At 43.3% G+C, this 137,504-nt stretch overlaps 5 protein-coding genes and 2 non-coding genes across 15 annotated transcripts; all 7 read right to left on the bottom strand.

Moving 5' to 3' along the window:
- Positions 1-1,836: 1,836 nt before the first annotated feature.
- LOC119892329 (GTPase IMAP family member 2-like) lies at positions 1,837-13,776 on the bottom strand. The gene is made up of 4 exons (XM_038704530.1): positions 13,696-13,776; positions 3,111-3,167; positions 2,096-2,644; positions 1,837-1,952 (listed from the first exon to the last, which is right to left on the bottom strand). The coding sequence occupies exons 1-4, from the start codon at positions 13,721-13,723 to the stop codon at positions 1,837-1,839; spliced, it is 750 nt and encodes a 249-aa protein (XP_038560458.1). The 5' UTR covers positions 13,724-13,776.
- On the bottom strand, positions 4,686-4,758 carry trnaf-gaa. Its single transcript has one exon. It is a non-coding gene; the product is annotated as a tRNA-Phe (tRNA).
- trnaf-gaa lies at positions 6,692-6,764 on the bottom strand. Its single transcript has one exon. It is a non-coding gene; the product is annotated as a tRNA-Phe (tRNA).
- Positions 13,777-23,049: 9,273 nt separating the features above from the next.
- Positions 23,050-27,278, bottom strand: LOC119892328 (GTPase IMAP family member 8-like). Its single transcript, XM_038704529.1, has 3 exons — positions 27,260-27,278; positions 26,394-26,453; positions 23,050-26,105 (listed from the first exon to the last, which is right to left on the bottom strand). Exons 1-3 carry the CDS (start codon positions 27,276-27,278, stop codon positions 23,653-23,655), a joined length of 2,532 nt encoding a protein of 843 aa, XP_038560457.1. The 3' UTR covers positions 23,050-23,652.
- Positions 27,279-30,866: 3,588 nt separating this feature from the next.
- Positions 30,867-74,889, bottom strand: tet3 (tet methylcytosine dioxygenase 3). Of its 7 annotated transcripts, none has more exons than XM_038702787.1 (11): positions 74,106-74,889; positions 66,218-66,277; positions 50,355-53,307; positions 46,871-46,961; positions 44,265-44,358; positions 42,095-42,303; positions 39,838-39,988; positions 39,624-39,713; positions 39,108-39,245; positions 38,431-38,785; positions 30,867-38,169 (listed from the first exon to the last, which is right to left on the bottom strand). In XM_038702787.1, the coding sequence occupies exons 1-11, from the start codon at positions 74,478-74,480 to the stop codon at positions 36,374-36,376; spliced, it is 6,312 nt and encodes a 2,103-aa protein (XP_038558715.1). In that variant the 5' UTR covers positions 74,481-74,889; the 3' UTR covers positions 30,867-36,373. The 7 variants fall into 7 exon arrangements, with proteins under 7 accessions (XP_038558715.1, XP_038558721.1, XP_038558716.1 ...); XM_038702793.1 differs by lacking the exon at positions 74,106-74,889 and adding an exon at positions 66,995-67,225; XM_038702788.1 differs by lacking the exon at positions 66,218-66,277.
- A 4,469-nt stretch (positions 74,890-79,358) lies between these two features.
- On the bottom strand, positions 79,359-92,368 carry LOC119891186 (AP-3 complex subunit mu-2-like). Its single transcript, XM_038702546.1, is given in 10 exon segments — positions 79,359-81,017; positions 84,509-84,653; positions 84,807-84,847; positions 84,850-85,013; positions 85,172-85,305; positions 85,558-85,643; positions 89,082-89,219; positions 90,148-90,319; positions 90,414-90,691; positions 92,228-92,368. Coding segments are annotated over 9 exon segments (1,254 nt in total). The 5' UTR covers positions 90,687-90,691; positions 92,228-92,368; the 3' UTR covers positions 79,359-80,916.
- A 9,140-nt stretch (positions 92,369-101,508) lies between these two features.
- kat6a (K(lysine) acetyltransferase 6A) lies at positions 101,509-133,527 on the bottom strand. Of its 3 annotated transcripts, none has more exons than XM_038702542.1 (17): positions 133,372-133,527; positions 130,426-131,921; positions 120,910-121,018; positions 119,022-119,137; positions 118,369-118,450; positions 118,002-118,116; positions 117,456-117,772; positions 115,293-115,405; positions 114,083-114,198; positions 112,488-112,629; positions 111,005-111,166; positions 110,385-110,478; positions 110,038-110,269; positions 108,606-108,798; positions 107,815-108,507; positions 107,305-107,566; positions 101,509-107,219 (listed from the first exon to the last, which is right to left on the bottom strand). In XM_038702542.1, the coding sequence occupies exons 2-17, from the start codon at positions 131,167-131,169 to the stop codon at positions 103,897-103,899; spliced, it is 6,813 nt and encodes a 2,270-aa protein (XP_038558470.1). In that variant the 5' UTR covers positions 131,170-131,921; positions 133,372-133,527; the 3' UTR covers positions 101,509-103,896. The 3 variants fall into 3 exon arrangements, with proteins under 3 accessions (XP_038558470.1, XP_038558473.1, XP_038558472.1); XM_038702545.1 differs by having other exon boundaries at positions 107,305-107,563; XM_038702544.1 differs by lacking the exon at positions 133,372-133,527 and adding an exon at positions 132,947-133,089.
- Between the last annotated feature and the right edge of the window lie 3,977 nt (positions 133,528-137,504).

Raw genomic sequence — 137,504 nt, 5'->3', positions numbered from 1 at the left:
GTTTGGATCATTTCTCACCATTGATGAACCACACAAAGAATATTACATCATTTTTAAATAGTGCTTGAAATAGACCCGCGAGGAACCGTGATGTGCATGTAGCTGTCGGTCGAGCCTGGTGAAATGTAGCCTCAGTTTCTTGTTCTTAGCTGGCAGGAGTGGCACCCGGTGTGGTCTTCTGCAGCTGTACCCCATTGCTTTAAGGTTCAACATCTTGTGCATTCAGAGATGGTGTTCTGCATACCTTAGTTGTAACGAGTGGTTATTAGAGTTACTGTTGCCTTTCTGTCATCTCGAACCAGTCTTCCCATTCTCCTCTGTCCTCTGACATCACAAGGCATTTATGTCCACACAACTGCCGCTCACTGGATAATTTCACTTTTTAGACCATTCTGTAAACCCTAGAGGTGGTTGTGCGTGAAAATCGAGATCAGCAGTTACTCAGACCAGCCCGTCTGGCACCAACAACCATGCCACGTTCAAAGTCACTTAAATCCCCTTTCTTCCCCATTTGATGCTCAGTTTGAACTTCAGCAAGTTGTCTTGACCACGTCTACATGCCTAAATGTATTAAGTTGCTACTATGTGATTGGCTGATTAGCTATTTGTGTTAACAAGTGATTGAACAGGTGTACCTAATAAAGTGGCCAGTGAGTGTGTATATTCTGTATATTTTAATTGTCACCTGCAACCTGAATTTTCTGATTTCCTTCACATAAATAAAACAATGAAACATTTTAATAAACTGGCACAGAAACTAACCATTTAATGATCAAATGTTCATTTAATTCGGACTGAAGATTTCTTAAAAATAGTGTTAAAATCCTGTCTCGTCTCGATCTCGTGAGCTAAGTGTCTCATCACACCCTACCTATGTTTAGGAAGGTAGAAAAGTGGCCTTTATTTCTCTTTGTGCTTTGTTTGTTATGTAATCTAGTGAGTATGATTATCGGATGTTTTGTTTATTGCTTTGGCCATGCTCTCCCTGACGCCTAATTTACCTGATTGATGAATAATGAATTCTCTGTAGACTGTATCAGCTGTGGCAATAGTCACCTTTGGGAGTGGGGAAAGAAGGAAGTCTTTTTTTGCTGCCCTCAGGTTTCCCTTCAGGCAGGTTAATAATTCAGGTTTTTTCATTCACATTTAATCTGTGATAACGAACTTCAGAGAACTCTGGAGTTTTTTAAGATGTAAGAAATTTGATGAGCGAACATGGCTTGACAGCAAATTTGCCACAAGTTCACATACCCACTGCCCAGTAACACTGACTTTAATGTTGGTAAATTTATATGCTTAGTTAACATTAGGGTATTCAATATCTGAGACTGCGGGCCTCCCCTTACTTTATTTGGTTTGCTTAGTTTCAGTAATACATAGCTGTCTGACGTAACTTCAATACCAAATACATAACAAAGGCCTTAAAGCATTTATCAGTACCTGAAACCGTAAAATATCTCAAAACTACTGTATCTCTGAACTCCCTCTTTAACCAGATCACACATTCAGCTATTGTATGTGATCTCCCTGGGGAGGCCCACCACCCACTTTGAAAACCCCTGCATTAGGAACTTCAAATAGCAGGGTTGGTTGTTCTCTCTCTCGTTACCACAGTGCATTGTAACATCCGTTCATTGAAATAAAGTGTGTCCATAGATCCCGACCACAAACCATTTACCTTGAAACCATCGTTTTGTCGTCATGTAATTAATGCTGCTTGAAACATCGAAATTCACCAGTGAAGTTGCAAATGTTGCATTGAAAGTACATTTAAGTTTGTTTCCACTACCTACAACACCTACATGTTAATACACAAAAGAATATTTCTGACTCAGGTCAGTTGAACTTACGCACAGACTGCTGGTGGCCATTGCTGCTGCTGCTTGCAATTTCTCTTAAATAGGCAGACTCCTGAAATCCACATCTGATGCTGAACATCATGGGTGACATATCTTGCTCCGTAGGAACACAGAAAATGTAGACATTAATTTATTATTTCATTCACATGTAATCTGTTATAAACAGCTTCAGAGATCTCTGGAGTTTCTGGATCTAGGAAATATGACGAGCAGATTTTATTGCTAGTAGGACTCACCTCTTAAGCTCAGAGGCTTTCCATTGTTCTCTTTCACAACCTGACCCAGGCGAGTTAACAGCTCTGGAAGTTCAAGGTTTTTCCTCCACAGAAACCTGTAGTGACATTTTCTGATCATCTCCTTTAAGGGAGGATGGTTCATGTATTTTTCCATGAAACCTGAGCTCTCCTCTCTGGGTGTTGATATCAGAACCAGTGAATGATCAAATGATCTATGACTGAAGAGTTCCAGGACTCTGCAGAGCCTCAGTTTGTGTTCCTCAGTGAAGTCTTCAGGCTGTAGAACCAGCAGGAACACATGAGGTCCAGGATCAGAGAGTCTCACACAGTTTTCTAGAGGTCTTCTCAGACTCTGTTGTAAGATGCTGGGAAGCAGCAGATCTGGGGTGTTGATCAGAACTATTTCTTTCCCCTTCAATCGTCCACTGACTCTCAGACAGTCGTCTGGTTCTTCCTGAGTGTTGAACTTAGTCTCTCCCAGTATGAAGTTCCCCACTGAACTCTTTTCAGACCAGCTGTTCCCCAGCAGAACAACCCTCAGCTCAGACACTGAAAATAAATCACTGAATTAGGAAACACATAAGTATAGACTGAATCCATGCGGAATAAAATAAAATGGGGTTAACAAGAATTCAGGACGTCACAGCTATTAAGGTTTTACCAGTGGGTTTTGTTGTTGCACATCCACCAATGTGTCACTTAACCCCTAGTTACTCCAGAGGTGTGTGACCTCTAACTCTGAAACTATTTTGATCAAATCTACTTTTAAAATAAAGTCCTATCTCTAATATAAACCTGCTTCAAATAAAGACTTGTGAGTCGGCCAATATTACAAAATTAATTTTGTTATTTTAGAGAAAATGTGAAAATATCGAGTCATAAATCATATATATCATGGCATAGCCTAAATGTATTGAGATCTTTCTTTTATACCCGTAGCGCCCAGTCCTGCCTACAAACGCTGTAATTCTAGATTTTAATATGGAAGAAAATATTTTGACTCCGTTCTACTCACTGTTAGGTGGCAGGAATTCAAAGCTGCTGCTGCGCGTCACAGGTTCCTCTTCTGGCTCTGCAGGGATACAGAAAATGTAGATGATTATTCATTCATTCATTCACATTGAATCTGTAAGAAACCTGCTCATTACAATGATTGTTGGTGTCCACAAGTTGCATTAACATTTTCACTGCCTGAAAACACTGATTCAATTATTATTTACTCTCCCCGAACCCAGTTGATTATTGTCACTATCCTGTTCTGAGTATAATAATATAAACACAGACAACCCATGTTTATATTATTTTGGCCATGCCTTCCTCTTTTGATTCTTGTTTCTCTTTTTACGGGTTTTGGTTCTTGATTCTGAAGTTTTGGTTGAGTTTAGTTCTCTGTGAGTTCATTTATTGATCAGTTCAGTAACCGTTTCAATCCTGTCTGTTGTCTTGCATCCAGTCTTCTCGGTGTGTGTATGTAGTTTGACTTGGTCCTGTCTATCTGTGTCTTGTGTAGTAGGTACTATGTTGTTCTGTCTTCTGCATGTTCTGTGTGGTTGTTCTGGTCTGATCTATCCTGTTGATATTTCGCTGCCTGCCTTGGTTCTTTTCCTGTCTGAAAGGTCGAAAGGATCAAGTTGAGGTGGTTTGGGCATCTGGTAAGGATGCCTCCTGGACGCCTCCCTAGGGAGGTGTTCCAGGCACATCCAGCTGGGACGAGGCCTCGGGGAAGACCCAGGACTAGGTGGAGAGATTGTATCTCCACACTGGCCTGGGAACGATCCCCCGGTCAGAGCTGGTTAATGTGGCTCGGGGAAGAGAAGTTTGGGGTCTCATGAGATGTGTGTTTCATGTTTGGGAATGGAGCACGCCCGGGCAGCTCTTGAGGGGGCTGCCTGCGCCCGTTGCGAAGCCCTTTCCGTGCGGGTACTGAGGTACAGCATGGCTCTCTTTTCCGAGGATGGCCGGATGTGTTCTCCCTGTGGTGCGGGCCCTGCGGCCGCTGAGGCAGCCCGGCCGCTTCACTCATGGGGTTCACAGCGATGTCGGAGGATTTCGGGAAGGCTGAGGCTTTTTCCCAACCTTCATCCGCTGGCTGCGACGCTTCCTTAGTGTCGTAACCGACGCAGTTCGAGTTCCCTCGAAGGGGAACGTCTCGGGTTACGTATGTAACCCTGGTTCCCCGAGAAGGGGAACGAGACACTGCCTCGGCCCGCCGCACCTCTCCCCGCCTGAAGCGCCTGCTTCATAGTTTAAGCTAATGATGAGTGTAGGTGTGCTTTATACTCCTCCGGTTATTCCGTCACACCTTACCGTTCTAGCAACAAGCCAATAGGATTGGAGTGATTTCATTCACGTTCAGACCTGCTACGCCTAGAGGCGTTCCCATAGTGTCGTAACCGACGCAGTGTCTCGTTCCCCTTCTCGGGGAACCAGGGTTACATACGTAACCCGAGACGTTATATTGTGTGTATTTCTTGGTTGAATCTCTTCTTTGGGTTTCACATCCACTGTTTCTTCGGTTACAAAGCACAGCCTCAAATTAGTATTTCACTTTTCAAAGTATTGTCTGTGGCATCAAAAGCCACCAAGCTCTTGCCGAAACCCGGGATCGAACCAGGAACCTTTAGATCTTCAGTCTAACGCTCTCCCAGCTGAGCTATTTCGGCCGCTGTTGCTTTGTTGACCCACCAGAGGCCGATCTAGCATAGGATAACGTTTCTGATATAATGCAGCACAGGTACTCTTGACTTTTGAAGCAAATATTTTGATTATTTTCTCACATTATTAAAAACAATTACTTTTACTTAAATAGCATTTTAATCCAGTGTCTACAAACGGTTTCCTGAATTAGATGGAATATGTAGTGCGGGGTGAGGGGGTCCCTCCTCAGGGCTATCTAATCCCTGTACATCCAAAGCGAGAACTGTGTCCGAGTACCCGGCAGTAAGTCGGACTCTTTCCAGGTGAGGGTTGGCCTTCGCCAGGGCTGCGCTTTGTCACCAATCCTGTTTGCGACAGTCATGGACAGGATATCGAGGCGTAGCCGTGGTGGGGAGGGGTTGCGGTTCGATGGGCTTGGTATCTCGTCACTGCTTTTTGCGGATGATGTGGTCCTGATGGCGTCATCGGCCCTTGACCTTCAGCTCTCACTGGATCGGTTCGCAGCAGAGTGTGAAGCGGTTGGGATGAGGATTACCACCTCTAAATCTGAGGCCATGGTTTCAGCAGGAAACCGGTGGAGTGCCAACTCCAGGTAGGGAATGAGTCCTTACCCCAAGTGAAGGAGTTCAAGTACCTCGGGGTCTTGTTCACGAGTGAAGAGAGACTGGAGCAGGAGATTGGCCGCAGAATTGCACTCGCTTTACCGCACCGTTGTGACGAAAAGAGAGCTGAGCCGTAAGGCAAAGCTCTCGATCCACCGGTCAATTTTTGTTCCTACACTCACCTATGGTCATGAAGGCTGGGTCATGACCGAAAGAACGAGATCGCGGGTACAAGCGGCCGAAATGGGTTTCCTCAGGCGGGAGCTCAGAGTAGAGCCGCTGCTCCTTTGCGCTGAAAGGATCAAGTTGAGGTGGTTTGGGCATCTGGTAAGGATGCCTCTGACGCTAGGAGGTTCAGGCACTCCTGGACAAGGCCTCCCTAGGAGAGATTGTAGACACTGGCCGGAACGTCCCCCGGTCAGAGCTGGTTAATGTGGCTCGGGGAAGAGAAGTTGGGGTCCCCTGCTGGAGCTGCTGCCCTCTTACCTGAAGAAGAAGTCTACCAGCATGTCCGGCAACCAGATGTACAGAAGGTGTGTTTTTCTTGCCCTCGGTACATCACGGATAGAGATTCTCATGAGATGTGTGTTTCATGTTTGGGAATGGAGCACGCCCGGGCAGCTCTGAGGGGGCTGCCTGCGCCCGTTGCGAAGCCCTTTCCGTGCGGGTACTGAGGTACAGCATGGCTCTCTTTTCCGAGGATGGCCGGATGTGTTCTCCCTGTGGGCGGGCCCTGCGGCCGCTGAGGCAGCCCGGCCGCTTCACTCATGGGGTTCACAGCGATGTCGGAGGATTTCGGGAAGGCTGAGGCTTTTTCCCAACCTTCATCCGCTGGCTCCGACGCTTCCTTAGTGTCGTAACCGACGCAGTTCGAGTTCCCTCGAAGGGGAACGTCTCGGGTTACGTATGTAACCCTGGTTCCCCGAGGGGGAACGAGACACTGCCTCGGCCCGCCGCATCTCTCCCCGCCTGAAGCGCCTGCTTCATAGTTTAAGCTAATGATGAGTGTGTACAGGTGTGCTTTATACTCCTCCGGTTATTCCGTCACCTTACCGTTCTAGCAACAAGCCAATAGGATTGGAGTGATTTCATTCACGTTCAGACCTGCTACGCCTAGAGGCGTTCCCATAGTGTCGTAACCGACGCAGTGTCTCGTTCCCCTTCTCGGGGAACCAGGGTTACATACGTAACCCGAGACGTTATATTGTGTGTATTTCTTGGTTGAATCTCTTCTTTGGGTTTCACATCCACTGTTTCTTCGGTTACAAAGCACAGCCTCAAATTAGTATTTCACTTTTCAAAGTATTGTCTGTGGCATCAAAAGCCACCAAGCTCTTGCCGAAACCCGGGATCGAACCAGGGACCTTTAGATCTTCAGTCTAACGCTCTCCCAGCTGAGCTATTTCGGCCGCTGTTGCTTTGTCGCCCACCAGAGGCCGATCTAGCATAGGATAACGTTTCTGATATAATGCAGCACAGGTACTCTTGACTTTGAAGCAAATATTTTGATTATTTTCTCACATTATTAAAAACAACTACTTTTACTTAAATAGCATTTTAATCCAGTGTCTACAAACGGTTTCCTGAATTAGATGGAATATGTAGCGCGGGGTGATGGGGTCCCTCCTCAGGGCTATCTAATCCCTGTACATCCAAAGCGAGAACTGTGTCCAAGTACCCGGCAGTAAGTCGGACTCTTTTCCAGGTGAGGGTTGGCCTTCGCCAGGGCTGCGCTTTGTCACCAATCCTGTTTGCGACAGTCATGGACAGGATATCGAGGCGTAGCCGTGGTGGGGAGGGGTTGCGGTTCGATGGGCTTGGTATCTCGTCACTGCTTTTTGCGGATGATGTGGTCCTGATGGCGTCATCGGCCCTTGACCTTCAGCTCTCACTGGATCGGTTCGCAGCAGAGTGTGAAGCGGTTGGGATGAGGATTACCACCTCTAAATCTGAGGCCATGGTTCTCAGCAGGAAACCGGTGGAGTGCCAACTCCAGGTAGGGAATGAGTCCTTACCCCAAGTGAAGGAGTTCAAGTACCTCGGGGTCTTGTTCACGAGTGAAGAGAGACTGGAGCAGGAGATTGGCCGCAGAATTGCACTCGCTTTACCGCACCGTTGTGACGAAAAGAGAGCTGAGCCGTAAGGCAAAGCTCTCGATCCACCGGTCAATTTTTGTTCCTACACTCACCTATGGTCATGAAGGCTGGGTCATGACCGAAAGAACGAGAATAGGATAACGTTTCGAAATCACAAAGTTTTACCACATATGTAAAACTAAAACATGACATTTTCTCAGTAAGTAAAGTGTAACTGTACTGTAAAAGGAGTCCTAGTTTGTTTTCATGGTATTACTAGGGTCTTACCCTATAATCGATAATAGATTTCCCAAACCTTTTAGGCAATCACACATTTGTACCATATTGTGTGTGTTTGTTGGTGTGACACAAGGAACTCAATAATATCCACGATCGCCCTCACATATATGTAATTCCTTGCCATTTGCCCCTCCTTGACAAGTGTGGAGACCTCAGCACCTTTGGCATTATGAGCACAATATTCCTTCTAGAGAGCACTGCATATCAAATGTTCCTTGCTGGATGTATGTCTTGATAAAACCTTCGGTGTTTTCCATCGTAGGTTTCCAGTTAGAGAAGCCCGTGTTGGTGAAGGCTTTGTCCGCGTTAGCACTAGACCCATTATTATTAAACTTCTGACATGGAAAGCAAAATGCACCATCAGCAACCACTGAATATTCCAGGCACTCTCTTCCATTAAACCAGCTTCTGTTAAATGAGCGTTTTTGAGTATTAAGCATCCCAGTAGGTTTGGACTGTAGGTGGTTGGCTGGGCTCCTCTGTCCCAAGATCATGGGACCATTCTGACCCTCAGCTGGTGGAGCTAGCAGTTTAAGTTTGGGCTCGGCAAAATCTTTGCTGCTATTGGGGCTACTGGCCTCAGCTGGAGTCTGTATAGTGTTTGTATTAATTACAAAGCCACGTTTTGATATCCATCCTGGATGGATCCATCCTGGACTGCTTTTTGGCAAAGCAAACAAGCTTATGTAAAGATGAAATTTCTTTGCCAAATAACTGCTACCATAACTATTTTTCATGCAACCTAGCTTGAGTGGTAAGGTTTTGTTTTTTTATCACATCGCGTACAGGATGCCAAGAGGTTCCATTCTAATAAATACATCTCTTGAAAATGTCATGCAGCACTATGTAGCAGAGATGGGGACTCGAGTTAGAGACTCGGACTCGAGTGCGACTTAACTTGCACACACAGTGACTTCAGACTCGACTTGAGACTCGTCCTCAAAAGACTTCAGACTCGACTCGGACTTGAGGTGTGGGACTCGTGAACAATGTTTATTTTTAGGAAACGTCTGATGAGCATGCCGTTTTTCCCTCCCTCCGTTACCTATAACCTGCCTACGTAACACGTAGCATCTGCTGTGCGCAGCCGCACATGAGAGAGGAAAACAAACACCGGCAGATGCTGAGCCATTCATCATAAACTTTGGATTTAAAACTTAAAGACCCAAACAAAGAAACGATAAGTAACCTGTGGTGAGTAAACACATCCAACTCAGCATTGGCCATTCTTGCTTCAGCTACGACCTACGAAGGTTAACTCCAACTGTCGTTCATTATGAAAAGATGAATGAGCGTTCTTTACTTGCAAAACTTGCGGTGGTAGATTAACGTAATCCTTTACATCCCGCTGGCTGCCATCACGTTAACTATTACCATTGACTGGAAAGAGGTTACAGGTTTATTGTTGATCATGTAACCTTATAGTTTTATTTAGTTATAACATTACACTGGTTTGAGATTGTGGGTTGTGTTGACTTACAGTAGTTTAAGCTGTCATTGATTGCATTGCACATTACATAGTCGTGCTCTGTAAGTTAAAAACAGGTTACAGCTTTATTGTTGACCATGTAACTTTACAGTTTTATTTAATTAACTTTACACTGGGTTTGAAAATCAACAGGGTAGTTAGTAATAGTAATAGTTTATAAGCTTATAATGAGTCATTAATTGTAGACACACTGTGCATTAGGCTACATGGTTGTGCGTTAAAAACAGACAGGTTTTTTGTTGATTATGCAACATCACAGTTTTATTTACTTAACGTTACACTGGGTTTTAGAGTCTGGAGAGTGTTTTGACTTACAGTATTTAATAAGCCGTCAATAATTGCATTGCACATTACATGGTGCTCTGTAAATGAAAAACAGGTTAACAGTATTCCTTATAGCTATGCAGTTGTATAAGCAATCTGGATTGAACTCAGCAGGTAATACAACAAATAACCACGAGAGACTTGAGACTTGACTTGGACTCTAGCTCAAAGACTTGTGAGCATCTCTGCTATGTAGTGGGAAAAGATGGATCAAAAAACAAGTTTCAAATATTTTCTGGGTGAAAATGTCAAAGAAGGTGTTTTCAGTAGGCTACTGTCGTCTCTATGACACTTGTATCTTGGCCAATATTTTGTTTTTGCTATTTTTCAATAGGGTTCATAAAACTTACACTGGTGGGGCAGAAAATACAACTGAGGGGGCAAAGCCCCTTGTTGCCCCCTTGTGTTGCCAGGCCCCTCTCTGTGTCATGTTTCAGCGAGGGTGGGCATAGGGCTCAGCGTCTCCTCCACACACACACGCAGAGACACATGTTAGCAAGAGCTCATCACTTCAACAAACTCTCAGAAGTGAAACCACATCGGCAGATGCAAGACGGGAGCTCCTTGTTTGTGGCTGTGTGGGTGGAGTCAGATATTCCGTTTAAAAGGAAAAAAATGATACGTCAAATCAGGTATTGTATACAAAGAGGAGTGCTGCCTAACTGACAGTAGCCGCTGTCAAACCCATTTATACCATTATGTGTGTTCAGCAGCATGTGGAGGCTGTCAAGTAATCACCTGTCTGATGGGGATAATTCACAGTACATTACATTACATTTATTCATTTAGCTGAGACATTTATCCAAAGCAACTTACCATTGCTATATATATCAGAGGTCACACGGCTCTGGAGTACCTAGGGGTTAAGTGTCTTGCTCAGGGACACATTGGTGTATGTGGGAATTGAACCCAAGTCTCTCACCTCAAAGTCAATAAGAGCAAGAACATCAGGATAAAGGTGACCTGCTCTTCTGCTGACCTCTGCCCAGTTGGTATTTACGATCCTGACTTCTTGGTACACCTGGGTTTTCAGAAATGTCCAGTGATCTGGAGTAGTAGTAGTAGCAGCTCTTCCACTTGTGCTTCACCAAATCTGTGTTAAAACAACTGTTCTCCGCATCTGGCCAGCTTTGGAAGTTGACAATTTTCATGGCCAGCAGGAGTCCACGTTCTCCATGCTGTGCAGAAGCTAACTCATATATCCAAGTGTAGCCTGAAAATGGTTGTCCCTTTCTGGTGATGGCTGAGCGTTTCAGATTAGGACTGTTAGCTTCTAAATTTCTGCTGTCTTCATGGAGGCCTCATCACCTCACTCTCGGATAGTGGGATCTCCGCGGCCCTCTTCTTGTCCAATAGAGGTTTGTGGGATTTCAATGCTGTGTGAGGTTTTTGTTCCTACAAACAAAAGAGCCCTCTCGCCTGTCCAACCATACGTCCGTACAAATGAAGCAGTGCGTTGCTCCTGCATTCTCGTAAAATTCAAGCCAGTCATGTCGTTCATCCGTTTCACTAACCTTCCATAAAATATCTTTGTTTTTTGTTGTCTGTCTGTCTATTTATATCCACCTCAACTCATTTTACAGGCTTTTGTATATTTTGAAAACAACACCAGATTGTAGTAGCTAAGTTGTTCATACTTAAAGTGAAGCTACTCAGTAAGGAGTAGGTGTGCATGCGATGTGTCTTTTTATTGGTTAGAATTCTAAACTTCCACTGTCAATCAAAACAAATACGGCTCTACAGCCAATAGCATCTTTTCAATCATAGTCTGGCCATACATTGTGCGTTTCCCTGTCCACCAAAGTGGCAGATGGAATGATGATTTTACCCGCCACTGCTAACAATTTACCCACCTGTGGCAGGTGGCGGATGCTAATTTCAGACCCTGCAATAATTGTAAGAGTGTTTTCATTTTGAATTGTCCACTATTAAATAGTTTTATAGTATTTTAATAACTTACTGTTGCAATGCATTTATTGTGAATTGTCCCCAGAAATAATTGCACATACATTTGATTATTTCTAAATTGCATGATACTTCAAATGTGTTGATATTGATTCAATATGTAATATTTCTTATTTTATTTATTTATTTATTCATCCACCACATGATTACATTTTCTTTCTGATGACTAAATGTGCTTAAATTGTAAAACACTGAAATGGAAAACCTGGCAACAAATTAAAACAGATTTCATAGGGTCCACGGTCTCGTCGCCCGGAATGTGAATGAAGCCCCATCAGCAGAGGTGGGTAGAGTAGCTATAAACTGTACTCAAGTAAAACTACTGTTACTTTGCAAAAACAAGTACTCAAGTAAAATTAAAAGTGGTTATCAAAATAACTGCTTAAGTAAGAGTACAAAAGTATTTACAACAAAAAGTACTTGAGTAGTGAGTAACGTAATAAATAAGAAATAAATAACAGTGGGTCTTTTCCCCCATGTTCTTTATTTGATGTGGATATGACTAGAATTATTTCAGATGGTCTTTGCAAGTAAAGAAGTGATGATACACTCCTGATTAGATAACCTGTCACATTTACAACAGAACAAAATTCCCAGTGTGTATCCATTAAGTGTGATTACAAAATACTACATTAATATTATAGTATGTTAGAACTCTAATAAGTAAAGATTGTTTAAAAATATAAATTGTTTTCTTGGTGCGTCTTATGATTTGGCAAACAAATGAAATTACATAAAAATTCGGTTTTGTTTCAAAATTTATTGCCTTCTTAAATACAGGTGTGTTCCCTTAAAGTAACATAGTGCAAAGAAAATAAAACACATAATAACAAATACACGATAAAAGCAAGAAAATACTTAGGGAATAAAATACACGTTAAAAGTAAATAAAATAATAATATATATATAATAATAAAATAAAGTAATAAAATATATAAAAAAGAATGAAATAAAATTAACTAAAATCAGGAAAGGCTCTTCTATAAAAGTATTTTTTAGGAGGGGACTTAAAAGAGTTCACTGACTCTGCAGCCCTGATTTCCTCAGGCAGGCTGTTCCAGAGTCTCGGGGCCCTGAATGCAAACTGCTCCCTTTAGTTTTTAAGTACGTGCTGGTGGCTAAAAGGTCAGAGAATATTGTGTGTAGCTATTTATTATTAAACATATTAGCATGAACACAACAGACACTGCTCTCTGTCTGCTCAGTGTCAGCGCGGTGTAGCCTACTGACTTCAGAACTGAAACCTGCTGTACCAACCCGGTTTCATCCCACATCGTCAGATACTGACGCTTTGAGAAAACCTGACAAAGCGTCAGTATGGGACGACCTGGGATGAGACCGGGCTGGCTGCACATTGCACAACATTTTAATCTGTAGCCAAAATGTTACAGTATATAGTATTTGAAAGACATACTGCTGTGGCCATTACTCTTCTCTAACAGAGTCATGCGGATAGCCTACATGGCTGCGGTAAAGTGCTGAAGTAGTACAATGAATGTCTCCAAATGTAGCAAAGTAAAATAGCCTAATGATTTTTCACTTAAAAAACTACTCAAGTAAGTAAAAAGTATGATACATTAAAACTACTCTCACAAGTCCAGTTTTCTCAAAACAATTACATGAGTAGGTCTGGAGGAGTAAATGTAACTTGTTACAACCCACCTCTGATCAGGAGGTAGTAACTTTAGCAATAAAAATGTGGAGAAACGGAGAACGTGATGAGCCTAAACAAAATTAGTGTGCCGCTGTTAAATATATCTGATCTATTTAACACATACAGTACAAAGTACTTTTGGTAAAATACATCCAGAGTGATGATTAGGATGATATGAGATCAGAGAAAGTCACATCAGGGTGATTTACTTGCCTACAAACGGCATGTGTCCCCACGCACAAAAGGTGTGACCTAATTCCTCTGACATAATGTAATAATATTTAGCATAATAATAGCATTCTTGAACCCAAAATCCATGTTACAAAGTGCTTCACATCGGCAGCAAAATAAAACATAGAAGTCATCAGGTTTAAAAAAAAAAACAATTTGGTGCATGAAAAGGAATACAGTGTAGGTAAAGGTAAGAAAAAACATAATGGAACAGTCATTTTCTAGTGAAACTGGACATGTGGTGTGTAACATGTGGACAGTGAGCTCAGACAGTGTGTCATCCACAACTAATAAAGTCTTACTGGACTGAGAAGATGATGAGCCCCCCATGACGTCACTCTGCTGAAAGACCAGAGGCCGACTGGGAACCAACTGCTGGGTTTGAAACCTAAAGAGAGAATAATGTAAAATGTAAAATTATCTTGTTTGTTAACTTGTTTTACCTCCTCTGACGCTGCCTCACATTACATCAGCAAACCTCCTAACACAACACACACACACACACACACACAAAGCAAGTATAACATCAGTTTGCACGTGTAATAACCATTAGGGCTGAACGATTTTGGAAAATAATCTAATTGCGATTTTTTTAACCAATATTGTGATTGCGATTTAATATGCGATCATTTTTTAAGCTCTTTATCTTCTTTATTGTTCAAAACAGACAAGCAGTAAATCATTGAATGCATGACCAACACAGTATTAGGTAGATTTAACATATACTGTTCTTTCCTGTAGGCCAGGACCACGTCAACACATTCTCACTCCCCAACTCGTCACATATTGACGCCTGGTCCAGGCCCAAAACCCTGTCCTGGTTTTGAGAACGGGTTGCCTATGTTATGATGAAATTATGTGATACATGAATTATTATTATGAGCAATGGTGTAGAAGAAGTATCAAATTATATTAATTTTATATTAATAATTTCAGAGAAAGATCATTTGAGTCAGGTCGTGGCATTAAATAATCATCAGGTAGGCCTAATTACAGACGACAAGAAAAGTAAACTCACCAAAGTGTGTTATACAGTAAGCGCTCAACACTAAACCCACAGTTCAACCGCCAATTAATGAGTCCTTATCTCATTTCAAATCTCCACAAGAGTCCATCTCTCAACAAAAACGGTCTGGGTATCTCTGGATAATCTGTTTTTTGTTTCAAAACGAAAAACCAAATAACCGTTTTTGGTGTCAGAATCAAAAAACCAATTAAAAACAGCCCATTTTTTCGTTTTTGGCGATTCATTTTATTGTTATTTCTTTTTGAACAAAGTATGAAGAGAGTCTGTGAACTTCAGTCAACTCGTGTTTCGTTATAAACCAAAAACGGAAGTCACGTGGTCTGTTCCTTTTATGGAAGCAAAAGTAACCAGTAAACTCTTCAAAATAAAAGTAGCCCATGTACCATGTAGTTAAAGAGGTGATTTTAGACTAAAACTAAACTAAAATAAAGTTTTTTTAGTAAAACTAAAGTAGCACTGGGTGTGAAAAAAACACTTGAGTTAACTGAAATAAAATTAAAAATAATAAAATAAACTTTGCTATTTTCGCCAGTGTAAAATACTCATGTTAGTTAAGTTAATACTTTTAGTGCAGCCTGTAGTTCTCATAAGTTATGTAGGCATACTTATGTGTGAAACCTGGTGAGCATTACTGAGAGTCAAAAATTATCTCCAGCTCTGGGGCTTTCAGATCTTTTAATGCTTTTTTTGGGTTTAATTCTGTTTGAAGAACCAGCAGGGAAAGGCCGTGCTCTGAAGTGTTCGTACTTGTGTCAAGTAAAATAAAAGTGAAGTTGAGTCATTTAGTTTTTCCTCCTTGGTACTCATCTCAGGACCTCACAGATTTTCCCCAGTACCTGGAGGATGTGAGCCAGTGCAGGTTTAAGGACTGATGATAGTATCAAGGCTGGTCCCATCACCTACCGTCACCCTCTTCAAATTAACGCTGGACAGGCAGGACAAAGCAGAACACCACTCCTTCCTCCAGCACCAGAAAAGGCCCTGTTGTCACTTTCAGAATTATGGTAACCACACCTTGTAAATGTGGCGCTGTTTTTGTGGATTTGGATGATGTCAACTTATGTCTTTTAATACACATTTATATAATATACAGCAGGCTTTTGTGTACAACAGTACAGTGAAGCAGGGCTCTGCAGTGCAACTCTTTCACTCACATATGCTCAGAAATGATTTACAAGCACAGTGGGTTAGTGAAGACTAAAACCTACTGTAAATAATGTTAAGGTTATATTATACCAATAGTCATTTATACTAGTTCCTCCTCCAGGTTGTGGTTAGAGCCTCTGCAGTGGACAAATGTAGATTTAGTTCAGTCTACAACATTTTCAGGCCCATGTTGAGCATTCAGAGCCAGTAGTCTTCACATCATAAAACGGTCATTGCACTCAAGGAGAAGGAGCTCAGGCATATTATAAATATGCATAATAAATTTCTATCAATTAATTCTGTGCTACTTGAACATTTTTGGACTACTGTCCTCCTTAAGAGAAAGGTTAGCATAGCACTACAAGTAAATAAGCAAGTCTGGGAACAGATCCATGATATAATTTTATCCCATGGGATTTATTTATTTTTACACAGAGCACTTCTTTCCACGTCACGCAGCCCAAAAACAAGTAAACTGCCCCACCCTTAGCAGAGCCTAGCAGTTCTCATAAAAATAATCCCCAAATCAGGACACAAAAATCCACAGTTGATCAGGCAGGTAAAACAGCAGTGGCTATATAACCCTCAACTAATGCAGTAAATCATCCACCCAGCTCTGACTCCACCTCATTCAAGGAGCAGACGTTTAAGGCAACTCAGGGTATCAACCTCCACGGCCATTTGTATGGTGAACTCTAGCAGAACAGGCCATGCAGTCTACAGGGTCTTGGCGACAGGTGGTTTAAAATTCCTGTAATAAAAACAATTTAAAAAGTGTTCACAAAAGTCAGATGGCATACCATCCAAAATCCTAACCTGCTACACCACACTACAACACAATGCATCAAGAGAGATCCTGAGCGCTCCCTGAACATCAACTCTTACTGAGGTGATTGTCTCCAGGTGTGTGCCGCTACTGGAGAGGCAGGGTGGAGCTTACCTGAGAGGGTGAAACTAGATAGTGGCATTACCAGGCCGTAAGCCTTCACAACAAGAAAATAGATAACCACACAGGCTAACTAATTCACTGATATACAAGCTTACATTTAAACAGCTCGCCTTGTTATCAAACTGGAACCATCGCTTAATATTTAGTTTTATCAGAGTTACTAAGCAGCTAGCTATCAACACACAAACACAGTAGTTTTTTTGTTTGTCTTTTTACTAAAGGGGACCAGGACCAAACTCCCCTAAACACATGAGAAAGTCTGAGCACATTGTTCAGTCTTCTCCAGAGCAGCCTTTACTGCCAGTTAACAATCTGAGGAGTCATCAGTCAGATGAACACTGACCTTTATTTAGACATTAAACCTTTCATTCACAAACACCTCAGAAGAAAAAGCTTCTGATATTCCCTCTGTCACGTCACAGAATACCAACAGCAACTTCTAATGACATTTTCTCACATCTGATACAAATCAGCAGACTCAGAGCAGGACTGAGTTCTAACATATCAAGCATGTCCCACAAAACAAGCAACATGCAGGATAAAGAATAAAGATAGAACCACATCGACAGTGCTGGACATACTTTTGAAAACAAATTGCAACAAACACATAACCCACCAAATGATCAGGAACATTAAGACACAGTTACCATCGCATATTACATTCAGCCTCCAAGAAACCGATAGGATGACCAAGTAAACAGCAGATTTCCCCACAATACTCAAGTTTTTCCTTTAATGCTCACCAGGTTTCACACATAAGTAGGCCTACATAACTAATGAGAACTACAGGCTGCATTAAAATATTTAATCTACTTAACTAATATAATAAGTATATTACACTGGAGAAAACTGCAAAGGAAAATAAAAGGTTTACACCTCCACAGACTTGTTTTGGAAGAGTTTTGTTTTGACACATAACAGTGGAAGCTGAGAGTTTTTAGCAGCTACAGCATGATAGAAAGAGAAGCTGGAAGGCAGGTGAAGTTCTGCAAATCCTTCAAACTCAGTGATCAGCTTCCTCTGGTCGCAGTGCAGCCTTCTCTTTGATAGAAACACAAGTCAAAAGGTCAAAACCTTATTGCCTTTTGGCGCCACAGAAGGGGGCAGAGTGACCTCTGCTGGTTGTGCTACCCAATAAATATGTTAGGAAACTAAAATATGAATTAAATAATATAAACTTAAATAAATAGGCTAACTGCTATCCTAAGCTGCATATAACATTAGTTCACTTGTCTTAATCTGAAGTTACAGGTCACCAATGGCCTTACAAATGTTTAATTCTCCCCAACAGCCTAACATTACTATAACGTTATTTTAGTTTAGTTTTAGTCTATAATCACCTTTCTAATTACATGGTACAAGGGCTACTTTTATTTTGAAGGTTTTACCGGCTGCTTTCGCTTCCATAAAAGGAACAGACCACGTGACTTCCGTGACTGAAGTTCACAGACTCTCTTCATTCTTTGTTCAAAAAGAAATATCGATTAAATGAATCGCCAAAAACGAAAAACGGGCCGTTTTGAATCAGTTTTTTCGTTTTTTGATTCTGACACCAAAAACGGGTATTTGGTTTTTCGTTTTGAAACAAAAAACAGATAATCGGTATTTTCGTTTTTGTATTACAAACGAATTACAGATTATCCAGAGATACTCAGACCTTTGAGGTTCAAAACAAAAGTTGGCCAACAAAAATAAAATCAAGTGTGTGTGTGTGTGTGTGTGTGTGTGTGTGTGTGTGTAGGCAAAATTGTGATAATGTATAATAAATATATTGCATTGTGAATCTGAGATATATTTGGATTTTGATTGACTATATGTCTAATCATAAATCTAAAAATATGTGTGTGTTCTTTCTGTTGGCCCATAATAACCATGACAGAGCAGCATTTTCCTTTCACATTAACATTTTATTCCTTTGTCTGAAATCTATTTCTTCTTCATTTCATCTCATTTAGTTCATATAATAGGTTTGCTATTAAATATATGCAAATACTGTTCTGATTTAAATGATCGTTTTAAAAAGGGCTTATAAGTAGGCTATAATTCGGAGGAATAAATAATAAACCTGTTTTACCTATGTTGTTATAATTATTTTAAGGCACCCTACGTTTTTTATTAAGTTACTGTAATAATCCTAGTTCAAGTGAAAGGTTTTTAGTCAAATTACATAAAAAAAAAAATACAATACTTCGCGACGCCCGTGAAACTTTTCTCCTTCAAACAGCAAAAACTAAATGAACAGAGCTCCTTTTGTTTATCTGTGCGCAGAAGCAACGTTAGCTGTCGGCACAGTGTTGGCAGCAAACGTTACCGCTACTGGCGACACGCAGCAACACACAACTACTGAGCTGCTCTCTTTGCGTCTTTCTTGTAAAAAACATCCAACTATCCACAACAAGCACGTTGAGGTAAACCCCTCTTACCGGCGGGATCGCAGGTGTCCTGCAGGCAGAGCTGCTGAATCACTATCGGTGTCTGAACGGGAGGGCTCGTCACAGATGATGTCATCAGGTGAAAGGTCATCATGTGGGTCATTTTATTTACAGCGAAATTATTATTAATTCATTTTACTAATAGTTTGATTTAGCAGGCCTTCACAAAAGGACCTTTACAAATTAAAAAAATGAATGAATGAATTAAATTTGTCATTGACAAAAAGGCACTTTGGGCATCAAAGGGCACCCATTGCACCCCCCTCTGCACGTGCATGCTCCAGGATCTTTCATTCCCTCTAAAACGGCTGTGAGCTGCGCTTTATCAGAGTTGCTGAAGTGAACATTTGTGTAGAATTATGGTGATATTTCCGTCTGATCACAGAAGTGTTTTCAGTTTCGGTTTCCTTCCTCTGATGAAGATCAGTTCCTCTCATAGGCTACAGTCCCAGACGGGCTCTGTGTCTGTCAGAGAGGGGGGTAGCCTCAGGGGTGGACTGGTAATCTGTCATATATATAGGGCTAACTGATTTTTAAAAATGAGCCAAGGATCGGCCCACTCCCTCCCCCTTTGCTCGAGCTGTTTCTTGAGGGCCAAAAAAATCGCCAAATATGCGAAAATAACTGATATGTTTGGCACTGAAGCTGCATTAGCTTCAGCATAAGCTGCATAGCCTCCCCTGCAGAGAGCAGGCACTTGAAGGAGTAAAGGAGAGCCGTGGCCACTGAAAAATAGCTTGCACCAAGAAATGTTAATTAATAAATAAAATGCTATGAGAAAGGTTTATTTGCACAATAAGAAAACCTGCAATGCAATATAAATATAATGTAATATACATAATATATTTTTAAAAAGTAACTTAAGGTAAAAACAAGAATAAGCTACTGCATTACATTTAATTATATTTTTATATTCTGAATTGTCACCTGCCACCCAACTTATGTCCTTCCCTTTATAAAAAAATAAAGACATTTCCACCATAAATTGGTGCAGAAAATGTCTCCAGAATGCAGAGAATTAAGTTTTTAATGCTCAAAATCTTCTGGGACGGAGGGGTTGATTGAACATTTCATCAATATTTCTTTTTAAACTAAATTCGAATTAATTAAGCTAATTTATCATTAAGGTGAAAAGGTGCCACATGCACAAAGACTTTAGGCTACTTCAAGCATGCCTGCATGTATGTAGACTCTGCTGGGATTAAATTAAATTGCTTTACAGACGTACTTTGGGTGGCAACAGGGGGCGGGGATGAAAACATGTGAAAACCATAGACTGTATATAAAAAGGTGAAAACATGACAGATTTCTGGGCTGGGCTAAGCCCCCAATGTTTCAAGAGCCTGGAAACGCCCCTGGCTGTAGTAAAGGTACCCAGCTTGTTTGGTAGCTTGTTTAGAAGCTGCTTGGACAGTAAGTCACCCACTACAGCTAACATGGCGATAAGTGTGAACTGATATTAAGCTAATACTATAGATCTACCGTTTATCTGGTTTTGCTCGATAAGTTGTTAAGTGGCAGATCAGTGGGTTTGCTGCAGTTGAATATCTTAGTAAGAGCCGTCCTCTGTCCAAGATGAAACCTAAAATACTATGTCTCACATTGTGTTGATGGCCAGATTAAATGACGGAGAAAAGAAACCAGACATAAGAACATTTTTTAGTGCAACAAAGGCCAAGTAAGTACAAAGGTTTCCCCATATTAAGGTGATTTGGTAACATTACGGTGTCCGTGCTACACTAATAGAAATAGTAAGACTTTCCTGTGTGTACTCGGTGTGGCAGATCACTGTGTGGCTATGGCAACCACAGAAAGTACTACACTAGACAGTCCTCTTGGCACTCGCGCACCGGCTACAGACTGGCTTCGTTCAAATGAATGAGAGGTCTGCATTTTTTTCACGCTGAGCCAAAATGTTAATATTTTACCCTCAGTATGTTAAAACTGCTGTAGATGGTGACATTATGTTGGGCCTGAGTACTTATTACTGTTATCTCTGCCAGTCAAAGCATCAATACAGCACAAAATCTACAACTGACAACACATACTCGTAAGAGCTAATAGCAACTAGACTCCTAAACGTTCCTTTGTTTTGAAAGAACAAAATGGCACGATGAGTCAAACAAAGGTCATTTTATAGCTGTGAAGATAAGACACGGTGCTTTTTAACTTAGAGTAATAAACAACAGGATAGATTGTAGGTTTATAAATTAATAACAGATCATTATTAGAATGTGTAGATACAGATACTTGAAACAGGAGAACCTTGAACTTCCAGAGCTGTTAACACGTTTGGGTCAAACTGCAAAGGAGAACGATGGAGAGCATGTGAGCTGTGAAGTTTGTGAGGATGCAGGTTTAATCATGACAGATCAGAAGTCTTTGTGGCAGAAACTAAATATTCACCTAAATAAAACATTAAACTTTTGAATCCATGGATCAAAATCTTTTCTACTTTCCCTTTTTTGGATCTAAAGTCTTTAACGCCAATGTTACCGTCATAAGAGACCTAAGGGCTGTGACCGGCCTGCACTTGGAGCTTCTCCCACTTTATACAGTTTTTTGTGAGATTACATAAACCTGAAAGCAAGTGTCAGGTGGGACCGTGTTGTTCCTCATCTGATTTTGAACTTGTTTTAGCAGCTTCAAGCATTTTACAAAGGGAAAAAAGACTCAAGATGAAATGTTACATGTTTAGTTTGGTGTTTATTATTCTATGTATTTAAAACTCGGTGGTTGTGACTTCTTTATTTTGTTCTGTCCAGTTCTTTATGGAGCGCAGAGGTATTGTCATGTTGAACCGGGAAAGGTCTTGATGCAGTCTGGAACTCTTGACTTGAAATAAATGTCTTCTTTGAGTTTTTTCAAGGTTTGTTAATGTCTTAAAATAGGCAAGAGGCAGATTTATCTTTTCACATGGATACATTTCAGGAGAAAATCAAGAGATTGTTTCTTTAAATTTATTATAAAAATCTCTATCCACACTGTAAGACTACATAAGTCTGTCAGACAGAAATAGTCAAAGGTCTTGCACAATCATGTGATTCACATTTCAGCTAAATGTAGACAGATTGAATAAACTAAGACTACATTATAAATTTTGAGAAAAACACTTTTGATCCAAAAGAGTGGAGGTTGTTACAGACACAATAATAGTACACTTTATTTGATGGGTCCTTTTATGACTCTCAAGTTCGCCTTAAGCTGATCATACACGGGGGCAACTGTTTGAACAATCTAGCTGGTGTTAAGTCTGTGCGTGGCGGAGTCGTGCGGGAAGGGGATTACGGTAGTAATCTTTATTCATTACCATTGACGGCAACATTACCCAGCACCATTGCTGCAAAAGTTTCTCCGTGTATCATCAGCTTTACATCATAAAATATGACAAGCAGCAATAGTACATATTACAGCGAGTATGCTAGTTTGAAAAGATGAGCTTTGAGAGCAGTTTTGAATTTTGTAAAGAGTCCAGTTTGGGAGAGAGTTCCTGTGTTTAGGTGAAGTGTAGGAGAAGGCCCTAGCGCCCGTTGTACTGAGGTTGATGGTTGCTGTGGAAGACCTCAGGGAATGGAGTGTAGGTTAGGAGGGTTCTGTCCAATATTACACAGAGGCTCTTAACCAAATGGGGACAGGTATGTCGTCGGCTCCACTAATGGGGAGTGAGCTGATGTAGGTTTTTGACAGAGTAGATTTTGAACCAATGAGCAGTAGTTCAGTCTTACTATTGTTGAGTTGTACTTAATTAGTTGTCATCCATGTCTGTATGTCATGTAGACAGGCAGTGAGTGTACTGGGGGGGAGTGTGGAGCTGTAGTTTGTGGACACATAAAGCTGTGTATCATCAGCGTAACAGTGAAAATGGATGTTGTAGTGCCAGAAGATGTTGCCAAGAGGGAGGAGGTAAATGATAAATAACAGTGGTGCTAAAAACTGAATCCTCCACTCTGGAGGTTTCTGACCTGTAGTTTTGGATTTTTACATATTGTGTCCTTTTTGAGAGGTAAGAGGCAAACCGCTAATTCCAATATTTGCCAGAGGAGGACCTTTACTTTACTAACAGACTAGCTGGACTTGTGGCATATATTATAGATGTAGGCCTAAACACCTCTGTTGGATCCAGCTCCATGTAGAATCACGTTCAATTAAATTAATTTCAATTCTGTTCAGTTCAGGTGGAAACACATAAGAAAAAAGAAAACACACAAATGGCACACCCAAAAGTATATAAAAAAATGAAATCCTGTATCTGTGGCCGGCCTACCTGCTCGTCTACCTGCCTACCTGCCCATGAACATGTGTTTTGGGGGAGTGGCTTTAGACAGAGGCCTGAAGGGAGGCGGTGGAATTATTCTTGGCTGACACTTTCAAAATCTAGCTGTCTCTTGCTAGTTTCCCCGACATTAACTACCCTAGCAAAAAGGTTGATCTCTGTAAGGACCCTTTACATAATGTTGTAAGAATAACAAGCTGAGCCAGCCAGTGACAAAAAAGCACATTTGGTAGACATACTATTGAGGGGCACAATCATGTGCAGAAATGACATTGCAGCTATTGCAGCCCTTTTAGCAGCTGCCAGCTGAGGTGATGTACTAGAATAATTCCTAAACTTTCTGTAATAATTTCTGTTTAAACCTCAGATTATGGCCCAGGTTTGAAAATACCGGAATTACCCTTTCATCAGCCTAACAAGCTGTAAAACTCTTCATGTGTGTTCTTTTGTCTCCACACTGTGTGAGTACAGAAATACACAACATAATAAAAATAACAGAAACATCAACAGCACAACCAAAGCAAATGTCCATTTTCTTCTCTTACGATTGTACTCTTCTTGGAGCTTTCCGAAGCTTGTTTTAAGCTCCTCCAGGTTCTGTTTATCCTCCTGATGTACTCTTTCCCAGATGTCCTTTCTTTCCTTGTCCCAGGCGTCTCGATCTCTCTTATTGTCTTTTCTACACAGGTCCAGTTTCCTCTCAGCATTTTCTCTTTGCTCTCTTTCTGATTTAACTATTTTCTCTGAAGTTTCCAGTTTTCTTCTCCATTCCTGTCGCTGAGTTTCTACTTGTTTTTTCCATCTCCTTTCTTCTTCCTCCCGTTCTTTCTTTCTCTCCTGACGCTCCTTGTTGATGCATTCATCTTTGTCCTTTAGCTGTTTTGATCTCAGTTTTCTCTCCTGTTCAATTTCTTCACGCTGTTCGTCGACTCTCCTTTTCAAAGTTTTCAAATCTTCCTCATGTTTTCTCCTGATGTCTTCATCCTCTCTCTTCATCTCTTCTTCCTTCTCTTTCAAAATCCTCTTCACCTGCATTTGTATGAATTCCTCTGTGTTGTAACAGCCGCCATTTTGCTTCCCCATGGCTTCGATCTTGAGCATCAGCTCACTGACTTGTGAGCGATTTGTGTGATCTTTGTTATTGAACACCTGGTATCTCCCTCCACAGTCAGCTATGAGATTTTTAACAAAGCCATCACAGTCTTCGATATCAAATGACTGACTGTCCAGTTCATCTCCTCTGGCGAGGATAACGATGATGAAATCTCCAGACTTCTTGCCAAAATATTTCTTGATCAGTTCCACAGAGTCTTTTTCCTCTTGTTTAAAGTTCCCAATCTGCAGAACCAGCAGGAACACATGAGGTCCAGGAGACAACATGCTGAAGCATTTGTAGAGCTCCTGTTGGACGTCATCATCAGACAAAGTTTTATCAAACAATGCGGGGGTGTCGACCACAGCGACAGGCCGTCCATCAATCTCTCCTGTTGCTTTCTCACAGGACTTGGGGACAGTCTTCTGGAGGGATTTAAAATGTTCTTTGCCTAAAATGGTGTTTCCTGTTGCACTCTTCCCACTGCCAGTCTTCCCAACCAGCACCATCCTGAGAGGCTCTCTGCTGTGATCATCTATTCCTTTCTCACTTTTCTTTTTAACATCCTGCAGTTCAGCTTTAAGTCTTGTGTTAATGTTCTCCTGCTCTACAGCCTTCTCCATCTGAGCCCTGGTGAACATGTCCTTTGTGAAGCATCTGGATCCTTCAACTCTCATCTTTTCCACCATGTCCAGCAGCTCTGGGATCTGCTGCTCGTCCTTGATGTTGAGAACAACATCTCTTCCTCCACAGCTCTGACGGAGCTCCTGGATGTCCTTGTTTTCCTTTACAAAGTTAACAACAGCTGGAGCTGCAGGATCTGACTCCACAGTGAACAGAATCATGGTGAAGTCATCGACTCGAGAGCTGAATGTGTTCTGGATGGTCTTTAACTCTCCCTTGTCTTCATCAGTGAGGGGACCCACAGGTAGGACCAGGATGAAGACATGGACGCCCTCAGGATCACAGAGGGAGATACACCTGAGTGATTCCTCCATCACTGCCTCCTGAGGTTTTCCATACAAGGCAGGCAGCTCCACCAGGGAAACCCAACGTCCACACACCTCTCCCTGATGTTTAACACACTCTGATGAGTTGGAGACTGAATGAAACTCTGTCTGACCTAAAATGGCCTTGGCTGCTGAAGTCCTTCCTGCTCCTCTCCTCCCACACAGAACCAGGTTTAAAGCTGGTTTGATGTGTTCAGACTTTGGTGTCATGATTAAACCTGCATCCTCACAAACTTCACAGCTCACATTCTCTCCATCGTTCTCCTTTGCAGTTTGACCCAAACGTGTTAACAGCTCTGGAAGTTCAAGGTTCTCCTGTTTCAAGTATCTGTATCTACACATTCTAATAATATCTTTTAAGGGCTGGTCTGAAACATCTTTGTCCATCAAACCTGGACTCTCCTCTCTGGGTGTTGATATCAGAACCAGTGAATGATCAAATGATCGATCACTGAAGAGTTTCAGGACTCTGCAGAGCCTCAGTTTGTGTTCCTCAGTGAAGTCTTCAGGCTGTAGAACCAGCAGGAACACATGAGGTCCAGGATCACAGAGATTCACACAGTTTGTCACATGTTCTGTCAGCTTCTCTTCAGAGACGTTGGGATGCAGCAGATCTGGGGTGTTGATGAGAACTATTTTTTTCTTCTTCAACCGTCCTCTTTCTCTCAGACAGCGATCTGGTTCTTCCTCAGTGTTGAACTTAGTCTCTCCCAGTATGAAGTTCCCCACTGAGCTCCTCTCAGACCAGCTGTTCCCCAGCAGAACAACCCTCAGCTCAGACACTGAAAAGAAAACAATCAATAAGAAAATCTTGGTCAGTATGGACTTCAACCAAAATGAAAATAATACAATTGGACATGTAATTGCTATTATAAAGCTTTTTAAACACCTTCTTAAAGGTGGACTTCAGAGAACATGTGAGCTGTTATCATCTTGAAACTTACAAATTAACCTGTGAATTTGCACAAATTTAAATAAAATAAAATGTGAGTTTGTACCAGGCAACCTACAAACACTGTAATTCCAGATGTTAATATACAGAAGAATAATTCTGACTCAGTTTAACTCACTGGAGGGTGGCAGCAATCCATAGCTGCTGCTCCGCTTCACAGGTTTCAGATCATCTGAAGCTGTAAGGATACAGAACACTGATTAATTCACACATAATCTTTAATTAAAGGGACACTGTTTTGGACAGGGCACATTGCTGTTGATTATGCTGAAATTTTAATAGTTTTAACTAAATCTAGTAAAAACCAAGACCAAAAGAAGACATGTGGGAATAAGACATAGTTCTGTCTTTGATCCACATAAAGTCTGCAGACAAAACTCAGAGCAACATATGGGGAAGTTGATTATACAAGGTTGCAGATTTAGTTATGCATGTAATACAACTTATTTTTACCCTGGACCAAGGAACACAATATTTTATTTAGATTTTAAGTCAATGGTACGGAGCTTTGAAAGGTAAAATATACAAATATGCAACTTTTGCACAATTTCACACATAGTCAACTAGTTCTTGACTCTATCTGCAGTAAGAACCCCTCGGTTATGAGGAAAATGAGTTACAAATGAACATGTTCAAAGGAATGCTACTATGTTAACATTACATTGCATCCATTTAGCTGACACTTTTTATCCAAAGCGACTTATCATTGCTATACATGTCAGAGGTCGCACGCCTCTGGAGCAACTAGGGGTTAAGTGGCTTTCTCAGGGACACATTGGTAGATATGTCGCAGTAGGAATTGAACACCAAAGGTAAGTGTCTTATCCACTGTGCCAATGCCACTTCCGGTAATGCTGGTTATAATAATGAACCAAAAGAACTCTTTTCTGCAGAAGTGGATGTGGAGAAACCAAATGGCTTGTAGTGCAGGTGGTGAGAGCAGACAGAGTGTTACCCACACTTACGAAGTCTGACTGGACTCACCTGGTGCTGCGGCCGCCATGATGTCACTCTGCTGGAAAGTGAGACTGCTGGCTCTGAAGAACCTGAACAGAGGACAACATTTAAACTGTCTTCTTAGTTAACTTGTCTTACATCGTCTGCTGCCTCACATTACTTCTTCTAAAGCTTCTTTGAGTAAAACTACTGTTTGACCCAAAACTTTACTGTTTACATGTACTGTTTATTATAATAATTAGAGAGTCCTGAGCCGATCTGAAGAATCTGTATCAGACCAATAGAGGCACATTTTATAGAATCAGTATAGAACCATCCAGTTCTGTCTCATGGACAGTGGAGACGGTCCCGAATACTTCCCATAGAAAAGCTCAGGGAAGCGGTTATGTACTGCTCTTCAGAGGCGGTGGGGAAGTTAACCTGAAGTACATACATATGCCAAAATAACTGCTTAGTCCTCATCCTTTTGTCAAGAGCTTTTTAAAAGATTTAAAAGAAAACAGAAACTGTTATTCCCTCACTTTAACCAAAGATGCAGAGAAGATGAACTATAATGAAAGCGCCACCTTGTGAAGTGTTTCTTTTAACCGTCAGACTCGAAGAGAGACAGTGAAAATGAGTAAACTTTATGTTCCACTTAACTTTTCCAAATTTTAATTCAGTCCACAATCCATGTAGATTTACTGAAAACTATTTACAGCTTTAATTTGCAGTGTTCAATACCTGTAGCTAAAATCTGAATGATGACAAGATCTTTTTGTCAAATAGACACAAACCTGTACCAACTTTTGCAAATTCCAAATTGCATTCAACTTTACTTACAGTGATAATTACATAATTTTAGTGGACATACAAACATTCTACAGACCTCAGACAAAAAACAAATGATTTAATTCTACAGCACAAGTATGTAAAGAAATCCTGGGGTTTATGAACATTTTCAAAGCATTAAATGTTAAAGGAAATAATTATATTTGGGTAAAAGTCATTATGTTTGAATATGAGTTTGCAGTCTTATTAACAACCTTCTCTGAATATATATGTGTTTTAAAATGCAGCTTGTATTCTTATTCATAGCAGTAACAATAGTGGTAAAAATTTAATGTGTTATCAGTGGTGGTAAAAGTTGCAATAGTCTTTTTTTTTATGGTTGTACGTTTAATAAATGATTGCTTAACTTCCTTGATCTCATTTAGTCTGAACTTTAGACTGTGGTCTTATGTGTAGGCTACATTTATAGACTAATAAAGCACCATCCTTTTCTCAGACTCAGTAAACATTGGACACTGAGGCAAACTTAGTAGCATTAGGCTTTTTTTTAGCATTAACAAAAAATTACAAAAAGTTTCTTGAAACAAACAACTTCCATGTGATTACTCACCTGTGGCTGCTGTTATCGGTCTCCAATCAGGGGTTTTTGATATTCTTTTCAGCTGAGTTCATGTTTCCTTTGGGAAGGCAGACAGTGATTCTTAACAGTCAGCTCCACACCTGAGGATTGATAACAATCCCTTTTTTACTTATCAATCTAAGAGCGTTGTCTTTCTTACAGTAATACACAAGTTAGAATTTATATTTCAGTTGTGTCTACTCACCAGGCGAGATCCTCTTTGCTGCCAACGACTCTACATCTGTGAAATTACAAACTCTGCACTGATGCCAAACTCACCTGGGACAACCTTTCCTTTCAGAGTGGGCAGGACAGTCAGGTTAATGTTTAACATTACCAAACAATAAGCTCAAAATTTAATTATGTTACCTCTGGATAGTTTCCTCTGCCCTGTCATGTTTATACATGTTTGTTTTGTTGCTAAAATGCACCACAATTCCTGCTGTGACTTTATTGCGCACATGGAAACGTTTAAAATTACTGACAGCCTCTCTAATTATGAAAATAAATTGAGTCTGAGTCTCTGCTGGCCGACAGAGAGCTGCAGAGCTATGGGGAGCTGTGGAGGAGAGAGCCGGGGCTTTCAGACGAAGTTGGGCCGGTTTCTTCTCTGACAGCTACGCCGTTTACCGGCGGGAGGAGCTCAGAGTTAATTGCTTTTATTAAATTAACTTTTCACTTGTAATTTTTGGGAAAGCTCTCCTGCACCACCTCACGTAAACTGAAGATTGGCAGGTCTATGCTGCCCTCTGCTGGACAACACTGAAATACAATTCATCACTTTGTTTTCAGTGCTGTAATTGGATCCAACTGGTTGCATCACAACATTGTCAGATAGATGGATAGCAGATTGCAGTGTATTTCTATTTAGTTCATTTTATTTATTTAGTGCCAATTCATAACAAACGTATCTCATTGCTCTGTTCATATAGAGCAGGTCTAGACCGTACTCTTTGTAATATTTACAAAGACCCAACAACTCCCACCGTGAGCAAGCCCTTGGCAACAATAGCAAAGAAAAATGGGAAGAAACCTTGAGCAGAATCTAGACTCAGGGTGGGCAGCGATCTGCCTGAGTTAGCAAATTGTGAATAGTGCATTTGTAGAAATTGTCATTTGTAAAAAAAAAAAAACTTCTGAAAACAAATGTGAAACAATCTACAAATAGAATATGACCCTCATGTGCAGACAAATCATTTTGCATTCAAATACTGGTTTAGTACAAGTCAGTGATTTTTATTTGTGGATTATGGTGAGTTTGATTTTGAATCTATTTGTAGATTTTATCTTCACAAATTGTAATATATAGTTTTGACTCGTACTACACTGTGCATTTACAGTGATATTGACATCAATTTACTCCCACACTGGCTTCCTTTAAGACCCCATTACACATTTGTAAGTTCTCTTGATTACAGTCACTTATTTATTCCAGGAATGCACAAAAATGCACATCTTGTTTTAGGGCATTTACTTGTTTGGAAAGGTTCAAGGTCAGACTCGTAACCTATGTTGTCGCTGTCCTGGTTTCTTCAAGTCTTTTGAGACACACTTTAATGTGATAATCCAAGCTTAACACTGGTAAAAAGCATTGTGAATGGGTCCCCACAGAGACCTTGTTGAGATAATAGAAACCTGTTGTACAGTGTAGTGTTGTGACTGACTGACTTAAAAGCTAATGGCCTCGATTTCTTCTCTTCGCTCTTCTCCTTGTCGCTCTCACATTTTTTCCTAATAGCAGGTCACTGGTGTGGGAGGGGAAAGGAAGCAATTAAGTGACGGACTAGATGAGCTTGAAAGGATTTGTGGACCAGGGATTTCCCCCTAAGGGACAGATGTTTAAAGGCACTGCAATAATAGCGATGGTGTTCAGCACCTCTGGGTGTGTACTTGTTGGTTTGTGTCTGTGTTTATTTATTTCTTCATCCATCTTTTTGTGATGGTTTGTTTGTTTTGTACTTTATTACCTTGTGTTGTGGTTTTTTTTTTTATTGTTAAATTCTGAAAAGAGGCATGATATCCACTTGAAGGACTTTTGTATTGTTATTCTTACACTCCACAATTCAAAATATTTGCTACAGAAAGCAATTAAGTGATTGGGCAGCACCATAGATGAAGCTTTCGATCACTGCCTCTAGTTTGAGAGAGCGCTACAGCACTCGGTTGGCAATCACCACACCACTGTAATCAAAATCAGAATCTGTTCCAGCCTGAGCAGAAAATAAAGCAACTCAACCAAACATGTTCTCACTTCAATGTTTTTATTTATCGCGCAACATAAAACAATATTGTGGGGTCTTTACCACATACACTATGTATTCACATAATACACCATACAACTACAAAGAGAGAGAGACTGAACAAAAACACTTTTTTTTTTTTTTACATACTGCATCCTTGACATGAAAATAAAGAACCAAGAACAATCCTAAAACTCAAAAAGGAATGTAGCTGCCAGTTGTGTAGGTTCATTTATATTTTTAGTATGGGCCAGGGTCCAAGTCTCGATCCCAAAATGTGGAGAGATGTGTTCATTAAATTAGGTGTTCAATAGACTTCTAAAAGTGGGCCATACACAGCGAGATGCGTATGTTTATCTATGTTTGCGTGTGCGAGAAAGACAAAATATACAAGGTGTGAAGAGAAAGAGGGGCAAAGGAAGTGCATGACGAGGGAGAGGAAGAGGGAGGCAGTACACAATTGTTATTCTTGTTCAAATATCTTAGCATTCAGTTACCATGAACATGTACAACATACTCACAAGATCATTTCAATAGCCTTTGGTACTTGCGCTGTACCAAATGAGAAACCCAAATAACAGTCTTCATATAATATGATTCTATATCTCATCCTATTTTAAATGAGTTCAAGTACAATGTGGAATGAATATTAATAATCAACTGTCTCAGTGCCCCCCCTTGCCCTCAAAAAGAGATGTAAATTTGTAGCGTTGTAACAAAAGACTTTTCATAAAGTCAGCACCAGGGCAGCTTCCCATCCTGTGAAACTGCTTGAACCAGAAGTATAGTTCTCTTAACATTCGAAGAGCTCAGAAAAATATTTGTGGTAATCATTTATCCCTCACATTTGTTAATTTTTTTTTTTTTTTAACACAGTGAATTTTTAAGGTGTAGCATCATAGCACCAGCTGACTGACCCCCTATCTCAGGCACAAGCTTGGGAGGAGGCGCCTCTCATGAGAACCATCTACCAAACTCGTGAGACATTTAGAAATTTACAAAGTCATTAAGATAACATGTACACTGTATCCTCAGCACCCATTGGTAGGCAAGTATGTGTGTGTGTGTAATGTGGGCCATGCATTATGGTTACAAAGTCAAATGGGTTCTGTTCCTGTACCAGTCCCAGCCCATGCACCAGTCGAACGACTGATGTGTGTCATATTTTTAATTATCACAAACTAAACACCAGGTGTTTTCCACAGGGCATCATGATTATTATGCCAAGTGCGTACTTACTATTATGAGAACTAGATTAGATAATAATGATAGGTACATCTAAATAAGCAGGGAGGCAGTTTCTTACCTGATAGTCTAACACAACTGACAAAGATTGCTGGGCTAAAACTCGCTAAAACAACGCCCACTGATTCACCTCACACTGGCTCAGCAACTACCAGTACGTTACTAAACATCCCCCCCCCCCACCCTCTTGGATGTGGTCCTGCACATGATAGGTGGTGAATCTATCAAAGGCAACTCTACAGATATCAAAGAAATGGTTCAACATTTTGGGAAATAAGCTTAATCAGTTTTTTGTTAAGACATAGGTGAGATTACCATCACTCATGTCTGCACGCTAGATGTGAAGCAACAGATAACAGTCGGTTAGCTTAGCATAAAGACAGGAAACAGTTAGCCTGACTCTGACCACAAAATCTGACAACCAGCACCTCTAAATCTCATGTTCAATCCATACAAAACCAAACATATTTTAAAATGACACGATTTCTAGGCAGGGTGCAGTGACTTCCTGTTGTCTCTGCTAGCTGTTTGGTTACTTAGAAGTAACAGTTACAACTGCCATGAAACCACAACTTCACAAGTTTAGGCTTTGGTCTCTGAACAGATTAAACAAACAAGATATAATCTGTTAGTGAGCTTTTGAAATGCTGAAGCCATAGCGCTAAGCTAAGCTGACCAGCTGCTGGCTCCTGCTGCATATTTACCATTTAGACATGAGTGGTATCAATCTTCTTACTTAACTCTCGGCAAGAAAGCGAATACGCACATTTTCCAAAATGCCAAACTATGCCTATTATTATAGCGACAACAAACACATATCAGGTTTACGGCTACCTTTTTAGATTTGTCCTTAGCTTACTGACAGTAGATCACTGTTGTTGAGTACCACATTATCACAATTTTGGTATTTTGGAATAATTTGCGATGAGTTTCTATGGGGTTGTGGACACCTGCTGTAAAATGTCAACTAAATTCATTGCTTTCAAGCTGACAAGCTTTTCTAAAACTCTTAAATTCATACTTTTTAAATATGAGGTTTGGTCAGAGAACTGCACCAAGAGGGATCCTCCAGTTATTTTGACTGTCGTCAGTTAGTAAGTCAAGTGTGGTTTACATAACTGGGCTAATGATTTAGTTTTTAGAAAGTGACAGGTCTCTGTCAGTTATATGCTGACAATGGGTACAGTACTTACGAAAGCAAAACAGCAGTGTTACTAAGCACACATTTACACACAACGCATTTGGACCAAGTGTTGTTTACCGTTGTTGAGGGCTGTCAGAGACTTCAAAATACCCCCTTGTCATTCATGGTTTAGTTACGATCCTCACCAGTTAAATAATCTTACCTAAATATTTTAATATGTACATTTTTTTTTATCTCTCTCTTCAAAATCCTCCTCAAAATAAAAAAACAACAGAAAAAAACCCAAACCCTAAGCTTCAAGTTGTCAATAATCGGCTCTTTCTTTTGTCATTAAAATCAAGATTAAAAGTGCTTTTATAAATCTTTTCTTCTCTATGTACAATTTGTATTAGCTATATAAAAAATGATGAAAAAAAAAACAAAACAAACAATAACATCAAAGACAATCATCATCACCATGTAGTAATAAATAAGAGTAAAAAAAAACAAAAGCAGGTTTAAAATGAGTGTGGAGATCTAGAGCACACAAAGGGACATCTGCATGATTCTCTGCCCTCAGTAGCAAGTTGTGATTGGGACCAGTGTCTCTACAGCGTGAGGTAGAGAGCTGGAGACCCTCGAGAGAGGTAACAGGGTCTTTCACAGATGACCAGGGCCTTGACCCAAAACAACCACTCAGCAGCCAGGAGTCAGCCTGGATCGAGTTCTGTTAGTTGCTCATTTTCATTTTCAAACCACGTTGCAAGTAAACCATGTGTTTACTTCTTTATTTTGATTTATCAAACAGTCCCATGGTTGATAGAGACAAAATAAAAATGAGTGACTCGCGGGACTCTATCCAGGATTTCAAATAGTCTCTCTCTTTGGCTTTTCTCTTTCACACACCCATGCATTTGTATCATTTCCTCTCACACAAACACACACACACACGCACACAAAGTGAGAGATTCATTGATGCAATGCGTTTGCATTTGGCGCCAACTCCCAGAAGCTACAGTAATTTTCCAAGGTCTCTCCTTAACTCTCAGTACTATTGTTTTCTCTGTGAATGAGTTACCAAAAAATGCATTGAATGACTGTGCTTTCTCTGCCCTGTACAGTGTACTTTGTTTGAGACAAAACCACTTCGCCACAAGAAACCATAAAAACACCTCAGAAGAAACCAGTTCTTGAGCCCAATGACAGAGCTGCGACCACAGGGCGGCCACTGATTGCCTGGCTCTGTGGCGACAAGGTGCCTGCAGAAGGACCCAACTCGTTCTGCTCGAAGATGACAGCACCATGCAGAGGAAGGAGTGGGCCCTTCACAGTAAATCAAGTGTAATAGGAGAGCACCAGAGCAAGTAGGAGCACCAAAAGCACTGCTTTCCCAACACTTTTTCCTTCTGCTCAAACCCAGGATGGGCATCCCAAAAGCATCTCCAGATTTCATTCACATTTGTGCCACAATGGGACAAAGATCAACGTTGCCTTGAGCGGCTTTGTTGAGGCCCATTCATGGTCAGCGAGCAGGGTGTAAAATCCCCCTCTACTGGCCAGGGATGGTTAAAGCAGCAAGGCAAGGCTGTACTGGCTTCTGAACGATCTCAAGCGCTTGAAGGTTTGTTTGTACACACCACTTTGAAAGGGCAGTCGCTGCTGCCCTCTAGAGTTTACACTGGGAAGTGCTCACCCCTACTTGAATCTTATAGGAAGATAAAAGTGTGCCACCTGTTCCATCTCTGTGGTATTTGCAGGTCTGGGTCAAACAATATTTGCAAATAGTATCACTTATTTCAGCCTCCGTGGAGTACCATGCTTGTACAGTTTTCCACATAGGAAAACATGACAAGCATTCGTAATTTAATTCATTATATTTGTCTTTAGAAATTTAAACATCCTGCACCTCAGAATCAGTAAATCCCGTCATTCTGGTACTCCACCTCGGTCAAAACAAATGATATTTACTTGCTAATACAAGTTGAGCCAGATTTGATTTAGAGCACCTAAGTACAGCATCAAGTGCCATGAAGAGTAGCGGAATGAATATTGATCAGAGCTGGAAGTTGAGCACCAGTCGAAAGCTGGAGGGGTGCAGAAGAAGAGGAGGAGCACATCATCCAATGACAAGAAAAGCGGCAAAATTTTCTCCCAAATTAAAGGGATTATTTTTAATGCAATTATTTTTAACCAGGACATTATTTTGTTACTTTTTGCTGTTTTAATGTACTGTGCAGCCTCCATTTGGGAGTTTACTTGTTACAGTAGCCACATCAAAGGGGTATAATTGTTCGTATCAGTGCAAATAAAATTGGACATCTAGAATAGAATGTATTATATTTGTACATAATGCTGAAGTGCAAAGAAGTTCCCAGCTAATGGGAAAATCTGAGTGCTGCTTTTAAACTAAAAATTTTATTTTTATTGGGGCCTAAATGGGCTTTTTTAAATCCAAGATCCATATCTGTACAATGTCATTTACAGATAAATATCAAAAGCAAGCCTACTGGAAAGGCAGTTTTACATTTTTGCATATGATAACATTGATTTGCTGTCTTGCCAGGCAGATAATGGCTCCTCCTCTAAGTACAGCTGGAAGATTGACCAGAACAAAGAAAATCAAACAGAAAATTGGGTACACGTTTTCCAAACATGGAAAAAGCAATTGTCTGAGTCTGACTGACTTAGACTGATTGATTTAAAAAATATATATAACCAAAAACAATCACATCATTAATAATAACATTAATGAAAACAGCAATAATAAAAAACAAACAAGTCTTCATTATAATAATACCTGTAATAACAACATTGACAGTAACAATAGCAATCATAATAATATTGATAATAATAGCAATAATTAGAATCATTAAAATTCTATAAACAAGAAAAAGCAATGGAGTTCCTCTCCAGGGAAGAGAGAGGAAGAGCACCACAGGCAGTGTGTCTGAAGCCCAAACCACTGCCTGACATGAGGTAAAAAACAATAAAAATGTCCCCTCCTCCCAGTGGACTGCGGAGGGGGCAGGATGGAGAGATGCCAGACTGCGGGAAGGCTGAGAGACATTCATCCTGCTCATCGCTCTCTCCAGCCCTCCACTGCACCACTCTGTATCCATCAGTCTGTTTGTGTCTGTCTGACCTCAGACAAACTGGCTGTAGGGCCCAGTGAGGCGGGTGAAGGCATAGGGAGACACAGTAACCATAGAGTTGGTGTGGAACGTGGGGGCTAACCGCGTAACTGGTCCCTCCCTCTTGTCTTTAGTTTGTCCAGGTCCTGGACTGGCACCTGCCACAGTAGCCCCCCACTTGCGTTTCTTCCCGAGGGCCTTGATGTCCTCCTGGGAGAGGCCAAGGAGAGCTGCTTCCTGCTGCCTCTGCAGCGCTCGCTCTGCCAGTATCTTCATTTTGGCCTCCCACAGAGCCAGGCCGTGCATGGGCTGGTTGAGGTTCTTGTGCTGGTAAAAGACCAGGGAGATGCGGGTGGGGTGGGAGCGATCAGGCTTTTTGAGCGGAGTGGTAGCATGTAGTTCCCGACGGGCACATTCAATCAGGATGGAGCCATGGGCTGGTGCTACCGCTACACCACCGATGTTGGGATCCAGGAAGTTGTGCTCGCTGTCAGACCAAACCTCATCATCATCCTCTTCACGGCCCTTGGTGCTCTCAACGTCACTCTCAGCTTGGCCGGGGTTCCAGCAGGCCTGATCTGACTGCTGCAGGGCATCAGGGAAGAGACGACCCTCAGGGGCAGGGGACAGGGTACTGCCTGCCACTGATCCTCCACAAGACCTCCAAGCCTTCTCTTGGAGCCCAAGGGGCGTGGAACACCGACTTTCCCCGGTCTTAGACCACATCTTGTCAGGGTAGGATCCTGCAGGATTGCTGTGCTTCAAACCAGGACTATATGCTGCAGGCCCCATGGCCCAAGCATTCGGCTGAGGACTTGGGTTGGCCCAGTGCCTGGGGGTGCCTGGCTGTGGTGTAACTGAGCCTGAGTGAGAGCTGCCAGGTTGTGGTGTACCTGGGTGGGGGGTGCTTGGGCGTGGAGTGGCAGGGTGTATAGAGCCTTGGTGTATGTTACCTGGGGTAGCTGGCCCTGTGCCTAGGTGTGGGGACGGAGACGGAGAGGGATGTACCTGGAGTGATGGTGATGGGGCAGGGGAAGCCATCAGGGGATTTGAGCCATGGTTAGGTGTCCACTGCTGAGGGTAAGGAGAGGGCTGCCGCTGCTGGGGATGCTGGTGAAACAGTTGTTTGTCCGGGTTCAACAATGAGGCTTCAGGGCTTTGTTTGGGGTTCAGATGGCCGTCCCAGTTGGTGGGAATGATACTTCCATTGAGCTTGTGCCCTGACCAGGCCGCAAGCTGGGCGTTAGTGCTAGGTGTGTTGGCTCCAGCCTGGCTTGGCCTTGTGCCTTCATAGACTGGCACATCCATTGGCTCCTGTTTGATGCCTGGAGTGCCTCTGTTGGAGGGTTCAGAGGAGACAGAGGAAGGACGGGACTGGCTGTAGTCTGCAGCCTGGGTGTAAGCGCTGTGGTTTGGATGGTGGACCTGCTCTGGGTGGCTTGAGTGGGACTGGGCCAGTCTGGCCTGAAGGCTCTGAATATCAGGCTTCCCGTCTACCTCATCGGCCTTACTGCCTGCTTTGAGCAAAGAGCCATTTCGACCCTCGTAGGTCCTCAGCTTAGGGGGGAAAAGTGCATTGGGGGGATAGTTGTAGTAGCCATAGTGCATTGCAGGGAGATTGTGGTGGTAACCGTTTACTTGGTCTGGTGCAGAGGGCTGGCCAGTTGGGGGGAGGCCTCCCCTTGCATAGTAGGCAGGGTGTGGGTAGATGTTTTTGAATGGGTCTGCTGCCTGCACAGGGTATCCATCTACTGATCTGTTGAAGGGCTCTGTCTTGATGTTGGGCTTCACCTCTTGTTTTATAATTGCTAAATGTTTGAAACAAAGGAAAGGTACATTACAAACCTCAAAGGCATTTCAGTTTAGAATTGTTTATGTCTTCTGTGGACCTTTATATTGGAGTTCTCTTACACAGTGGTCGCAGATTAGGATTAGGTTGAATGCCTTTTAGGCTACCAGACAAGGCCCCAAGTCAAGTAATTAAAAATAATTTGTCATATAGTCTAGACACCTGTTGAACACAATCAAAGTACACACACACACACACACACACACACACAATAACTAACCTTTATTGCCTTGGAGTTGAGAGGACCCGGTGATGCAGACCTCAGCTTTGACCACTGCTTTCTCTGGTGTCTCCCCTGTCTGCTGCATGAGTTTATTTTTCTTCTTCTCCGAGGTGGCCTTCTTGGCCTCCAGTCGGCGCTGTCGGCAAGACTTGGCAGGTTCGGGCAACTTGCGCACCTCGCGGCGGAAAGCCTGAAGCACCTGGATGGCTCCGGTCTGCATCTTTAGGCGCTGGGCCTCCTCACTGCCGAACTCATCAGTCAGGGAGATCCGGTAAAGAGGCAACACATGGAGTTGTTCATCCTCCGGGATCTCCTTCACTTTACGGTTGTCCTCCTTAGTTAAAGTACACACCTGACAGAGAGCGAGAGAGGGAGAGCAAGAAGAAATGTAAACCGCCAAGCTACAAAACTATACTTTTTATTTAGCTTTTTCACACAAGTCAGTAAAACATTATTTATATAGCACATTTTTTAACACAGGTTACAAATTGCTGAACATTAATACCAAGCACATATAAAAATGCAAAGCTCATGCAACAGAAAAACATTTAAAAGGTCATACACGCACATACAAACTCAACACACACCCGACCACAGGAAGCATTCAGACACCACCCATAGCACAACAATTAATCCTCTAACCCTAAAATTGAATGTCTGGTGAGTGATCTTACCACTGTGCAACCATTGTAGAGGTTGTGCTGGTCCTTATGAGCGTGGGCACAGAAGTCCATGCAGGCAGTGACTCCAGAGAACGGCCGGCCCTCCTTCAATCCCAGCCTGCATTCTGGAGCCTTCTGCTCGGTCAGGCACTGAGGAAGAGGACAAAGATAACTTCATTTCCTTACATTCAATCCAAGAAAGAAACAAACAAAGCAGTGCAAAGTTTGTTTTTTTGCCTTTCTCAAAGGCAGCACTTCACAGGTGTAATATGTCAGGCTTACTGTAAAAATAGCTTAGAGCTGAGTTAGTCCCTGCCAGTAGGTTCTTCTCTGTTTCTCAGTCTTAGTGCCAAGAAGCAGGAAGTGTTATTATGTGACAGCCAAAGTCATGATGATCTGGTGTACACTGCTACTCATTGTGTGTGACGAAGATGACACGTGCAGTTGGTGGTTGCATGAGATTATCCTCATGTGTAAAAGGGTTGCACATTAAATGTACACCACTGGGTATTTGCCTGCACAACAAACCTGGTTACTGTAGGCCTGTGGGGCCAGCTTCTTGTACACAGGAGCCACCTCAGTTGCCAGATGCTGGAAGTGATCCCTGAGTTTTTCCTCCTGAAAACCAAAAACAAGCATAACAGGTCAGAACAAAACACAGAGACACAGAGCCGACCGAAATGTAGTATTAACATATTCCTGCATAATGCTATAAAACAAGCGGCTTTGATGTGATGAGTACCTCTTCAGGGTGATCTCCTTGTAGCCTGAACTTGCGCGGCATTTTGCTTCGGGCGTACTTACAGCCATTAAAGTACATACTCCAGGAGCAGCCAAAGGAGAAGGAAGCGCCGCAATATTCAGGGTCCTTGCCTTGACACGCACAGGTACGACTGCAGGGGGAGACAGTGGGCGCACTCTCAGCTTCATGTATAAATTACAGTCCTGCTCACCATTATTGGCACCCCTTCATTTTTTGCACAACCTCTACAATATCTTCAGAAATAAATAGAAATGTACCAAATTTATATCATCAGGATCTTTTAATTTGAGGTCCAACATAATTTGACAAAGAAAATTGTTTTTTCAACTTACATATTGTAATTTCAAAGAAGAAACAGTAAAAACAGCATGTGCAGCAATAAGGGAACCCCTCTTTAATATTTGGTTGCACACCCGTTGGCAGTGATGACAGCCTGCAAACGTTTCTTGTAGCCCATCTATAAGCTTCTTGCACTTCTCAGCTGGTATTTTCTCCCACTCTGTCTTTGCAAATTGTTCAAGCTCTTGAACGTTTGCAGGTTTCTTTTCCCCAATGGCAGATTTCAGCTCATACCAAAGATTTTCAATAGGATTGAGATTAGGACTCATTGCTGGCCATTTTAAAACAGTCCATTTTTCCCCCTTTTCAACCATTCCTGCGTGCTTTTGGATGCGTGCTTTGGGTCTTTGTCTTGCTGGAGGACCCATGATCTTTGACTCAAACCAAGTTCTCTTACACTGGGTAGGACATTTCGATCTAAAATCTCTTGATAATTCTCGGATTTCATGATTCCTGTGATACGGTCAAGGCCTCCAGTACCAGATGCAGCAAAGCAGCCCCACAGCATTATGGATCCTCCACCATGCTTAACTGTTGGTCTTCATTGCGCCGTCTGTAAACAAACTGTTGGTGTGCATTGCCAAAAAGCTTTATTTTTGTTTCATCTGTCCACAGAACATTTTCCCAGAAAGATTGTGTTGTCTTCCTTGGCCTTCGCCCATGAAGCCCTGTTTGGTTTAGTGTGACCCCGGACTGTTCCAGGTTGGCCTTCAGGTCTTTGGATGTTTGACGTGGTGTTTTGTCCACCATTCGCACCAACCTTCGGAGACTTCTCTCATCAATTTTTCTCTTCCCCCAACGTCCAGGGAGGTTCTTGACAGTTCCATGGTTGGCAAACTTTTTAATAACATTACGCACTGTTGAAACAGGGATACCAAGGTCTTTGGAGATGGCCTTATACCCTTTGGAGGTCTTGTGTTTGCTAATTATTGCACTTCTGATGTCCTCAGACAGTTCCTTTGTCTTCACCATTGTGACAAAGGAACAGGGAATAACAGATGGCTTTTTAGACAGACAATTTATCACAGGTGATTCTCATTTGTGATTTACCACAGGCGAGTCACAATGTGTTTCCATACTGATTTACAGCAAAGGGTGCAAATACCAGTGCCACAGCAAGCTTTAAGATTTTCTATTTTTTCCGCCCATTGTTTATTGTTTTAAATTGTTATTTATCATTTGCTCTTTTGTTATCAATCACAAGTTCTCTATAGAACAGAATTGTTTCACTTGATTTTTTTCAGAAGATATTCCACATTATGTACATAAACTTCATGGGTGCCACTAATGGTGAGCAGGACTGTATGTGTGCACACTTCACATCATGTGTAAGGTAAGTGGGATAGAACAATGTGGCAGAGAGAGATTTCAGAAATGTTTTATTCGAAGCATTAATATATAACTCATCATCTTAGCCCCTTAGGAGTTTCATATAAGACAATGTTCCTTAATTTTAACTTGCACAAACACTCAGGCGCCATCACATAATATAATACGGTTTATAGTTTATAATTAGAGGAACAACACAGACGCTGCTAAGAAGGGAATAAGACTTATTTTCTAACCCTAACCGGTGAATAGTGCTTATGTCTAAACCAGGTTAAACAAAGGTGTGTCAACATCCCTTCAAAGCTAATTGTAGGTTTGGGATGTATGGCATGGACAATGTGCACACAGAGATATCTGGTTACAAAGCAAAGATTAGGCCATTAAACGGACTACATTTTTAGCAAAGGTCTTCCTGAACGCCCTGATGAAGATGACTGGAGACAAAATACTCCATAAACAAAATACAGGACAAACAGGTGCAGTGAACATAATATAATGTTCTTTTCTGCACATTGACAAGCTTGTATGATAGAAAACCAGCATCAAAGAGAACCCATCGGCTACTCACTCATCATTCAGGCCGCAGCGTCGACTGGTGGGGTTGCCATACTTGGTGAGGGTGTCACTGAGCTCGCTGTACAGCTTGTCTGCCAGGGCCCTCGGGACACCTTCCCAGGCCATAATGAGGATGATGATGACAGCGTTGTCACAGTGGTGGCCCGCACGCTCGCGCACCAGACACAGCAGCTTCTCCGTCTCGCTGCCACGACGGATCACCTGACAGAGAAACGGAGCTTATTATTATTTTAGCTTTTGCTCATCCAGGTGAGGTAAGATAAACATCCAACACCTTCGTTTATGCTCACTAAGTCCCCTTCTCTGATTTCAGTAATTTACATTTGTGCTTACAAAGCAGTCGCCTTTGGATGTCTAGCGCACACAAATGCTTTAAAACTACTGAACAAGAAAATGAGAAACAGTTGATTGTTACGTGCTTTTTGAAAGGATATGAGATACCTGTACTGAAATCTGAGTCATGGACTAAGAGTCAGTTCACATCACACACCAGTACACTTCCTCATGACCTCAGTATCTGATTCCTCAGCAGTTTTTTTTTTCTACCAGAAAAGATAAATGTCTTTTGATATGTGCAAGCCTGCTCGCTTTCACTTTTATTATCTCTACAGCCCCTCTCTTTCTCTCTCTCTGTCACCAGCACACACTCTCACTTTCAATCCGTAAAGTAATTAGCAGGAGGTGTCAGGGGTGACACACGAGGGGGGAGGCAGGGCAGTTGTTACAGAGTGTGAGACCTCATACTGATTTACACACTGTGGGTGACAAACTTGGCTCAGTGTCTCCCCAGGACCCCTCATTATGCATAAACCTGTTGTTGATTGGCTGTCACTGTTTTCAGGTGAGACAAACGTCCCAAAACACCTCTCCCTCTGCTTTTCTCTCCCTTTGACTGAGGCTACATCCACACAAACACAATTTTGTTTTAAAACACAGACTTTTGCTTCATTTGCACCTCCCATCCAGAATGCGAAGACCTAAAATGGAGAAGTTTGAAAACGCTGCAGACCCCGTTTTCATTTTAAAACTCTGGGGTAACGTTTTATGCCGCGCTCCAGACTGCTCGGAACTGGGAAGTGTCCAACTTCCGTCCTCAAAGCGGGTGCATCAGGTGCATGACGCTAAATGTAAACAATAAACATGGCTGACCGTGACCAACTTACGTTTCCTTGGCAAGTTTATGCACAGTTAAACCCTCAGCAGTGCACTTGGTATTAATTAAAAGGATGACCATTTTATTAAAAACAAATATACGTTACTTCTAGCTACATCAGTTGGTAATCCTCAAGTCAGCAGAAGTTGGAGTCTATATTTCCAAATGTTTTCACATTTCTGGGCATTTTTAACATTTTCCTGAGTAACTTTTGGGCAGAGAAGATGACATTCAGAGATCATTTACTGTAACCAGCTACCTAATAACATTGACAACATTTCTACATCAATTTACAAGTTTCACTTTTTGATACTAGTATGTATTATTTTAATTTAACAATTTACTTTGCCTTTTAGTTCATGGTATACCATTTACAATGTGTGCTCTATGGGAGCTGCAGTTGTTGTGTGACGTCATTCGGCTGCTACTCGTGAAGTTGGGGTACATATTTTTTCTCAGAGTTCACAAGTAGGAAATCCAACTTCAAGTGGCGTTCCATGGTACTCTTTCTAGTTGGAGGTTGGAAATTTCCCATTTCCAAGTTGCTTGGAACGCAGTGTTAGTGCGGACAGACGTAAGCCCACGTTTGGCTTCCTGATTGGGTCTTATAAGTCATGCAAAGCAGAAACACGATGCTACTGGCAGTATTTATGTTTTGGTATTTTGATTAAAATATTTTGTACTGTGCAAATAACACACACTTTTACTGTGCATGTCGCCATAGTTAGGCTGCTTTGCGATGACTCCCAGTCTGTTTCCTGCCGTCACAGTCTCTCTGTACTCCTGTCTTACTTTCAGCAACAGTTCCACTTGGCTAAAACTCTGTGTGTGGACAAAGATGTTTTTTGTTTTAAACAAAACATGGGCCATTCTTTTGAAACATAACATCGACAATACCAATCCCAAATATATTGCTTCTTATCCCAGTGCAGTCACCTATGCAGGAAGTTATGTAATGCAAGGCTCTTTCAAAGCTTCAACCAGATACCAGTGATGTGATGCTACTTACCCATTTAGCAATAGGACATCCGTGTGAGCTCTTTCCCTCTTTGCCTGTGAACTGCACCTTCTCAATGCGGATGGCATCCCCTTTCTCTCCATACCTGCACAGGAGGAGAAACAATTTAGTTATATTGATGTTCAGTCACTTGGGCAGTTGGTGTTTGGTGCCAGAATGACTTCTCTTCAGATAAGATACCCCTGACGCTTGACTCCAAGGGCTCTGATATGCTAAGCTGACACTCTAGTGGCCTAAATTTAAATACACCCTGCAGTCTTTCCTGTGTGTAAGGGGCCACAAAGCCGACCTCAAGGAGCTAGCGCCAACAAAAGCTGACTGGTCAGATGCTTTGGATCATTTCTTGTGGCCTCACGTGTTCTGTTAAAAGTTGCACCTCAACACAACGCAGTACACCTGACAGCCAGTTCACCAACTGTATCAATTTGCACTCTGTGCCTGTATTCACGATTAAACAAACTAAAGACTCAACTAAAAAGTATCAATTTTCATGCTGTTAATCTGTTTAAACTCATTTATGCTCAACATAAACACAGGAAAAGCAAATCTGCTGAGCTGAACAACCTGATAGCTTAGATTAAACACGCTCAGTTGGCCAAATGGTCGCTGATAAAGGTCAGATAGTGCCAATAATACCACACTGCAAAAGCTCTGGGCGACACATGTCCACTCAGTAGCTGTCCAGCAGCAGATCAGCAGCTGCTAACTGTTGGCTTGGAGTATCAGAGCTGTAATAGGAGACACAGCCCTGTTGTTCAGAAGTTAACCAGTGTGTTCTTTTTGTCATGACTGACCTCATCGGGAGCGTTTCAAATTTTTTATACCAACTATAACTTTTGCATTTGTTACCCTGAATATGTGAGAATCGTAGTTTGTCATTTATGGCAAAGACAGGCCAACCTCAGCACCACTGGCTGGTGAGGAGTGTTCACAAGGCTCTGCTGAGATTCACACAAGCACGGCAGAGTAAACCAGAACCCAGCAGACTCTACACCACGCCAGCCAAAGGGTCTTCTCTTGGAGATATTTCTGGGCTGGTGTTTGTGTCCACATGCGTGAGCTTATTTTCTGTACACACATTTCTATTTGTTTTGTGTGTATGTGTCGACGAACACCTGCTTGGGTAAACAATGGAGTGCTGGGAGTTGTCCTAATGATGTATGTGTGTATTCCTGCAGGTCTGACGGTAGAGTCGGGAGGTGTATAAGGAGGAGGGAGGGGATCAGAGGTTGCACTGGGGTTGGGATTGGCCAGCAGAATCTGTCAAATGTCCGCTCACGGTTCACATCAAGTCTCCCGCCTGCTTGATACCTGCCATTGTGCAAACTTCAGCCCTGAGCAGATTTGGTTTGACAGTGAACACAAGGGGCTCCTTCTGAATAGGAATCATCCTGAGGTGCCTGAAAGAGTGTGCAGGGGGGGGAAGGCTCTGTCACCACAGGGGGTGGCCTGCTTGGGTCAGGGGTGGGTCAAAGGTTAGCTAGGGACATTGGGTCTTTAAAGTCTTAGGTCATCTCTCAAACAACAAAAAGTGGTCTCTGGCCTAACATCCCCCCACCTCATCCTGTGCTCTCCAGGGACTAATGACACTCAGTGAATACCAGCCTCAGTACAATGTTCAGTACTATTCACATGAAGCATAACACAATGAGGTGTCCGGCTGTAATAGGTTACCACACTGAGTACAAGGTGTTTCTGCAGTCTGGTACAAATAACAGACAGTACAACGTGTTAACTAAGAATCCTTAAACATGAACGAAGGTTAGCATCAGTATCAGTAATCAGTATTATGTTTTAGTAAGATAGCCCTACAACAACTTTGATTAGTTTGGTTAATATTTAGCAGCTGGGGAGCTATCTGGTGTTTCTTCCTGAATTGAATAAGTACTAATCTCATGAAGATCAAACTGCTAAACTAAGCTAATCTGTCCTTTTATCACCAAGTCTGCTGATGCACTGCAGACAGAGCAACAACAGCTTATTGGATTGGTTTGGTGAGGCTGTCCAGTTAGTACTGTGTAAGTGACACGGATCAGAGTCCTGATGGCTAATGCAAAATATCATCTGTTGCCTCATTTATAAAATAAAAAACAACATGTCACATAGATTTATCTTCTAATCAGCTTTGTATGTACATTATTTGCATTTAAAAAGTCACGTAACTCTAATTTTCAGCATTACTTAATACTAGCTGACTGCTAAACAATATTACTGCACATAAAATGCACCCTGTCTATCACACTTTCTACTTAAAATGAACATTTTGCCTCTTCTTTCCTCCCTTCCCTCTGTCTTCCTCACTCTTTATCCTTCTTTCTCTCTCTCTCTCTCTCTGTGATTTGAAATATGTCGTCCTTCCTCCCAAATTCCTCTCATTCTCAGCTATCATCTGCTGCTACTCCAGCGCTGCACGCTCTGCCTCTGATGTGCTGATGATGCTGATACTTCCTGTTCCTCCTACCGGATTCTGGGTCACAGATTCCCTAAGGACAAAATGTGAGGGGGAGGGAAGGTAGAGAGAGAGAGGAGAAGGAAGAGGCAGAGAAAGCAAATGCATTTAGGAAGAAGAGGATAGAAGAGAAGAGGGAAAGACTCACCTCGACTCCATCAGGTTTCGTATGGAGGTTACAGTAGGTCCAGATCCCAGGTGATTGTAGTAGGGCCCTTCATCTTTCTCCACGATTTGTTCTAGAAAAAAGAGGCAGTAGAGGATGAGGAAACAGCACATTACTGGACCTGAAAAAGCACTAAGGCAAATTCCACACTTAATGTCCACAATTATTCACAATGCACAACAGACCACTGGTGCTGACAATGTATTTTTTCTCTTGCTTAAGTTTCGCTGCACACTAAACCACTCTGTGGTGAACACTTTGAGTAAATCTAAATTTAGTAGGGCTGGGCACGTTAACGCGTTATTATCACGTTAAATTATTATTATTTTGAAAGTCTGTTGCTCACTGGCTCTGAATACACATACAGTCAAACCATGGGTCACAGGAGCGGCGGGATGTTGATCAGCCTGCAAATCACCCACCCAAACAAGCAGTGGAGGGAGGCTTCAGCAGACTACGCTGTCGTCTTTTTTCTCAAGGCAGCAGGTGAGCCGCTTGCTTGTTAATGACGCAGCCTATCAAACAACTCAAACAGCCGAAACCAACATCTGCACCCTGTGTTCAATGTTGCTTTAACGTTACCTGGTCCGTGCTTGTAAAATATCCACCGCAACTTGAAAAGTCTGTGCGAGTGAACACACGCACATAAGACAACCGCTACACCCCCCCCACCCCCGTCCATCCCAATGTTTGAATGTAGACATCGTCCCAACCCTACTGAATATAGTATTTCTGCTGCTCCCTGATAAATGATACCTGCTACTACCTGCTGAGAAAAAAATACAGAAGAAAACTGGACTCTGATGGTAACTTCTTTTAACAAGCTAGATAAAAGGAAATCCCCTGGCAGTGGCAAACATCTTTGGTTTAATAATTGATTTGATTACATTAATGTGTAGGTTATAGGTAAGTTTAGGTAATATTTTATTGCTGCTGTGTAAAGGAAATACTGCGGGTAAAAAGCAAATTATTTGTTTAAAGTGTTTGCAAACCACATGTTATTGCACTTTTGTGTATATAGCAGTACATTTAAATTACAAGTGCGCTATACACTACTTTAGAATTCATTATTCAATTTTGCGCGTAACAATGCGATTAATCTAAAGAAAATCATGCGATTAATCGCGATTAAAATTTTTAAAACTAAATATAGCTATTTTTTATTCTGGATGTTCTATTATTATGAGCTAAAATTGGTATTAATACTACACTTATACTACTTTAGAGGAAGAGAGCCAAAAGTTATCTCACTTTACTTTGTAGTTTGATTTAAACAAAACATTGAAATTGTCATTATCATGTACTGTTTTTAGTGTAAATATCTCCTAAAATCTCTTCTCAATTTTTAGAACAAAGACACCAAAGAGATTATTTAAATATTGTATTCTACATCAACATCAGCAGCAGCATCAGGCTTTATAACTGTTTTTGCACATCACGTTGATCAAATAAATAATTTCCCTGCCTTAAATCCAAATTTACGATGGAGTCCTGCTTGAAGCTAAAGGGTGCTCGCTTCATCGAACTGAGTAAATGTCTCACAAGTTGAAAATATTTAACAGTACAAGTCTCTTGACTTAAGTTAAGAGTTAAAAATGAAGCAATATCTTAGCACATAATCACATGTCAGTGTTTGCATGTATTTTTGGACACACTCAAAGACATCCTCTCTTTGTAGCTGAAGCCAAATCATCTATGAGAAGCGTGAGAATGTGCAACTGATTGCAACATCCAATTCACACAAATACCCTCCCGACGCACAGTGGACTGTGACGGGAGGGTGTGGTGTGTGTGTGTGTGTGGAGATACTTTGTAAAGCAGAAACTTTTTGAGGTAGTGATGAATGACTCGGTCTCTGAGTCGATGAGGGGAGTGTCTGTGTGAGTGCTGTGCACTGTGTTTATGTTGTCTATGAGTGTGTGAATGCATTAGATCATTGTCCTACACCCGTCTGTCGTGGTAAATAATGTCCCATGACTTTAGTGCTGATCTTGCATGTCTGTGTGACTGTACTGGACTTTGCATTGCTTAGCTTTTAAAACAGGAAACTAATACTGGGTTCAACACTTCATTATCATAGTGTAGCACACACTCTAGCTAAATGCTCTAAATGTAAATGCACTACCAGTACACTCAGTGTTGTGTGTCTCTGGTTCAGAGGCAATATGAGGTCACATTCCCCTCTTAGTGCAGGGAGGCACCAGGGTGTGGCCCAGGGCAGGAAGTGGAGGAGTCATACTAAATTCTTGCGTGGGAAATTGTTTGTGTGTGTGTGTGTGCACGCGCGTATGTGCACATCATGGCTGTATCTTTGGGAGTCTCATTCCAGCAGTGTTATGCTGTAGCAGTTGACAGGGCAGTGTGTAACCAAACTCTACTATCAAGACTTGTCTGCTGGTCTTTACTCTTGGTAACAGCACAAGTGTTTCCCTGCAGCTGCTCTCTCGCTGCTGTGCACCCTCTCAATGTTTAGGTACAGTAAGGGTCTATTTACCAGGCCTACACTCTTCTTAGCTCCCAAGTTAACAACGAGTAAATTAATGGACTGTTTCCCAGAGTAGATTGACCAGTAATATTCTGATTTACTGAGTTATTTATTCCTGACTTAATGGGCAGAGAGATAGAGTATTTTTAAATAATAAAGACCTTTTACAAATTCATTATGTGGGTGTACTGTAGGCAAAATCTAACTACCTGTAAAGCTGTGTTATAAGTAAATGCATTTTCTTTTTTCTCATTTATTTTAAATATGTAGTATAGGTTTCTACTGTAGGACCACCTACTCTGTTGTAAACAAATAACCTGAGCAGGGTACTACCCAAACTATGGGACTGAGTTCCTTTCTGTCTGACAAAGGCTCTGTTCTGCTTGCCTGCTAGACCCAAACCCACACAAAAGGCTCCTTCTGCCACCACTGCTATTGTTCCTGCCCGCTGCCTTTAGTGCCTCACACTGTCGCAGTCTGGATGGTTGCAGCCACACACCCTGGCAACACGCACATTCTTGGATACACTCAACAAGCATCTAGATAGAGAAGCTGAAGCAGAGGGGGACTAAAAAAAACTCAATAGTGGACCTGTGTAGCTCAATAACTACGGTAAAGTACTCTCAGAGTGACAGTATTATGAGTTCACTAATGTTTACCTCAACTGGTAGGGCAACACATGAACATTTCCAGATTTAGAAAATGTTTCCCAAAAGAGTCTTCACTGCAAAATATGCATGCGTCCTTGTTGACATGAGACACTTTACTAGTACCCACTACTGCCTTTACTAGTCAGCCTAACATTGGCCAGACTTACTGTACTTACAGACTTACTTACTTTTTTTGATGAATTGGCAATGTTTGGAGTTAGAACATTATTCAATACTGTTTGGAAAGTGCTAATTCACTATGTTGATGGATATCAAACTCATCCCTCTGCATTCTGCATACGCATTGAAAGACACCAACACACTGACTTACCCACACAGGTGCAGGTGGGGAACTCTGCCTGTAGATCCTTGGAGGGAGTATCTAACAAGGTTTTTGTGGGGGTGTCTAGATAGCGCAGAGGAGACTCAAGGAAGCCTCTGAGTGATGGAGAAGATGGCAGACTGTCCTTAGTGGGTGTGTCCTCTTCAGAATAGCACGTGGTGGAAAGTACTGCTATATCACCCGAGGCTTCGATCTTCATGCGTTTAGGCAGAGGAGAACATGGTATGCTGAACCTATCCTCTAACAAACTGGGCTGCTGCTGCTTGTCCAGAATGGCCTCCTGATTCAGAGAGACATGGAGGGGCCCCTTATGCTGCTCCTCCATTGGGCTTTTTGTGGGTGCCAGGTTCAAGGCTGCTTCACTTTGGGTCCCTAATTCATCTTTGTTGACTTCCATCTCCTGATCATCTGAATGAGATGTGGAGCTGGCTTGAGGGGTGAGAAATAAGGGAGCCGACTGGGATTTGGATGATGATGATGATGTGGAACTGAGGTCCTGAGGACAGGTCTGGGACTGATTCCCCTGCTGAGGGGCTGTAGCAGTCTCCTCCATGAGTTGACTGGCGGATGGGGCTGTGTCCCCAAATTCAGCCTCAAACTGGCGGATCAGTTCTTCGTATTTCGGGTCTATGTTGATGAGACTCTGTAATTGTGAGGTGTCGGGTGAAGATGTGGAGGTCAGAGGTTTGGTGGTGCTGGTGTAACTGGAGACCAAGCTGTTAGCTCCCTCTGACTTAACATGGGCTAAAGGGGCCACAGGTAGGGGCAGAGGGCCCATGAGGGCTGGAGTGTTTTCTGACAAAGCAGAAACAGTGGAAGAGGGAGTCATTAAGGAGTTGGAAATGGATACCTGAGATTGGGCTGGGGCAGGGAGGCCTGCAGCAGGAGCCTGAGTGGAATTACTATGGAGGGGTAGAGAGGGGAGAGAACCTGGTTTCAGGCTGGTCAGGGCCGGGGCTCTGTCCATCATGAGGACTGGTGGTTTTTGTATGGTGATCTGAATCTGAGGCAGGAAGGTTGGCATGGAGGCTTTCTGCTTGGTCTTCTTGATTATGATCTGTTTCGGTTTGGGTAGGGGAGGGACTGTAAGCATCCCACTCATAGCTTTTATGACAGGAGATCCTTGGCTGCTTTTTTTCTTCTTGGGTTCCTTGGATTCCTGTTTGATGGCCAGATGTGGCATACATTCTGCCTCCATCTGTGGCCACCATTTTTTCAAGTTTTGGCAAGCCAGAGGTGCACGAGGGCCTGGTGCTCCAAAGCCAGAGGAGTGGTTAGAGAAGAGGTTCCTCTTGTAGTGAAGGTGCTGCTGCAAAGCTGCCTGAGTGGAGTGGCTGATGGCTGCTTGACCAGGAGACAGGGGAGTGCCAGGGTAGTGCTGACCCTGCTGCTGACAATTAGCCATGCCATAATGTCCCATGGAGGCAGTGTGATGGTAGTGCTCACCAGAGTCTGTCTCTTGCTTTATCCTGGCCAATGCTGGGTTGTCCTGGGCCTGGATACCTCCATTCTGGGTTAATCTGAGCTGCTGTGCCATTGGAAGCTTGAAAGGACCATTGCTGAACTTGCCACTGGTATCACCTAGCAGCTGTTTGAGCTCTGACATGGGGTCTGAGTTACTGTGAGGTGCAGCGGCGTAGTGAGACTGGGGCTCAGATTTCATATGCATCCATGGGTTCCTCTGTTCAGAGCTTCTGCCTGAGCCCTGTTGCCACTGCTGTGGATTAGGGCTGAAGCCTGGATGTTTTCCCTGGTCTGGGAAGGGAGAGGTAGAGGACGGGAGAGGGGTAGCATGGGGTGGCTGGCCCTGGGATTGGGGCCTATGGTGCTCACAGGACACTGGGGCCTGCTGGCCAGTGTGTAATCCTGGAGGGACGGATTGAGAGCGTGAGGAGGATAAGTGGGTGCCGGGAGAGGACGGGATCATGCTAGTGCCATTGGGGGGCTGAGATGGGAGGTTCTGGGTATGTTGGTGGTGATGGAGGTTACTGTGGTAGGGGGCTTGACCTGGAGAGCCAGCAGCTTGTGGACCAGTACTAGATAACTGGGTCAGGGCTTCTATTGCGATGGCTGTCTGAAGACTGACGTTCTTTTCCTTGGCTATGGAGAGCACCTGGGGAGAGCAAGGAATTGGGGGTTTGGAGCAGGGCACTTGGTCTGGATGAGGGCCTTGAGTTCCCTGTTGCTGCTGGGGGTATGAAGTAGACAGACGGGGGCCACCATTAACCTGGGGGTGGGGGTGAGGTTGATGCTTTAAATGGGGTTGCTGTAGGTGAGACTGTAAGTGTGGAGGAGCATTATTCATCTTGCAGGGACCTTGATCCTCACTGGTTGCCAACTTAATCTTCTTCTCCAGCCACTCAAGGTAGTCTGGACAGTCAGGCCCATCACAGTTGCAGTTTGGGGGCTTGTGTCCATGTTTGGCTTGGCTCAGTGCTGTCTGTAGGGTGTTCAGGTCTTCTGGAGGTTGGCAGCTACCCTCAGGAGCCCCTGCAGAGAGCCTGGCCTGAGTCCCCTCAGCACCCATCTCCTGGATGAATTTCTCATACAGCAGGGCTGTATTAGGCTGGACGAGGCAGGAAGAGGAGGAAGAAGGAGGCAAGGAGCCGGCAAGAGCAGAAAAAGCCACCAAATTTTGAGCATCCTCCATGTCTGCGTGGTGGACAGGTTCACCAGGGGTTGTACTACTGTTGCTGTTCCAACACGGTTGCTGTTGTTGGGTGTCACTGACCTTGCCATGTCCTGACACCCACTGCCTTGCAGGCACGCTTCCTGCCCTCTGCTGCTCTGTTTCTATAGATGTCTCATCATCATTAGGGTAGCGATTAACCCCATTGGCCAATTCCAGGTTCAGCGCGCCTTCCTGGAGGCGGTCATGTGACCCAATTTCCATCTGGCCTCCACTTCTGGGGCCATCCACTGAAGTGACTTCCCGAACAGTCTGCAAGAAAATCATGGAGTAAGGTTAGTGAGGTTATAATAATCCAAAGACTCCAGGACTATGCAACTGGTAGGACTATGCAAAACAACAATACACATTAAGCATTATTTTGAATAATCACCCTGTGTGTAATAATGTACACAGTAATAATGTATGTTTGTTATTAATAAAATATTGATCATTTATCTGCATTCCAAGAATAAGAATGATAAAATGATTTGTTTTTAAACAAACATCAAAATAATATTAGACTCCATTCCCTTCTTCCCAGCTCCTATCCAGGGTTTCCCTCCCACCATTCACACATACAGAGCATACACTGCTGCAGGGTTGGGACCTAAGGAAAACTGAAATAACTATTGCTTCAGTGGAGAGATTTCACAACAAGCAAGTGTTTATCAGGCAAGTGACTGGCCATGTGACATAGTTTCACTGTTCAGGTCAGTTAGTCTATGCAAAGCAGGCAGTTGGAGTTAAAACATGTCACCCATGGTGGATACTCTGTGTGGTAGAGGTGGAGCATTAAATACACATTGAGAGGAAAAGAAAACTAAATAAACCAATCTACATAATGACTGGGAGATCCAAGAAATCCACTTACATGAACTGTTCATTTTCATAATTTATTAAAAACTACAGATTTTATTCACTTGGTTGAGAGAACTGTTGACCAAGTGTGGGAACTACTAATATGATTTGTTAAAGAGTGAAGGAAAGTCTTATTTGATCATTAATTGGTATTTGAAAATTACAGATGTTCAGTAAATTGAGGGTTTGGCTGTTGATTGTAACAGTACACATTGAAGTTTTGCAGTGTGGCTCTGCTCATGTGATGCTCTCCCAACTATCTGAGCTACCCCACCAGCCTGAGATACACAGTATTTGGTCAACAAAAACAGATATTTTAAGAACTAATGTACTACAATTATATGCTAAAGAAGGATTCTACCAGGATGAAGGGAGTTTGATTGCTGAGAGCACACAGTGGTGTAGCAGTGAAGATTCAAAGCTCAGAGTTGGTGTCTGCAGATAGGCCCAATGTCTACGTCAATAATGTTTTGGCATGAGAAATTATGCTTGTAAACCAATCTTTGCCTTTCCCATCAGTGATTTTATACAGCAAAATACAAGCAACAACTCACTGCTCTTGATATTTGGCAAAACCCATCGTACCACACTGCTCAATAACAGAATCTAGCTTTGGCTAACTACATTTTAGATGTTCATTTTTTGAACTGTAGTATTCATTGCAGTCATTGCAACCAAGTAAACAACATTAAGATGTCATATCAGCAGGTTTTAAAAGACCTCAGACATTTGGTAACACTAATCTGGAGCTGATCAGTGCGGCATATGTCCCACTTCCTCTCAAAGTCAAAATTGGGACAGTTACCACATTAGCAGTTACTCTGAAAACTGCAAACACATCACCTGGACTTGTGTCAAATTACATTTTCAAAGCATTCTGTTTATTTCAGACTGCTCAATGCACCAGAGTGGAGAGTTTGTTATTGTAATTATCTTGATATGTTAAAGCCAACTATGGTGATCCGATTCACTTGAGTCCAAAGATGTTACTTGCACACATTATTCAGTCCAGTCTATGGTCCTCATAGAATACAGTCAACTGAGTCTAGAGAGGAACAGCAAACAAAGATCATCCAAGGGCAGGCTCAGAAATCATTGACAGAGTTCATGTTGTGGCTGAACAGTGTATTCCAACATATCTAATAGCCCTTTTGAGAAGCAAACAATGGCAGACTCACTGAATAAATAAATTTTTTTTATGTTAGCACCCTGTTGACCAATGCACTGTATTACTAACCTTTTTACATGCAGTCTTTAACCTATGTGTTTACTATAAACAGACAACATACCCTAAACAAGCCCCTGCTGCATGCTTTTCACTGTACAGTAGCCTTTATTGCTGGTTACAAGCACAATCCCTCACTGGCATAAGACACAACAAAAATTGGATCAAGATATCAATAAATTCCTTACACATGAACACAAACTAACCTCAAGATAGCCGATGGTCTCACACCCCAACATGTTAAATGTTAATGGTGAACTAGTTCCTGATTCAGGTGACTTAAAAAAGACAGAAAATGGCTTCTGGTTGTAACTCAGTGTATGACAGTACTGAGCCCGACGTCCAGCTTCCCCATCATTTGAATATTATTGAAATGAGCCTTTGAAGTGGGTAATTACTGGACAGGCAGTATGCTCAGGTCTTTTGAATCCACCTTCTGCGCTGTGTCCGTTGGGGGTCCCAGTGGGAGGGGGTTGGGGTGCTGGGTGGGGGTTGTGGATAGGTCGGGGGTGGCAGTGAACAGCCGGCATACAATACGTGAGAGGCCGCATGTCTGCGCTATCAGTGGCATCAGACGTGAAAGAGGAAGGGGGGGGGGGGGCTGTGCACGGCAGTTATGAGAACTGCAATGTGTTGAAACAGAGTGACTGCAACACTGCACAACCTAACATCCCACAATCACACGCTGTCAGGCGCAATGACACTTTCTTTTCCTCCTTTTCTCACAGTTACATATACAACGCACGGCCAAGTCACATGGGTTTAAAGCGCCTCAAGCTGTATACTCAGAACAAACGGACTTTACTCAGCTTTGCCGGTGCAGATAACAAATACCACACTGCACACAGTTCTTTGAATCCTCATATGATCTGGGCTTTCATTGGCCTTGATTGACTTTATTGAGAGTTTAAATTTCGGTCCAGGATGAAAATGCTGCACTGACACCTGCAGCGCTTTACACCTATCCGGGTGCCCTGGACTGTACAGACCACGTGCTTTGACAAATATTTACACCGTGACAGAGTCTACTCCCCTGCCTTGTCGATCTCGGTCTTCTCTCTAACTGTTTCACTATATTTCACCATCTCCCCAACACACACACTCTTTTACAAGCTTGACACACACCAATAAGTGCATCCAAAAACATCAACACACCTAACCGGATCAGATCTCGCAAAACCTGGTAGACGAGACACTCGAGCCCTTTAAACAAGGTGAGCCTTTACATCTTTGTGAGAGAGCAAAGCGAGGGCTGTTTAACACTGACACTGCAAAAAAAAAAAAAAAATACAGGGAGGAGACAAAGCATGTAAAGACACTAGTGTTAGTGGCGGTGAGGGGGTTAAATTCAGCTTGTGAGTAGACAGCTGAACCTAAATCCCAGATACACAACACCCCCCCCCTATTCTCCCTCTCGTCCCCCTCCTTCTTCCCCCACCCCTTCCTTTGCTGCCGTGCCGAGCAGGAACATGAAGCAGAGACCCTGACAATATGAAGCTGGGTGGGAGCCCCGCGGACCAGCGACGCTTACTTACGTTGTCCTAGGCGTCCAGACAGAGCTGCCGGTCGGAGAGCAGAAAGCAGAAGAGGAGACGGAGAGGAGCATGAGACTTGCTTGCCGGCACAGCAGCCCACAAGTAATCCGGCCTTGTTGGGTTATATTCCTTTTTATTTCTTCCAGTCTGTGTGGCGCACAGACAGAGCGAGCGCCGAAACACACATGCGTGCATTCACGCACGCACACGCAGCCAGCCGCACACACTCAACACACCCTCCCCCAAACACAGCACACACGTTTCTCATTCTCTTTCCTCTTCTTATGGCCGACGCTTTCTGTTCTCTCCTTTTTCCTTTCTCATTATCTCTGTCTGCTCCTCCCTTCCCCTTTTTCAATATCCTCTTTCTTTCTCTCGGCTACACATGCAGTCGGCTTCTCTTCGCAGCCCCCACCTTCCCCCCTCTCTCTCTCGCTCTCTCCCTCCCTCCCTCCACTCCCCTCCCTCTCGCGCAGCCTCTCCCTCCATCTCCTCTCCTCTCTCTCTTCAGTGTGTGCAGAGCGAGAGGCCATTATCTGAGCCACAGCGGGCACGTACGATGGAATGGAGGAGTGTGCAGTGAGCAGAAACAGAGAGCAGTGGGGGATAGTCGCTAGTAGTGGCAGCCTAGGAAACAGCACAGTGCAGCAGAGCTCTTACCAATGAGAAAACCTCTTTCTGTCTCTATCCACGCCCTTCAACACCACTTGCTCTGCTGCATTAGATCATCTTACATATAAGGCTATGTTGTGTGTTTCGATTATCCACAAAACACCAGTAATGGCTATTTCGGCTTTGACAGAGCTTTCGGGCGCAGAGGTGAACCAGCGGCTCTCAGGCAAATACACAGTCTCAACTCACAACGGCATCAACAGGAAAAAGAAAAAGGAGCAAGGAAAAGCAACGTTACGTTGCTTGTTTATGCCTTCTGCAAACCGCATCTGGTTGTCCTCACGGAGATTTTGTTCCATGTTTGAGCGTCTAGAGTCGTCTCAGCCCAGGGCCAAAGGAGAAGCCACCGATAATGGTTCTTCGATCTCCATTTTCTTCCTCGTCCGCAGTCATCGGTTGCCCATTCCTCGCTTGAAGCAAAAAGCTTCAATCTTACACCTGTGGCTGATTATAGATTCTCTAGCAAGGCTGCACACAAGAAAGATTGGTAGATGAAGAGGGAGCCGGCTTGCTGGCGGTCTTGCTGGACCTTCCTCCAAGATGCAGAGGACACAGACAAGGTGGAAGGTTTCGGACTGATATACAATCATTCATCAACACTCTATAATGTCAACTCGCTCACCTACAAGAGAGAAGAAAATCTCGATGGCGGTATGATTTCTACAGAGGTAAAAGAGCGAGACATCTGCGCCGGGCAATGGAGAGGGAACAGCGGGTGACACTTAGACATCAGCAAGCAAGAGTAGCAGGATGAAGAGAAGGGGATGTAGGGAGACACCGAGGAGAGGGAAGGCAACAAGAGGGAAGTCTGTGGAGAAAACAGTTAACAGAAAGACGCTCAGATATTCGTGTGACTGATTCTGTAATGGGAGGGAAGATGATGATGAAGAAGAAGAAGAAGAAGAGGAGGGTACAAACAGAAAGTATCTGCAGGTTGTTGCCAAATGAACACGGCAACCACAAGCGATCACCCCGTTTACAGTTTGCCGAGGACGCAAGACTGTCCTCTCCTGTCCACCAGCCTACGATAACGTCCTCTTGGTATTCTCTCCTCACCATTGCTCTGCCTTGGCGTCACTGCCACTATCATCATCAACGTCTTCATGATCGCTGGATGTTCCCTCTCGCCCACTTGCTGGCTGGCTGACCGGCCTTGTGGCGTCTCCTCTCTTCTCTCCAACATTGCTGGAGTTTTGGAGCAGATTTAACCAGGAGGAGGAGGAGAAGGGGGGGAAAACATGGCCGTCTCCCTCACGCAGATCGTTGTCAGCTCCTGCGTAGTATTTTTCTCTTATATTACTGAGCATGTGCCGGCTACACTGCGCTATGGCTGGATCAACTTCAGTAGCCTTTCCCTGCTTCTCTTACTTTGGCGTTCCCTCTTCCTCTTGGTCTCTCTTGATCTCTCATTTGCTCTGGCTTTCTCAAACTGCCTCCCTCTCTCGATTTGTCTCTCTGTTTTGATTCCTGAGCCTTTTCCCTTTCTAGCATAGCTTATTGCATTACCGCTCCAACACTTTCTGACGCACCCGCTCTCTGGCCCTGTAAATTGTACACTGTCTGTCTCTGTAGCCACACATATTCGTTTATACACACACAGATGAGCGTCAATCCCAAAGAGAAACACAGCGCAGGCTAAGCTGTCTAAGGGAAGGAGAGGAGAAGTAGAGCATTAGGTCACATGACCAAGGAGTGCCAATGAGCGAGAGGGAGAGCAGTGAGAAAGATAGGTAGGAAACACATGTGGCAATGACGTAGTTGCATCGTCATCAGCAGCATCATCATCATCAGTGTCTCCCACCCGGACGCTTTGCCTCCACCACTGGGTGGGCACAAGTGTCATCTGGCACATGTGCCCACTCTCTACTATCACCAACACCACACACCAACGGACACTCGAAAACATGCTCTTTCATTCACCCGATTCACTTGTGCTCGCTCACTCCCCCGGCTGCAGTGACACAGCATTTCTAGCTCAAGACTCGACTTAACCCCTGAATCACATGCGCTCCACGCACAGTTCCTCATTTCACAGACCTACTGAACACAGCTCGGTCCCGTAACGCTGTGTTCTTATCAAAAACACTTCATACTACTAATTCTTAAACATACACCGGCTATACAGCACCTGCCAAAATAAATAATTATTCCAATCTAAGGCTAAGAGAGACCTCGACAGACAAGCAGCCATCACAACTAGATCTAATATAAACAGTGGCAGAAATGAAACGCATCACATGGCTGTAGCAGGTTTTGAAATGAACATCAAGAAAACAGAACAGAAACATAAGCTGAGCTTGTGAGCTAGAGGACAGTGCCGTGCTTCGACAGAATTCATTAGCTCATTCACCCACATTGTAAAAACATGAGCTCTGAATGAGTTTCTGTCACGTACACGGCTGAGTAAAACAAAGAAGTACGATTTGGCCAAAACATCAACATAAAAGACGGGACCTCCACAATGGCAAATTCAGCTGTTCCCAAAACAACAACACACCATGAAAACACGCTACATTATATAATTTACTGTATGTAGGTAGATCAAAATGGCTTTTCATAAACATGTGCTCACTGATGACTCACAACCAGTGTCATTTCACATAAACCATTGCTCATAATTTCTGGTGTTTACCTCAATCACATCTCACTCCCTTTGAGAGCAGAACAGAGATTGGGAATTTAGATTAACAACAATGACAGAAAAGGGCATGAAGTATGTTCCTTGGCTTTAAGATGTTCTAGCGTGATTACAGCTGTACACAGAATCAACGCCACGATGCTGCCAGTCAGGTTTGTCCTGAAATTCCCTCCTGAGCACAATTGGTTACTTTTCCACGAGATAACATATCAAGGTGACAGATTACATTGTAATTGGAAGGCATGCTGTCCTAGTTAACTTCTAATTCAACTGTGTTCCCTTCACATGACACATAGACCTGAAACACTGGAAGTGTCAACCACAGGTTTCTGAACTTTTTGGTGAAAATGAAATGGAAAAGCAGTGTGTTGCCCACTTACTGTAAACCTGCTGTAGCCCGGCATTGAGAAAGTGAGAGGAAGGTACAACAGAGACTCCGAAATCTCACGTCGATCACTTCATCTCAAAATCTAGTCAAATTATGGTCCAAATGAGTTGTTTCACGCCCTCGTCTCTCTCTCTTTCTCTCGTTCTCTCCATCTCTCTCACTTCTCTGTCTCTCGCTCACTGTTTCTCAGCAGCACACTGGAAAGGTCTTGGGTTGTAGGAGGGATGACTGACAACAAAAGTCCATCCTCAGCAGTGTGTGTTGGGTTGGCTTGCGTGACTAAGCCTGAGTCATCTTTTTCTTTTCTTCTCAACAAAGTCCTGACATAAAACCCTCACACACCGAAACAAGCTTTTTAAAATGTTACCAGCACATAGGTAGTGGGAGGTGTGTGTGTGTGTGTGTGTGTGTGTGTGTGTGTGTGTGTGTGTGTGTGTGTGTGAAAGCCAATAAAGAACAACTTGTCCGGTTTCAAGTGTTTGAACAGTCTTTCTGCTAATTTACAGCGTCACCACTGAATGTCACTGTTTCTGCACCTTCATCACCTCTCATCAGAACTTTTATTTTTGTGCCAAAAAAGCCTCCATTAAACGACCCAGATGAGCACCGCGATCATGACATGAGGGACCTTTCCCCTCCTCCCATCTCTTCCTGTCAGCTGACTCCACCTCCCTCCACCACTGCTCCCTTTTACCTCCATACACCCCCACCCCCCGACCCATATTGCCCTGTAGTCTAATGGCATCAAGGTCATCTGATCTGACACACTCTGTGACTCTCCCCCCTCTTCTTCTGTCTTTTTGCTCTCTCTTTATCTTTCACTTTCTTTCTCCCTTCCTGCCCAACGCACACACACACGCCTGTTTCTCACCACACACAGAGGCAAAGACAAGACGCTAAAGGTTCCTGCAAATGCACACACTGGCAACAAATGCAGAGGCTTTCTTTAATGATTTTTTTCTCCACACGCACACACACACACACACACACACACACACACACGCTTGTATGCATACAGTATTGGATTGTTCACTGAGGGTCACCGGGTTTATTGGTGGGCAGGACAAGAGGCTGCAGAGCCGCACTGAGCACATGTTTAACAGAGTAGAGGCAACACAAAGTGTTTCAGCCTGGTTAAACAAACAGCTTTACTGCAATGATTGCTTTATTATGTTCATGAGCAAACCTGGCACAACATGTGCTTTGTTTTGGATATTATCTCATGAAAAGGATATAGATAGTAAAATGATTGACAGTGCCTTTTTGTACCATACAACCATAATGCATTTGTATCTTTGTTTGGACTGTTTCCATCTGTCTGTCTAAAACGAGTATGTTCATATTTGAGACATGCACCTTGTTTCATCCTTGCATCTGTCTGTTTGTTTGAAACCTGTTCCTTTGTCTTTGCAGTCATTGCCACACACACACACACACACACACACGCACACACACGCTCCAAGGCAGGATGGTGTTAAGTTCAGGTTCAGGGTGTGTTTGGGTGTCGATCGTAGTACTAACTGTAAGGTATACAATCTGAGTCATACCTCCTGACTTTCGGCACGTGCAAGTCGGCACGAAGAGCCCAGCTGGGGAAGGCCTACCCCTCCTCACTGCTACTCACAAAGAGAAAGGGAGGAGTGGCTTGGGAGAGAGAGGAGAAAAATGGAAAGGTGGTGTTGGGTGATGGGGTGGGGGTCTGTTGGGCAGGGTGGAGCTGCTTTAACATAATGAGGAAGGAGGAGGAGGAGGAAGAAGAGTAGGCGGGTGCTGTTTTTAAAAGGCAGCTCTTTGTGCTTGACGTTCGGGACATGAAAAGAAGGAGAGGAATGTAAATCAATATACAGAATATGTTGGGTCTGAGACAAAGAGAGTGGACGTGACAGGCAGAAGGGAGATGGATAGGAAAATCATAAAAGAGCACTGTGTACTACTACCTGCCGGGTGTGCCAAGTCATGAAAAAGAGCTGAGCAGTCAAATCTGATTGGACAATGACATAATCATTAACAGAGTCACAGTTGTTTCAAATACTAGACCTGTTTTGTTTTCAGGTGAAACACATCACAGCCTTAATGATTACGTGATGAGTTTTTTTGGAGACGGTATTTAGGGTTTAATCATAAACTGCTCATACTTGCGAGGAGAAAAACAGTAAAGCCAGAGAACCCTTCCTCAGCTCTGCACAGTGGCTGGTTGCCAGCCTTGTCTCTCTCAGGACCTGGGCTAAGATTAGCTTCCCATATGTTCAAGTCAGGCGTAGCCCGGCTTAAAGGGACAGTACTCACTAGTACACTATGAAGCTCCTGTGTTGCTTCACATACACTAAATCATCCAGATTCACACTCAAGGTCAAAATATATTTTTTATGTATCAATTGAAGGTTCGTTGAAGATGATGGCTGGATGATGTTTTGTCCTTTTTCAGAACTGAGTCCTTGGCGTGGATTTCTGAGCTACTACTAGTTTTCAGCCTGGTCTTACACCATAATCAGGCCGATCCTTTTTTTGGAGAGCCACCACTGCATTCACATGAATGTACTACTGTTGTTTCAGAAATCAATATTTTCATGTGCCTGTTTCAATTGTGTGTGATGTAAAACTCCAACAGCTGTGGCACTGTGTTGCATAAAACCTGGCAGCGTGGGGCGGCAGTGGGATTCAGGATTGTATAAACTGCGCGCCCGGTGGGAGCAGCACAGCAGCCACCAGAGAGGTGAGAGTTAAAGAGCCCGAGCAACAGCTGACGGCTCCTCCCCCTTCTCTTTCCATTCATTTTTTATTAACTGCGGCACCGGGCGGCTGACAACCTCCCTCCGACATCAACCACAGATCCCACCAACGATGCCAGCGAGCCGACTACCGCAACTCGCCGTGCCGTGCAGGGTATCGAACCGGCGCAGGACTCCAAAGTCCAGCCATGTTCACTGGCACATGCAGGATTATAAGCAGTGTGGAGGGAGAAATGAACATCTGCTAACTGTAATTAATTAGAGATGAAACATGACAACAGTGCAGAGCTTCTCAAGTCCCTATACATTAATGATTGTTGGTGACTATATACATTCAAATGTCACGTGAAATCCCATGAGGATTTCCAGCATGCGATGTTTTCAAGTCTTTGTATCTTTGATAAAATGCTTCTCTTAGAACCATTAAAGGAAGCCTTTAAGTTACAACCACTCGCACCTCTACACTGTGAATACACGACTGTTCAGAGCCTTGTAGCAGCCGACACTTCCTGGGTTTACATGCAGGGCTGCAGCCGAGGTTAAAATGGGTAAATGAAGTCAGTCACCTTTTTAACTGCAGACAACGCTTCACCTGGAACCTTTTTCATAAGATCAGCACTACCGAGGACAATTCTTTAAAGCTACAGTAGAGTAAGTAAGTTAAGGACACAGAATAAATGAACGCTTTTCAGGACATTTAATACTTTTGGCAGCAAGATTGTTCACACGAGACAATGACATATACCATCCATGACCAAGAAATAAATAAGGCTTTCTTCTTCTTCTTCTTCTTGTTACTGTGTTGACCTCTTGTTCAGCTCTGTTAGAGCTCTCAGAATACTTTTTTTAGACAGTATTACAGGGGAAAACAATGTGTCAATTCATGATTGGAAAAACATGAGTTGAAGTCAAGACCAAGACAAACACGACTTCAAGATCAAAAGGAAGATCTGTGCTAAACGGGCTGGAGCGTCAACGTGAGAACCAAAACCCCGACTACTGGTACAATCATCGTGTCACGCTCACATTTACATTAACCATCAGATCGCAAGCGTGTGTCAAAGCACGAGGGAAACAGAGCTGCTCTTCTTTACTGACTGAGTGGAAACCTTACAGAGCAGTAAATACATCGAAAGCCAACGCTGAATGGAAGAGGTGATGTCAAACCCTCCACTTCCTGTACTACACAAATACACACATATGCACACATGTGCGGTGCCGGCTAGTTGGTCACGTGACCAAACCTTGGATGCCGGACTTGAGCTAAAATTAAAGCAATGATGACATCAGACATTCAGTGTTGCCACGGAAACTAGGTCAGCGTTAACCCTTTGCGAACGAGGCCGGGGATTCCACGCGAGCCCAAACACATCATTAACACACGTTCCATCTGCCGTCACGTACTCGGCGGTTTGAGTGTTTCTGCTCTTTCCCGTCAGCATGTGAAGTTCATTTCACGTATACGGAGGAAATCCTGTGTATGGGCGTGGACAACAAATCACGCGAGTGCAGTCTGTCTTTCTTTGTACCCTGTTGTGGTAAACTCCTGATTCAGCTCGTTTCCTGAACAGCAAAGAAAACCACCAAACAAACGCTGTATGCTGTAAAACTGAAATTAAACACTGAACAGCTCGACTCGATTGCCACACGATGTCTTTATGTTCCAGCTGCTGTGTGGGTCCTGAAAAGGCGTAATTATACTGTACAACTCCTTATTGAAATTGACAAACACAGTGCCCTCAGTTTGTTGGGTGTAGACTGTTTGCCTTTGTGTAACCAGGGAAATGTTTGACAAGGAAACAGATATATGACTCCACCAAGGACACACACAGTAACTACAAACAGGAGCTCAGGAGAGAGAACACAAACTTGTTAAACACAACTCTCCTCACAAACGGACAGTTCAGTGATTTTTCCCCCCTACCATCCAGATGGTCGTTTATACCATATAGGGTTTGGGGATTACAGCAGGCTTAGAGGTTAAGCTAGAACATGTCAGTAGAACTGAACTAAACCCATTCATGCCTTTTTAAACTGCCTGACTAACCTGTATTTCATGTCACGGCAGCGACGGAGGTGAAGGCATTTGCTGGCATATGTTCTCGACTCATTTCTTGTTACTTCCACATGTCTAGGTTTACAACACCGAAATGTTTCACTGTGCATCTGATGTCAGGGGATATCACACGAAACTCATAACTCAGACAACAGCTTGTTTGGTGCTCAATAAATCCTCATCCTCCTTGTGAAGCCTCGCCGCTCAAACTTCCTTTCCACATAAACACACAAGCGTGCCCCGGCTCGGCTAAGCTGTAGAACAGCAGCTCTTAGCGGCCACACGCCACAGGTTACTACGCCCGACAATCACGTACGCATGCGTGACCCACTAACTTTTACTCCCTTTACCTCATTTGACTCCAGAACCTAGGAGAAGAAGGACGGCCCCCCCCTCGGCTCCTGAGCCAGCGCATCGGGTTCCTCCTCCTCCTCCTCCTCCCTCCTCCCCTCCCTGGTCTCTTGTATCTACACATGCCTGGCTCTGGCACCAATCAGCGGGCAGCGTGGGACGCTTTAAACTGAGAACGCCGCAACTTCATCACTGAGGCGCCAGCTCACCGGCACTTGGAGATAAAGCCGAAGTAGCTGCTTTAATACAGTCAGCTTCAGAGCGGGGCGACTCGGATGGGAAGACAGCTGCCTTAGACGGTGTCTAAGGCATCTTTATTCCACCTGGCGATGATATCAGGGCTAATATAATGAGCTCGTGTTCGCCGAAGAGAGCAGCAAATAGTAAAATGAAATCCTAGCGACACAGCGGTCACAATCACAGCTTTTCTGCGTAACAGGTATCAGTGGTTAATCCCATTCACACAAATACTTACACATATACTGTACATTCATAAAAAAAATCACCAGAGCGGAGTCACATTTGTAAATATGCGCGTGTGAACAGACATACATAGAAAGAGAAGAGAGGAAGTGGTCGCTACGTTGACTGACAACCATAGTTCTCCTCGTAATAGCCTCGCTGCACTGATGAACCAACAGCTGAGAACCAAGGCAACATGGACAGAGATCACACACACAGATAACACACAACAGTCACAGAAACACAAACCCACTGCCCTCTCTTACCTCAGCTGCCAGTTCAGGGTTCCCCGAGCAGCCTCGACTGTTGTCTTCAAAATAGTCCACCTTTACAGCCATTCAACAGAACGAGAGAGGGGGGAGCGAGAAGGAGACGGAGAGAGATGGGAGGGGGGAGAGAATAACAATCAATAGAATAATGCGACAAGGGCCTGTGTTCAAAAAGACTTCTCATTAAGGACAGCGCCAGGTACATGATGCACGCCTTTTCGCACACACAGTCTCCACCGTCACTCCTGTCATCCTCAGCAATCATCAGAAAGCGGCCGTGCACACAAATCTCCTTTCTTTGATTTGTGCTCAAACAGTGAGCCGGCACTTCCCTCTGCTGCTGGGACAGAGAACGAGAGACGGCAAAGCGAGATTCACTTTCAATTATAGAATTATGTAATGTCTGTATCCCGAACCCCTGGCGCAGCCTTCCTAATATATGCATCACACCGGTCTGCATAACCCAGTTTTTTAAAGGGTAAATTGGCAAAAACGTGCACAAGTGTCAGTGGACGGCTGAGAGTCAGATGGAATAGATGTTAATGGTTCATCAAGCAGGGCTGATTACTGTCAAACAATAGCATCTTTTTATTTGGCACAGCATGCCCCCTTGTCTACATGGTCCTGGTTGTCTCAATGTTAAATGATGTGTTTTGTCTCGAGCTGTTCCCCAGTCCCGCCAACCTCACCCCCCCCCACCACCACCACCCACCCCCTCTCCACCCACCCACCCACCTATCAATCCTAAAATAGTCTGGAGTGATGAATATTTACCCTGCAAGCCTCTGAGCTGCCTTGGTTTGTACTCCTCCGTCCGCTGGCCAAATCCCCATCAGAAGAGCTCCCTCTCGTCTTCACCTCTATCCCTTTCTTATCTCTTGCTCTCTCTCTCTCTCTCTACCTCTCCACTCTTCTTTCTCGGTCTCTCTCTCTCTCTCGTCTGTGTTCCAGCAGCCCATTCAGGAAGCCATCTTGTGTTTTTAATCTGGTTTTACATGAGCCCTCGTACGCACGTTCTCTCTCTCTCTCTCTCTCTCTCTCGCTTGCTCTCCTGCTCTCCCCCTCCCTCTCTCTCTCTCTCTCTCTCTCTCTCGCTCGCTCGCTCTCCTGCTCTACCCCCCTCCCTCTCTCTCTCTCTCTGCTAGTATGGCAATAGGTCTACCGCACACTCACACAAGGTTTTTTTTTCCTCTGTGATCGCTATCACTCCTTCCTCACACTCAATTTTTTTTTCTCTTCTCCTTCTGCATACATGATGTGAATGCCCTCTCAACCAAACCCCCCCCCCCCCCTCTCTCTCCAAACACATAGACTCATGAACAAATACACACACACACACACACACACACACACACACACACACAGCTCGCCGGAGAGACGTCACGCTACAGATAGCACACAAAGGCAGTCCGTCCACCAATCAGAGGCCAGGCTGGGCTCTGCTGCTAGGGTGAAATCGAAGGAGAGCAAGTGAGGGCGTAGAGAGAGAGAGAGAGAGAGAGAGAGAGAGAGAAATTGGAGCTAGTAAAAAGAGGTTAAAATAAAAAGGGAAAGGGTCTGTGAGTGTGTATTTGCCTGTGTGTGCAGCACCATAAAAGAAGGGCTGACATAAAGAAACAGAAAGAAGGTGGACGGGATGTGTGCATGTGTGTGTGCATGTGTGTGTGCATGTGTGTGTGTCGGTGGTGGGTGGGTGGGTGGATGAGTGAGGGGGGGTGGGTCCTCTCTATGCTTGTCAATTATCTCCTCGAACTCGCCTTCCCTAAACAATGCCTCTGGTATGTGGTATCTCTGAGCACCATCTGTGCAGGGCTGCCTGCAATAACTGGACTGGACTCACCACACGCACACGCACACACACACACACACAGTCACACACACATACACACACAGATCCTCTTAAACTGCCACCCTCTACCCCCCACCTGACAGGCAAAGCACACAATTACACAGCAAAGCCCGACATGCTGACTCAAAGCAAGTGAAACGAGCACAGAGAGTTTATAAGAGTAGTACACACTAAAGCTACGGACGCGCCATAAGCAAAGTTGTCACATCAAATCATCAGCTGTGACCACGTATACAAATCAGTGATCTGCAACGTGCGTACGTGCAAACACTACCAAAGCTGCCGGGGGTTTGCGTTTCCTTCACGCGCAGTCTGTGACATACCGAGCATATTTTGGAAGCCTGCGTTCATAATGTTTACATTCAGAGTGCGAAAGATCATTTCCAGCCTTTGCAAACCAGAGGGTTAGTGCACGTTCTTGCCAGACTGCTGGACATAACAACAAATCAGCAGCCGGGCAGCCTAGATGCATTTTTCTCTCTTATTTTTAAACAAAGCCTTCTTGCAAAACTGTCACCGATCAGCCTTTTGTGAAAAGGGAAGTTCAACAAACACAAATAGTGTGGCAAAGCGGTCTGCTCAGATATGAAAAACAGCAAAAGACGTGCAAGAGTGAAAAGGGGCTAATGAATATGTAACCGCCGGGAGGACGAGACAAAAGTCAGCGAAAGTTCAGGCAGGCTGGCGAAGACGCAAGGCGAGACGGGCGGACAGCGAGAGGCAGGCACGAGACACAGAGGGAGAATCGAAAAGAGAGAGGCAGCTGAAGTGTGGCGTGGTGAGGCGAGGCAGCCACACAGTGACACAGCATTTGTGGTGTCTGTCTGGCGCTCTCATATGGCATGGGAAATCCACTCTGCTGACGTCAGACGGGCCACGTGTGTGTGTCTGAATGCAAGTGTGTGAGTGTGTGTTTATGTGTGAGCAGAGGCGTGTTTGCAGAAAGCCGGACGGCGAGAGTGGCTGCAGTGGCTTTAGTGCGTTTCGGGTAGTTGTAGTACTCGAAGCGGTAGTCGTACTAACAGTAAGCGTTTCAGGGAAGGCAGCAGCATTAGCAAGAGTAACTTTGGTTATGACCGATGTATGACGAGCTGGTGGGAGAAATAATAATACGAGTTTAAGTAAATCATCTAACACTAATTGTTGGAATGGGGTAAAAGTACAACAAATAAAAAGGTATAGAGAAAGCAAAAAGGGAGTAAAACATCCTCTGCTACGTATTTATCTTACGCCAGGCACCACCTGTCAGTGGAGGCTCGTCAGAAACACGTACAGTGTCTTTGTGAAAGAAACTACTGCAGCATCAAGGGGAAGAAACCTCATCTAGAACATTCAGACTTTCGCAGCCTTCAACAAACTCCTGCCGATCACTGACGGAGCGTGATCGCACTCAGACGCAGATCCTACCCGCTCCTGCACAGCTTTATGATCCTGATGTACACACATGCCTTCAGCCACAAACGTCCTGTCTGTTGCTTTCATCTACTCACATTAAAAAAAGAGATCAGAGTCTCCGCAAACCTGCATCAAACGCTTCCACCTGCTCACCTTCACCTTCCTTTTCAAGTACACAGACACATTCACCACACACACAGACACAGACACAGGAGGGAGGCTCACTGCAGCCTTTTCTGATGGAAAGGAGAGGATGCTGGAGTTGTCTGCCTGCAATCAGACTAACTAGCTTAAATACTGGTATTAATTAAGCCAATCTGTCTTACTCTTTTTACTGACTTTACCATTGCGGTCACCTGTCTAAAGGGCTGCAACTGCAAAGAAAACTCTGAAGCCACACTAAGCACATAACTGTGAGGTTGTGTGAATGTACAGGCTCACGAGTGAAGCACATATTTCATGGCCATATTTGGTCTGTTGCACCAACGGTACATTAAACATATTACAGAGGTTAAAGCTGCTGCTCATATTCTCATTGAGCTTCAGAGCAGTTGTGCCAGGAGAAGATGGAGGACAGAGTTGCCAGGCAATAAGGAACTCAGCTGCTACATTCATACGGAGGTCAGCGCCCAGAGACGGAGGGATTGTGTGGGGGAGGGGTACTGATGGATGAATGGACACTTGGTTAAGATTTGTTTGCTGGGAAAACGCTTCGCCAAACTGCACGTCTCCTGATGCTGCAGCTCGCAGCACTCACCTCTGTCAGCGGAGACAGAGGATCAATAAAGATCTCTGATGGTAAATAGTGGTATTTTGGAATGAAGCTGTTAATCATTCTGTAACAATCCTGAACATCTGATTAAATATCAGTATCGACAGAGGCAGGGTGAGGCCACAAGGAGACTTGGCCTACCACTAGAGACTGTTGGGAACTATGATAAATAAGAAATATCTCACAATCTAGTAAAACAAACTGACTGAAAATCCCTTTTTGCCCATGTTACATTTGCACATTACTTATCTGACATACACAGAGCAGCCTGTAATGAGTGCAACAGATGAGTTTGCTCAAATATTATAAGCCTGCAACTGTGCAGTTAAATAAGGCTAAGATATGCTCCAATATTAAGACTCTAAAGCCACAGGTAGCAGCTCAGTGAGGCTGTGCTTTGAGCTGAATGCCAGTGTTCAGCTCAAACTTGAAAGGTCAGGGAATCAACATCTACACAAATCATCAGTTCAGTAGGATGTAGAGCTCCCTCAGAGGTCAGGCGTTTAGAAGTACGGAGGCTGTAAACTTATATTAACCCTCAGCACGCCTTGGGCCACCAAATAGTGACAATAGCCCACGTTTTTGTCCCATAAACCACTAAAACAATTTGTTTTTGTTGATTTAATACTGAATTCCTGTAAACTGCTTTTCAGGAGACCATTATGTGCTGCTGCTGCTGCCACTTTAGAAACCTCTTACCAGACAGAACAGTAGATAGAAGGCGAGTAAAATGGGCGATAAAGGTTTGGTTCAGTAGGATGTAGAGCTCCCTCAGAGGTCAGGCGTTTTGAAACCTTCTATTAACCCACAACAACAATAAGAGCTTGTGAAGACAACAATGGTTACAGTTAGGAAAGCTCTTGTCTCCCTCTCAGCTGCTGAAGTCACATGACCAAGACATGATCCTAAAATGTCACACTGTGATGTCCACTGTTTGCATTTGTGTGAATGACTATGTTTTATGCTCCTCCTTCTTCTTCTTTTTGTTATTACTATGTTTGTGAGTGTGACAAGCTCTTCCATTGCACAGTAGTCTAGTAAGAGGTATGTTATGTCCTTTATGTCTCTCTCTTTATTTCTTGGGCCACCAAATAGTGACAATAGCCCACAGTTTTGTCCCATAAACCACCAAAACAATTTGTTTTTGTTGATTTAATACTGAATTCCTGTAAACTATTCTCTCTTTGCAGGAGGCCCCATGTGTTGCTGCTGCCACTTTAGAAACCTCTTACCATATATAACTTGCATTTTCTTATGATAAATCTGCATTGTTACTTTGGAATAATTACAAATGATATCTCACATAAAGTTTGTTTAAAGTAATACTGCCTTTCAAAAACTATGGTACAACCCTATTAATATCATCTACCAGCTCCTTCTCCTGCGTCCACTCCTGGGTCACGCTTTCAAAGCACAGTCTGATTTTTCCAGCTGACCATTTACTTTCCGTCCTCCTACTTGACTTTACCGCCCTTCCCCCCCGTCTAAGACGCTGATGCATGTACAAACACACAGAGCCACACACACACACACACACACACACTCCAACGTGCGCTTCCATTAACACACAAGTGCACACTTTAAAAGAAAACATGCACTCTTTCTCTTTCTTCGCACACCCACCCACACACACACACAAATACAAACTGGCCTAAGGTTAACCCCCCCACACTCATTTTAAGCCTCAGAGGTCAAAGGACAAAGCCCAGGCAACTGCAGGAATTCTCCACTTCTTCTGTTTGGTAGCCCTCACGGTCTCTCAGCCATGCAAACACACACACTGTCCACTCACAGGCTGTTACAACAGACTTTTCACTGGTTTATCTTTAGAAGAACAGTTAAGCAGAATGTGAAACATCTGCATAAGAACATCTTCTTATCCTCAGCACACACGCGTACACTCAAGAGCTGCAGCTCTGTGTATTTTATAAAAGAAACTAAGGCTTATTAATAGGGACAGTTCTTTTCTTAATTGATGAATCTACTGGCTATTTTCTATTCACTTAGAAATAGCATATACTTACGCATATCACAATTTCCCAGAGCTCAAGCTGACGTCTGCAAATGTTTTGTCCAACAAACAGTCCTAAACCCAAAAAGGGTCTCAGAAAATCACCACGTTGGAGAAGCTAGAACTAATGTCAACACAGTTGGACATAAACTTTCTGACAAGAGGCAAATAGAGAAATCGATTCAGCTCTAAAAGAAACGCCATTCAATTGATTAGTACACAAGTGTTTCTAGTTAGTGTCAGGCAATCCCATCAACACATATAAACACTTCCACAACGCTTCAAACCACTAACTGTCACCGTCTCTTGCAGGTTTCTGTTAACAGCAGATATAACTGAGTGCTTTTAACCATGCTTTATAGTTAGATAATATCCTATTTGTTTTAGTAGAGTGTAATCAGTAATCGTTTAATCATGTTTGTAAAGCACACAGCGTTGCATCATTGTATGAAGTGTGCTCTATCAGTACAGTATATTTGAGTTGGCAGGACAATCACCTCCATCAGTTCCTGCTCTGTTAAACAGTAGTTAATGTTCACAAGCAGAGGCAGAGGAGTCGCCACGAGGAGAGTAAAACATTAAACGGCGGAGTTGTTTTAGATTTATGTCTTAGTGCCACATCTGTTCGCATCTTAGTGTGTGTCATTTGCAATTTGGGTAAGTGCTATATAACATACTCTACATGCAATTTGAATTTATGACATGTGCAACTTGCTAGCCCTCTACCCTCAGCCTGAGGAGAAGCATGTCTAGGCCTGACAGATAAGGAATGCAGTAGCACCAGCAGCTTCAAAAGCTTCATGCTATTTGTCTGAATGGACATCTCAAACAACGTGTTTGTCGTGTCTGTAGCAGTCTGTAAGGAAAGTACTGCAGCAAGCGGGTGGAGGCATACTGCTCCCCTTCTAGCCTTCCGCTCAACTACCTTGAGCGCGGCACTACAGCGCCATACCCGCAACTGAAAGCAGAATACGCTTCTACCGAGAAAACCCCCAGTGTGAGTGTGTTGTGGAGTTCAGAAAACTGAACTTCAATAAACTTCCCACATTGCTCTCTACATTATGCTCAGTGATGATCAGACAGACATAAGAACAAACTAACTTTCTGCTCTCTGAATGCTCCTATGAGACAGTAATAAGCAGGTACTGAGAATGGTTGTATAGATAAATGCATGCTTTTGTTTAAAGAGAGGTGCTGAGCAAACAGCCCTGAATACTGATATTTTTTAACCTTTTTTTTGTGCCTAATATTTGATCATTTCCCTTCAAAGACAATATGGGCTTTGTGATCCCAATACTTTTTTGTATCTTTATTACCCGGGTCCTCTTTTCACATATGTTGGTGTCAAAATGACTAGTAGGTACAAAAGATTTTGGTATCTGTAGATGTTTCAGCGGGCAGCTGTGAACCGGCAGCAGCGGCTGCAATGTATTCCTTCTGACGTCTTTTTGCCAGCGACAGGCTCAGACTGTTACATCAGGTTTCGGACAACATCGTGGAAAGGATCCCTACGAGTTAAACCCGGTGACACCCTTTGTTTTTAACAGGAAACAGAAGTCTCGCTCAAGGACAATTCTCGGAGAGAAGAGTTTGTTTTGTGGAGTAACGTTAGGAAATAAAGTCTTGCTAGCAGTTCCACAACAAGCTCCGCTCCCTTGCTTCCACCGGCGTTTCCTGCAACAACTTGCCCCTCACGAGATTTCAGAGCGAGAATTGTCCTGTCTGCTAATCATTCTGACCCCAAAATATGTGAAAATAAAACCCAGGTTTAAAAATACCGGAATGATAAAATTGGTACTAACACAGTATAACAATAACAATAACAAGTAATACTATCAGACAACAAACATATCTGTACCTCGCTCACATCCCACTCGTTCCGTCTCTTCTTCAGTTGTTCACATTTGCGCAGCCTGCAGATCTGCTTGCCCGTCTTGCGGTTCATACAGTTTGCGCAGGTACCACAGTTCTCTTTGCGGAGGCAGGGAGTGCAGGCACCACATTTCTTCCTCCGTTTTTTCTGGAGGTCAACGGCAGCGTCCAGGGAGGCATCGAAGGGAGACAGAGAGAACAGCCCTGCTTGCTGGTGTTCAGTCTCAATATATTTGCTCAGAGGAGATGTCTTCTCTAAGGACTTCCTGTGCAAGTAGACAGACTGAGCTTCTGCCGCGTCCATAGAGAATTCATAAACGTCCTCAGGTGGCGGGCCAGGCCCCGCCCTTGGCCTGGGCATGGTGACTGTCCTGCCTTATGACTATTCTGTCTCTTAATTGGGGGGATTGAAAAACACAGTTGAACACAAAAAAGCAGTTTAAAATCAACACCAGATACCATCCAAGTGTGCCATCAGTAAGTTTGTCCGGTCTCAGCAACAGTTTGGCTGGCGTATAACTTGTCTTGGATCAGTCTTTGCTGTTGACTTTGTCTATCTAGTTGGAGTCCCCTCAACTTGAGTGAGCTGTTGCGAAAAAAGTTAGCGTAACGTTCACCTCGTCTTCTAGTCTGAACCCTCCAGGGACAACTTCCTCATTATATCGTGTTCTTGGTCACCCGGGTGGCCCTGGAGAATCAGGATGGTAACTTCCAGTATGGGGTCCATCTTTCCCGGCTAGCCTGAGGGATGGCTGGCGGTCCACCACAGTCTGGGCAGTGTAGCTGGAGCGTGGGGAGTCATGGCAGTGTCTGACCAGCCTGGGTACAGTCTGGGAGTGTGCAGAGAGAGCAAAGACAAAGAGGGATAAGACAGAACAGTTTAAGATAACGCAAGAATGTGAAAAAAAGAAACAAATATTCATACAAATCTCTTTTGTAGCCTTGTAGTGGGGACTGAGTGTTAATGTCTTAAGGTAGATGTCTACAGTAAATCTCTCCAACTGTTCTTGTAGCAGACAAAATTCAATCAATCTCATTTCAGCTGGACCAGGATATACTGTCAAATCAACTTCAGTGAACTCTGACATGCGATTTTGCATGACTAACTGCAAAACAAAGAGAATCTGAGAGTCCCAAAAGGGAGGAAGCTATAATATTAGCCATGCACCACCAAGGCATGTGTCTAATCCACTGCGCTATCACCACCCTTTCCTCTTCATTTCCATTTTTTTCCACAAACAAAACTGGCCACAACCCAAAATAACCACGGAAAGCCGTCACAGACATTCAGCTTCCTGCGCCGCTAATCTTGTGAGGACATGCAAAAACTTCCTGGTGTCACATCTGTGAAGATTCTCAGTCATCTGGGTCATAAGAGATCCAAGGTGGGTTCAAACCAAGGGCAACTGGACTTATTGAAGATACACTGAAAGCGCTCGTCTTCGAGTTTCTTCAACCAGGTCCAGCCGCCCTTGGTTTTACCCCTCCTTGGATTCCTAGTGTGACTGGACACGAAGGCATTTGTGTGTGTCTGTGGAAAACTAAATAAATGTGTATTTAATGGTGATTTCTAGATTATGTGCAAATTTATATTATACTCGTCAAATAAATATGTCTGGTTGTGGGGTTGGTACGATATGCGTATCCTACCGCACCGCAGGCCTCAGGGTAAGTGGCCATTGTTCTAAAACTGTGTGACTAAGAAAGTTTGATAAGATAGGGAGCAACTATGGTCCAGAATGCAGTACCATAGGTTCTCCCAGCATGTAACCTATACGTACAGCCCATCAGACTGTGCTTTAATCATGCTGTAGGTGCCTAAAGCAACAGGCATAAGGTCAACTAAGAAAGAAAGATGAATACATGTAAAAACCAATAGCTTTTCATATTACATTTATCACACTGACCAAATATTATCTTGTCAGGTGCCACTTCATGACCCTGCATGTACTTTATTAGTTGGTATAATTGACTGTGTAGCATTTGGTAATACTACTAGATGCTTTCCTCTGAATTATCGTTCGGTCTGACACCCCTGGTTGCTGTCTGGATACTGTCTGGTTTCCAAACACAGCTGTCAGTGGCGTGCATCCAGTTGGCTCACAGCCACACAGGCCTACGTGAGCAGGTTGAGAAGATGCTGCGTTTTAATGGCAAAGCCCACATGGATGGGAGCGGGGGCTTATGTGTCCCTGAATGAAAGACGGGGTGGGGGATAAGTTGATGGCAGGGACAGTGCTCTTTGTCTTGCGGTCACACGCTCCAGTCAACCGTCAATAAAGTGAATTGTGCTGAGAAAATGCAATGTTTCTGTGCTTTTGACTGGTTTCACAGCCTGTACTGAACATGTTTTTCTACGAAGTCAACAGCAATGCAGTCGAGGCTAAAAGCCCCCTAAATTAGATTTACCATCAAGTATTTAGGCTCTACTTTAACATTACTAAGTGATCAGTGGTCGTTCAAGGCGGGAAAATCACAAAATGGCTTTTTTTTATTGCGATAAAAAAAGATTGTTACTAAATTTGTGTTTGTGGTTGTTTTGTTTTCTGGCACAAAACCAACTGCAACTTTGTATAAATAATAAAAGAGTTGTTCAGTAACAAAGTATAACTGTGAAAAACACTTGGACTTAACCAGTTATTTAAAAGAACACCCACATTTTTGTCACATTATTTACAGCATTTAGCTTTAGCAGAATATCACTGTTGCTTCACCGCAAATGATTTTTGTACATGTAGGCAACCAAACTTCTTCTTAGTTTGGATGGTGTAGCCTCATGTTTGGAGTATTTGGTGTGAGGATGAAACCAGCAGTTCCTACACCTGTCCACTTTGAAGCTTTAGCGCAGAGTTAAGGCAAAGCTACAGGTAAAGTTAGCTTGATGGCCAGTGTGCCTCAATAGAAACAGAAGAGTAAATAAAATCGGGCGCCACTTTATATATTATTATAATAACACTGAATGCAGGACACTCAGGTGTCTTGGTTTTCCCTCCACTACTTGGCTAAAACTGTGACTACTGCAACATCATGCATCAGATAACCAACGACAACGCTGCAGGGACATTACATTTAGATTAGCTCCACATCAATGCATTTATTTTGCTTTGCTTTTAAAGGACAGATGTGCAGTTGCATCGCAGTAACAGCAGCACGCGCTCTGCCGACTCCGCACGTGGTTCAGCTAATCAACACTTTCCGTGGCGGGACCCCGGCGGCCCCGCGGTCTGCCACTGTTGTTACTGTTACTGTATGTCCACGTGGGGACCGACGGGGGGGGGGAGTAAACCAGCCCTGCGGGGAGCCCGGCCCTGTCAGCCCACTCCAATCAAAGCGATCAGATAAAAACAAGCATCCTTAGATTTACATTAAGATAATGCTCATTATCTGCAGCAGGATACACAAAACACATGAGGGCCCCCGAGTGGGGACACTGGGCTAATTACTGTAGGTGACAAAAACAGCACTTTCCCCGGCGCCAACACACATTTTCATTTACATCCACGTGACAGTCCCACTCTGTTGCAAAGCTAAACAGAAGTCTCACTATATTTGAGTAAAAGCATTAATCACGACACCTATAAATACCTTAACGCATCTTCAAGCTGTCTGATATTTCAACTTTATCTAAATAACGCAGCTCTGAAACTTCTTATTACGCGCAGTTCTGCAAGCAAACACATATTAGTGGGTTTACTAATTAGTTATTAGCCACCACTGCATCCATGCATGCACAGGGGAAGAGTTCACAATGAGGAGAGAGAGAGAACCTACCACCCCGCGATGAATGGCTCTTTAAATGCCTGCAGATTCATCTGAACGGCAGCCTTCAAAAGCAAAGGGAAAAATAAAGTTCAGAAGCTCTTGGACAGCAAAATAAAAGTATGTGCGAGCTAAAAATGCGCACACAAAATATTGTTGTTTTTTTTAACTTCAAAAAATTATACACACATGGGGAAAGGGAGGGAAAAGTTCAAGCCTGGTGACATAAGTGACTTCAAGCTGCTGTCTGGTCGACGGTAAGAACGAGAGAGAGAGAGAGGTTTAGGTTGTGTCTATAGGGGGGGGGTTAAAGTCATCAGTAAATTATGGAGTGGAGTCCTGCCAGCTGGAGCAAGGCAGGGAGGGTGACATCATACAATGGGGACGTGGGGGTTAAAAGTGGCCCCGGTGATGTGGAGTTTCAGAGGCATTTTCTAAGGTCACAAACTCTCCTGTTGATGCTGTGATGCCATTTAAAGTGGTAGCTTTAATGTCAAAGTATAGGTTGTGATCAGAGTCATGTGATGTCATGAGTTAAAACCAGATGTTGTGACATCATAAGGGCGTAGAGGGTCAGTGCCCCCCCCCCCCCCCCTCCTCCTCCTCCTCCTCCCCTCCTGGACACATTTGGCCTGTTGCTCTGTTCAGATGAAGCGCAGCAGTGGCCCCAGCTGACAGAGTTCAGCTATCTCCTTATGATCCACACACACCACCCTCAGCTGCAGAGAGGTGGTGAAAGGGAGGGAGGTTTCGATAAAGACATGCTTCAAATCCCTCAAGACAAAAATAAATTCCACTGGCCGAACAATATCTTGTTAAATGACTGCAAATACGCAGCGCTGGAAGTTATGGTGGAAAATGTAAATCAGACGCAGGGACTCCACTCCATGCATCGTAACGCGGAGGACTGCACCGATTTACTGCATATGAAGTTTTAAAACGGAACAGAAACCTTTGTGGTTTCATTCTGCCCATTATTCTGGCTGTACCCTGCAGATGGTTGCGTGTAATCAAACTTCTCAGATGGGAGTCCCCCGAGTTCACAAAGTAATCTGACTGAGGTATTTGAGGTTCTGTCACATGAAAACATTTGTGCGTTTCACTGGGAAATCAGTGAATGAAAGTGACCAATGTTAGTTAATACATTATTATTATTTTATCAAAAGGAGATCACGTACGTGTGCGGTTTGGTTAAAGAGAGTTCAGAGATACAGTAGTTTGGGGGAAACTAGTCTGACGTTATGTCTAACAGCTACTGTTGAGTGTCTGTCTGCCCATAATCCCATGTCTGAGGGGAGGACTTTGAAAACTCCTAGGGTAACGCATCTCACCATGTCTCTGTGTACATTTACATAAGTACTACGTTACATATTACATTAGCATATGCCTAAAAACTGCAACAATACACATCTGTTGAAATATTGGGAACTGAAATGAACAGGACAGTATGACACATTGAATAATCATTGTTAACGCTCAGTTATAACACATCACATCTTTATTTTTACACCGTTATAACACTCCATTGGAGGCTGTTTAACAAACACACACAAAATGCAAACCGTCACCGTTCCCTCAGGAGGTAGTTGGCCATTACACCGGAACACATAACTGAATATATTCTTTTTAATTTGAGTTTTTAAATAGATAATTATACTGTTTCTGCAGTGAGAATTTGGATCACAGCGTTCAGCACCAAACTGACAGGAGCAAAAATCTTTTTCTATATGTTGAGAACAAAAAAAAGGAGGAGGAAATTACTGTTTGGTCATAATCGGGTTAAATAACAAGCAGCTGTAGAGTTAACACGTTTAAGAATTTAATGCCAGTATGCAGAAATGGGAATCATTTTACACACGACATGACATTAGCACACAGATCCTTTGTTTTGTTTCATAAATAATAATTCAAGTTGACAACAACAGGTGAGCCATGTACCTGAAATTCTCCCAGAAACCTTTGTGGTAATAAAACAGCTTCAGTCACTCAGCATCCATCTCACAATCATCACAAAGGAAACGTTAGTACCAGCAGATGTGAAAGTGCATGACTGAGGACGGCTTCAGTGTGCTGACTCCAGCGCTGCAGAACAAATCATCACATTTTCGCAAAGAGGAGCGCAAGAACGGAACGAACAGAAAAGCAAAGAGATAAACTCTGGAAAAGGAAGCAGAAAAACTGGACAGAGGAAGAGAAATACAGGTATAGAGAAAAGAATCTGTAAATGTGGGATCCTTTAAGATGCTGCTCATTTTTACTTGTAGGTTTGTTTTTAGAATTGATGCTTATCTGTCCCACTGATTTATAGCCGTTACAGCACATCCACCCCATCACCCCCCAGTAGTCCCTTGACTCAGTTTGGTGCACTACTGTGCTGCAAGACAATGCTGTTCATCTCGCAGACGCCTTTGATGTGGAAAAATGCTGATTTCCTGTCACACTATACAGCTCATGCTGCCACAATGTATTATGGGGGAAGATCTACTCTGATATGCTATTAGTCCGATATCCAATAGCTCGTGCCAAACAGTCACCAGCACACATCTATCCAGACAAACAGATCACTTTCAAACCGAATACCTGCAGCTGAAACCGTACAGCAGCAGACTGCAGCCTGTTTGTTAGAGATGGAAATTTATGTCTGAACATGACGGAGCCTGGAGTGACACAAACTGGCCCGTACTTGTCACGTCTTGGGATTGGTTTTGATTGAAATGATGGGTGAAAAATGCTGTTGCCAGTACACACATTTTATTTTATATCTCAGGAGAAATCTATCTTGGGATTGCTTGGGTTTGGCCTGCGTTCAGCTTGGACGGAGATGTGGAAACTCTCCACACTCCATCAAAGCTCAGGCCAGTTTTCTGGACATTACTGGACGTTTCTATGTGCAATGGTCCTTTCTTTACTGCTACAAGGAGCCTCTGATATCTGTGAGAAATCCTGAAATGCATATACACAGGGAATGTACCAACTCCCCACCCCCCCCCCCCTCAGTCTCGTGGTGGTTTGGTCCTGTGGTCACAGAGCAGCAGTCTTTATGTCCGCACCTGGAACTTGCCAGCCTTCGTCATGTACTTGATGCCTTTGAAAGGTTTGTACTTCTCACCGTACATGTCCAGTCGATTCACCTTCAGCCCTGTTGAAACACAGAAATGCCAATCATTTCTCTGCACACATGGTGTGATGAGCACATCACCTTGAGTTTTTGGACAAGAACAGATCTGGTTTAAATGTTTGAGGATGACTCAGAGTGATGATGTTTAAGATGCGGGCCTTCCAGAGAGATTTGATTAGGCTACAGCAGCTACATGAAGTATCAGCATGAGGTTTCTACACCGCCTGGATCCAACATCAACAGCGCAGAGCATCTGATATTCCCAAGAAGATAAACCTGGTCAAATCTGAAAACCCCATGTGGTCGTTCAGCACGTAGCACTTTAACTTCCAGAATCCTTAAAGACTCTTTAAACCGTCTGGATGAAAAAATATTCTGTCTGAAGCGCAATTAAAAGTTTATCCTAATCAAACAAAGATATTAGCTGTGCTATGTGAACAAACCATTAATAATTAGCTCATTCTAGGACATACAAGTCACTTCATGCTACCTTCATGCTACCCTGGGCATAAACCTTGAAGCAGATGGCCTACTCCGTAGTTACAGAACATTTAGAAAAAAGAAATACAGACGAAGAACCACACCAGATTTTATTTTGCATGGACCAATAATGAGCTGGGACTGTTTCTGAACCTAACACGGGAGTTAAAAGCGGCTGTGGCGGCGGAAAACAGACTGGATGTTGTCGCAAAGTAATCTGCGTACATGTGTAGGCTACAAGTGTTGTTTGCACGGTTCAAAATGTTTTAATAAAAATACCAAAACTAAAGCTCTGTCAGTAGCATCGTGTTTCTGCTTTGCATGACTGATGAGACCCAATCAGAGAACCAAGCGTGAGCGTCTGCGTTTCTAAAGTTTTAAAACAAAAAAACGGGGTCAGTGTTTTCAAACTTCTCCGTTTTAGGTCTTCGTTTTTGCCGTTTTAGGGAGATGCAAACGTAGCAAAAGGTCTCTGTTTAAAAACAACAACGCAGTAGTATGGATGGGGCCTAAAAATCAAATCTGTAATGAAAGAAACTTGAAAGAGTCTTTGAGGATTCTGGCGATCTCTTCAGAACAGCAACATTTGTTCTTAAATTTTAACTTTTAGGAAAGTCAGATTAGGACTGCAAGTCAAAATTAACAGTAATACTTGAAAAGGGGCTAGTATAAAACCGCAAAATAAAACAGACAATGCATCAAATGCGTGCTAGTCATATGGCTTTCCATGTTGTGAAATTAGGATTTTAGGAAGAAGAGTCAAATATCAGGGTCTGCTGACTAAGCCACGTCACTCTATTGCTGGAGATTATCATTAAAGCAAATATAATAATATATGTAAATACATTAAGATGAAAACGAGTACTTATGTGTATTAAAAGTTAACACTGCTGTAAGAAACTATTATACTTGAGAATAACTGTTAATGGGAAGTCATGTAAGGAGGAGTCTTTCTTGCATTTGGCGCCATCTAGTGGTGATTGTGTCACAGTGCTCACTGCATAGGACAGTCAGGTGGTTATCAGCTGAGCAGGCTATGTGATGAAAGCTTTGTGTGTGTGTGTGTTGCAAGTACAACAAAGTGAGCCATTAAAATACCAAACTAGAAACACCATCTAGCGCTCCTTCAGTAAAGTAATGACCTCAGCAGAAAACCCTTGACCAAATTAAATGTAAGTAGCGCTCTAAGGCCTCTGCTTGCTGGGAATAAAAATCCACATTTGAAAGTTTTCTTGTTCAAAAGCAGGATTATCCTCAGCCTAGATGAGTAATTAGTATTAGGATATTATGTTAGTATCTGAATAAACTATGACATTATTATTAGTATTTAATATTAGTGCATAATGTTATCATTAGGCAGACATACAGCAGTCCATCAGCATTTCAGTAGTTTTTGTATCATTAAACCAGAAACAGATCTGACTTGTGGTTCGTCTCTAAGCTAATCAAACATAAACTCATTTGCAACTGATGCAACGGCAGAAACAGCAGCAGCACCAACAGAAACGTCTGTAATTTTGAGGCCCTTTGCTGCACCTGCCTTGAGCGACTTTTCAGCACTACTTTTGCATTTTTTGGATGTTTTTTTTTAGCAAATGTGCATTTTTGATGCACGTGACAATGACTGCACTAGTGCTTTAGGTCCGCGCTTCAACCGTTTCATTATGTTCTGATGTGAAGTGTGTGATTTGACTGACATCAATCACAGTAAAAACAGCCCCGCCTCCCCGCCTGGGCCAGTAACCACACACTAAAAACGGGTCGGTCGATCAAGGCTCATAACCAATCGATTTCAACAACGTTTTTTGTCTCTAATTTAACACAATGTGGTTTATCGGCCCAATTGTCCAGCGAGCGGTGCTCCTGATTGCCGGTCGGCCCTGTGGTGGGGGCTCAGATCACATTATTCTCCATTCAAAATATAAAACAATGTGACTCTGACTAAAACAGACTGGTTTGTTGAGTGTGAGAGTTTAGCAGTAGGGATGCACCGAATGTTCGGCAACCAAAATTAATCAGTCGAAAATAGCAAAAAAAAGCACTTTCGGTGTTCAGCCTGATGACCGAACTGTTACTTTGACATGTTGGCAGTGTGGAAGCATTTTAAAGTGTCTGAGAAAGACCCAAAAATTGTCTCCTAGCACGTCCACTCCAACTGTCTGACCCACTTTGAGTGTTTCCGTCACTCGTTTATGAGAGGGTGATTAAGCTAGCCGCACCTAAATTTGGAGTGCACACGTATTCAAGCCTTTATGGTAAATCCACTGAAACGGCCCAGAGCGAGCTGCCAGGCAGGTTAGCGACTTTATCCTGTCAGTTTATCTCTTTACAAAGACAAGTGTTGCAGTATGAGAGTCCTACCTGAAGAGAGGCTGTGAAGTCTTCATGTTATGCGATACGAGAACCACATGCAACATTATTTATCAAACTGGGTCGGACTTGATGAATTTAGCGCGAGGAGGAAACACGTGTTAACGTCAGATTTTCTAAATAAGGCGTCTGTACAGTATGGAAATAAGATTAATTGGATTATATTCACAGAAAGTATAAAACATGTTACATGTGTCCATTAAAAGGAAATGGACACATGTAATTTACTTTACCGGCCTCGGAGCCCCCCACCATAGTCTCTCCACATCCTGTAGGAAACACTGAGTAAATAGCTCAATTTTACTATTTAATTTATGCAAGGGTAAAAAAAAATGGCAAAATAAATGGACAAAAATGTGAAAGACCTTGTTCGGTATTCAGGAATGTTTTTCATTATATTTGTTTTCGGCTTCGGCCAAGAATTTTCATTCCGGTGCATCTCTATTCAGCAGGACTGTAAACCAGGCGAAAAACTATTCCTACAAGAAATTAAGGAATTCCTGAAAAGAGACAATCATGACTGTGTAAGAGAGAGAGAGAGTGTGTGTGTGTGTGTGTGTGTGTGTGTGTGTGTGTGTGTGTGTGTGTGTGTGTGTGTGTGTGTGTGTGTGTGTGTGTGTGTGTGTGTGTGTGTGTGCGTGCGTGCGTGCGTGCGTGCGTACCTGAGATGGCCATCTGTTGGATCTTGAACTGGATGTTGATGGTGGGGTTCTCGTCAGGTTTGGAGGCACCCGCCTGCAGGCTCATGGTGCCTTTCAGACTGGGAAGCTTCTGCGGGTTGATCTTACCAACATCCCACGACAACAACTAGCCAAAAACACAAAACATCAAGACGGCAACAATGAGATCTCAAAAAAGGTCACATGATCAAAGCAAAATTGTGGCGTGTATGAGGACCGTTCCACGTAACAAACCTGACCCTCAGCTGTAGTTTTTCAGCTGAGGGTCACTTCTAAGTACCTTTGTGACTGGGTCAAAGGTGTACGTTCCCTGGGAGGGTTGAGGTTGGCGTTGAGGACGCCCCGGGGGAGCTGGCTGCTGACTAGGACAGACTCCACGGCCTTGCCCATGGTCTGTTTGGGTCCCAGGGTCAAGTCAAAACGCCCTTGGGAGCTTCCCTCCCGGAAGGTGATGTTGTGCTTGACGTACACCGGGATCGCCACCAGGCTGCAGAAGAAGCGGGTCAACAAACAACACATGAGCCAGCGGTGCAGCGTATGTTTTTTTTTTTAACTAATGTTATGTGACGTTGGATAAAATGCCGACGGGTGTTTCATCTTTATGTTTTGCCATAATAAAGTTAACGGAGTGAAGAAAGCACTGACTTCTGAGAGCTGACGTGGTAGGAGAGCAACCGGAAGTTTCCATCAGGGGGGATGAAGGAGAGGATTCGCTCAGCTTCCCAGCGCTTGAACCGAACACACGGGTGGAAGCTGACGTCATCCAGCAGCCGAGGATTCTGGGAGAGAGAGGGACCGGGATGGTTTGTATTTCCGGCCGTTTAAACAATGTTTACCTCGTGGGCTAATTCAAAGCCTTTCCGAAGACACGTCTGCGAGTTCTCACCCCAGAGATTCATTTGATACTCTTTAGATTTGACTTGCAATCATGTATGTATTTACCAAAATGTTCTGTGTGGATCCACTGAACACATAAAAAAAGGCGCTGGTCCAGTTATTGACATTACACAAGAAGAAAAGAGGAATCTCACCATGAATGAGAGAGTGAGGTCGGGCATGCCCGTCAGTTTCACACAGGCATCAATAACTCCCTGAATTTCTGCTGTGATAGTGGAGCCTGAGAGGGGGGGGGGTCAGGAGATGATGGGAGACATTAGCAGAAAGCAAAAAAACATTAATGAACAACAAAACAGTTTTGAAAGCAGACGCTAGTAACTGTGGAGTGTTTGTGAACCCGGGCTGCTGCGGTAAGGACTCAATCCTTGTGGTACGCGCTTTACATTTGCAACTCTGTGCTCACAAGTCAAGAAAGTTGCTGTTTTGTAGTAAAATTGTACAAGTTTCTCTCAGTGACTGCAGCCAACGCCAAAGAGCTTCCAGGTGAAGATGATGTGATCAAAAGGACCAGGAGTCGTTGGATTAAACTCACCAGTGGCCTCTACTACGCAGGGAGTTCAACCTACTCAGAGTTAACTCGGGGTTATCAGGCAAACTCAGGGTTGACAGGTCGGTGTTAACTTAATTAGAGTTGGTGCGCGTTCGTATGAAAGGGGCGTGTTCGGCCGTGCAGACAGCGCACGCGCCGTATTTTCCCCAGAAGAATGCACGTTGATTGTGTCAGGATATGATGAATGTAAAGACAAGTTAACGGCTAAATCTAATATCGTGGCGGCTGACAAAGCCAGGGAGGCTTGTTGGCATCGCATTGAGTAAATTTGTAATTATCTTCACAGTGTTCGTATCTTAGGCTAATTCTCTATTATGTATTTTATGGGCTCTTCTTTTATGTGCAATATGATAAATCCGTAAAGGTACGACTGCACATAAGTTCCATTGTAATAGAAAAAAAAAAAAGGAGCCGGCGGAGAGGGGTAATAATCCGAGACAGAATTTAATTTCCAAGATTAATCTACAAGTAAAAATCTTGAATATTCTCTGATATTACAGTCATACGTTTGTGAGAGACACTTCACTTTGCAAGGCTGCAACATCACACACACGTCTGCATGCAGTGGAAAGTTATATTAGACTTTGCAATCAGATTTAGCAGTGAGGAAATAATCATGAGTATTTAGCCCACAACACTTTATTATCATGCACCTTGGAGACTTTGCTGCGGCGTATTCAGAAGAAAACACCAGAGAGATTTTGGATTTTTTTTTTTTTTCTTTCACACTTTCATCCAAGATATTTTTTCTCGGTTTATTAACCCTCATAAAATAATCAATCTAAATATGTGAAAATATTTATCAATGAAGATCTGTCTTGTTAATTAGGCAAATTAAGCTGTTTGAACGTAATGCTGTTGTGTTAAAAACAACTTCATTTCAGCTGCAGCCCCAGTGAAACAAGTCAGGATCAAACCTTAAAATATTTTATCAAGCGGTGTGTATTAATATCCTGCTTCTCATCATCAACACCGAGTACAGATGTGGAGTGTGTGGTCCACGTAGACAGGGTCACCTCGAGTTCACCACGAACATATAACCTGCTCCCGGCTGTTTAGAGATTCAGCGTTAATTTCCATGGCAACAGACCTCGTGTAACACCGATCCACCTTTTCGTAGTGCGAGTTAATCGGGAACTTACACCCGACGTCACAGAGTTACCCGAGTAAGCCAGTGACCTCACTACGTAGTACAGGCCACTGGTGAAATCCATTTGTGCGTGGAACATAGCTAAGTTGCCTAGCTAGCAGCAAGCAAGCAATGAATGTTAGCTTAGCATTACAGCGCTAACATGTTGGTGACGTACAGTTCAGGCCAAAAGTTTGGACACACCTTCTCATTCAATGCGTTTCCTTTATTTTCATGACTATTTACATTGTAGATTCTCACTGAAGGCGTCAAAACTATGAATGAACACATAAAAGTGTGAAATAACTAAAAACATGTCTTATATTCTAGTTTCTTCAAAGTAGCCAGCCTTTTGCTCTGATTACTGCTTTGCACACTCTTGGCATCCTCTTGATGAGCTTCAAGAGGTAGTCTCCTGAAATGGTTTTCCAACAGTCTTGAAGGAGTTCCCACAGATGCTCACCCCAAACCAACTCGACTGGGTTCAGGTGCGGTGACTGTGGAGGCCAGGTCATCTGGCGCAGCCCTCCATCACTCTCCTTCTTGGTCAAACAGCCCTTACACAGCCTGGAGGTGTGTTTGGGGTCACTGTCCTGTTGAAAACTAAATGATGGTCCAACTAAACGCAAACCGGATGGGATGGCATGTCGCTGCAGGACGCTGTGGTAGCCGTGCTGGTTCAGTATGCCTTCAATTTTGAATAAATCCTCCACAGTGTCACCAGCAAAGCACCCCCACACCATCGCACCTCCTCCTCCTCCTCCTCCTCCTCCTCCATGCTTCACGGTGGGAACCAGGCATGTAGAATCCATCCGTTCACCAAGACACGTCAGACCAAAGCACAGATTTCCACTGGTCTAATGTCCATTCCTTGTGTTTCTTGGCCCAAACAAATCTCTCCTGCTTGTTGCTTCTCCTTAGCAGCGGTTTCCCAGCAGCTACTTAACCATGAAGCCCTGATTCGCAAAGTCTCCTCTTAACAGTTGTTCTAGTCTGCTGCTAGAACTCTGTGCGGCGTTCAGCTGGTCTCTAATCTGAGCTGCTGTTAACCTGCGATTTCTGAAGCTGGTGACTCGGATGAACTTCTCCTCAGCAGCAGAGGTGACTCTTGGTCTTCCTTTCCTCGGTCCTCATGTGAGCGCTCGATGGTTTTTGCGACTGCACTTGGGGACACATTCAAAGTTTTTGCAGTTTTCCGGACTGACTGGCCTTCATTTGTTAAAGTAATGACGGCCACTCGTTTCCCTTCACTTAGCTGATTGGTTCTTGCCATAATATGATTTCTAACAGTTGTCCGATAGGGCTGTCGGCTGTGTATCAACCTGACTTCTGCACGACACATCTGATGGTCCCAACCCCGTTAATAAGGGGGAAAACTCCACTAATTAACCCTGACAAGGCACACCTGTGAAGTGAAAACCATTTCAGGCGACACCGAGGGTTTGCAGCGCTATCTAAAAAGCAAAGGGTGGCTACTTTGAAGAAACTAGAATATAAAGACATGTTTTCAGTTATTTCACACTTTTTTGTAAAGTACATAATTCCACATGTGTTCATTCACAGTTTTGACGCCTTCAGTGAGAATCTATAATGTAAATAGTCTTGAAAATAAAGAAAACGCATTGAATGAGAAGCTGTGTCCAAACTTTTGGCCTGTACTGTAGTTCACACTAAACTAAATGTTACTTCACTTTACTTAATAAATTTGACGAACATCAAGTGTGTAATTCAGGGCTCAATTCAAACAGGATCAAAACATTAGTTGACTCTTATATTTTATAAAATAAGGTCCCATGGGGCAGTAGGAAGGGACTTTGGCTCTCTATAAGGCTGTCAACATCAACCAGGTGAGCTACCTGATAACTGATGTTTTATCCTGTTTTTTCTCACCAATTTCTTGACAAAGTCCAACAGCAATCAGTAACCTTAAGAGAAATGTAGTCACGACTAACAGAGTGGCTGAATAAAGTGCAATTTACCCGACTTATCGATGATAGCATCGATCTCCTCCACCACGTCAAAATAGGCTTCATTGTTGGTGTACTTGACTCCGGTCCGTCTCCATGGCACCACTGACAGCTGGCCTGTAGGGAGCTGCTCGCCGACGTTGGTGCTGCCTGGAACACAGACGTTAACCAAATGAAGAACAACAACATTTACACGACACACAGACACGAGACTGCTGCAGTGGTTCCTGCCATAACTCAGACGATTATCTTGTTATGATTCAATGCAGTGTTGTTTTTGTTGCATTCGAGACTTTATACACATTATACGTATTATCTGAAACGGGATCTTGGCTTGCCGTCTATGAACAAAACATTCGTGTTAAAGCTCTTGGTTTGAATGGATGTGTTGTCTAATTACAAGTGCACACACAGCACATGACGTCAACAGCAATCCCTGAAAACCCAGTTCTTTTTTTTTTTTTGCATATAAAAAGCTAACAGGAGTTTGAAGCTAAGCACAACACCTTAACATGCCACTGTGTAAACACCTGTACAACTTGATGTAATAACTGTTCAACATAGAGTGACGTAAGTGTAAATGGGACTAATTTGTCCAGCAACCATAGACCGTATAAAAAGAAGTGGACTTTGCCGGCTGTTGGATTGTGGACTACCGTTTTAAAGCCTCGAGTTTGGCATTTTGGCTCTCGCCAGCTTGGTTTTGTGGAACCAGACGTGATCGGAAGTGACCATATTTGGACGAGAGCGTGGCACTAGCTAGCATGGTTAGCAGGGTGGATCCATAATTCATGTTAACTGTCATTTTAACTGGGATGCTGATTTTGGCTAGTGGAAATCAGGCTTAAAATAAAATTTAATGATCGACAGGTTGCCATGTTAGTGACTTATCAACCACAAGGTATTCACGCCCTAAAGCCTTCACTGCTTTCTGGTCCATAGTTAAAAAGTAACTAGAATAGTTCCCGCTTTCCTAACTAAAATGATATTCTGAACATTTAGTTATCCTCTAAATGACGTGCCCAAACCGTTTTTAATGTTACAGTGCCACTGCGGTTAACATGTAAACTGACTGCACCTGTGATGGTGTTGACCATTGTGCGGAGGATGGTGGGAGGCTTAATGAGCTCTTTGAGGATGTTGGACTCTGTGGCCAGAGGAAAGCCGTTGTCCAGCATCTCCTCCAGTAGTTCATAGACCACTACGACATTGTCCTTAATAGCAGCCTCTGTACACACTCCAAAATAGTCCTGAGAACAAAGAACACGTGCAGGGTATTAAACTCAGATATGAGTCACTCAAACCAAAATAAGCATGCATTGAATAATTCAAGGGAGCAAGAACCTGGAACGTGTCGACGACTCTGTGCAGGAACTCAATGACAAACAGCGGCGGCACCTCGCTCTGGATGACTGCGACAAAGTAGATGCGGTGCCTGAGCACGCTGATAAGGTAGTGATGCGGCGTGGGGATCACCGGCGGGACGTTCTCCGGCTCAGTCGCTCGCTCCTGGGCCTCAAAGAAGTAGTCACACACGGAGCGGCTGACCACGCTCTTCCAGTGCTTCTCCAGGAAAATGTCCCCCGAGGCGTTTACTAGGAACAGGCTGTGGATCATTTTGGCTGGAGGCGAATGATAAGAGAAAACAAGAGCACCCGTTCAATTATTCAACGGTGATCTTTTAGGGCATTTTAAAACCTCTAACTGAGCTCAGTCTGTACTTTAACATGTGTTAGGACAGAAAATAAAGTACATGCATACAGAACAGTAATTCCATGCACATCCGCACGTACACGTGACACATTTCTTTGCTGGATAAAAGGGAGTTTTACGCTCTGGTCAAACAACGTCCCTACTTAAACAGCAGAGAATGGGTCTCTGTGCTCAACGCGTGTATGTTTATCATCATGTGCACGCAATGAAACAAGCCATTAACCGATTCTTTGGCTGATATCTGGCAATTTGAGATGATCTGCATTGAAAAAGTTAGTTTGGAGCCCTAAATGTCCTCCATCACAGTCGTCTTTTTCGAAACATTAACACATTTCTCCCATACTAAATGACAGCAGATCTAATCTAACACCAATGCTGGCTAAGCGTTAAATATATCTGTTGTTATATTATATAGACTAATGCGGCTGAATGACGTCACTTCTGACTAACTGTACCCCCTTCTCCCATGTTCTGAAATCTACAGCAAGGGTGTTCAGACAAACCTTGGAAGAGGTGCCCCCTTACTTTATTTAGTTTCTCTAACATATAGCCCAATATTGCTGTTGGAAATAACTTCAGACAACACCAAACACATAAAAAGGTCTGTCCTAAGGCATTTAATAATATATAATATAATATCTCTATTCTATATGACCTCCTTTTGATAATGTAATATTTTTCCCACTTCCCCAGGAACTGTTTGGCCGCCTCCCACTCTGAGAACCCCTGATCCTGCAGCATAACCCACAGTATGTTTTCTCTTTCATTCATTAATAAAACCTCCATCTGAGAGAACACATTACTGGCTAAAATAACATGTAGATTAATTTGCAATCTGCAGGGAATAATGAAATGACTTTTCTTAATACAGGAAAAACCCGTATCGATCGCCCACTAACTGAAACTGAAGATATATAAATATAATTCACATGTCAATAAAAACTGACGGGGTGTGCAAACTTTTCCACAGCAACACGTGCATGAATGGCTTATGTGAACAAACCTAAATGTCGATTTTGTTTTTCAGGCGCATCGCTCTCTCCACACAGAGAGGCCAGCAGGTATCAGGTGATGCTTTACCTTTACGTTAGTTAGCGTCGACATTACGGCGGCTGAGTAACGTGACACCGGAATAATCATTAAATATGCGGCAGAGATATCCAGTGAAACGCGGGCATTACTCTGCAAGAACATGCTGCACGTGATTATTAACGCATTAAAGCATTAAAGCAGGTAAGTAGATCGCGATGTGGCACGCGAGCAGCTGGAGGCCTCCGTCTCTCCACAGGAGATGCTCCAGCAGACCCTCCTGCTGCCTCGCGGTCTCATGACAGAGGAAAAGCCGCGTCACCTGCTGCACGGGACGCAAATACATCTTTACAAAACGACTGCCTGTAAAATCACAATCTGCCGCTCGAAGCCTTCTGAAATTGCACCTGACTTACCGAAGACAGGGTTTTACGTGTTCGTCTCGCCTTTCGCCCTCCTTTTCTTCCTCGCTGAGAGATTAAACAGCAGCAGCAGCCGTCGTCGCTTCCCGTCAGGCGCAGCAGCTCCGGGAGTGAGAAGGGATAGAAAAGCGCAGCGCGCCAATCAGAATGCGAGAAACCTGGAATATCCCGCCTACTTAATACAGCGATAGGTTAATAATGCGGAAGTTGGGGACTCGTGACTTGGCTGCGATTGGACCACGGGGGGAGAGCGACAGTAAACACCAGCACAGCTGCCCGCTGATTGGCCGTAAGACGTAGCTGGTCTGACATTTTGTTTCCAGTATCAGATTTCATCTTGTGGATTTTCTCTCCATTCAAACCAATAGATGCCCTGCAACACGGTTCAGATGGGCCTGCAGAGGTGGAACAAGTACTCAGATCTTAGTAGAAATACCACAGTGTAGAAATACTATAAATGTCCTGTATTCAATGTTACTTAAAGTAGAAATAAATACTCTGTTACAAGTAAATGTCCTGTATTCAAAGTGTTACTTTAGTAGAAGTACAAATACCACAGTGTAGAAATACTATAAATGTCCCGTATTCAAAGTGTTACTTTAGTAGAAGTACAAATACCACAGTGTAGAAATACTATAAATGTCCCGTATTCAAAGTGTTACTTTAGTAAAAGTAGAAATACCACAGTGTAGAAATACTATAAATGTCCCGTATTCAAAGTGTTACTTTAGTAGAAGTACAAATACCACAGTGTAGAAATACTATAAATGTCCCGTATTCAAAATGTTACTTAAAGTAGAAATAAATACTCTGTTACAAGTAAATGTCCCGTATTCAAAGTGTTACTTTAGTAGAAGTACAAATACCACAGTGTAGAAATACTATAAATGTCCCGTATTCAAAGTGTTACTTTAGTAAAAGTAGAAATACCACAGTGTAGAAATACTATAAATGTCCCGTATTCAAAGTGTTACTTTAGTAGAAGTACAAATACCACAGTGTAGAAATACTATAAATGTCCCGTATTCAAAGTGTTACTTTAGTAAAAGTAGAAATACCACAGTGTAGAAATACTATAAATGTCCCGTATTCAAAGTGTTACTTTAGTAGAAGTAGAAATACCACAGTGTAGAAATACTATAAATGTCCCGTATTCAAAATGTTACTTTAGTAGAAGTAGAAATACCACAGTGTAGAAATACTATAAATGTCCCGTATTCAAAGTGTTACTTTAGTAAAAGTAGAAATACCACAGTGTAGGAATACTATTAATGTCCCGTATTCAAAATGTTACTTAAAGTAGAAATAAATACTCTGTTACAAGTAAATGTCCTGTATTCAAAGTGTTACTTAAAGTAGATATAAATACTCTGTTACAAGTAAATGTCCTGTATTCAAAGTGTTACTTAAAGTAGATATAAATACTCTGTTACAAGTAAATGTCCTGTATTCAAAGTGTTACTTAAAGTAGATATAAATACTCTGTTACAAGTAAATGTCCTGTATTCAAAGTGTTACTTAAAGTAGATATAAATACTCTGTTACAAGTAAATGTCCCGTATTCAAAGTGTTACTTAAAGTAGATATAAATACTCTGTTACAAGTAAATGTCCCGTATTCAAAGTGTTATGCCTAAATAAGTAAAAGTAATATTATCAGTGTAGAAATACTATAAATGTCCCGTATTCAAAATGTTACTTAAAGTAGAAATAAATACTCTGTTACAAGTAAATGTCCTGTATTCAAAGTGTTACTTTAGTAGAAGTACAAATACCACAGTGTAGAAATACTATAAATGTCCCGTATTCAAAATGTTACTTAAAGTAGAAATAAATACTCTGTTACAAGTAAATGTCCTGTATTCAAAGTGTTACTTTAGTAGAAGTACAAATACCACAGTGTAGAAATACTATAAATGTCCCGTATTCAAAGTGTTACTTTAGTAGAAGTAGAAATACCACAGTGTAGAAATACTATAAATGTCCCGTATTCAAAGTGTTACTTTAGTAAAAGTACAAATACCACAGTGTAGAAATACTATAAATGTCCCGTATTCAAAATGTTACTTAAAGTAGAAATAAATACTCTGTTACAAGTAAATGTCCCGTATTCAAAGTGTTACTTTAGTAGAAGTACAAATACCACAGTGTAGAAATACTATAAATGTCCCGTATTCAAAGTGTTACTTTAGTAAAAGTAGAAATACCACAGTGTAGAAATACTATAAATGTCCCGTATTCAAAGTGTTACTTTAGTAGAAGTACAAATACCACAGTGTAGAAATACTATAAATGTCCCGTATTCAAAGTGTTACTTTAGTAAAAGTAGAAATACCACAGTGTAGAAATACTATAAATGTCCCGTATTCAAAGTGTTACTTTAGTAGAAGTAGAAATACCACAGTGTAGAAATACTATAAATGTCCCGTATTCAAAATGTTACTTTAGTAGAAGTAGAAATACCACAGTGTAGAAATACTATAAATGTCCCGTATTCAAAGTGTTACTTTAGTAAAAGTAGAAATACCACAGTGTAGGAATACTATTAATGTCCCGTATTCAAAATGTTACTTAAAGTAGAAATAAATACTCTGTTACAAGTAAATGTCCTGTATTCAAAGTGTTACTTAAAGTAGATATAAATACTCTGTTACAAGTAAATGTCCTGTATTCAAAGTGTTACTTAAAGTAGATATAATACTCTGTTACAAGTAAATGTCCTGTATTCAAAGTGTTACTTAAAGTAGATATAAATACTCTGTTACAAGTAAATGTCCTGTATTCAAAGTGTTACTTAAAGTAGATATAAATACTCTGTTACAAGTAAATGTCCCGTATTCAAAGTGTTACTTAAAGTAGATATAAATACTCTGTTACAAGTAAATGTCCCGTATTCAAAGTGTTATGCCTAAATAAGTAAAAGTAATATTATCACAGTGTAGAAATACTATAAATGTCCCGTATTCAAAATGTTACTTAAAGTAGAAATAAATACTCTGTTACAAGTAAATGTCCTGTATTCAAAGTGTTACTTTAGTAGAAGTACAAATACCACAGTGTAGAAATACTATAAATGTCCCGTATTCAAAATGTTACTTAAAGTAGAAATAAATACTCTGTTACAAGTAAATGTCCTGTATTCAAAGTGTTACTTTAGTAGAAGTACAAATACCACAGTGTAGAAATACTATAAATGTCCCGTATTCAAAGTGTTACTTTAGTAGAAGTAGAAATACCACAGTGTAGAAATACTATAAATGTCCCGTATTCAAAGTGTTACTTTAGTAAAAGTAGAAATACCACAGTGTAGAAATACTATAAATGTCCCGTATTCAAAATGTTACTTTAGTAGAAGTAGAAATACCACAGTGTAGAAATACTATAAATGTCCCGTATTCAAAGTGTTACTTTAGTAAAAGTAGAAATACCACAGTGTAGGAATACTATTAATGTCCCGTATTCAAAATGTTACTTAAAGTAGAAATAAATACTCTGTTACAAGTAAATGTCCTGTATTCAAAGTGTTACTTAAAGTAGATATAAATACTCTGTTACAAGTAAATGTCCTGTATTCAAAGTGTTACTTAAAGTAGATATAAATACTCTGTTACAAGTAAATGTCCTGTATTCAAAGTGTTACTTAAAGTAGATATAAATACTCTGTTACAAGTAAATGTCCTGTATTCAAAGTGTTACTTAAAGTAGATATAAATACTCTGTTACAAGTAAATGTCCCGTATTCAAAGTGTTACTTAAAGTAGATATAAATACTCTGTTACAAGTAAATGTCCCGTATTCAAAGTGTTATGCCTAAATAAGTAAAAGTAATATTATCACAGTGTAGAAATACTATAAATGTCCCGTATTCAAAATGTTACTTAAAGTAGAAATAAATACTCTGTTACAAGTAAATGTCCTGTATTCAAAGTGTTACTTTAGTAGAAGTACAAATACCACAGTGTAGAAATACTATAAATGTCCCGTATTCAAAATGTTACTTAAAGTAGAAATAAATACTCTGTTACAAGTAAATGTCCCGTATTCAAAGTGTTACTTTAGTAGAAGTACAAATACCACAGTGTAGAAATACTATAAATGTCCCGTATTCAAAGTGTTACTTTAGTAAAAGTAGAAATACCACAGTGTAGAAATACTATAAATGTCCCGTATTCAAAGTGTTACTTTAGTAGAAGTACAAATACCACAGTGTAGAAATACTATAAATGTCCCGTATTCAAAGTGTTACTTTAGTAAAAGTAGAAATACCACAGTGTAGAAATACTATAAATGTCCCGTATTCAAAGTGTTACTTTAGTAGAAGTAGAAATACCACAGTGTAGAAATACTATAAATGTCCCGTATTCAAAGTGTTACTTTAGTAAAAGTAGAAATACCACAGTGTAGAAATACTATAAATGTCCCGTATTCAAAATGTTACTTTAGTAGAAGTAGAAATACCACAGTGTAGAAATACTATAAATGTCCCGTATTCAAAGTGTTACTTTAGTAAAAGTAGAAATACCACAGTGTAGGAATACTATTAATGTCCCGTATTCAAAATGTTACTTAAAGTAGAAATAAATACTCTGTTACAAGTAAATGTCCTGTATTCAAAGTGTTACTTAAAGTAGATATAAATACTCTGTTACAAGTAAATGTCCTGTATTCAAAGTGTTACTTAAAGTAGATATAAATACTCTGTTACAAGTAAATGTCCTGTATTCAAAGTGTTACTTAAAGTAGATATAAATACTCTGTTACAAGTAAATGTCCCGTATTCAAAGTGTTATGCCTAAATAAGTAAAAGTAATATTATCACAGTGTAGAAATACTATAAATGTCCCGTATTCAAAATGTTACTTAAAGTAGAAATAAATACTCTGTTACAAGTAAATGTCCTGTATTCAAAGTGTTACTTTAGTAGAAGTACAAATACCACAGTGTAGAAATACTATAAATGTCCCGTATTCAAAATGTTACTTTAGTAGAAGTAGAAATACCACAGTGTAGAAATACTATAAATGTCCCGTATTCAAAATGTTACTTTAGTAGAAGTAGAAATACCACAGTGTAGAAATACTATAAATGTCCCGTATTCAAAGTGTTACTTTAGTAAAAGTAGAAATACCACAGTGTAGGAATACTATTAATGTCCCGTATTCAAAATGTTACTTAAAGTAGAAATAAATACTCTGTTACAAGTAAATGTCCTGTATTCAAAGTGTTACTTAAAGTAGATATAATACTCTGTTACAAGTAAATGTCCTGTATTCAAAGTGTTACTTAAAGTAGATATAAATACTCTGTTACAAGTAAATGTCCCGTATTCAAAGTGTTACTTAAAGTAGATATAAATACTCTGTTACAAGTAAATGTCCTGTATTCAAAGTGTTATGCCTAAATAAGTAAAAGTAATATTATCACAGTGTAGAAATACTATTAATGTCCCGTATTCAAAATGTTACTTAAAGTAGAAATAAATACTCTGTTACAAGTAAATGTCCCGTATTCAAAGTGTTACTTTAGTAGAAGTACAATACCACAGTGTAGAAATACTATAAATGTCCCGTATTCAAAATGTTACTTAAAGTAGAAATAAATACTCTGTTACAAGTAAATGTCCCGTATTCAAAGTGTTACTTTAGTAGAAGTACAAATACCACAGTGTAGAAATACTATAAATGTCCCGTATTCAAAGTGTTACTTTAGTAGAAGTAGAAATACCACAGTGTAGAAATACTATAAATGTCCCGTATTCAAAGTGTTACTTTAGTAAAAGTACAAATACCACAGTGTAGAAATACTATAAATGTCCCGTATTCAAAATGTTACTTTAGTAGAAGTAGAAATACCACAGTGTAGAAATACTATAAATGTCCCGTATTCAAAGTGTTACTTTAGTAAAAGTAGAAATACCACAGTGTAGGAATACTATTAATGTCCCGTATTCAAAATGTTACTTAAAGTAGAAATAAATACTCTGTTACAAGTAAATGTCCTGTATTCAAAGTGTTACTTAAAGTAGATATAAATACTCTGTTACAAGTAAATGTCCTGTATTCAAAGTGTTACTTAAAGTAGATATAAATACTCTGTTACAAGTAAATGTCCTGTATTCAAAATGTTACTTAAAGTAGATATAAATACTCTGTTACAAGTAAATGTCCTGTATTCAAAGTGTTACTTAAAGTAGATATAAATACTCTGTTACAAGTAAATGTCCCGTATTCAAAGTGTTATGCCTAAATAAGTAAAAGTAATATTATCACAGTGTAGAAATACTATTAATGTCCTGTATTCAAAATGTTACTTAAGTAGATATAAATACTCTGTTACAAGTAAATGTCCCGTATTCAATGTTACTTAAGTAGAAGTACCACAGTGAAGAAATACTCTGTTAAAAGTAGGCAAAATGCCCTGTATTCAAAATGTTAATTAAGTAAAAGTAGAAATACCACAGTGTAGAAATACTATAAATGTCCCGCATTCAAAATGTTACTTTAGTAGAAGTAGATATAAATCCTCTGTTACAAGTAAATGTCCTGTATTCAAAGTGTTATGCCTAAATAAGTAAAAGTAATATTATCACAGTGTAGAAATACTATTAATGTCCTGTATTCAAAATGTTAATTAAGTAAAAGTAGAAATACCACAGTGTAGAAATACTATAAATGTCCCGCATTCAAAATGTTACTTTAGTAGAAGTAGATATAAATACTCTGTTACAAGTAAATGTCCCGTATTAAAAGTATTAGGCCTAAATAAGTAAAAGTAATATTATCAAAGTGTAGAAGTACTCTTTTACAAGCAAATGTCCTGCATTCAAAATGTTACTTAAGTAGAAGTAGAAATACCACAGTGTACAAATACTCTGTTAAAAGTAGGCAAAATTCCCTGTATTCAAAATGTTACTTAAGTAAATGTAGAAATACCACAGTGTAGAAATACTATAAATGTCCTGCATTCAAAATATTACTTTAGTAGAAAGTAAATGTCCCGTATTCAATATTATCATACTGATGGTAATATTTTGTATCATTCATCTGAATCTGCAAAGTAACTAAAGCTGTCACGTACATGTAGTGCAGTAAAAACCCTAAAATATTTCATCTCAGATGTAGTGGAGCCGAAGGGGAAAGTAGGATAAAATGGAAATACTCAAGTAAAGCACATATACCTGTACTGTATTGAAGGCCAGTACTTGAGTAAATGTACTTACTGTAGTTACTTTCCACCACTGAAAACTTTACTGACAGTAATACTGCAGTGTTTAGAGTACAAATTGCTTTCCACAGTTAATCTGTAGCATACAAGTCATTAAACATCTTGCTGCCTGAGTCATACTTATTTAATACATAATGAAATAACCCAAATAGATGAATCCTGTTTCTGTGTTACATACTAAAACATTTCCTTTGTTGAAAATTAATTACACTAACTCAAACGTACTCTTTCATTGTGTCACATATAAGTAAATAAATATGAAAAACCGGCTTTACAAACTGATAATACTTTATTTGGTATGTGGCAGCTACCGGTGTCACAACCTTCCACCTCGTCGCTGCTGACATGATTCAGAAGCTGCTAAAGAGCATCGACCGGTAGAGCTCTATTTGTCTTTTCAAGAGCTTCTCAAACATAATAAGACTGACTGAAGACTGGGTGCAAAATTAATGTTTGTTCTGTTGTCTGCGAGTTCTCCGTCTGCAGCTCCACCTTTGTTCCACGTGCAGCCCACACCCAGAAGACAAACACAAATGCAGACAATGGCATTGTGGGAAATCTCACCCTCAGCTTCAACCGTTGCAAGCCTCATCCAGTCATTCCTGCCTGTGGCCATCAAACTCTTTAACCCCTCCAGCGTCAGACACTTTGACTCTTTGGTTATTAAACCGGGACTTCAAATTGCAGTACTTTACTTTCTGCTGCAATTTATGAGGATTTAAATCCATTCCAGCTCTCAACATTATCACTACTCTTCTGTCATGTACTGTAGAATATTGTACATTTTTCCACACTCCTATTCATACAATATTTTCTGCCCTTGATTGGCAGCATGCTGAACTGTAACGCAAGAATTTCCCCTCAGGAATACTGATAAATCCTGACGGTAAATGTCAGCGGAGCAGACGAGCGCAGAGATCAGTACAAAATACTGAATTGAGGTTGAGGTGATTATGCCAGTTCATAGTCTTATCCATCAGTTATGATCCTACAGTTGAATCTCTGTGGACTAGTGTTGATTCTGAAAACACTATCAACAATACACAGTACTGACACACAGGTGAGTAAAGCACTCAGGCTCCCCCCCCCCCCCCTATTCTAAATCTGCATGGTCTTCCGTTTGTGTGTTAGAAGAACATAAAATTAGTAGACAGTGATGAGTTACTGCATCTTCTGGCGTATCCTGAAGTGTGGGACACAGCTTTTACCAAGGACCTGCAGAGCACTCAGTCCAGTCAACACCACGTCATTCTACAGGGACACCTACTGGACACAAGTGGTCAAATCAATCCCAGAAGTGACTGCGCTAATGCCATGACATCCATTACCAATGTTCGCTCTCCGAAGTCAAACCGATCATTTAATTACAGGCGGTGTGAAACTGAATTTCTTAAAATGGAAAGGAATCTGGCTACCCAACTAAAGTTACACTTTGAAGAGAAGAATGTGGAAAATAGCAGAATTTAAAGACCCTGAAATCAATTTTCTCAACCAGCGTCTCGCTTTGAGATACGGGGTCAACACCCTCAACAGTATTCAGCAGCGTTTGACGGCAGTTTGTGGGGTTGTTTCCTTACGTTACCAGTCCTAATCTCACCCACACGGTCCTGATGAAACTGACGAGCAGAGCTTTTTGAGTTATAAACTCTACTACATAAGTTTGTTTTTTAATCACACATGGCTTGTTGTTTATTTAGTATTAATGTTATGAAGAATACTTGGTATTTAATTAAAAAACATAATTTGGAATAAAATCTTTTGACGCTTTTGTTTTGCAGGACTAGAGCCTGACACCAGCTGTATGAAAGGTTGTCACAATTTGTCGGGTACCTAATGTGCAAAACACAAGCAACTTAATCAAGCACCTCCAGAAGAACACGATTCAGACTGAGGAATACAGCTTATTCACTACAAACAGGTATCCGATACGTACTCTGACGATACCCAAAGCCCAGGTATTGGTATCGGGACTTAAAAACACCAGATCAGTGCATCCCTAATGACGACTACTTCAGTTTAACTGCAAACTTTAAAAAGCTCAAGGAAAACATGAATGGCTCAACATAATTTATTTTCATTTTATGTTAAAATGTACAGAGTTCTTTGAAAGTACTTGCTAAGAAAGAAAGAAAAAAAAACAGAATAAATGGAAATACATACAGGGACAGAGTAGAGAGTTGAGGCCGCTGAGCGCACATCAACCTTCACTGTGTGCCCAGCTGTGACTCCTCTCTTTATTTTGCGCTCTCTCTTAGCATACAACGCGACATGTACAATTACAAAGGATACAAAAAGGGAAGCGATATAAACAGACAGAAATATACTGAGCTCCTTTTTACATGCCTCTTAAATGTAAGGAAGTCATCCTATACACACACAAGTAAAAAAAAAAAAAAAAAAAAAAGAGAAAAATGCCAAGTGACCTTTAGATATTTGTATTCCTTTTGTTTAAAATAGCATTAATATACTACACAAAGATAGAAAAACTCTAGAGATGAGATGGAATGGAGAGGTTAAAGGCATCTTAAAGTCACTAAAAGTGAGTGGTAATTTTTTTAAATTTTGAATTTCTTAGTAATTATTACCCAAGAGGCGAGCTAAAAAATATGTATTGTTTTTTTTTTTTTCCTGAAACAGAAGTGAAAAAAATGACAGTACCAATATCAATGTCAGAGTTTCCTTTTTATATTATAGAAAAAACATTTTCTCTACAATAGGTTTTCTAAAGTCAAAAAGAGTCAGCTTGTGTCATAAAAGAAAGCTGCCCAGTCTGATAAAATTCAGAAAGAAAAACAAAACGAAAAAACAGAACAGAACAATACACACAAATAAAGTATGCAATGTCAGATCTGTAACAAAACGAAAACTCCTCTTTTGACTTTGAATACTGGTACATGGAGCGACAACATCAACCGTTTCTCCCCCCCTCCGCCCCCCGCCCCCAGCCAGTCAAACGCCGTATCCAAAAGGACCTCGACCATTAACTCACCGCCGACCCTGCTTTTGTACGAGTGTGCCTCTAACGCGAGGGCCGAACCGCGCACTAGATCAGGCATTTAGGCACACCTTTCACAAAGGCTAACTGTCTATACTGCCATGTTTCTAGCCAATGAGAGTGCAGAATTTTGCAGAAATAAAGGAAAATACAATTACAAAAACAAAAGAAAATTTAAAAAAAATATACAGTTTTAACAGAATACACCATTCAAAAGCAGAATCCTCGACCTCTTTGGGCCGCTAACACTTAAGGAGAGGAGGTCAGCTATAGTTAACTGACTTTCCTTAAAGCAGTTTAACAGAAATCCCACCGTTTGTTCTGCATTCCCTAAACTGCTAAAAAAAAGGCTGAAAAAGTACACCGTCTGTCAGTGGAGTGTGGACAAGAACAGCTGAATGTTGTACTTTCCTGAGCTAGCCGCCAACTGGAGACAGCTAGCCAGTGTATGTGTGTGTGTGTGTGTGTGTGTTGGATATTGGGAAGTACCAGAATATTTACATCTAAACGTTTCAGAGTGGAAAATAATGCTACTTGTTTCATTTATGGACATAAGACAGTAACGCTCTTGTCTCTTCTGTGTCTTTTTTTTGGTACAACACCGTCCATCCGGGAAGACAAGAGACTCTGGAAACAGCTCGACCTCTCAAGACTCCGGAGGCGCCGGCTCGTCTTTGCTTTTCTGGAACTGGGTGAAAAGCCGTCCGACGGAGACGCTTGGGTACTTCTGAGAGAGCACGAGGGCGTGTCACCAATTCAGAATGCCACACATATAAAGACCAAAGCATATAAGAGGTCGGACTGCACGTGAGTATTTCAAAAAACAATCAACAAAAACAACAACAACAAAAATAAGATTCAACATTATGTTTAACAAAACAAAAGTCCACCTACAAAGTTCCATTGTCTTTTTTTCAAGGTAAGGCTTCCTATATCATTTAAAAGATTGTGTGCATGGTTGAATATATTCAGGTAACCATTGTTTTCATTCAGTCACGACAAAGCGAGGTTCTCCTGTATTGTCTTTCTCTGTGTATCTTCCTCGTCATCGTTGCCCTCCCCTACTCTCCTCCTGCACTTCCCGAGGAGGAGGAGACTCCTCGCGCCTCTGTAAGGTGAACCCACGTTACTGAGGACCGTGTAAGCCTGGCCTGGAGCAGCACAGCACGGCTGAGGTCCATGTACACGCCGAAAACCGGAATCCTACCGGCTTGCTCCCATACGCGGCCGGCCGGGAGGGGCGGGGAAACGAGCCCAAATAAAAAAAGGGACAAAATGACAACATAGAAAAACAGGAAACCCAAAGACCCTCTCTGTCTCCGGTCACCTACGCTCCCCTGGTGCCTGTCGTGGCCCCGGAGGGAGGGTGAACAGGAGTAATGGACATTTAGAGTACAGCGAGTATCAGCTCTGGACCCAGGTGTCCTTTGTCAGTTCTTAGCTGCTCATCTGCTCATGTAAGGTGACTGTTTTGGGACACCGGCGTAGCTGTGATGGGAGGGACCAGTGTACATCATGTTGCCGTGGTGATTGGGCTGCATAGGCTGCTGCGGGTAACCCTGCCCTCCCATCATGCCCATCTGCATCTGCATGGGGTACTGAGCTGGCTGATTCATGTAAGGGGAATTGCCGTGATAACCACTGTTCATCATGGGTTGGGGCATTCGGTAGCCGGCCGACATGGCGTTGAGTGGCGTCATGTTCATGGAATTGTACGGCGCTGGCGTGGGCATTAGGTTTGGCATCATACCGCGCTGCACGGCCAAGGTGCGCGGCGTGCCCTGCATGGTCACCGCCCCTGAGCTGCGGCCATAGAGCTGCTGCTGGTGTGGGGCCGGGGCCAGCTGCTGAGTGGCTTTGGACCGGATGGAAATATGGCCCTTGACTGTGGCCATCTGGCCCTGTAGCCGCTGCGTGTGAGGCGGGGGTCCCAGACCGATGTTGGTAGTGGGCATGTTGCATTGCAGCTGCAGGGAGCCCAAGTTCATGGAGCCAGAGCTAAGGTTAGGAGGTGGGGTCATAGTGGGCTGGCCCTGAGGGAGGGAAGTGTGTGGTGACGGGGCCAGCCCGGGGTTAGAGAGGGAAACACTGGTGGCGTAGGAAGTGACAGAGGCTGAATGAGAGTAGGGCATGGCGTGCGGGTCCATGATGGTGTTGGTGAGCTGCTGGAGTTTGGCCAGGCTGAAGGTTGCTGAGGGCTGGGGGTAGCCCCCTGTACCAAAGTCCTGACCCATGCGCTCATACAGGGTGCGGCCTCCTCCTCCGCCTCCACTCTCAGGTATTTCCATGATCATGGGTGTGGAGGCGAAGCCATTACCCATGCTACACTGGGACAGGGCCTGCTGTTGTTGCTGCGGTGGTGGGGCTGACGGAGGAGGCTGAGGGTTGGGGGCTTGTTGCTGCTGCTGAGGAACCTTTTTTTGGGATTGCTGCTGCTGCTGTTGCTGCTGGTTGGTGCTGGGCGGCCTCTCGATCACACCACAGCTCTGAGGAGACTTAATGCCGCAGCTGGGGGTGTTGGATGGCGGTGGGGGTGGCGGGGGCTGGGGCACAGCACTGCCTACATTACTGGCACCTGGTCCGTTGTTGGGCCCCGGTCCTGTTTGCTGGATGAGGCTACAGCTGCCCATCGCTAGTTGGGATCCTCCAGTTCCTGTGGAGGATGTGAGGCTGGGGGCGGGCACAAAGGAGCAGCTGTTGGACTGGGAGGAGGACGGGGTGGCCGAACTTGAAGAAGAGGAGACTGATGACGAGGAAGCCGTGGAAGCTCCTACAACTACAGAAGCTGACATTCCCCCTCCGTTGCCACCATTCCCGGTCCCGTTGCCCCCTCCGCCTATAGTGGAGTCATAGCTGCTGGGGTTGTCGTAGTTCTCCGTCGTGCTCTCTATGCTGCCGAGGTCGCTGAAGCCGCTGTCCACCACCTGCTGCGAGTGGTCGGACACAGACGGCACGTCCATCATCGGCGACGTCTCCATGTTCTGCTGGGACGGGGCAGATAGAGAACTGGGATGCTCCGGTGTGATCTGGGTGTAACCCCCTCCAGCACCACCACCACTGCCCCCTGTTCCGGTGGGGCCCGGCGTCCCTCCCCTCTGACCTGCTGGTGTTGTGTCCATGATGCCCGAGGGCAACCCTGGACTATTTACCGAGCGCACAGATTGACTGGGCAGGGGCGGCACTGGGGGATTAGGGAGGGGGCTGCTGTGTTGGGAGGCCCCACACTCCTCCACTAACGCCAGGGCCTCCTCCTCGGCCTCCCCTGTGTGACTGTAGCTCTGCAGGGTCCGGCAGGCAGCTAGGGTCTCCTCGCAGTCCTGGTAAGCCCCGTGGTGTGGCTGGGGTTCAGTCTCTTCGTCCTGGGCTTCCCCCTGTGTCAGGGACTGGACAGCCTGCATAGTCTCCAGGTCCAGCTCATTGGAGTGGTGATGAGGGTGGTGTGGGTGATGGTGGCCCAGCTCCTCTTTGAAGTCCGAGTGCTGGTGGGGGTGGGAGTGCGGATGTGTGTGTTGGGGTTCCATCAACAGCGTGACGTCCTTGTCATCCGAGTGCAGAGGCTGGAGCTCCATGGGCTCAGAGGGAACAGACATGGCCGTAACCGTTTCCACTGCCGCAGCCGCCGCAGCCGACTCCTCCTGCTCTCTGCGCCGCCTCTCCTCCTGCTGCGGGTCGGCTGAGGAGGGTCGACATTTTGGCTCCTGCGCCTCCTCCTCAGCCTCCTCCTCCTCTTCTTCCTCCTCCTGCTTGCTGACATAGTCCCGGGCCACGCTGTTCTCCATGTCTAAAAAAGCCTCTCCACCTTGGGGTTCTTCTTTGACCGGAGGAGAGCTCGCACGGGAGGCCGGCTCCTCCTCCTCATCTTCATCGTCATCGTCATCTTCAGAGTCCTGACTTTTCCTCTTCTTACTGCTGCTGTTGCTCTTGTCCTCCAAGTGTCCGTCACCTTCATCATCTGCATCATGGTCTTCGCTGCGCCTGCTTCCTGAACCCGGTGTGACTGCTGCTCGCCTGCTGATGCCGCCGCTGCCACATTCCTCTTCCTCCCTCTCCTCGTCGTCATCGTCTTCTTCCCTGTCACCCATATCTGTATCCTGAGGCCGAGACTGTGGGGGCCGGGGCCCTGAGGTGGAAGAAGGGGACAGCAGGGGACGGGAGGGTGGACGGTGGCAGGGTTTGTCCTCCTCCCAGGCTCTTTCGGTCTCCTCCTCCTCATCCTCTTCCTCCTCTGGCTCAGAGGTGGGAGGTGGTTTGGGGGCAGGTTGTGGTGGCTGGCAAAGGGCGCGGTTCTTCGGCGGTCTCCCTCGCCTCTTGGGTACCTTCTGTTCAACGGGCTTAGGTAGATAGTCATCTTCTTCATCAGAGTCTTTGTGTTTGCCGTCTCTGTCGGTGCTGGTTCTGCAGACTCGCTTCGTGTTGCGGTCGTCTGTCTGGAGCAGCTGAGGATCTTTGCCCAGCTGCTGCTCCAACAGCCTTCGTCTTTCCTGCTCCTGCCTCTCCGCCTCCTCCTGAGCCCGCTGCAGGTACCAGCTCCGGGGCTTGCGCCCAGGCTTCATCTTGATTTTGGGGGGTGGAGGATCCCCACTTTGAGCCTGGCTGTCTGCGGTCGCAGGTGGTTTTCCAGGTCCCCGTTTCTTCCAGTGCAGTGGTTTGCGGCTCTTTCCCTTGGGCCAGCCTTTCTTCTTCTTGACTGGGACCTCGGGGTTGCCAGACATGGTCTGTGAAGGAGCTGCTGGCAGAGCAGCCACAGGCTTCAGCACAGGTGTTAGCTCTGAGAGGAGGCAAGAAGATAAGACTGCGTTAGATTAACTGTGTATACACAAACCAGTATTTACTACATCCTGCCGTCTGCTCACCGTCTTCCTCCGAATCTGTGAGGTTGGAGTGCCGGCCCCTTTTGGGTGCTGGGTCTGACAACCTCAGAGCAGAGCGGGCTGGGGGGTAGCGGTGCAGTGGGTGGCCCAGGGGGGTCTCCTCCTCCAGCCTGGGCATAGGCCTCTCCGAATCTGAGTCTACAAAGGGCTCATCCAACACCTCTGTGGTCTCAGAAATCGTCTCCGTCACCACGCTGCTGTGAGGGTGGCTGCGCTGGCGAAATCGACGCTTCCTCAGCGGCTTCTAGGTAGAAACAGGACGGGGAATTAAGTGTGCACTTGACATTTACTTTAAAATGACAACTACAGACCCAGACTGAGATTCAAGATGATAAGTTCATGGCACGAACACAAATCCAGGTTTAACTTCAACTGAACGCTAAACTTTTTTCAATTTTTGTGCTGCAGACAAATGGATCGTAACTCAATCTTAACTCTGAGATTTAAACATGATTTCTTTATCAGTACTTCTGGACACCGTTAGTTTCTTACCTTGCATTTGAGCCCCATGGCAGGCTTGGTGAGGATGGGTGGGGAGCACGCCCCTCTCTCTTCGTCATCTTCGTCATCGTCGTCGTCCTCCTCTTCACTGCTTTCACTGAAGCAGCTCTTCCTGACGGGCGGGGACTCGTTTAACCTGGACACCACAGGAAGCTGTGCCAGCCCCTCCCCGGGCCCTTCCATCAGTCTGGGCTTAGGGCCTCTCTTTTTCCTCGGCGGCCGCCCTCTTCTTGTGGGGGTTATGGAGGGGTGCCGAGCCATGTCCAGTGAGTGAAAGGCTGGCGACTCTGTTTGTCTGTCGAGGGAGAAAAGGGAGGGGGGGCCGCTGGTAGAGCCTGTGCTTTTTCCTTCCTCTGTTCTCTCCTCATCTTCATCGTCCTCGTCCTCCACTGGGCGGATCTTAGGTGGCCGTCCCACCCGTGCGCCGTCTTTCACCTTGCCCCACGGCCAGTTTTTGGGTGGGCGTCCCCGTGGTCTGCGTTCTCCATTTGCAGGGGGAGGGGGTCGTGGTGGATCTGGGACTGGGGGTGGACAGCGAATGGGAGTGGATGTGGAAGTAGGAGAGCTGTGGCTAATGGGAAACCCCAGAAAGCCCTTTCTTTCCTCTTCATCCTCCTCCTCGTCCCTCTGCTTCCCTTGACGCATGTGCCAGGACAGTGGTGGGGCCTTGTGACTTGGTTTGATCTATTTACAGATGAAGTGAAATAAAATCAATAATTAAATCGACACAAATCCGTTACCATTACCTCCACTTAGAGCAAATACAAATTCTAGGTATTTACCTCCTTGCGGTTATCTTCCTCTGGTTCGTCATCCTCCTCATCGTCGTCATCATCTCCATCAGAGATCACAGTGTTGGTCACAATGACGGGAGTCCAGCGGAGACACTCTGGGTCGACATCCAGCTGCCGCGGCCGCGCCTTGAGCCGAGTCATGTGGCTAACCACTAGCTTCTCCCTCCGCACCAGGACCAACCTGACACCAGAAAGACGCAGGAGCTTTATAACTCTGTGTGCACGTTTTTCTACATGCGAGCGTAGAGAAATTAGATGAAGATGTGTGTGCTGTTGGTGTTGGTACCACTGATTTTTTACACATCATTGTTACCCAAAAACCCTGCTTCACAGGTCAATACTGTCAGACAACGACAGTACATAGCCACTGGCGTAAACTGAAACAGTGCTAATTACTAGGGGTGTGACGAGTCGTTTAAAAGTTCAGTGTGTAAGATTTAGTGACATCTAGTGGTGGGGGTTGTGAATTGCACAGCACAAAAGGTGTCTCTTCTGAGACAGCAGAGAGTGGCCAGTCAAGAAATGAGGTTTCTTCAGGTATGTTTATTAAAAAATTATATTTACTTAATTATTCAGTAAAACCTTATGCTATTGTGACTTGGCCACTGAGTGATAACATGAAATGTAAGCATCAAGTGTGAAACATTGTCACCACAGTCCATTATAAACCACACATTAAATAAAGTTTATACACACATTGAAAACGGAAACATGTTCATGTAATTCTCTCTGTGATTATGGACCGAAAACGTGATTCCTATAAATGTTCTCTGCCTGCCTAATAAATTCATTCATTTTAATTTACTTATAAACTCCTGGACTTAAATAGCTCCTGTGTTTCAGCAGCTTTTCTGCTCATGTTCAAAACTTTCTGCACATTCTCTCCGAGTCTCTCCTACATATGTGATCTCTGTCATGTCCAGAAAAAAGTTTTTATTTAAAACAAAGCGATGCCAGGGTTTCAACATGAGTAAAGTTGTTAATAATGACACCACTGTGTTAAAGAGCTTAACCAGAATAAATGAGGAGTCAAATAATTAAGGCAGCAGCTAGGGGCGCAACGGATCACAAAACTCACAGTTCGAATCAGTAAAATGTAGCCGCCTCTCTCTGTCTGTGGTCACGCTCAATGTCCTGCACACAGCACTATCTGAATGGTTACATATCACGATTATTAGCACATCAACACTGAAGGCTGCTGAGGCACAGACGGGCAAAGAGACCGAGCTGCTCTGCGCTGAGCGAGCGGAGCAAGGTGTCGAAGGGAAGGCCGCAGATATGACTGCTCATCACTGCGCAATCTGGAAGAACTTCAAACTAGTTGTGACTACAGTGTGAAGTGAAGTGCATCCTTGACCCATTTAATATGGCACTAAATAATGCTGTGCACTTCTAAGCGTATGCCGGCCCCGTGTCTGACCTGTCCCCTCGCTGCTCCAGCATGTTCAGGCTGTGCAAGGTGGTGGTGATGTCCTGCGGGCAGATTCCTGTCAGTTTGCTGAGTTGTCTTATGGTGATCTGCCGGTCGCGGACCTCATGGAGACACTCCAGCACCACACTGCGCCAGTACGCCATGTAGGACAGCCGGCCTAGGTCCGACAGAGGCTTCTCTGGAGATCCTGGCTGGCCCTCACGCTTGGACAATAAGTAGCCTGCAGGAAGGGAGGAACAAAGCAGGAACACAGACACCATGAGTCCCAAAATAAAAGGACTATCGGCAGATAAATTTCCCAATGTGTGTGTTTAGTTTAAGGTTGAAGCCCTTACTGAAGTCGATGAGAAAGCGCCCGTAGCCCTTGCGCTGGTACTGTGGAAGAATCATGATGCATGATACGTTGTATTTCTGTTGACAGTGCTTCTCCTGGAGAAGAGGGAAGGACACAGACACGTTCCACCGTTTAGAAAGCAAATCATGGAAACGACATCACAGAGCAGGCCTGTGTGGGTGTACAGCAGGGTGTTGATGGTGCAGCGTCCGCTCACTAACTGCTGGGTTTTGGCAGCGTGGTGGCATGTTAATGGGAGCACCTGCGACTGCAAACTCCACAGAGGGGCAACAGAGCTCACAGCACCCAGTGTTTATCTGGGACACAACATGAGCATTTGAATGTTTGTAGGAATGCAGCCGTGCGGGGTGAGATGCCAATGCATTTCATTTTCATTTAATTTGAATATATTTTTCTCTCCATTTCAATTCACGTAGTTGTTTTAATAACTTTAAGCAGGGTGAGTACAATTTACAGAGTCAGGTGTCCCTTGGAAATGTAGGAAGCATTGTGGTGGTGGTGATGTGAAAACACAAAATTCAGACTGAATGTGACTTCGCTGAGAGGCAGCAGGGCGAAAGGGACTGAAATCCAGCACAGGGATGACGTTTAGAGGATCACCTTGGAGAAGTAGCCCACGAGGTGGCAACCTTTGCCGTCGTTCTGGGTCAGGACGTAGAAAAGGAAGGGCTCCACATCATAGTAGAGCGTTTTGTGGTCCAGGAACAGCTTGGCCAGCAGACACAGGTTCTGACAGTAGATTGTGCTCACATTCCCATCAACCTGTTGGGGGATTATTGAGGAAACACATCAGTGCAACAAAATGACAGAAAGCCTCCTAAATGACACTACAGAATCACTACAGTCCAGAAGTACATTTTTAAGCTGCTGGCAGAGAGCTGTGGAACAAAGCGAAGGTGAATGGAGTCGAAGTTAGTGCCGGGCAATGATCTCAGCAGTGTCTCCTGAGAGCCTGACAGATAGAGAGGGTGGAGGAGAGAAACAAAGAGCTGTAGACAGAAAAGAGAAGGAGGGAGGTTCAGATTGGCAGCTCGCCAGTTCTCTCTGCTCTCCTCTGAGCGAGGATGAAACGCAGAGCGGGGAAACGGGAGCTACAGTGGCCACGGCCTGCAGACAACAACCCACCATATTAATAGTCTACGGCTGTGCTAAGAGATCCAGAAGAACAGCGCGACTGTAAGATGGTAATTATGAATTACTTTACTAATAACCTCCCCTGATGAAATAAATAAAAGAGGGTCAATTATGTCAATTATCCAGTCCTTTAAATAGCTTGGTGTTTGCCTTGATAGTAAACTGAACTGAGAGAAGACAGTCGAGGCTTTATCCTTTTTAACAAAGCCGTTATAGCCAGTGTTCTTTTTTTTTTTTTTTTTAATGCTGTGCTTTGCTGAGGAGGTTAAAACTAGGATCAGTGAGTTGATTAAAAAAGCGGGCTCTGTGACTGGCCTTACCCACTGACCCACTGGAGGTCGTCATAGAAAACAGAACAAGTGCCAACTTAAAAGAACGTCACGGATCTTGTAGACCAGCCACTCTGCAGTATCTTTACTTAGTAGCTCCTTTAAGTGGCTGACTGAAGATGTTGACCTGGTGTTCTACCAAACAGCTCAGACGGTCTTCCACTCCAACAGCAATTTGATTTTCTAATGAATATTTGTGACTCTTGAACCCGTCAGCTCGACTCAGGCTTCAGAAGGCTTTTAATTGGTGTATTGTTTTTATTTCTTGTGTCTGCTCTGTTTATGTTGTTTGATGTGATCTGGTGGCAATTGTGTTTCCCCACTGGGGATTAATGAAGCTTTCTAATCTAATAAACTTAATCACCATAAGGATATCGACTGATCAACGTTGTGTACGTTAATAAAGTTGGTGGGAAAGTATCGGAGCCCCTTGCATATGATTAATCTCCGACTATGCAGATACTCCCAGTCTTTAATCAAAATGAGTGGAAAAGGACGTGGCTGCAGCGCCGCCGTCTCTCTGTTACAGCGTCAGCCACCATCAGTAACTCCCGTTAGTCCCTTTTTCCATTCATTAACTATCATCATCATTCAGTCCCTCTTTCTGAACAGTTCCTCACCTCAAATACAGACACATCGTCCTTCCTGTAGATCTCGTTAGCAGGGGGGTGGAACCAGTTGCACTTCTTCATGTGCTGGTAGAGGATGCTGCGACTCTTCATGTAGCGCAGGCAGAACTCACACAAGTAGAGCTTGGGTAGTCTGGAAAGAGATCAGGAAGACGAGTACAATGAAAGGAGGAAAATGGGAGGAATGGTTATGAAAAGTCAGAGCTACAGCTAAAATGAATAGTCCATTAGCTGATTAGTTGATCGACAGTACTTTTATCTGGAACTATTTGGATGATTAATTCTTTGGCATTTAATCGATTCTCTGGTTCCAGCCTCTCAGATGTGGATATTTGCTGGTTTTCTTAGTCTTCTAGGGCTGAATCTGAATGGTCAAAGATTCGATGCTTCGATGGGCGGAGCCTGATTTGACTGTCAATCTCACAGATGAAGCTTCGAAGCGGTGTTATGAAACAAGGATCATACCATTTTGGCGATACGGGGGTGGCTCAATGTCTTATTTTACACAGAACTACCAGGTTTCTTCCAGTAAGTTAATATACTGCCTATTGAGATATAAATAAACATAATGATGTGAATAAAAATATGAAAGGAAAGTTTTAAAGTGTTTGAATAAATATAAAATTGTAACCCTAACCCTTAAGGAATAGGGGTCACTGCGGAGCCCCAGCTTCACCGGTGTTGTGCCGAGCTGTCCGCACCTCGCGGGACGTTCGGATCATTTATCACCATTGATTAACCACACAAAGAATATTATATAGTTAGTTTTAAACAGTTACTTGAAATAGACCCACGTGGATGCAGCTGTCAGCTGCACGGCATGCACGCAAAACTCGCCACAAGACCAGTTTATGGCAGGCGAGCAGAGAGAAAAGGGTCAATAATAAACCTCAGATTAGCTGGAAACGCACAGTGTAAGTCACAGCGACTAACGAATAAAGACTGCAGCTCGCAGCTTCTCAAGATTAAAGCGGAGCTACTGTGTGTAACCCTCCCGCCGTGCACAATCGCCACACAAACACACATATGATTCAACTATCAGTTGACTATAATCCTTAGTCGGGGACAGCCCTTTAGTCTTCTACGATACTTGACTGAATATCAGGTCAGACAAAATAAGCAATATAAATTTGGGAAACTTTTTTCTTTTGTGATATTTTACACGATTACTTGAGAAAATAACTGTTAACTGCAGCCTCTTTTCACAGCTTTTGTTTTGAAAGAAAGCCATACGTGGAACCAATGGGCTCATTTTATGGGTTAATACAGATGTTTTTGCTCTGAAGGGGTCAGTAAGATTTTATTCTGTGTTACTAGTCTTTCGCTTAAACAATTTTTTAATACTAAGAATAGTATGGCAGATTTTATTTAACAGCTACATACATGAATGAGGAATGAATACACCCTCAGGAAATCAGAATCAAATTAACTTCCTGGCTCTGGCTGGTTACCTGCCAAAGTAGGTGGTTCTGTAAACAACCTTATAATTGAGCTCCATTATGCTGGTGGTAATTTCTATGCCTAAGAGCAGGCCTGTGGGCTGACTTCATTATGCTGTTGTGCTTCATTATGGTGCGTTAGCTTACCTGCTGTACTCCTGGGGGTAGGGAGACGAGTACCACGTCTGGATTTCAAACTTGCCGAACTCGATGACTGACGGACAGCGCATCTGAGGGTCTGGAGGACCCGTCACCCCGACTTTCTGTTTGGGTGTGCAACAAAGATGAAGGAAGGAAAGGCAGGGAGAGAGGTGGAAGGTCAAGTCTGGGTTTACTACTGGGAGTGATCAGCAGATTAAGCAGACAGATTACACACCGGGGACTTCTGGCCCAGGATATGGGTGTCCATAATGCACAAAAATTATTATTATTACTATACCTAGCTGCTAGCATGCCGATGGAGCTTTAAGCGGAGCTGGTAAATTGCACTGCCTCTGAATTTTACAAGCCCAGTTTGGACATCCCTGCCTGCCATTTATGATGATCATGTACTCAGCCTGGATGATCACACTGGCGCTTTTCACACATCGTTAACGCTTACTACTGTGCCTTCATCAAACACTGGTGTGAATATTCCAGTCGGGATCTGGGATGGTGTTTTTTATGACTCCTGAGATGCTGGCCAAACACCCACTTCTCTGGCCAATCTGCTGCTGCGCTGCGTGAAAAGTGCGGCCAATTTACATTTTCCTCTCTATTACATTACAAGCTGCCCTGCTCGGTGTTCACTCCATCAAACATACCATGTTCTTTGATACCAACGTGGCATCATCCATCACAAACAGGACGTAAAATTCGAGTACATTTTCAGCAACAACACTTTAATTACCTTCGAGTGAAGCTATATGCATCTACCGGTCATTTAAAACCAAGCCTTAAATCCTCACTGAATCCTCCACTCCTCATCCTATTTCACCCTACGGGCCCTGCACCTATAGTAATGGATGACTTCAATATTCATGCTACAATCTGGCAGCTGTTCTACGGCTCTCATTTCTTTCATTGCTCAAATACAATGGTCTCTCACAGCTCGTTGACTTCTCCACCTACATCCTACATCCCACATCTGAGCCAGTGACTTCATCTTTTACAACCTGAGAGTTGCTGACTCTGCTCTTTCTGACCACAGTCTCTTTACCGCTGATATCTAGCTCCTCTGCTGCACATCGTGTGTTTACACAATATCATGTCTGATGACTTCCAGCCTGGTCATCTTGTCTCACTCTAACATTTGACCCCTCCCTTTCCGTTGTCACATTTCTGTTCATTAAGCACATTTAACAGTTTGTCTGTGTACCTGTAGTGCCAGCTCCTGGATGTGTCTGAACAATTCAATGTCCTTTTCCGTCAGGTTCTCGTGGCCAGGAAGTTTCTCATCTTCGTCACGCCAGTCGCTGCCTTCCTGATTGTCTGGGGGTTGAAACACAGTTGACATTAATGGAAATCTAGAGAGAAGCTTACTCGACAGAGTGCCAAGATGTCTGCTGATTGATTGCGGACAACGGTGTGCCTGCAAATAAACCCTGATAATCAAACAATGTCTTCTTCCTAAAGTAGGAGGGATTTTGCTAAGTTACCACAGGGGGTGAAAGACCAACATGTATGTGGAGAGTTTCCCGTGTCATGAATGCCACCTTGCTCCGTCAGCACACTTCCTGTACAGTAGTTCACTCAAAGTTAGCCTTAAAACACAAAGGACATGAAGTCCTCGGAGAATGTGTCCCACTTCATTTGAGCTTCCATGTGAAACAATGAATGTGAACCGCGTGTGCATATTTGTGTGCAACCACATGCGAGTTTTCCCCGATGCATCAAGGATGTCTATACTGAGGTTATATCACCACAGATGCAAAACAGGGGTGGGAATCGCAGGCTCACTATAACGATAACATCACAACACAACAATTCTCTGATAATCGATATATCGCTTTCCTAAAATGATACATCACGATTTCTGTCGAACTATGAATATAAAACGCCAAGAAAAAGTTTTTCTCTATTTATTTCCTGCAAATCCAAACTGTTAGGAAACAGCACAATTCTGCAGCACACATTTTTCCGTCTGTAAATTAAAACTACAGAACTACAGAGTAACTATGAAAAATTATTATAAAATATTTACTGAATTTTTTGCTGAAAATAAAAATTGTTGTGTACCAGCTAAGTCTAATATGTACATCACGTTATACTGACACATTGTGCTGCCCTTTCTCCGCCTAGTGGTAGCTGTATTTTTAGGCCACTGGGAATTTTGAGTTTTGACCCTTGAGGGTTGCTGTAGCTGGTCAGTGTGCAGTGCAGAAGCAGCAGAGTAGCTCAGGAAACATATGAACGAAGTATTATACCAAGTATGTCACTGCAGATGTTCAGCATGTGAAGCAAAATGCGTAGTTTATGTTAAAATATTTTCTCGTTCGCAATGCTAATGTCCGTTAGCATGGCAATGGACATTTCCATTATATGTTAGCATTGAGCTAACTGTCAAAGCGCTATTTTTCTTTTTTATTTCATGTGTCAATATGATGGGCTGGAATATCGACACAGTATCATGGAAAGATGATATATAACTATCAATTTTTTGGCGCACCTCTAATGCACATATATTTTCAAAGACTGTGGTTGCTGTGGCCCTTTATGGATATGTAGGGTAAACTGGTTTGCACCTGGCAAACTGGATTTGTCACAAAACTGAATAACCTGTACGAACCAGCTTATCCATTGTAACGATAGTGAAACTTTAAGTGAATGCTCCTGATGCGTCTGTCACATTTATTCTCTTCTACTGTGCTGCACTTGAGACTCTGCGCGTGTGTTTTTTTTTTTGGCGTTGGAAAGTTCAGTGGAAATAGAACTGCAGGTGGCCACTTCATATTACAAAGCAATTTCTTTCGATGCATAAGCAACACATTTCTCAGGCAGAAAATGACATAAATTCTACACCAGTTTTACCCCTGCTCTACAATTTACAAATAAGAAAGCATGAGAGCTGAATCATTTTTTAAAAAACAGGACAAAGAACACAGTCCTCGCATCACAGTAACACCTGCTTGTTAGCAAAGCTGACAAGCCTTAATAGAGTCTGATAAATGTATCGGGAGATGACGCATGAAGATGCAGTATGTTTTTTTTAATGTTGCTGATGGATCACTAAAGTGCAGCTATTGCCAAGTTGTGCTGTGGAATAGTTTGAGATGTTAAAATTCATGTTTTCACAGTCACTTCATTAATATATATTTTTTTTTGCTATATGCCTCTTTTCACTGAACACAACCCAGCACATTCAAATCACTTTATGTGCATCACTCCTCACTGATTTCCAAAGTTTTCTGATATCCCCGTCAAATACATGAACTTTATAAACTGTTTACAGTTGGAACAGTTTACAATAACTGTTTATCTGCAGCCTACAGTGGCAGTGAAGTGCTGTGTATATAAGCAGGAAAAAAAAGCTGATCCTTACCCCCCCTATCATCGCCGTCTCCTTTGCGACTGGATTTCTTTCGGATGCGGCACTGCTGTGAGTAATCCACCACTTCCTGCCGCGCCTTGCGGCCCTCAGGCGACGGCGTGAAGAACTTCGTGAGGGCGTCGATGAGGCCCTTGGTCTTGTTGTTGAAGCGCAGGCTGCTCTGCGACAGGTCGTCGTCGTCGTGCAGCGAAAAAAGCAGCCGGTCGTCACCAGGGTAACCCTCGCAGGAGGAGCTGGAGGATGAGTGGGCCGAGGCCGAGCGCTTCCGCCGACCACGCCCGCCCAGCTTCTTGAAGGGCCGCCCCGGCCTGCGGAGAAAGAGAGGAGTCTGGTTCAGACTGTGTCAGGAGGTAATACAGCTACACTATGTTTTTATCTATCTATCTATAGACACTGATAAATAGGATAGAGATGAGAAATAGTTCTGGAGAGCAGCACTGTAGCTCGTCTGCACTCGGGTGCAGCAGATACATGGCATCTCGCTCTCCACTGGGCTGACGACGAAGACGACGGCATTAGCTGAAGGCGTTTCTTTACCTGTTCTTAGGCCGTCCCAGCGGTGCGTTGTAGCGCCGTTTGATTTGTGCTGCCTTTTCATGTAAGAGCTTCTTTCCCTTTTTCCTGGGTTGGCAGATTTGACAAATCCACATGCCTGGGAGAGAAAGAGCAATTGCACAGGCTCACATACTGAGGCGGATTAGACAAGACAGACTGCAGTGCAGATACCAATATGCTCTTCTGCGTTAGAGCTGTCGGCAACAACTCGAGAAACCCTTTAGTGGGACTATAATGGTGATATAGACTAGTAACGTATGAGCTTTGTGTACTCTGTCAAAGGTCGAACGGGTACAAGTTGAATTCACGAGGGGCTGTAAAGAGGCAATGAAGAGGTAGCGGATGATACCTTTTGGCATCCGTGTGAGGGGAGGATCACAGCACTCCATGTGGAAGCCCCGGTCACAGGAGTCGCAGAACAACATGTTGTCCTGTGCAAAGAAGACCCACACAAGTACCGATGATTATGAAAGGCTTTAGACGCGTTTCAGACAAACTCAAAAGTGAGGCATTATATATGATAAACATACATGAAAGCAAGAACAATATATTGGGCAAATACAAGCCAGTCAGTCCATATCCAATCAGATGCGTATGATGCACTTTGTTTGATGATAAAATGTTTTGGGTGTCTGATCAAAGCTCCTGAGCTCATTCTCTTTGATGAGATTTCCATGCACAATGATGCATTAAAATGAATTACTATGAGTTTGCCATCCAAAACAGGTGAACCATACTTTGAAATTATCCACCACTGATTGGTTTAAGCAACCTCTTATTTCCATTTTATTCTTGCATCTCGTCTCAACGTTAAACCTCCCTACAAACATTTGAATAACAAGTAAGAGAAAAGAGCGAAATAGTGCAGAGGCTGACTAAAATAGCTCAATCGCAGGAGCACAGATGTGTCTATCAGCATCTCTTTTTGACACTTAAGCAGACAAGAGGGTGTTCACAAACACCGTCAGGCTGCCAGTCCGCCATATTCGCTCATCCACTCACCGCATTCTTTCCTTGATCCTGACAGCTGCTGCAAGTCTTGCATTCGATGCACTGCCACCACAGAGCCTTGACTCGCGCCGTGAGCTCTGGGGAGAACTTGAGACAGGACGGGTGGCCTGCAGGTAGAAAGACACGCATTCACAAACAAGTGTGTCAACGTCACAGACTTTTTTTTTTTTTTGTCGCTGCTGACTGACAGCCCTGACCCACTTGCATCACTGTAGGAGGAAGAACAAATTCCTTTTGGAATTGAAAGCCCTCACTGAATCAAACCTGGCTGCATAAAGAGTGTTCAAACATAAATGACAATCTGTCAGAGCTGAGCTTTTGCTCTGTTTGAAGAGCAGCAAACAAGACGACCTTGTCTGGGAGTGAAGCCCACTGAGGAAAGAGGAGGAACACAGTCTCTCCTTAGCGTCAGGCCTTAGCGAGAATACAACTCCTGGTAACAAAAACAATATTATATCCTATTTGTTCTGAAAACAGACCAGTGTCAGTGTCTCTGTATTCAATTATTATCTTCCTTTCATCTTACTCAAGTTTAAACAAGGGCTCCTGATTAGGGATGCACCGAAATGAAAATTCTAGGCCGAAGCCGAAGCTAATGAAAAACATTTCCCAATACCGAACAACATTTATTTTGACTTATTTTTTACCATTGCATAAATTAAATAGTAAAAATGTTCTTTTTACTCAGTGTTTCCCCTCAGGATTTGGAGAGACTATGGTGGGGGGGTCTGAGGTCCGAGAGGGTCCGGTAAAGTAAATTAGATGAGTCTGTTTACTTTTAATGGACACATGTAATATGTTTTATACTTTCTGTGAATATAATCCAATTAATTTTATTTCCATCCTGTAGAGACGCCTTATTTTGAAAACCGGACGTTGTCACACGTGTATCCTCGCGCTAAATTCATCAAGTCCGACCCAGTTTTATAAATAATGTTGCATGTGGTTCTCGTATCGTGTAACATGAAGACTTCACAGCCTCTCTTCAGGTAGGACTCTCATACTGCAACACTTCTTTGTAAAGAGAGAAACTGACAGGATAAAGTCACTAACCTGCCTGGCAGCTGGCTCTGGTCTGTTTCAGTTACCATAAAGGCTTGAATACATGTGCACTCCAAATTTAGGAGAAACACTCAGAAACACTCAAAGCGGGTCAGACCGTTTGCCTTTTCTAAAATGTCATCCACAGATGGAGTGGATGTGCTAGGAGACAATTCAGCACACCAGTGTCTGCAAACGGCGATTTTTGCGTCTTTCTCGGACACTTTAAAATGCTTCCACACTGCCGACATGTCAACGTAACTGTTCCGTAAAATTTATTGGGTCTTTTGACTTTTTCTGCTATTTTCGGCCGATTAACTTTGGTGGCCGAACATTCGGTGTATCCCTACTACTGAGGGGGGGTAAGAGACAAAAGAAAAATAACCACTACAACAAAACCACTGTAAAGTATTAATTCTAGGAGGAACTAGAAAAAAGAAAATCTGCGTGTGCTCACAGCAGTGGAATTAGTAGTTTGAGTGTGAGCCGTAAATGAAGTCAAAGTTAAGAGTAAGTGCAAATATCTGTTGAACTCACAGTTAATAACAAATGAAAGCAGTTCAACTGTCATTTTGAAGAGTAAGAGATGAAGGCAGGTGAAATTAAAGTTGACATGTGACCACTGACAGCAGTTGAAGAGTAAGTAATCAAAATCTAGATTTAGTTCTAGTTCAGTTTGAGAGACATTTGTGTTCAGCTTCCTTAAATGTTTTTTTTTTTTTTTTTACAGCTTCAGGATGTGTGTTTAGCATTACATGATGACACTACATGATAACTGCATTTCATTTAAACCAATCACATCAATACTCTTGCTCTGTGGTCACAGAGCAACACTTACCACTGTTGCCACAGTCTGCGCAGGAGATGAGCTCCTCCGGCCTCTTATCGCGATTCTGCTCCTTGGTCCCCAGGCAGAAGCTGCAGATGGGGATGGGCTCCGCCACCGGCTGGCAGAGGGACAGCACGGGGGGGCGGGGGACACAGGAGAGACGGTTGAGACTGTCAGTCAACTTAACAGCTTAATTGTACAAATGAAAACAACAAAGTGGCCGTGTGTGACCTGCCACGGGGGATGACTGCTGCTGTTTCTATTAACAAGCCAGGAGCAGACAATGACACTGTAAAGCATGTGTGAACAGAGAGTTTAGGATAATGAAGAGCACGAGAGCCACACCGAGTCTGTATAATATATGTGACATCGTGTGTCAGTGTCTCTGCTGATTCCTGTGTGGTTTGATCAAAGAGCTGTAACTCAGCCCCTCTGATTGTACCGGCTGAGGAGTTTAATGCCAGTGCACAGTGCCCCACTTTGAAACATGCCATCAGACATCCAGTTCTGGGGCTGCATAAATCTTTTAGTGTGTCCCCGAAAACACAAATCCCTGTGAGCAGGTGTGTACGCAGACCCAAAACATCCTATTTGATGTGCACTCAAGCAGCTACCTAAGCCAGGTCCAGGAAAACAAAAGGCAGGCTCACACTTTACATGTTGTTAGACATCAAATGGGAATTGTGTGTCCAATAAAGCTGTGAAATCACATCCCTGAAGCGCTGCAGGTGCATGTCACGCAGGAACAAACAGGAGCAGGGGGGGGGCAGGAGGGAGGTGACTCTCCTTGAAAGTTTCTGGAGCCTAGAAGCCCTGAGGGGAAGGGGTTGGCTTACTGCTACCTCACAGTACACAACTAGTCAGTTTCAGCAACACATTCTGTTTGTGCTGAGCAGAATCCAACACATATAAGTATGTCAAATTTGTTTTACGGTCACAATTTAACCATAAAATGATTTATACTTTGGCTGTGATGTTTACAACTCACACAAATGTACTTAATTTTGGTAGCATTGAATGCCAGGACAGCTTGGATTGTGTTTTTAAATGATATATTAGTGATTTTAAGTGCCTGTAAAACTCAGCGAGCAAAACCAAATCTCTTTAAATTGATGCAAGCAAAGATTTTAAAACGCAAAAAAAAAAAAAAAAGAAAAAAAACAAAACAGCTAAGATAACCAGGTGCTTATATTCTCCCTGGTGCAGCCAGCTGTTTTCAGACATCACATACTGGGTTGAATGAAGATCATGTGTAATCGAGGTGCATCTGGAAGGTTCAACCAATACAGGCAAATCACCAAAACCAAAGCCTGAGAACAACGTCCTGGAGCTGACGAGCCAGAATCAAGACTTCAACCCATCTCAGGACTTGAGTATTTCTCCCAGTCCTCCTAAAACTTGAGCACTTTCACAGCTCTCTCAGCTTAAAACTGACTTCAAGGGGATAAAAACTAAAAGCAGTCTTTGCGTTTTATATTTATGCTTACTTTGGATTTGTTTTTCCACTCTGACTTACTGTTTTTCTGTTCATTAGAATCAGGGAAACTTATTTATCCCACTAATTATCCACACAACACAATAAATCAGAAAAAATGCCTGAGGCAGATCAAGCCAAATCTTTTAATACTGTGAAACAATATATAGTTAAAAACGCCTCATAAAGAAGCATCTTCATTGTAAAATTCAATTAATCCAACTCATGTATGAGGCTTTAGTTTGTGGTACCCTAAACACTGGTCAGTAACACAAGCGATCCATTGTCCTACAACACTCAGCTGGCAGCGCTGCTTTTAAGAGGATGTTAGCCTGAAACAGAAACAGCAAAGCACTAATATAAAAATAAGTTTATTTTTAAGAGCTGAACATGTCCTCAGACTAAAAGGTTGGGTATCGTTTCGATTTTATTGATTCCGATTCTACTTTTCGAAACTTCTGATCCCTTCACCACAGATCTCGTCAGCGCTCGGTGACCTTCATCCTCTTCCTCCCTGCTCATCTTCCCCTTCATGGCTAAAGTGAAAGGAGTCTCTGTACCAGAGGGGCGTCTCTGGGGATTTGTAGACTTCCTTCGTTTCCCTTCAGTATGAAAGATGAACTTCAGCTCACTTGTGTTTTGTACCTGAGACGTTTCTACTGTTAGAGTTAGCTGTATCTGGGGAGAGCGCGGCATATTGAACACGGCGCGTTCCCTCAGATTCACGCCGTGTTGAAGTAAATGCTTTGTCATGTCGGAGCTGCTTCTTCCTCCCTCGCACCAAACCTCCTTAAAGGTTTTGCTGTGTCGTTCTCTTTTTTTTAGTGAAGCGAAGCCAAACTCTGGAGCGTTTGCTGCGGTCCGCCATGATCCAGGAATAGAAACGGAAGGACTTGCACGCTTTGTTGATGTACTGCGTAACAAATGACGTGAGGTTATGTCGTGGTAGCAGGTCCTGGAAGATAAAAGACACTTTTTGTGGACTGTAAAATCCTCACTGCAGTTCAATCAGGAGCATCGCTGAAATATGCAAAAAGTTAGGAACTGATAAGCAGAATCCGCACGTGTCTTAACAAATCCACGGTTCTTAGAAATTCTGTCAAGGTTCCAACATGGAACCGGTTCTCGATACCCAACCCTACTGGCACTTACATAATAACTCCCATTACTACTCGCTGTGAATTTACCGGGTAGACGCAAGAGTTTATTCTCGGGCAAACACGTGGTGACTGCGATACTAATCTGTTATTGGAAAATCATGAAAAACTTTGTATGGAGGTAAACGCCTAAGGTCACAACATGCACTTCAACCCACAGAGGACAATCCGATCATTTATTTAAAAAGGGTAAAAACAACAACATGGCATTCACTGCAGATGGTGTTAACAGTGTAAACATGCACATAGCTGCAGAGAGCTGGGTAGGCAGCAGGTCCTGGCAGGGAGGAGACAGGGACAAGAGCTTGATTTATTGGGTTCATTTCCTTCCGACTCCCCCACTACCCCCTCTATCCTCCCACCTCACCGCACAGGGACAGAAAGAGAAAGAGAAACAAAAGGTATGGAGTGAGGCAGTGAGGGAAGAAAGAGGTAAACAGAGAGAGGAGGGTGGTGAAGAATGAGCAGTGAAGAGAGAGGCAGAGACATGCAGGGTACAAAGAGGAAGATAAATGTATTAACCTGGCTCCATTTTACATCCTCACAAGTAAAATTATATGAAATGATAATTATGTATTGGATTATACTGTAAGCTTCCAAAACAAATCATTACTAAACTCTGCATGATCTGAATGCATGAGGAAAATAACTACATCGGGTCTGCAAAATAAAACACAGCAAAGTCAGTGAAGAGAAAAACGGAAGTTAGCAGCACGAAGAAGAAAAAAAAAAAACAGAGCGAGGACAGAAATAAGAATCCAGAGGGCAAGAGAGCGGAGGTAATGGAAAGTGTAAAGAAAGAGAGAAAATCTGCAGCAGCCTGCGTGCGACCAACACCTCAATCATTCCTGACGCTTAACCCTTTCCCCGCTGGAGGAGGTCAACTGCTCCTACTCGCCCTGTGAGCGCTCGGGCAAACACGAGCCAACACACACCTTGTATAAAGACGCGTGTTACAGTGAGGCTTCAGTTGCTGGCTGCCACTGTAAATTAATCCCCAACAGATACTAAAAAATGAAAAGCTAATCCTCCCTCCACGACAGGGATATTGGAACAGAGAAACACAATCCTCAAATTCCTCCTGAGAGCTGCTTTTTTTCCCCCCCTCCCTGCTTCAGCCTTTTCTACCTCAGCTGGCTGCCAGCACCGCTCTTACGCCACAGCGTTGCTCTAGAAATTTCTCACATCGACAAGGCTGTTTGATTTAAGTGTCATGGTCGACATTTGACTTTAGATGTGTGTGTCTATTTTTAGCCTGTGTGTTCACGCTTTGGCATGTGCTCTTCTTAGTCCCCTTCCCTCCAACGTTAAGGAGGATTCGGGAACAAAACGTTTGTCCTGAGCCAAAAAAAGACACGCCTTGTTAGCAACTAGCTCGAAATGCCATGTAAACATGTCCTGCTAGTTACAGGCTCTTCTGCAAATACACTCCCACATTCAAAAAGGTAACGGACAGGTAAAGGCAGCCTGGTGCGAGCCAGCTGACACACCCACCCCATGTCAAACACACTCCATATTCTGTACCAGTGTGCTTAAGTGTTAGCCTACTTCTTCAATTCCTCTTCAAATGGTCGGATTCAATACTCGACATGTAGCACTGTCTGAGGCCTTGTACGGGGAGATAATAGGTTATGGAAACTTGTTTGGTGGCCCTCCTTTAAAACCATTCTTCTGTTATCCAAAGACAGAGGACAGGGGAGTGAGACAGGAAGGAGAGAACAATGGAAGAAGGGCGAAAGGAGAAGGAGATATGGAGGAGGAAGAGGAGGGGAGGAAGGATAAAAGGCAGCTGGAGAGAAAAAGGGAAAAGCAGTGCTGTTGTCCTTGTCTCGTCTCAAGTCAAGGATCTCATTAACATGGGAACACAATCTCAGGACCCCCCCCCCCCTCCTTATAGCCGCCCCCACCTCCAACACAAACTCATTGATCACTGTTACAGGACAACACACAAACACACCAGGGTTTGGGGTATATCAAGGTATTACGGTACAGCAGGGTTATTTACAAATCCTGAAGACTCCTCTTTCTATTAAACTGAGATTCTGTGTTTTGTAACTTGCCACCATCAGTCGCACAGGTGTGAAGTCATGAGAGACGCACCTTGATTAGGGTTGGGCAATAAACCAATAATGATAATTATCGCAATATAATTTTCTTAAATAACAATATAACAAATGTTCAATAAATGTTTGATTTAATTCATTTGAATCAAAAACAAACAGGGACAAACTTTTTCTATTAAGATATTTATTTTGTTGAGGAAAAAAAGATTTTATCATCTCAGTTTTTAATGTTCTACCTCAGATTAAACCAGAATTAACCATCTGGTTTCTTCAACTTTCACTCAGGTGCAAAAATCAGCTTTTAAACTTGAAAGTAGTAATGATTTGACGTTTACTTTGTTGAATGATTTTTATCATGACAACATTTTTGGCCATATCGCCCAGCCCTAACCTTGATATGTCCTTATTTTTGCAAAAGAGCACACACACACACACACACACACACACACACACACACACAAATGGACGTTCGTCATCGGAAAACGTGGGAAATTACTTTAAATTAACCGGTCTGCATTTCCATGTGACATCTACAACAGCCGGAGGAAGACCTTGTGTTGTGGCCGGCGTGCCCCCCTTCCCCTCCCCTCCCCGAAGCATCACCCTCCATTAAAATCGAGGTTAGCCAGGGAGCACGAAGCTAAATCGCTGCATCAAACGGAGCGAGGCTGGCTGCGCTCCAGCCGTCACTTCCACAGCTGCTCAACACATTGGCTCTATTTGTGGGGTGGTGAGGTTAGCCATACGCAAGGGCTCACACTTTCCCCGGTGCCAAATGCCATTCACATCACAGTCTCTGCTGAGCTGAAGGTAAGCGCTCCCTCTGGGCTCTGACACTAGTCCTAATGCCATTTCTATAGACTGGTGGCTAGCAGCGTCCGTTCCAGGTTGTTCTTCTGCAGCCTGTAGGGTCGAACTGGAACACCTTCACCGAGAAGACAAATGATGGCCGATGCTAAGGCAACACACACACGTGAAACACTGGCACTGTATAAACACTACAGGACAGTGTTTTTAAATCTTAATTATTTTCAAAAGACATAGTCCTGCTGACACTGTGGTCTGTGGATTATCTCGAGTAACTCTGGGACACCGTTTCTGCAACACTCAACTCGACTTTTCAAATGTAATTTTCACTACTTTGAGCACCACAAATGAAATTCTGTTCCCCCACGATTGTACTTGAGGTGGCAGCTGAACCCTGCGAGGCAATAGTCACACACAACGAAAATGGCAAGACCCCACTAGAAGGTAAGGAAAGAAAACATGTTTATTATGACTTGTCTGAACTGACTCTTTTAATGTCTACTTAATGCAGCAGTCTTTCCACTTCTCTGCTGAATGTCAAACAAGAACTGGGTGTGTGGTAGCAGCGAGGTTGCCAACAGAGAGCGGAACAAACCTTTTTAAACTACAGGCACCAATAACGGATCGACTGAGGCCAGGCTTCGGGCAAAATGGAAACAACAGATGCCTGCCAAGGAAATGGAGGCAGAAATACAGAATCTCTGGACCAGTCCGAAATAAGAAAGATGAAGAAGCAGGTTGCATATAATTGATGTCTGACGGTCGTTTGTATTCGTGGTCCTTCGAGCGATGATACACGATGTCTTCACCTTGAGAAATCACAAGCAGAGTGTGTGTGGTGTTAGAGACAGACGGGCGGGGGGTCGATCCAATACCGGCAAAGTGGAAGGAATTACGGTGGATAAATATATCCATTATGGTTCATAATAAGAGTTGCCTAATGTAGCAGCTCTGCAACCACGACCAGCAAAGGAGCCATTAGCTGCAGCACGCTCGCCTGTTACGGGGTCAGTTTTTGGAGGGAAATCACCACAACCACAGCACCGTGCACGAGCAGAAGTGTGACTGTGTGTGTGTGTGTGTGTGTTGTTCACGGGTCACTTTTTTTTCACACGTCCTCACTGTGACACTGCACATCGACGTCAAGAACTCTGCTTCACCCCGCTCCAGCTGTTGAGGAGAGGGCAATCGCGGGGCAGAGAGATTGCTCTTGCCTATTATGACGGGATGAACATCTCACATAAACACACACACACACACACACAAAGGCTCAGCGTCAAGCTCATCCCACCTAATAGCCGGAGCCTCATACTGCTAACGGGCGCTCAGGGAGGCAATGAGGTTTGCCATCTATATATCCATGACCCCTGGTTGACTTCGCTCCCCCATTCACCTCCCCCTTCATGACCTGGCAATGGCACCCTATTAGGGTGAGACGGGGGAGACAGAAATAGGGTATGGGATCCCGTTTGAATGGAGCACTCTGACACAAACACCAGCATGTTGAGTACACAAATCTCCCCACAAATGGGGTCAAAGCCAGTGCTTAGCCATTTGTTTTGATTTCTCTCCCACCCCCAAACTACCTTCACCACCCCCCTCCCTTTCCTTGGGAAATCATAACTGATAGCAATCATGCAGGGCAATATGGCAATGATGCGTCAGTGGAAGAGTGAGCACACAACACCCCTCTTTGTCGTGCACAGTTACTATCTCTTTGACACATATACGCCACTCGGTACTGGACAACATATCCATCAAGATGTCGTTCGCAAAACACACGTGATTAAGCAGCAATAAGGTAGCATCCTCTGGAGAGACGTATGAAGTCTACATCACAAGAAGAGGCAGAGGAGAAGAGTAAACAGGTTTGGGTGAATGCCAGACACAAATGTCAACTTCCTCATTTCTGCTGCAGCTTCTCCTTGCATGAGACGCACAAGCACAAATAACAAAGCCTCCCTCTTCATGTCCACACGTTTAAGCAGATAATCTTTCACCGAACATTTAGAAAAATTCCTTGTTCTTAAATTTACTTTCTGCCAATGTTCAGTTTCAATTTACAGAGTGTTTGGAGCTTAATGGTACAATATGGAGTCACATAAAAAAAGTAATTCACCTATGTAGAAACACTGGAGGTATAAAATACTTTGCTTGTTTTTTTTTTTATTTGGTTCTGTGAGGCAGAGTAGCAGGCCGATCTGCAGCTGAGTCAGAGAGGAGGACGTTGATCTCTGTTTGTCTTAAGACGTAGGCCATCTGCAGCCAAGCAGGTCACTGTGTTAGGCAGACTCCATGTGACTCCAGCCAGCTCTCTAGGCTAATCCAACTCTGCATGTGTGTGTGTGTGTGTGTGTGTGTGTGTGTGTGTGTGTGTGTATGGGCGTTACACACACCCACAAGGGGCCAGATAAAGCCAGGAGCCAGTCAAAACAGTGTTTAGGGCCGCTTTAGCGTCCTCAAGATCTACGAACTGTCTGATAACCTGGGTGACATATGACCCAACAATGGGCCACAACACTGGCGGGCGGCAGCGCGCAGCTCGAGTCGGGTTGTTTATATATTGGTTGTTAGATTGTATATTTGCATGTCTGTAGGCATCTTAAGCAGAGCATTTATGAGAACCTATGTGTTCTTGTGTCAGTGTGTGTTTAGGTCTGTGTGTTTCACTCTTTGCATTGGGTTGTTTGGTTTCATGTGCGTGTTTTTGTTTGCGTACATGTCCCTGGCCCTTGGAAGTTGAGATCGGCAGCCGGCTGCTCTCTCTGATCAGGTTACAGAAGTGGGTGTGTTCCCTCTCTCCTCTGTCGCCTGCATGTCTGCCTCTCCCTCATTCTGTCTCTCTCGCTTTCTTCTCCCTCTATGTCTCTCTCTCTCTCTCCTTCTGGTTACAGAGGCCTGTATCTTGCATCATACGAGCCTCGTCTTCCTCTGGCACCACTACAGACCACCACCTCTCTCTCTCACTCTTCTGTGTTCCTCCCCTTCCCTCTCTTCCTCCCATCTCCTGATGGCTCCTGACAGGGAGCAGCCCTGCAGCTGGTCCACACTCCCTGCAGGAGGCTGGAAGCTATATGACTCGCTCCCCTGACCTCTTCCTGCACCTCCTCTGCTGAAAACCTGCCGACCAGCCAGACACCGACCCACCCGGCTTCGCTCTAGTATTGTTTGCTTGGACCACAGCACACACACAGCTGAGAATCTGTCACTCATCCACCCACCCAGCAAAGTGATGTAACGCTGACCTACTGGGTTTATTGAAGTCTTCCTAACATGTATTCTGACCTGATCCCCCTGGTCTCCCCAACACACATTGATAACATCATAAACCCAAAGATGCACACTGTAGTTTGTGGAGAAATGCTCACTCTTACAAATGTTGCTCAGTCCTTCTCAGCCACTTATAATAAATAATTGCAATGTGCTATCTGGTGTAAACCACTACTCCACATGGATGAAAACTCACAACTAACATTCACACAGACCTTACTGTGCTGTATGCAGTAAATTACAGCCTTGAAGGCCATGACCAATTTGAACAAACAGACAATATCTTGGGTATTGCCAGTTGATCTGAATAATTCTGGGTGTGCAGCAGCTATTGTGCAAGGGGAATGACTGTTGTGTGTGAAAAGCTAAAAGACCGAGACAGGGTGTTTGTTTCCTGTTACTTTCACAGATCACACTCACACTTTGTTTTGTTGCTCCAAAAAGTTAACTGAAGCGCACATCAGATTTCTTCTCACAATTGCCTCAACTACAGCTGTTGTTTCAACCGGATATTAGTGATCTTATCAGACATATGTGATGCTGACAAACCAAAGTGCTTCACACCCATTTTGCTTTTTACGTATGTGATGTATTTACAATACAACTTTAAGCATCAACAGTGATCAGCAACATCCAAATGACCATAATAAATGTGACCAGGTGTCTCTTCAGATGTATTTCATCAGTGAGCGTGAGGTGAAGCCACACAGTGTCACATGTTTGTTTGTGGAAGATGTAGATGCAGAGACGATACCTTGTCTTTCTCATGAGGCAGCAACCGGACAGGTGGCAGTGATTCTAGAGACACCGTCCCGGTCCCGTCATCCAGGGAGCTGCTGCGGCTGACGAGCTGGAACAGAGGGCCCTGCTTGATCACGCGCCCATGGGCCACGGCTCTCTTTAGGGCCACCCTCAGTTGCTGGTGGAAGAGGCCAGGCCCCATGGAGCCGCTGCCTGACAGGTAGGCTGCCACATCAGCCTGGCACTTGAGAAAGCGTTCAATGTTCTTTAAGCCAGAGCCACCAGGCTCATGGAGCCCCTCCAATGCCCGCTTGATCAACTTGTTCCAGTCGAGTCCCGGTTTCTTCGTCGAATGGGAGTGGGAGCTACCACCGCCACTGCTGCTGCTGCTGCCGACGCCTCCGCCGCTGCCGCCGCCACCACCACCACCTCCACCACCTCCTCCTCCACCTCCTCCACTTCCTCCTCCGCCGCCTCCTCCTCCAGAGCTGCCACTCCCTTTGGGCTTGGGCAGAGCCAGACGCCCAGGGTTGTCAGGGTCCTTGTAGGAGTTGAGGCCTTTGTTGGTGACCTTAAGGATGGTACCATCCTTGACGCTAAGCTCTAACTGCTCCAGAACCGTTTTGCGGTCCAGGCCATGGGACATGGAAACAGCATTGCAGATGCGTTCCTCTGATGGTCGCTGCTTTTGCTTCTTCACCTTCTTGATGGCCTCTAGGATCCATTGGGTGTACATTGGATTGGCCAGTTTCACCATGGCTGCGGTCTGAGTGTGTGTGGGGGCCCTGAGGCCTCACCACAATGACCACACGCAATAAATAGGGACTGTACTCCAAGGAAACACCTGGCCTGCGCCGTAGCGCCGCCGCCTCTTCCTCTTTGCCCTCTGCCTGCTTACTAACCCTTGTCCTGCGGTCGCACAGAGAGTCCCTCAGAAGCTGAGTATGAGCAGCACGGTAATGAGCAGCTGACCATAGCATAAACCCCCCGAGCCAATCCTCTACCTGATAAAATGCAGTCTACCCACCACCCGCTCCTAGCCAGGTGAAGGTCCCTGGCGAGAAGCAGGGCGAGCGGCTGAAGTAGCAGTAGCAGGTAAACTCCCACAGCACACAAGGTAGGGTAGAGTAGATCTTGCCAAAAATAAGTTTTTTCCACTTTGCCTGTCAAAAAATATCTATACACAGACAATAAAACCTGATCAGTCAGTTTCCTGTCACCAGCAAACTAGCTATGTCTCAAAGTAAGTTATGAAAGATGATCACGGCCTCCAAGACTTGAAATTAGTGTTCCAATGATAAAATGCTGAGGGCAATACAGTAGATATGTCTTCTGTGGACAAGACCCAGACTTCTCTTCTGCATCCACGCTTCCTCCTTCTCTCTCGCTGTCTTTTACTCTTCCAGCAGTCGGTGCTTCTCAGCTCTGGGACGGAACAGATATCTCACCCCAGGGAGCAGCCAGGGCTGATCACCTTCATGCCTACTGCACTACGGTAGCTGAGGAACCCTGCGCGCGCACACACACACACACACAAAAAAGAAAACAGAGCGAGAGAGAAAGGAGTTAGTGAAACCTTGCAGAGAAAGGCGAAAACACTTTTAAAAAGCAGAAGTTTTCAGGGTCGAATTTGCACCATACAGTGCACTCACACAGATATAAACAAAACCATGCATGCCCTTAGAGGGTACAATAATATTTGGTCATGCAGCACAAACAAATCTGGAAATTAGAAAGTGGAACAATCAGTGATATGTTTAACCTCCTAACAGCCTTTTAGTATTACTTTGTGAACAACCTTGCTGTTCTGTGTTGCATGGAGATCACTGTCAAAACCAGTGCAGCACATGGATTGTCTAAGAACAGGTGTAACATCATCATATCTCTCATAACCACTAGAACATGGCACAGATGTATCAAAAAACGATGGAGGTATAAAAAAAAAAAGGTAAACACCATCAATATTAACTGCACTAGCAAGTTGACCGTTTGGCTAGTTGGGTTGCTAACGTAAACATGATGCAGTCAAAACACAGACCGTTAGCAAACATTAGCTGAGAGGCTAGCTAAAACCCAAAGCTTTAACTCAATTAACGCAACTGTTTCCTGCGGTGCTGTTTACACCCGCTGGTGTGATATAACGCGGCCGAGTATCTGACAACAAACATTTCCCGCTAATAACAGCTGTTGTTTAGCAAGCTAACGTTAGAAGCTAACCCGCGAGCTAACGTTACGATTGTGTTACTAACGTTACTCGCTAACCCGAAAACGTAAACAGAAAGGAAACGAGAGGTTAGCAAGCGGCTCCAGCTAAAAAAGAAAATACAAACATTTCCCCCCTCCCTCCCTCCCTCCAGGCCGACATTTCACACAACTCAAACCATCACAGCAAACACAGCAAAACAATCGCATTTTGAATGTCATTCAGATTTTAACGGGAGAGCGCGGCCTTGTTTTAAAAAAAAAAAAAAAAAAGGCACAATGCAACTTGCAGACGGCCATCTCTGCTAGATACCACAGCTCTGCAGTATTACATGTTCCGCGGCCTCCTGCTCAGGCTTCGGTGTGTGCGAGGAGCCTCTGCCCGCTGGACGCGTCCCTACAAGCGGTCTCCACCTCGCTGACTTCCTCCCTCCACCAACCGCCCTCCCACGTAACGTTAACGCAGCCTGCGGTGCGGCGAAGACAAGGCCGCTGGAGCGGAGTTACTAGGCCTCTGCTCCCCCCCTCCTCCTCCTCCCCAGTGCCCCCCACCCACCTCCGCGATCATCATCCCTCCGTACCCCGCTCTTCCCTCTACCTCTCGCGGTCTCCCCCCCCCCCCACCCCCCACCCCCCCTTAGAAAGCCCGAGCTGGTCCGGTTCTGGTTTCCACAAGGGAAGCTCGGGCAAAGCAGACCGTGTAAAATAAATAAAAAACCACGTCCCGCAACCTCGTCCGGCTTCCGCTGCTACTCACCGGAATTTCGTGTCGAGCCGCCGAGGAGAAGGTGCCAAAACCGTGCAAAACGGAGACAACAACAAGCCTAAAAATGCAGCCACAGACCAGGGGTTCTAGAGCCGACGCCATCTTTGAGTGAAACAGGAGCACGGCTGGTGGGGGAGGGGGGAACACTGAGCCGTCAGGCAGGGCCAAGGGACCGTCTGCATGGTGCGCGGCGAAGATCCAGGGAGGGAGAGAGAAAATCCACCGCAAGGCGCGGGGGGGCGGCGGCGTTGTGCTGTTGCTATGAGAGGGGTGTGGATATTGCTTGAGCACATGAAATGGAAGAAAGGGACAGATGGTGGTGGTGGTGGTGGTGTTGGGAGGCGGGAGGCAGGAGGCAGGAGGGGGGGGAATAAAAGGAGCTGGGATAGGTGTTCTCGCATTCTCTGCTGCTGCAGCCACATAGAGGGGAAGATTCAAGGGAGCGTCTGCATTTTGCCCTGCAGTTATAAGAAAAAAATAAATAAAAAATCAAAGCCAATGAGCGTGCCTTAACGTTAGAGGGTATTTAAAGATCAAAGTGAGACACCCTCCACACTGCAGTCTATTGTAGGAGCTGTGTGGGTTTTTTTAACCTGGAGATGAGTAGCCAACCACGCAGACCCGGTCCCTGGAGGTGATCAGACGCTGCCCTGTGGAGCTATCTGGAGTCTTACCGTACATGATAATAAAGCATGTTATTAGGAGTCTATGCAGAATACTCTACTGATGGCTTTGCTCGGCAGACTGCGAAACGGAGTATTATCTTCCCACCAAACAAAAATTATTATGTAAACTGTGTGCAGCAGAGTCTGAACACTTTCCCCTTGTAATTTATGTTTAAAGAACATCTGCTGACAGATGGAAGCAACATAATGTAAAGGCGCATTTTAATCTGCAGCGTGCTCAAGTTAAAAGTAATTTGCACTGAATATGCGAACATTATGAATACTTTTACACCTAATATATGTTGTAAAAAAAACAATAAACTACAGCATTGACAGTGAGACTATATTAATTATGGCTCAGAACACACACAGTTCTGCACAAGGATTGATGAAGTATTACTTATTGGCCCTGCAGTTTATGAATCTGCCTTGGGGAAGTTCGAACAACTTAAGCCCTACAGCCTTCTGCTTATTCAGAAGAAAAACAATCAATAAAGGGAAAACTGATTTTGCTGCTTCAATTTCAAGATCATGGTGATACAGAGGCACTTGTGTTGGAAAATCTGGCAGCAATCTTCCTTTTCTATTATAGGCTAATGCTGAAAGCTCCCTCGGTGGAAATTAAATTATCTGCAGCTTTGTGTAAAATGATGTGTACAGCAGTCCTCAGAGACGGATTATAGTGTCTTATAGGGAGCAATTAGACCTGAGGTTTTCCCATGTTAGAGGTGTCTTGTGAGAGGGTGAACTGCTGTCACCACTGCTGCGCTCAAATAAAACCAGTAAGGTCACACTTTGCTCGTTGTTTACCTTGCACTTGTTCAGGAGACAGATAAATCACATTCCAACGACAAATAAATAATTATAATTAACAGCATAGTGTTATTACACAGATAAATGGCGTGAAGCGTTAACACATGAACGGCTATTAGTGCGCCTCCTGAGGACTGACATATTACGTTAGTGTACAGTAGGCCATCAGCGAACAGATGGACAATACTCGGGAGAAGCCTGCACCACATCTATCGTTCCCGGCCATGAATTAATAATGTTGTGTGCTATAATCCACTGCAGAGGCCATGTTCATCTACACACAGCAACAGAAACTAACTGCGAGGTCGTGAGGGCGGAAGGAAGGAGTGGGGAGTCATTTCACTGTTATTATGATAAGATCATATTGATTTTCAAGCAGAGGCACAACTTTTACACAATCCAAGTGAGTGCTGTCAACTTCTACAACAACTTCAGGAATGAGGGCAGTAAAGGAGGGTGAATTCACCTGTTCTTAATTTACAAACACTCATCTTTTATAAGAGTGGTGAACAGTAACCAAGTACATTTCCCCAAGTACAAATTTGAGGTATTTGTACTTTTACTTGAGTATTTTCTTTTCATGCCACCTTCTGCTTCTCCTCCACCACATCTCAGAGGGAGATATTGTACTTTTTACTTCACTACATTCATCTTCAGTTACTTTACTCTACAAAGTAAAATTTTTACACACAAAACACATGAAGAGTTTAAGAAATTTGATGTTTTGTTATAGATAAACAGTTTCTTTGTTGATTGACAGAAATTTAATTCGCTATTTTAATCATTTAAGAAAAAACATGTCATGGTTCCGGCGTCACAAATGTGAAGTCTTGCTGCTTTTCCTTTTGATTAATTTAATTTAAATTCTTAATCATTTGGAGGTTTGGACTGACAAAACAAGCATTGTGAAGGTGTCACTTTGGGCTCTGGGTAATTGTGACAACATTTCTCAATATTTTAAAATTTTTAAAATCGATTAATTAGTAAATAGTACTTTTACTTTAATACTTTAAGTACATTTTCCTTATTTTCCTTACAGTATTTTTACAGTGGGGTGTTACTGAATACTTCATCCACCACTGGTACACATTATATTTCTTCTAATTTATGTTGCGTATTAAACTGTACAGTATACTGTGGTAAGATTAATGTTTCAGTAGAAGTAATTCCACAAAATTAGTTGGACTTGCAGAATTTAAGTTTATTATTACATGCAGTAATTATGTCATTATCATTTGTGGCATTTATATTGTTATATTATTTATTCATTTATATGTGTAACATTCAAGTAGCTATTTCTTTCCCCCTTGGCTAAGAGCCGACAATTTTTTTTGCAACAACAGAGTGAAGTTCTCAGTGTACTGCCATGCCCTTTTGGTGTTGAATTAAAGAAGATTATACAAGAAGAAATTGTAGCCACTTATTACCCACAAGCCCGAAGGACAGGCGAACTCTCCCCACCCAGAAATTACAGTTAAACTATTACAGCATACCTAATTGTGCACAAAAAATTAAGTTTGCTGCGTGAAAGTACATTCAAACAAGGAAAACATACTAGAGCTGAAACAATGAGTTGATTTACAGAAAAGTAATGGGCAACAATTCTGTTAAGTGGTTAAATGTTTAAAGGAAGGGTTTCACAGTTCTTGTTCAACTTGTTGTTTTCATGTTTAAGTTTTTCTGCGGAATAAACTGAAGTGATACAACATGCCAGTAAGTGAGCTCTCAAGTGAGGATTTGCTGCTTTCCCTTTGTAGATTAGATATCTTTAGACTGTTGGTCAAACGATTGATTACTACAAAACGCCTGTCCCTTTTACTGGTCTGGTGAGTCTACACGTTTTGACAAATAAACGCAGCTGTCAATTAGAAGGCTGGTCTGGTTTTTGTAGAAGTGTTTTTTGAAAGCTCTTGAAGTCCACCGGGTTGCCCGCTTGAGCTACTTCAAGCTGCTTAGATTGTGCATACCAATATAAATGTTTAAACTTGTCAATATGGAGATGCTGCACTTTATTAGCTCCCTTAAACTTAGATCATTTGTTTAGTTAATTTTACAGAAACAATGCGATTTACCGGCATGGTAAGGGAATTAAAGGCCTGTCCCAAATAAAGGCAGACTGAGTTCAGTGTTTTAAGCAAATAAGAGCTCCAGCTATTAATTGCTGTTTTACAGTCATCTAAAAAATAAAAGATAGATTAATCAATGATAAAAATTATAGCTATCTGCATCCCTAAAACATGCTGGCAAAGACTTTTCACTTACTGTTGCTACACTACATAAAGGAAAATCTTACTCAAAATCAATTCCGGCTTTAAAACGCTCCAGAACAGTTTCTGATCTATGTGGTTAAAAAGCCATTTGCATTGGGTAATAGATTCTGCCCCCACCCTGCAGATGGATGTTTTGGTATGAGACCCTCGGCTTGTATTCTATCTTCGGTGGAGAAAAGGAGACGAGTAATCCTTAGTTTCCTTTCATCCCCTTAATCCCTCCTTTTTTTAATTTCTATTCTCTGAGCATCCACCTGCCAGGGGCCCGGAGCCCCTCTGCAAGCCGCACCAGTGTCCACCTGCCCCCTGCAACCCCTCCCCTCTCTGACACACACACACACACGAATCCCGTCCACCTGATGCACGGCAGCACCTC

Source organism: Micropterus salmoides, unplaced genomic scaffold (assembly GCF_014851395.1).
Source record: "Micropterus salmoides isolate LMB-PRFRI ecotype aquatic unplaced genomic scaffold, ASM1485139v1 Ms_hic_scaffold_7, whole genome shotgun sequence".
In the NCBI taxonomy this organism is placed as follows: Eukaryota; Metazoa; Chordata; class Actinopteri; order Centrarchiformes; family Centrarchidae; genus Micropterus; species Micropterus salmoides.
The sequence above is the reverse complement of the archived record's forward strand: the minus strand, read 5'-3'. Positions and strand labels throughout refer to the sequence as shown.

Bases quoted from the DNA above. Each gene is read 5' to 3' on its own strand.
- LOC119892329 (XM_038704530.1), bottom strand. From the start codon at position 13,723: ATGGGGGGCTCATCATCTTCTCAGTCCA. The intron at 3,168-13,695 runs GTAAGACTTTAT...GTATCCCTGCAG, and splicing joins CTCATCATCTTCTCAGTCCA to AGCCAGAAGAGGAACCTGTG. The intron at 1,953-2,095 runs GTGAGTCCTACT...CTACGGAGCAAG, and splicing joins AAAGCCTCTGAGCTTAAGAG to ATATGTCACCCATGATGTTC.
- LOC119892328 (XM_038704529.1), bottom strand. The intron at 26,106-26,393 runs GTGAGTTAAACT...TTTTCTTTTCAG, and splicing joins TGGATTGCTGCCACCCTCCA to TGTCTGAGCTGAGGGTTGTT.
- tet3 (XM_038702787.1), bottom strand. From the start codon at position 74,480: ATGCCCAGGCCAAGGGCGGGGCCTGGCCCGCCACCTGAGGACGTTTAT. The intron at 39,989-42,094 runs GTGAGTAGCCGA...CTCCCCCTGCAG, and splicing joins CGCTGCGGCCTGAATGATGA to TCGTACCTGTGCGTGTCAAG. The intron at 39,714-39,837 runs GTACTCATCACA...TTTGGTTTTCAG, and splicing joins AAGGAGATCACCCTGAAGAG to GAGGAAAAACTCAGGGATCA.
- kat6a (XM_038702542.1), bottom strand. From the start codon at position 131,169: ATGGTGAAACTGGCCAATCCAATGTACACCCAATGGATCCTAGAGGCC. The intron at 110,479-111,004 runs GTGATCCTCTAA...CCTCTTCTCCAG, and splicing joins TCGTGGGCTACTTCTCCAAG to GAGAAGCACTGTCAACAGAA. The intron at 108,799-110,037 runs GTCAGACACGGG...TTCTGGTGTCAG, and splicing joins CTGGAGCAGCGAGGGGACAG to GTTGGTCCTGGTGCGGAGGG.